Source organism: Lithobates pipiens, unplaced genomic scaffold, assembly GCF_037356315.1.
Source record: "Lithobates pipiens isolate NorthernLeopardFrog02 unplaced genomic scaffold, aLitPip1_a1.2 Scaffold_16, whole genome shotgun sequence".
NCBI lineage: Eukaryota > Metazoa > Chordata > Amphibia > Anura > Ranidae > Lithobates > Lithobates pipiens.
In genome coordinates this window covers 482,513,687-482,657,865 of record NW_027507748.1, presented here as the reverse complement: position 1 = coordinate 482,657,865, position 144,179 = coordinate 482,513,687, and the positions used below count along the sequence as shown (strand labels likewise).

Below are 144,179 nucleotides of genomic sequence, written 5' to 3'. Positions count from 1 at the left end.
AAAAAATTTTTTTTTTTTTTTTTTTTGTCATTATTCAATCCCTTAGGACAAAAAAAATAAATATTCAATGGGCTCAACATACCCATCAGCAATTTCCTTGGGGTGTCTACTTTCCAAAATGGGGTCATTTGGGGGGGATTTGTACTGCCCTGCCATTTTAGCACCTCAAGAAATGAGATAGGCAGTCATAAATTAAAAGCTGTGTAAATTCCAGAAAATGTACTCTAGTTTGTAGACGCTATAACTTTTGCGCAAACCAAAAAATATACGCTTATTGACATTTTTTTTACTAAAGACATGTGGCTGCCCTCAATGTATGACTAAAATTTAGTTTATTCGATTTTTCTTATAACAAAAAGAAGAAAATATCTTTTTTTTTCAAAATTTTCGCTCTTTTTCCATTTATATCGCAAAAAAAAAAAAATCGCAGAGGCAATCAAATACCATCAAAAGAAAGCTCTATTTGTGGGAAGAAAAGGACGCAAATTTCGTTTGGGTGCAATATTGCATGACCGCGCAATTACCAGTTAAAGCAGCGCAGTGCGAAATTGGAAAAAGACCTCTGGTCCTTAAGGTGTTTATTGGTCCGAGGCTGAAGTGGTTAAAATCAGTGCTCCAGCCAAAACGGCCATTTTTAAAAACATTTTAGGCATTGACCCATGTCCCCTGGGGCAGGAGCCAGGTCCCCAAACCCTTTTTAGGACAGTATCTTGCATATTAGCCGTTAACATTAGCACTTTTAATTTCGAACATTCGAGTCCCATAGACTTCAATGGGGTTCTAACGTTCGTACGAATTTGGGGTCCATTCGAAAGTTCTGGTGCGAACCGAACCGGGGGGTGTTCGGCTCATCCCTAGTGATCACATAATTTTGAAAGGTGACTTGCGTGCTCCCCCTCAAGGGTGCCCACTCACCAGATCCTACTACTCCTACAGGGGTAATGCGCATGTAGCGCCTTAAGTTGTCAGGTAACCACTAGGAATGAGCTTGGTGTTCGCCCGTTCGGTGAAGCCAGAACTCTGTGGGCGGTTCGCGCCAAATTCGTGTGGCGCTCACGGCCCACAATGCACTGCGCCATCGCAGTGCATTGCTGGCTCGTGATTGGCCAAGCATGCATTATGACCCTGCATGCTTGGCCAATCACAGCGCCCGCAGCAAGGAGAGCAATGATTGGCCACAGGCAGGATGCCTGTGGCCAATTATAGCTCAGGCTGTGTAGTATACGCCCCACACTGTATAAGGCCGCCAGCGCGGTGGCCTTGTGTAGGTTTCCGGTGTCAGTGGATGTTGTCTGTGTGCCTTCACTGCACAATACATCTGTATCTACCCTTCATTGCTGTTCTGAGTGTTCTCTAATTGAGCCATCTGCCATCTGCAGGAGTTAGTGGGTGACTGGGTGTTGTCTGTGTGCCTTCACCACAGAATACACCTGTATCTACCCTTCATTGCTGTTCTCTAATTGAGCCATCTGACATCTGCAGGAGGTAGTGGGTGACTGGGTGTTGTCTGGGTGTTGTCTGTGTGCCTGCACCGCAGAATACACCTGTATCTACCCTTTATTGCTGTTCTCTAATTGAGCCATCTGCAGGAGTTAGTGGGTGACTGGGTGTTGTCTGTGTGCCTTCACTGCAGAATACACCTGTATCTACCCTTCATTGCTGTTCTCTAATTGAGCCATCTGCGATCTGCAGGAGTTAGTGGGTGACTGAGTGTTGTCTGTGTGCCTGCACTGCAGAATACACCTGTATCTATCCTTTGTTGCTGTTCTCTAATTGAGCCATCTGCAGGAGTTAGTGGGTGACTGGGTGTTGTCTGTGTGCCTTCACTGCAGAATACACCTGTATCTACCCTTTATTGCTGTTCTCTAAATGAGCCATCTGCCATCTGCAGGAGTTAGTGGGTGACTGGGTGTTGTCTGTGTGCCTGCACCGCAGAATACACCTGTATCTATCCTTTGTTGCTGTTCTCTAATTGAGCCACCTGTCATCTGCAGGAGTTAGTGGGTGACTGGGAGTTGTCTGTGTGCCTTCAACGCAGAATACACCTGTATCTACCCTTTATTGCCGTTCTCTAATTTCTAATCTTTGGTGTGGGCCTTTTTTGAGACGAGTGCATCAGATCGCACCGCTGCTATTTGCAACATATGTCTCAAGCGTATCTCGCGTGGCCAAAACATCAGCCGATTGGGCACCACATGCTTGACCAGGCATATGTTGACCTGCCATGCAGCTCGTTGGCAAGCTTACCTCAAAGACCCACACCAAAGAACAAAGTGGACCTCTCCTTGCTCCTCATCAGCTGGGATCTTCAACCCTACTAGACCTTCAGTCCTCTCTGAAACCTGCGCTGAGAGGAATGAAGGTGTAGAATTAGGTGTGTCACAGCCAAGTGCTTGCAGGCATTCTGCTAGCAGTACACCCGCATCCGATTGTAGCAGGCAAATTTCCTGTGTGTCCCAGTCCAGTGGTTCATACTAAGGGTGTAGGCTGGGGAGAGCCCGTTCTGGCTTAGTGCATGCAGTGTAAAGGAATGACATAACCTCAAGTACTGTACATCATCAGGACCCGACAATCACTATAGTAGAAGCAGCTAGGGTTGCACCTATACTGTTTTTTTATTGGTGAGTACAAGTTTTTTTTTTTTTTTAAGTCAGCAGCTACAAATACTGCAGCTGCTGATTTTTAAAATATGGACGCTTGCAATGTCCTCACCCAAAGCTGACCCGTCCCTCGGCTCCCAGGTGGAGGAGCCGGCATCTTCAGTAAGGGAATCAGGAAGTGAAGCCTTGCAGCTTCACAGCCTGGTTCCCTATTACACATGCGCGAGTCGCGCTGTGCGATCTCACTGGTCTGGGAGACACACAGGTCCCAGAAGACAAAGGGGGGAGGGATAGAAGAGGGGCCAGACATGGCATAGATCGCCAGAAGTGAGAGCAAATACCTATTTTAGACATGTATATGCTCCCCTCTCCCCCCTGAAAGGTGGCAAATGTGACACCATAGGGGGGAAGGAACCAGAAAAGCGTAAGTTCCATTTCTAGGTGGAACTCTGCTTTAAGTATTCGCCAATAGCGAAACCGAGACCTTTGCGGTGTTATTTGAGGCCATACAAAATGAATGATTCAAATCGCACTGCAAAGAATCACATGCGATTTGAACAAGAATGTGGTGCAGTTCTTGTCATAATCACATGCAATTTCCCCCTACCACTCCTGTGTGTGAACCCGGTATAGAAAGGGAAGCGCCATCTACTGCAGCGATGGGCATTTTATTAAAAATGTTAGAACAACTCCCATTAAAAAGTACATATCTTGTCAAAAACCAAATCTGCATAGTGTCTCCATCCGGCCGATGATAGAAAACCATGGCCCCTGGAGGTGCTCACAGGGCTGGAGGAGAAGTTCTGGGACCCTTGTGGGTATAGGGCAAAAGTGATGTCAGTTTGAGAGTGGACCCGCCTATACATTTTCTCCAGCCTTGTGAGCACCTTCGTGGTTTTCTATCATTGGAGAGACGGGGCATTATGCAGATTTTGATTTGATGAGATATGCACTTTTTAATATGAGTAGTTATAACATTAAAAAAAAACTGCCCATTGCTGCCCTAGATGGCACTTCCCTTAACTATACTTGATTCACAGACACAGGACCAGTGAGGGAAATTACATGCCATTCTTTACAGTGCGATTTGAGCCCATTCATTTTGTATAGGCTCAAATCGCTATCTGGAGCATTTATACGAGTCGAGCCTCCAACCTCCCCTTTTAGGTGATCCAACACACATGTGAATAAAATATTGGCCTCTGACCTCCCCTTATAGCCAGTCTAACACACGCCCAAAAAATTACCAGCCTCCGACCTCCCCTCCCCCTCACAAGCAAAATACTGCCAGAGAAAAAAAAACAGGTCTGCACTGTTTGTTCAGTAAACACTCTGGGACTCACAGGATCCTACTGAGAGCTTCCTTATATGAGGGCAGGTGATGAAATCACAGTGGTCACTGCTTGCTGCTTGTTTTTTTTTTAAATCTCTGGCACTCAGCCAAGAGTAACTGACAGTTTTCTTTTTTTTTTTTATTCAGCAGCTACAAATATTGCAGCTGCTGATTTTTAAAATATGGATGCTTGCAATGTCCTCACCTGAAGCTGACCCGTCCATCCCTCGGCTCCCAGGTGGAGGGGCCGCCATCTTCAGTAAGGGAATCAGAAAGTGGAGCTTTGCGCCTTCACAGCCTGGTTCCCTATTACACATGCGCGAGTCGCACTGTGCGATCTCACTGACCTGGGATACACACAGGTCCCAGAAGAAAAAGGGGGGGAGGGATAGAGGAGGGGCCAGACATGGCATACATCGCTGGAAGTGGGAGAAAATACCTATATTAGACAGGTATATGCTCCCTTCTCCCCCCTGAAAGGTGCCAAATGTGACACTGCAGGGTGGGGGGAACCAGAAAAGCGTAAGTTCCATTTTTAGGTGGAACTCTGCTTTAAGTAGCACTAGCAATAGCAAAACCGATACCTTTGCGGTGCTATTTGAGGTCATACAAAATGGGTTCAAATCGCACTGCAAAGAATTGCATGCTATTTGAACAAGAATGTGGTGCAGTTCTTGTCAGAATCTGATAGAAACCATGAACCAGACCGAGACAGAAGTACAATTAAATCACACTTGTTTATTAATAAAAAATAAAAAGGTAAATAGAGTAAGCATAGTCAAAGCATAGCCAGAGTCCAGTAACCGGATCGAGTAGTCAGCCAGTCCAGAGTTGAATAACCAGATCGGGTAATCAGCCAGGCCAGAAGTCAGGGATCCAAGTGGAGCAACAGCAAGCAGGGTAAGGAGCCAGAAGGGATGTCAGTAAGCCAGTCTTTAAACAGAACCTCAGGAGATGGTTTCTTGTGATGTGACCAAGGCGAAGCAGAGAGGACGTGAGCTGGACATTTAAGTAGGCAGGTCCGACGAGTAGGATCAGGAACAGCTGGGTGACTGTGGAGATAGATGAGAGCTGGCAATTAGCCGACAGCTGAGCAGCCAGCCCAGAGAAGGAAGGGCTAAGCCAACCCTGACAGTACCCCCTCCTCAATGATCCCTCTCCCTCGGAGGGCCACCAGGCTTGAGGGGAAAACGTCTATGGAACTCGCGGAGGAGGACAGGGGCATGTACGTCCGAGGATGAAACCCAGGAGCTCTCCTCCAAACCGTACCCCTTCCAATGCACCAGGTACTGTATGCACCCACGGAACCTACAGGAGTCAACAATGGATTGTACCTCATACCCCTCATGGTTCTCAACCTGAATAGGGTGAGGAGGTGGCACTAAGGTGGTAAATCGGTTGCAGACCAACGGTTTCAATAAGGAGACATGAAACACATTACAGATGCACATACTAGGAGGAAGGTCCAACGCGTAAGCCACTGGGTTAATCCTGCGAAGGATACGGAAAGGTCCATAAACCGAGGTGCAAACTTCAGTGTCGAAGGTTTGCGAGATGACAGCCAGACCCTGTCCCCAACCTGGTAGGAAGGTCAGCATGGAGTCTGTACCTATCATTAGCATGACGCAAAGCCTCCTGGACTTGTACCCAAGTGGAACAAATACCACGGAGATGCTCCTCTAATGCAGGAATACTCTGCAGAACAAACGTGTCAGGCAACATGTAGGGTTGGAAACCATAATTCGCCATAAATGAAGACAATCAGGAGATAGAGTTCAAGGCACTGTTGTGAGCAAACTCTGCCCATGGTAATAGGTCTGACCAGTTGTTATGGTGGTCAGAAATATAGCAACGTAGGAATTGCTCCAAGGGTGCGGGTGATACGCAGAAGAGAAAGCAAGCTGGATTCCCACCTGTGCACAAAAGGCTCGCCAGAACCGGGAGACAAACTGACTGCCCCTGTCTGAAACAATCACCTTGGGCAGCCCATGTAAGCGAAAGATCTCCCGAGCAAAAATGGAAGCCAGTTCCTTAGAAGTAGGCAACTTCTTAAGTGGAATACAATGACACATCTTAGAGAACCGGTCAACCACCATAAGGATAACAGTGTTACCTTGGGAGTTGGGCAACTCCACAATGAAGTCCATTGACAGGTGGGTCCAGGGCCTCTCTCCATTGGGTATGGGTTGTAGGAGGCCCACTGGAAAGTGTCATGGAGTCTTAGTCTGAGCACACATGGAACAGGCAGCTACGAAGGCAGTAACATCAGCCCATAGACTAGGCCACCAGAACTGTTGGGAAATGGCCCAAATTAGTTGATTCTTCCCAGGATGGCCAGCTGCCTTGGGAGAATGGTAAGTCTGGACCACGGCAGTACAGAAACTCTCTGGGACAAAGCAGCGGTCAAAAGGTTTCTCAGGAGCAGCATGGACCTGAGCAGCAAGAATTTTGTCACCCAAAGGACAAGTAAGACTGGTGCGAACCGTAGCCAAGATACGATCAGGAGGAATCACAGGTACTGACTCCGACTTGGAAGTGGAGGAAAATTGTCGTGACAAGAAATTGCAATTAAAACTCGACAAGCTGGAGGTGCTCACAGGGCTGGAGGAGAAGTTCTGGGACCCTAGTGGGTATAGGGCAGAAGTGATTTCAGTTTGGGGGTGCACCCGCCTATACATCTTCTCCAGCCTTGTGAGCACCTTCAGCGGCCGTGGTTTTCTATCATTGGAGGGATGGGACACTATGTAGATTTGGATTTGATGAGATATGTACTTTTTAATATGAGTAGTTATAACATTTAAAAAAAAACTGCCCATTGCTGCCCTACATGGCACTTCCCTTAACTATACTGGATTCAAAGACACAGGTGCGGTGGGGGAAATTGCATGCGATTCTTTGCAGTGCAATTTGATCCCATTCATTTTGTATAGGCTCAAATCACTCCGCAAAGGTATGTGGAGCATTTATACAAATCGAACCGCCAACCTCCCCTTTTAGGTGATCCATCACACATCTGAATAAAATATTGGCCTCTGACCTCCCCTCATAGCCAGTCTAACACACGCCCGAAAAATTACCAGCCCCCAAACTCCCTTTTAGGTGATCCAACACACATCTGAAAAAAATTCCAGCCTCCACCCTCCCCTTGTTGCCGGTCCAACACACACCTGAAAAAAATACCAGCCTCCAACCTCCCCTTTGGGTGATCCAACACACATCTGAATAAAATACTGGCCTCCGACCTCCCCTTATAGCCAGTCCAACACACGCCTAAAAAAAGTACCAGCCTCCAACCTCCCCTTATAGCCAGTCCAACATACACCTTAAAAAAGAGCAGCCTTCAACCTCCCCTTTAGGTGATCCAACACACATCTGAATAAAATACTCAATAGAATTAAATCAAACAAAATCACTTGAATTAAATCACAAGCAAAACACCCCCAGAGAAAAAAACAACAGGTCTGCATTGTTCGTTCAGTAAACACTCTGGGACTCTAGGACAGGATCCTACTGAGAGCTTTCTTATATGAGGGCAGGTGATGACATCACAGTGGTCACTACGTGCTTGTTTTTTTTTTTTAAATCTCTGGCACTCAGCCAAGAGTAACTGACAGTATTTTTTTTAAATCTCTGGCACTCAGCCAAGAGTAACTGAGTTTTTTTTTAAATCTCGGGCACTCAGCCAAGAATAACTGACATATTTCTCCGTGTGTTAGCTTTGTCAGTCTCTAGGCTCAGTATACAGATCTTGCATACCAAATTAAAGTGACATTTATTAAGTGTGGCGGAAGTGAGATGGGAAAGAGAGCTGATTCCTGCACACTATGCAAAGCAAACCCTGCACCCTCTGTACATCAGTGGTTCTCAAACTCAGTCCTCAAATAACCCCAACGGGCCATGTTAAGGGAACATCCCTTAGATAAAATAGCTCTTATCAATACCATCCCATTGATTTTGGTTTAAAGCAGCTGTGAAAAGTAAAGGAAAACCTGAAAACATGGCCCGTTGGGGGTACTTGAGGACTAAGGTTGAGAACCACTGCTGTACATAACGCACCACTGAACTCTGTATATAGCACACCTCTGACCTGAACTCTGTGCTCTGTACGCAGCGCACCTTTGAACTCTGCGCTCTGTACTTAGCTCACCTCTGAATTCTGGGCTCTGCACGTGGCGTACCCTTGAACTCTGTGTGTAGCACATCTCTGAACTCTGTATGTAGTGTAGCCTAGAATTCTGCATTCTGTACATAGCGCACCCCTGAACTCCACACTCCTGGTATGTATTGCCCCTCTAAGATCCTCCCACTGTTAGTGCAATTTGTTCACACCCATCGGGTGTGGTTGAGTTCCTGCACCTATTCTCTGTGAAAAAAAGCCCTGAATAAATTTATGTAGTCTTACTGTACAACCGGCCCTTTGAGGACAACCATAATGCTGATGCGGCCCACAATGAAATTGAGTTTGACACCTCTGGCCTAGATGATCCAAGCGGAAATGCGAGAGGGTACCTATCAAAACTAGGCATCTGCTCCCCCCAAAAAAATATTCCTAATATGGCAGAGGAAGGGGCTTGCTGAAAAACATTTTGATGAAAGCACATTTGTGTATGTGACCTTTATGGTAGTCGGTACAATCACTATCCTCGCTATATAACTGCTGGCAGAAATAAATGACAAAATAAACCATCTGGTTTTAGTGAAAAACATAATGACACCATCCATAGATTTAAAAAGAGACAAGTGGGACCCTGTACTATACTAATCAGGAATTACAGCATTGTCTCTGCCCCATGTCCCTATAGATATACTACACTATACAGTCAGGGCCGTCTTTAAGGCAGGGCAAAAGGAGCAGCTGCCCTGGGCCCTGTCATTGTTGTGGGGCCCAAAGCAGCTGCCTCATACTTGCCAACTATCCCAGTTTACATTCCCTTGTCCATTGAGGTTTTAGTCCTGTGCTGTGTCCTGATATCTCAGTGTGAAGTACTGCTACTAATGCTGCCCAGCTCTGACCTATTGTTGTGTACAGATGACACACCTGCAGACCCTGTGTTGTGTATGTGTATGTGTAAATATCAGTGACATGCATATGTAAATAGCTGAGGCCAACGGCATTGATATGTAAATAAAGGCAGCATTCATATGTATATCATGCCCCCCTGCAGTGAGGAGATGATGTGCTGTAACATATAGCAACCAGTGAGCAGTATTACTGTACAGTAATCTCTAGCAGCCAATCAACAAGCAGAAATCAAGTGCTGTAACCTCTAGCAACTAATCAGTGAGCCTTAAGGAGTGCTGTAACCTCTAGCAACCAGTCAGTAAGCAGTAATGATATGCTGTAACCTCTGGCAACCAATTGCTGCCTGATCTGATTCAGTAAACTGATTTTAAGTCTAGCTGCTATTTATTGTATGTCTCAGAGAAGGTGGAGAGCAAAATTGCATGGGGGGAGGGGGCCCTAAGAAAATTTTTGCCCAGGGCCCAATCAGTATTAAAGACGGCCCTGTATACAGTTCATACATAGTACTATAGACTATGTTTATCCAGCAGCTAAAATGAGCAACACAGACATTCTCATTTAACATGTTTTATTATAAATGAGAGTCATTATATAAGAAGATCTCTTGCATCATTTTATTTCAATAATTTTATCCACACATCAAGTTCCCTCTGATTCATACTTTTCTACATCGACAATTAAAATCCCATTCGTTTTGGAAACGAGCCACTGTAAATTTTGCAAATTGGATCTTTCTTTGTGTACACAGCTACTCATATATTGTGGTAGAGATCAATTGCTGGAGAATAGTTGACAGTATATAGCAAAATTCTAAAGAATTTGATTCTATAAGGCATGGTTACTCAACTAGGGTTCCTCCAGTGGTTGCTAGGGGTTTCTTGAGCAATGAGCAATTTCTGCCTTTCAGATAAGTACCCACTAACGCCAATGCTCTTTTTAGCTATCTGTAAGGGGGTAATTCTTCCCAATGACAACAGGTGTAAGGAGCATTTATCCCACTGACCATCATACTAATGTATCACGAGTTGTAGATATAGTAAGCTTTAGCAAAGTTTCCCTGAGACTGGAAAGTTATTTCAAGGGTTCCTCTGTGCTGAAAAGGTTGAGAAGGACTGCAATAGGGTTTAAAAGGGTATGTTCCGGTGGAACAGTAGTAGTAGTTCTGGTGTTGGAGTAGTAGTCACATTCAACTGGACTTCTTCTGGAATGTTGAAGATGTTTCGTAGCTTGTCCAAGTCACTTCTTCAGTTCTAATGAGCATCAGCATTTATATTCTTGGAGGTAGCTCAGACTCCTTTGATCCAATGACCGTGGGAAGGCAGATCTTAATGTTTAGTAATAAAAAAAAGTGTATTTGGTAATTTTTTTGTTGTTATTTTTTTAAGTTTAAGTTTGGGAAAGTATCATGGACTGTACCTATTTTAAATTTCAAATGTGTTTTATTGAAATAAGAAAAAAAAGGATTACATCTGGCATGCATACAACACAAAAGACATATGAACAATATAATTAAAAAAGGACCGCCATCCACAACTGCTTCACAAAACTGTGTGAAACAAGGGAAAACCCAAATACAGGGAAACAAAAAAGCACAATAAAATCGGCCACATAGACAATATGTAAAGAAAAACCCAACAGTGGGCTTGATTCATATGTAATAGGGCCCATATCCAGAATGAATGGATAAATTAATGACATTCAGGGTAAACATGTATTTACGGGCACATATCTGGTACAGTCAACCAGCAATCCCATGTTTTGGTATACTTGGTTGGGCACCCTTTGTGTGTATAGATGAGATTTTTATAGGGAATACAGCATTGATTTCATGACACCAGTTCTGTGGAGCGGGAGGGAGTGCCTGCATCCATTGACGTGCAATAAGTTTCCTAGCAATAAATAACACTTCCTGTAGAAAAAGTATCTCAAATCTATCTTCCTCAGGGTTAGGTAGGAGACCTAACAGGCATTGTCTGGGGTCAGGGGTGAGCCCATTTTATCATGGAGGAATTGAACCACTTGCAACCAGTAATCATGTATAACCAGACATTCCCATAAAATGTGAAAGAATTTCACCCCCACCCTGGGGATCTGAGCATCTGGAGCAGGTGGGAGAGTGAGAGGGGTGATATCTAGCTGTATGTACTGGGGGAATGTACTTATTTTATTGGTTAGAAGACAAGTGCCAAGGGCCGGAGAGCAGCAACTGCTTTGGAGGAAAGGCCAATCACATGGTCTTGACAGGTCACATGCTCTTCATCGTTTTTTTTCTTTTACACAAATTTATTTTAAAAGTGCCATTGCAGGGCTAAGCACCTTTGTAAATCATATCACTGTTCTTTATAAATGGAGCCCTAAGAGGTGTCCTACAGCTCTCTAGTATAATAAGCAAGTATGGTTTTATACTGATGATAGAATGGCCAGGGGAACAAAAAAATTGATTTTTATATACAGCTTACCTGTAAAATCCTTTTCTTGAGAGTACATCACGGGACACAGGAGCTCATTACATAGTGGGTTATATAGGCACCTCTGGTGATTGGACACTGGTTAACCCCAATTAAGGAGAATTCCTCCCCTATATAACCCCTCCCATATGGGAGGCACCTCAGTTTTGTAGCAAAGCAATAAGAAACCACGTATGTACTCTCAAGAAAAGGATTTTACAGGTAAGCTGTATATAAAAATCCCATTTTCTTGATCATACATCACGGGACACAGGAGCTCATTACATAGTGGGATGTCCCAAAGCAATGCTCAGATTGAGGGGAGGGAGACACAGATCATAATTATAGACCGCCAGGGACCGGAGGACCTAAACTGCAGCCTGCAGTACACTGCGCCCAAAGGCGATATCCTCTTGCCCTCTGACATCCACCTGATAGAATCTGGCGAATGTGTGGACTGATGACCAAGTTGCAGCCTTACAGATCTGAGCCAGGGAGGCCTGGTGATGCACTGCCCAAGAAGCACTCACAGCCCTAGTAGAGTGCGCTTTCACTTGAAAAGGAGGGATTTTCCCTTTAACACTATAGGCTTGAGAAATAACCTGTCTAACCTGTCAAATCCACCTTGAGAGAGTGGATTTTGACGCCGTCTGGCCCTTCCTAGGGCCTTTCCGGGAAAATAAATAAGCAATCAGTTTTCCTTATCTGAGCAGTTGCTTGAAGATATATACTGATTGCTCTAACCACATCCAAAGTGTGCAAAGATTCTTTGTGGGTCTGGAAAAAAGGATGGTAGGATTACATCTTGATTCAAATGGAATCCCGAAACCACCTTAGGTAGAAAGGACCTGTTGGGACGCATGACCACCAGGTCCTTATGAATAATTAGATACGGCTCTTTGCTGGAAAGAGCTGCTAGCTCTGATACTCTTCTAACCGTGGATATGGCTACCAAGAAAACCAATTTTTTAGTCAGGAGAACTAATGAAGCCAGATGCAAAGGTTCAAATGGTTGCCCCTGCAAAGTTAAGAGAACCAAATTCAGATCCCATGGGCATACCGGAGGTTTGACTGGCGGTCTTATCCACATGGCCCCCTGGATGAAAGCCCGCACCAGGGAATGCGATGCAAGTGGCTTCTGAAAGAACACCGACAAGGCCGAAATCTGCACCTTGATAGTGCTTATGGCCAAATTAATTTCTAGGCCTAACTGGACAAAGGCCAAGATCCTGCTAATGACATACTTTCTAGGATGCCATTCCCTGAGTTCACACCAGGAAACATATTCCCTCCAGATTTTGTAATAAATAAGCCTGGAGGCCGGCTTTCTGGCATTGACCAAAGTAGAAAGGAATGGCCCCGAAAGTCCACGGTCTCTCAAAATGTGGGTCTCAGCAGCCAAACCGTCAAATTCAGACTGTGTAAAGCAGGATGGTAAATTGGACCCTGTGAGAGCAGATCTGGCCGGAGAGGGAGGATCCACGGCCTGCCTACTGCTAACTTCATGATCTCTGCGTACCGCGGTCGCCTGGGCCAAGCCGGGGCTACCAAAAGGACCGATTTTGTCTCCCTCTTGACTCTTCCCAGGAACCGCGACAGAAGCGGGCACAGGGGGAAAGCATAAATCAGATTGTACTGATCCCAGGGAACTGTCAGAGCATCTGACCCCTGAGCAAGTGCATCTCTTGTCCTTGACACAAAATTGTCCAGTTTCCTGTTGAACCTGGACGCAAACAGATCTACGTCTGGAGTACCCCACCTGTGACATATGTTCCGAAACACGTCGGGGTGCAGAGCCCATTCTCCTGGGCACAACTACTGGCGGCTCAGAAAATCCGCCTGCCAATTTTCCACTCCTGGAATGAAGACTGCAGAAAGACACGGAACATGCTTTTCTGCCCAGACAAGTATGCGATTCACCTCTTTTTGTGCAACCAGACTCCTGGTACCGCCCTGGTGATTGTTGTCGGACTGAAACCGAACAGGGAGGCCCCATAGTCTGTAAGACCACTTTATGAGAGCCATATAAACTGCCCGGATCTCCAAGACATTTATGGGCAATAGCTTCTCGATCGCAGACCATTTCCCCTGCGAGCACATCTCCTCCAACACTGCTCCCCTGCCCTTCAGCAAATTCTTGGTTTGTAACCACCAGACGAGACTCTTGCGTGTCCCTGGGGATAGACGCATAGGAAGATCCAAGGATTGGGGCTTCCTGTTCCAAGCCACAAGGATGCATCTTTGCAGAGGCCTTGAGTGGAACTGGGCGAATTGGATGGCCTCGAAGGAGGCGACCATTTTCCCTAACAGTCTCATGCACAATTGAATGGGGGAAGATCTCCTGCCCAGAATTAGGCGCACCAGATCCCCAATGGCCAAGGCTTTTGGCCTTGGAAGAAACACCTTGCCCTGAGCGATGTCGATGATCATACCCAGGTATTCCAACCTGGTGGCAGGCTGTAGGGATGATTTTTCTAGGTTTATAATCCAACCTAGGCGTTCCAGGTGTTCTAGCGTTCTGGTAACGCTGTGGTTCAGGAACGCTACTGTTTTCTCCATGAGAAGCAAATCGTCTAGATAAGCCATGACGGCTATACCCTGAGCTCTTAGGTTTGCCAAGAGAGGGTCCAGAATCTTTGTGAAGACTCGAGGGGCCGTAGCAAGCCCGAACGGCAAGGCCACAAATTGAAAATGGCGCCGCTCTACCGCGAACCTTAGATATTTTTGGTGTGCAAGAAAAAATGGCACATGGAGATATACATCCTTGATGTCTATTGATGCCATAAACTCTCCTTCAGATCCTTCAGATCCAGGATAGGTCTGACACTTCCATTTGGCTTCGGAACGGTGAAGAGATTCGAGTAAAACCCTGAACCCTGTTCTCTTGGGTCCACTTCTACTATCACCCCCTGGGATAGTAAGTGATCTAAGGCCAGAAATAGCGTTTTTTGCTTTACTGGATCCCTGGGGATCCTTGACCTTAGAAAGCGAGAAGGTGGAATCTCCTGAAACTCTAGCCTGTAGCCCAGAGATACCGAAGAGATCACCCACTTGTCCCGGATCTCTTCCCGCCAGGCTCCTGCAAACTGCAGGAGCCTTCCCCCCACTCGGCCGAGCGGGGGCGCCCCTTCACAAGGAAGCTTTTGGGTTCTGCTTGGCAGGCTTTCGCCCCCAAGTCTTTTTCTGCCCCTGGGCAGAAAATTTGAGGTATTTCTGCATAATTCTCTACTTCCTCACTGAGAAGGAGGCCAAGCATCTGCTTAACCTGTTCCTTGAGGAACTGACACAACCTCACGGCTGCGACTGTAGGTTGCACTACAGCGCCAGTCATGGAAAAGGAGGCTTTTAATAATGTTTCCAGCTTCTTATCAATTGGATCTTTAAATACCTGAGCATTATCCAACGGACAAGTCAGGTTTTTATTCACGCAAGAAACAACCGTATCGACAGATGGGACCTCCCACTTCTTGGTGAAACTTTCCTCCAGAGGATAATGCATAGAAAACCTTTTAGGAGGAGAAAACAGTTTATCGGGATGTCCCCAATCCTCATACAATTTATCCATTAAGGGATGAATTGGGAAGGAATAGGCAGTCTGTGGGTCTTTCCTGACTCCCAGGGAAGAAACAGAGGACATAGCGACTTCAGCAGCAGGCATTCTGAATGTGGTATGCACCAATTCAGTATAATACTGCACTTGTTTTCTGAGCGCCTGGGAGGAGGGGACTCTCTCCTCTTCCTCTGATTCCTCCGACTGCTCAAGATCCCTGTCCCAAGATAGGGGTCTCTTCTCATTGTCAGAAGAGTCATCTGAAAGAGGAATCTCAGCAGAGGGAGGGGATCTACCCCTTTTCCTGCTATCTTTCAGGGAAGCAGAAAATAAAATTCATTATTCTCCCTTCAAAACCCTCCAATGTAGCCCTAAGGGAGTCCTCAGTGACATATACCGGGGCTGACACATTAGGAGAGGCTGCAAAACCTGACAGGGGCACTGACTCATCCTGAGAGGCTGGCTCCAGTCTTGCAGGGGGGGATGGTAACTTACAGGCATTTTTAGAACCCCTGGACCTAGGCGGTGATTTACCAGTGCCCTTGTTACCTCGCCCTGAGACCCTCTTACGAGGAGACATAGTCCTAAGCTACAAAGCAGAGGTACTAGTACAAAGTGCAATCACTGTTGTGCTTAAAGTCTCACAATAAATATATATGCTTAAACTGCACAACCTGATGCTGAGTAGGTGTCTAAGGTTTGCCTGGATCCAATCCCTTGGGATGCTTACTGCCCACAGCTCCTGTGTCTCCACTTACAGCCCCCTGACGCTCTGGGCTTTAAATCTGCCGCCTGGCGCCTGCGCAGTACAGCGCCGTGCACACTGACGTGCACGGCTCACAACCACACTCCCCCCTGCTCCATTAGGCCGGGAACGTGCCCGGCGCGCGTGCACCTGCGCGCATGCACGGGGACCGCGGAATCCAGGGGGGAAAGGGAAACTCCATCGGAGCTGCGTGGGACCCCCAGACTACGTGGGACCCCTGTATTGCCTCTATTGTGGCAGGGATTGCAGTGGAGACGTGAGACAGCTGGAGAACCAGGCTTCACTGAGCGTGTGTACTGAAAAGGCATGTAAGTATGCATCAGGCTGCTCTTACTCCCTCTAGTGGTGGATACCAGGTAAGACATACTACTACTCAATGAAGAAATCCATAATATATATAGGATTAACTTCCCTTACCTGTCCTCGCCGCAGGAATTGCTGAAAACAGACAGATTCCAGCCTTCACCCATCACGGCGGGCAGAGTTGTGCCAACATTCAGGTTATTTTGGAGTTCTTTCTCAGAAGAACCTCCTACCTGGACCATGTAAAAGACTCTGCCAGAAACTTTCGTGCCACTATGTAAATAGTACACCAAGTCTGGTTTTCCCAGAGCCCAGTCTTCCAATAGGAGAGGACTTACAGGCCAAACATCGTTTCTTCGGATGACGAGGCCCGGGTACCATACCATCTTGGCAGTCAAATATCGGCCCGAAATATGGATCTGGTTTGTTGTAACCCTTAGGCCCCCGCAGGGACCTGCACAGAGCTTTCTTCATAGCACATGTTTTACGTGACCAACCACCATAGACACTGGCGAAAAAACTGAGGTGCCTCCCATATGGGAGGGGTTATATAGGGGAGGAATTCTCCTTAATTGGGGTTAACCAGTGTCCAATCACCAGAGGTGCCTATATAACCCACTATGTAATGAGCTCCTGTGTCTCGTGATGTATGATCAAGAAAAGGTATTAACCATTGTAGCATCAGTTGGTCCCCCTAGCCTGGGGGACGCAGGAACCAACAGTTGTGTCCTTATTTTATAAGAAGCCCTGGGTGCAAAATGATGGGAATGCCCACCACTATCATGAATCTATATGAAGATGTGAGTTTCCTGGTGTGCTTTCATACAGTCATGAGGACTGGGGAGAGAACATAGCTGTAACTCAAGTCATCTAGGTTATACAACAGAGATTAGTGTTAATGAGTGCTTCACATCAATAGCTCCATAAGAAGACTGGAATGTGCAGTTCCTGACCAAAATATCTGTTTCATTAAACGTGGAAGAATGAGCACATCAGACAAGACAGCCATGGGAATATCCATTATTAATCTGAATAATAGTATAGTCATATACAAAGGCATTCCACTTTTTCTATAAATAACAATTGGAGATGATCTGCAGTGAATGTTACCTCTTAGCTCTTTCCAAAAATGATTCAGTTGTTATAGAAAAGGTAATGCTATGGAAAAGCTTTGTTAAGAAGACAGAAATGCAGGGAGAGATAATATATGGTATATTAAAGTGACACTTAATATCCTTATTCTCTAAAAATATTCCATGCACAACCACCACTTAATGCTAATCTATTTTTCATGAAATCATCTCTTACTAAGGACTATGTTTTTCTGCCTCCTTGTAACGTCCCTCATGAGTTCCTAAACCTTTCCTTTTCCCCTTCACTTCCATTTGTTTAGAAAGAGCAGTGGAAGTTAGTTGTAGTCATTCGCACTGCTGTGTGCACGTACAAATCTCATAGTCTGCCTCAAGAGCGAGCAAGTCCAACCATTCACACATGAAAGTTCTTAGGGCCCATTCACCCCAGATGTAGTGGGATATGTCCAAAATCCAGGTTTGCCTATGGGCATAGTTCACACCATTATTGCAGTGCAGTGCAGAGAAATGCAAAAAAGTACAAGCTACCGCACAGACAAACAAATGCATGAACACATAAAAACCTCAAAGAAAATGCAAGCTAATGCCTAGCATAGATGCACCCCAAGCACATCAATGCACATGGAAAAACACACAAGGCCCTTAACCCTTTCACTGCCAGACCCATACATCACACAAACATGATAGCATGGGGGTTTACCCAGATGGAAATAGTCTGGCAGCTGCGCTGCTGCTAAATTGCTTGCACACAACCCCGATAACGCGCCCGCTCCTCCCCCGCACCTGGGATCGGTATAGTGGGTGCCGCCAGATAGGAGAGCTGAGCACACGCCCACTTTCCTCCACTTCTTGTTGGTGACCTGGATGTGTTTGACATCACGGCCGGGAAAAAATGTAATGCAGTGTGATCAGAGAAGCACAGGGGATGGAGACTCAGGGTCTTTTAGACCCCCAATGTCTCATTAAAGAGAGCCTGTTGCCAAAAAATCATCACGTAGGGGACTTTTTGTCCCCTACGTGATGAAAAAAAAAAAGTTAAGTAAAAACCAATGTTTATATTGTAAAAAAAAGTTAAAAAATGAAGGTCACACCCAAGCACATAAAATCCCCTCCCTACCCCTACATATATCCACGTACGAAAGTTAAAGCATGCGTCGTGGGGGGCCTATGCATGAAAAAGCCAATTGGGATACACATGTTACATATCACCATGCATGCCAGAGTGAGAGCAATATGTCTAGCACCAGACCTTCGGAGATTCCGACGGGATGTGTACGATCGGACCGTTTTGGCGGATAATCCGACTGTGTGTGGTCTCCATCGGACTGTTTCCGTCTGAGTATCCGACGGGCCAAGTTTTCCAACTTGTCGGTAAAATTTTCCAACAACATGATCCGATCGGACCTTGTCCAATCATGTGTAGAGAATTCCGATCGGACAAAGTGCCACGCATGCTCAGATCCCTGTCGGTGGCATGGTGTATGGCATGGTGTACCTCATTAAAAGTCCCACGGGCAATTTATGTTTGAAAGTCTATCTGGTCTGGAAGTGTACATCAGACCAGAAAAGCTACTCACCAAAAAAATAAATATACATGTAGAAGATCATCTAATTAAAATGGATTAGAGCTTTTAATACTGACGTGCATGCTGAGATCAGGTAGTATTCATCATTATAATTTCTGGAATTCTCAATAAAAAGGATTGCTGTCATGAAAGCACTCATCTGACCTTTATATATGTATCATGGCCAAATAAAAAACAAACAAAAAAAATGCTGTACATCTCTACAATATATTTCCCCATTTTTGATCCCTTTAACCACTTGAGCTCTGGGAGATTTTGCCGCTTTCGTAACCAGACCTTTTCTTGCTATTTGGCAATGCGCTACATTAACTGGTAATTGCACAGTAATGCAAAACTGTACCCAAACCAATTTTATATCACTTTTTTTCTTACAAGTAGAGCTTTCTTTAGGTGGATATTTGATCATTACTTGCTTTTTTATTTTTTGTATATAAATGAAAAAAGGCTGAAAGATTTGAAAAAAAAAACTCCATATTTTTTACTTTTTGCTATAAAAAATATCTAATTAAAAAAAAAAATCCAGAAATTTAGGCCAAAATGTATTCTGCTACATGTTTTTGGTAAAAAAAAGTTCCAATAAGTGTATATTGATTGGTTTACATAAAATTTATAGCGTCTACAAACTATTTTATAAATATTGGAATTTTTATTTAATTTTGTTTTATACTAGCAAGGGCGATGATCAGCCACTTACAGTGGGAATGTGATAGTGCGGCGGAAATCTGACACTAAAGCCCCATACACACTATCAGATTTTCTGCTGAGTTTTTCCTTCAGATTTACCAAAACCATGTAGTGCAAGGGCCTGCCTGATTGCATACACATTGAAACTCCTAAGGTTTGACCTCATATTATATGGTTTTGGTAAATCCAAAGGAAAAACTCAGCAGACAATCTGATAGTGTGTATGGGGTTTAACTGACATTTTGGGGGAACTGCCACTGACATTTCCAGCGACGCTAATACAGTGATCAGTGCTAATAATATACACTGTCACTGTACTAATGACACTGGTTGGGAAGCGGTTAACATCTAGGGTGATCAAAGGGTTAACAGTGTGCCTAACAATGTTAACTTCTCCACAGGATGTGGAAACTTGCAAAAAGATCTGAACAAATTAATGGGGTTGGCAACTACATGGCAAATGAGGTTCAATATAGAAAAATGTAAAATAATGCATTTGGATGGCAAAAATATGAAGGCAATCTATACACTGGGGGGAGATACTCTGGGGGAATCTAGGATGGAAAAGGACCTGGGGTCCCAGTAGATAATAGGCTCAGCAATGGCATGCAATACCAAGCTGCTGCTAACAAAGCAGAACATTGGCATGCATTAAAAAGGGGATTCATTCCAGAGATAAAACAATCATTCTCCCGCTCTACAAGACTCTGGTCAGGCCGCACCTGGAGTATGCTGTCCAGTTCTGGGCACCAGTCCTCAGGAAGGATGTACTGGAAATGGAGCCAGTACAAAGAAGGACAACTAAGCTAATAAAGGGTCTGGAGGGTCATGGCCACTCATTAAAATTAGAAGAAAAGAGGTTTAAGCTTAAACTATGTAGAGGGTTCTTTACTGTAAGCCCTTGTACACACGGTCGGACATTCTGCCAACCAAATCCGTTGGATTTTGTCCGACGGGTTTTGTCTGATGGATTGTGTCCGAAACTGTTGCATACACAAACGGTCGGACCAAGTTGTCGGAAAATCCGATCGTTCAGAACGTGATGACGTTATTTCGTTACGACGGGACTACATTCAGGCTAGTAGCCAATAGCTTTCATGTAGGAATTTGATCTGAGCATGCGTGGCACTTGGTCCAATCAAAATTCTCTACACATGATCGGAGTATGTCCGATCGGACCAGTTTGTCGGAAAATATTTCCAAGTTGGAAAATTGGGTCCGACGGATATTCCGACGGAAACAGTCCGATGCATACCACACACAGTCGGATTATCGGACAAAACGGTCCGATAGGACACATTCCATCGGAATCTCCGACCGTGTGCACAAGGGCTTAGAGCAGCAAGGATGTGGAATTGCCTTCCACAGGCGGTGGTCTCAGTGGGGGGGATTGATAATTTCAAGAAACTATTAGATAAGCACCTGAACGACCGCAACATACAGGGATATACAATGTAATACTGACATATCATCACACACATAGGTTGGACTTGATGGACTTTTTTCAACCTCACCTACTATTTAACTATGTAAAAGTGGCACATAATTGTGAAGTGGAAGGAAAATGATTATACATGGTTTTAAAAATTCTTTACAAATAAATATGTGAAAAATGTGGTGTGCATTTGTATTCAGCCCCCCTGAAACAATACTTTGTAGAACCACCTTTCACTACAATTACAGCTGCAAGTCTTTTTGGATATGTTTCTACCAGCTTTGCACATCTAGAGAGTGAAATGTTTGCCCATTCTTCATTGCAAAATAACTCAAGCTGTCAGATTGGATGGAGAGCGTCTGTGAACAGCAATTTTCAAGTCTTGCCACAGATTTGCAATTGGATTTAGGTCTGGAATTTGACTTGGCCATGCTCTGGCTGTATGTTTAGAGTTATTGTCCTGCTGGAAGGTGAACCTCTGCCCCGTCTCAAGACTCTAATGCCCCGTACACACGACTTTTCCATCAGAATAATCTCTGATGCGTTTTCCGACGGAGTTCCTCTGAAACTATCTTGCCTACACATGATTACACCAAAGTCTGACCATCTAGAACACATAAAACACGTACGACGGGACTAGAAAAAGGAAGTTCAATAGCCAGTAGCCAATAGCTGCCGTCTTGTACTTGCTTCCGAGCATGCGTAGTTTTTGGTCCGTCGGAACAGCATACAGACAAGCGGTTTTCCCGATAGAAATTGGTTCCATTGGAAAGGTTTAACACATGTTCTACTTCTAAGCCCGTCAGAATTTTCGTAAGAAAAAGTCAGATGAGGCACACACATGATCGGAATATATGATCAGAGATTGTGTATTATTAGCATATTCACTGAGTATGTAGCGCCGCTCATTCTACACTGCTTGGTAGGATTTTTACACATTATTATTTATTTAGAGTGGCAGCAAGTTTTTTTGTTGTTTTGTTTGATTTATTTATTTGTTGTTTTGTTTTTCAGTGTAAATGCAGTGGTAATACACAGGTGTGAGGGCGGAAGTGTGTATTATTGTTTTTGATGAAAAGATTCCGTCTGACTTTTTCTGTCAGACATTCTGTTCGTGTGTACACGGCATAACAGGTTTTCTTCTAAGATTGCTCTGTATTTGGCTCCATCCATCTTGCCATTAACTCTGACCAGCTTCTCTGTCCCTGCTGAAGAAAAGCATCCCCACCACACGATACTGCCACCACCATGTTTCACGGTGGGCATGGTGTGTTCAGGGTAATGTGCAGTGTTAGTTTTCCACCACACATAGCGTTTTGCTTTTAGGCCAAAAAGTTCAGTCTCATCTGACCAGAGCACCTTTTTCCACATGTTTGCAGTGTCCCCCACATGGCTTCTCACAAACTGCAAACAGGACTTCTTATGTCTTTCTTTCAACAAATAGCTTTCTTCTTGTCACTCTTCCATAAAGGCCAGATTTGTAGAGCGCACAACTAATAGTTGTCCAGTGGGCAGATTCTCCCACCTGAGCTGTGGATCTCTGCAGCTCCTCCAGAGCTCCTCCATGGGCCTCCTGGTTGCTTCTCTTATTAATGCTCTCCTTACCCCGCTTGTCTGTTTAAGTCAGTGTTTCTCAATTCCAGTCCTCATGGCCCACTAACAGGTCATGTTTTCAGGATTTCCCTCAGATGAAACAGCTGTGGTAATTACTAAGGCAGTGAAACTGATCAAATCACCTGTGCAAAATAATGGAAAGCCTGAAAACATGACCTGTTAGTGGGCCATGAGGACTGGAATTGAGAAACACTGGTTTAGGTGGACGGTCCATGTCTTGGTGGGTTTGCAGTTTTGCCATACTCTTTCCATTTGCGGATGATGGATTGAACAGTGCTTGTGAGATGTTCAAAGCTTGGGATATTTTTTTATAACCTAATGCTGATTTCAACTTCTCCGCAACTTTATCCCTGACCTGTCTGATGTGTTCCTTGGCATTCATGATGCTGTTTGTTCACTAAGGTTCTCTAACAAATCTCTGAGGGCTTCACAGAACAGTTGTATTTATACTGAGATTAAATTACACAAAGGTGGACTGGATTTACTAATTGGGTGACTTCTGAAGGCAGTTGGTTAGACTAGATTTTAGTTAGTGCTTATGAGTGTAAACGGGGACCGAATACAAATGTACGCCACACTTTTCAGATATTTATTTGTAAACAATTTTGAAAAACAGTTATCATTATTCTTCCACTTCACAATTATGTGCCACTTTGTGTTGGTTTATCACATAAAATACATTTACCTTTTTTTTTATTATAACAAGGTGTATGAATACTTTTTCAAGGCACTGAACCCACACCGGGTGCTTAGCCATAGACTTCTATTATATCCTGTGGGTTTGGTGCACTTCCTGAAAGGGTTTTACCACCCCCCCAAACTTTGCATGTGAAGGAGCCCTAAGGGTGCTGCAGGCTCATTCACAAGTACAGCAGGCACTGCTGCTCCCCTGAAAAGCAATCTGAGTGTGCTTGACAGGTGGTGAGGAGGCAATATGTTGCCGCCTCCACCACCTGATTCAAACCCATGATTGCCATGCAATTGCAACACGGTAGTACGGCAATTAGATGTTTAACCACTTGAGATCCGCGCTATAGTAAAAAGACGTCTACAGCGCGGATCTCAATTTCCGGGACTACGTCTATTGACGTCGTCCCCTTTAAGAGTTCCCCGCGCGCTCCCGGGAGCGCGCATCGGGGAAAATCTGTGTTGGCCGTGTCCGCTGGACACAGCCAATCACAGATCGCTGTAAACGGCCAATCACAGCGGCCGTTTACAGCGCGATCGCCTCCTCCAATGGGTGATGATCTCAAATGTAAACAAATGAGATCATCACCCATTGCCGAACGTGTCTCCTCACACAGCGATAGCGTGTGAGGAGACCGAAGGTGTCTGTGAGTTTGTGAACATTTAAAAAAGTGACAGTAAACTTATAAAAACCCCACCTGTGCCCAGATTTACCCTGCCAGTGCCCAGATCTACCCTGCCAGTGCCCACCTGTGCCCACCTGTGCCCACCTGTGCCCACCTGTGGCCACCTGTGCCCACCTGTGCACCGCCAGTGCCCACCTGTGCACCGCCAGTGCTCCATCTGTGCACCACCAGTGCCCGCCAGTGCCCCGCCAGTGCCCGCCAGTGCCAGCCAGTGCCAATCGGTGCCCATCTGTACCAATCGGTGCCCATCTGTGCCTCAGCAGTGCCCATCTGTGCCGCCTAAGCAGTGCCCATCTGTGCCGCCTCAGCAGTGCCCATCTGTGCCGCCTAAGCAGTGCCCATCTGTGCCGCCTAAGCAGTGCCCATCTGTGCCCATCTGCTGCCTTATCAGTGCACATCCGTGCAATAAATCAGTGCACATCTGTGCCGACCTATCAGTGCCCATCTGCCGACTCAGCAGTGCCCATCTGTGCCGACTCAGCAGTGCCCATCTCTGCCGCCTCAGCAGTGCCCATCTGCCTCCTCAGCAGTGCCCATCTGCCGCCTCAGCAGTGCCCATCTGCCACCTCAGCAGTGCACATCCGTGCAATAAATCAGTGCACATCCGTGCAATAAATCAGTGCACATCTGTGCCGACCCATCAGTGCCCATCTGCCGCCTCAGCAGTGCCCATCTGTGCCGCCTCAGCAGTGCCCATCTGTGCCGCCTCAGCAGTGCCCATCTGCCGCCTCAGCAGTGCCCATCTGCCGCCTCATCAGTGCACATCCGTGCAACAAATCTGCACATCTGTGCAATAAATCAGTGCACATCTGTGCCGACCCATCAGTGTCCATTTGTGCCACCTCAAAAGCGCCCATCTGTGACACCTCAAAAACGCCCATCTGTGCCACCTCATCAGTGCCCATCAGTGCTACAATGGCTAAACGCGTCTTTTCCGCTGAGGAGGCGTACCAAATTATTTCCGCGGCCGACGAGAGCAACAGGGAGCTCTCCTCTTCCGATTCCTTTTCGGATTCGGATTCTGAAGACGTAACTTATGAGGCAGTCCTCAGCAGTGAAACACTGACTGATGAATCCGAGGAGGAAGATATCCGGCCCATCAAGCGAAGGCGTTCTAGTGAGGCAATGCCGTCCACCAGCACCGCAGTGCCGTCCACCAGCACCGCAATGCCGTCCACCAGCACCGCAGTGCCCCAGCAAGAAAGGCCAAGTACCAGTGGGGTGTCATCTCAGCCCCAAAGGGTTAGGAGCCATGCTGGCCTTCCCTATGCCCTTCAGAACCCCTTGTGGCTTCCTCCTAATTCAGGAGAGGCCAATGTTCCCCCTTTCACCGCCCAGCCAGGAGTCCAGGTGGACACGGAGAATTTTAGCCCCATCGATTTTTTTTATTTAATTTTTACGGAGGACATGTTGGCGTCAATTGTGGCCCAGTGCAACCTGTATGCACAACAATTTATTTTTCAAAATCCGACCTCCTATTATGCCCGTCCCTACGAATGGAGAGACCTAACGGTGGAGGAGTTCAAGCTTTTTTTAGGCCTCACATTTAATATGGGACTCAACAAAAAAAACCAATTACGTACCTACTGGTCAACCCACCCCCTCCACCACTCACCGCTCTTCTCCGCGGTAATGCCCAGAAGCAGATATCAGATGATCCTGAGGTTCTTACATTTCAGTGACAATTCCCAATGCCTTCCACGAAATGATCCAAATTATGACCGCCTTTACAAAATTCGACCAATACTAAATTATTTTTCTGAAATATTCCCCAAATTGTTTACCCCGGACCAACACATATGTGTGGATGAGTCCCTTATTAAATTTAGTGGCAGGCTTAGGATGAAGCAATTTATGCCCAGCAAAAGGGCCGGCTATGGGGTGAAGGTCTACAAATTATGTGACCGAGCCACAGGGTACACATATTCCTTCAAGGTGTACGAAGGGAAGGACACCCAGCTACAGCCCCCTAATTGTCCGGATTATTTGGGATCCAGCGGAAAAATTGTTTGGGACCTCATATACCCCCTACTGGATAAAGGCTACCACCTGTATGTAGACAACTTCTACACATCTCTGCCCCTGTTCCACAACCTTCACCGGAAGAAGACGCCAGCATGTGGCACTGTAAAAAAGAACCGGAAGGGCTTTCCTCAAAGTCTGGTGAACAAGAAGCTGCGGAAAGGAGAAACCGCAAGTCTAAGAAACAAGGAGGTTCTGGCAGTGAAGTGGAGGGACAGAAGAGATGTGTACATGTTATCTTCTATCCACAACGATACCTTCGTAGAAATCCCCAGAAGGAATGGCCCCGTAAAGAAACCCAAATGTATTTCAGAGTATAATTTGTTCATGGGAGGAGTCGACTTCAACAACCAAATGATGGAACCATATCTGGTCTCAAGACGGACATATCATTGGTACAAAAAAGTAGTAATTTATTTTTTTCAATTGGCCATTTACAATTCATATGTAATTTACAGCAACGCCACCCAAAACCCCAAACGTTTCTTTGGCTACCAGGAGGAAGTTTTCACAGCCCTTATTTTCCCAAACGGCCCACCAGAAAATATCAGATCAGACGTTGTTAGTCGACTCTCCGAGCGCCACTTTCCGGATAAAATTCCCCCCACACCAGCAGGCAAAAGACGCCAAAAAAGATGTAAGGTGTGTACCAAAGCAGGAGTCAGAAGAGACACATCTTATTATTGTGCACAATGTCCTTCCCAACCAGGCCTCTGTATAGGCGACTGTTTTCGGCGTTACCATACTTCAATAAATTTTTAGTGAAGTATGGTAAACATAATCCTCAGTTCCTGCCTTCATACACCTTCACACCCCTTATGCCACTGCCTGCTCTGTAACGGACCCTGGCTTGTTATTTGACCACTCTTATGCCTGCCGATTCTGTACATACCGCTGCCTGATCTGGAACTGACCCTGGACTGTTATTCGACCACGCTTCTGCCTAACGATTCTGTACATACCTCTGCCTCATCTGGAACTGACCCTGGACTGTTATTCGACCATGCTTCTGTCTAACGATTCTGTATATATCTCTGCCTGATCTGGAACTGACCTTGGACTGTTTGACCACGATATTTGCCTGCCTCTTGGACTGATCTTGTATTCTGCAACTGGACTAGTGGGATTCAACACGGGGTCTCACATATGTGAGGGGCTCCAGTATAGTTTTTCTGGAAGAAGAAAACAATTTTCTTTGTTTTCTTATTCCTAGATTAGGGTCTGGAGACTCGGAGGCTTCAAAGAGATTTGGGAGGGAGAAGCCTCTACCCCTATCCCCATTCTGTCCTGAACGAGGCTCTACTTTTGTCTGCTGCCTGTAGGACTTACTGCCATCATGCCGCACTGACCACACCACAAGGACCTGCCTACTACCAGGACCAATATTTTTGGCACTGCTGACATCTCTGCACTAACCCTGGACTGTAATATGGACAGTATCCCCGCCTGCTGCCTGAAAAACTGTGTTCGCTGTTGCTGACCAAGTCCCTGCCTGCTGCCTGGACCAGTGATATCCTCCTGTGGACAACTGCGCTTCTAAAACCACAGGTAATCTTTTCTTTACCCTTTGCTCAGCATAATGTATTTGGGGGTGTAATTCTTGGTATGTGCAGGCTATGTGTCCCTGGAACGCCGACGGTGTTTCTTGCATGTTGCGCCTCTGTATTTGGTCAGGCTGTGTAAAAGTCTCACACATGTGGTATCGTTATACTCAGGAGGAGTAGTAGAACGTATTTTGGGGTGTTATTTTTGCTATGTAAATGCTATGCGTTGGAAATATCTTATAAACAGACAACTTTGTGTAAAAAAAAATGCGTTTTCATTTTTTTCCACATTTTCCGAAAACTTCTGGAAAAAAATGAACCATTGAAAAGACTCATTATGCCTCATAGATTATACGTTGGGGTGTTAGCTTTCCAAAATGGGGTCATTTTCTGGACGTTTCCATTGCCCTGGTGTTCCAGGGCCTTCAAAACTGTAATAGGTGGTTGAGAAATGAAATGTGTAATTTATGCTCCTAGAATGCCTGAAGGTGCTACTTCAAAATTAGGCCTCTGTATGTGGTCAGGCTGTGTAAAAGTCTCACACATATGGTATCGTTATACTCAGGAGGAGTAGTAGAACGTATTTTGGGGTGTTATTTTTGCTATGTAAATGCTATGCGTTGGAAATATCTTATAAACGGACAACTTTGTGTAAAAAAAAATGCGTTTTCATTTTTTTCCACATTTTCCGAAAACTTCTGGAAAAAAATGAACCATTGAAAAGACTCATTATGCCTCATAGATTATACGTTGGGGTGTTAGCTTTCCAAAATGGGGTCATTTTCTGGACGTTTCCATTGCCCTGGTGTTCCAGGGCCTTCAAAACTGTAATAGGTGATTGAGAAATGAAATGTGTAATTTATGCTCTTAGAATGCCTGAAGGTGCTACTTCAAAATTAGGCCTCTGTATGTGGTCAGGCTGTGTAAAAGTCTCACACATTTGGTATCGTTATACTCAGGAGGAGTAGTAGAACGTATTTTGGGGTGTTATTTTTGCTATGTAAATGCTATGCGTTGGAAATATCTTATAAACGGACAACTTTGTGTAAAAAAAAAATGCGTTTTCATTTTTTTCCACATTTTCCGAAAACTTCTGGAAAAAAATGAACCATTGAAAAGACTCATTATGCCTCATAGATTATACGTTGGGGTGTTAGCTTTCCAAAATGGGGTCATTTTCTGGACGTTTCCATTGCCCTGGTGTTCCAGGGCCTTCAAAACTGTAATAGGTGATTGAGAAATGAAATGTGTAATTTATGCTCTTAGAATGCCTGAAGGTGCTACTTCAAAATTAGGCCTCTGTATGTGGTCAGGCTGTGTAAAAGTCTCACACATTTGGTATCGTTATATTCAGGAGGAGTAGTAGAACGTATTTTGGGGTGTTATTTTTGCTATGTAAATGCTATGCGTTGGAAATATCTTATAAACGGACAACTTTGTGTAAAAAAAAATGCGTTTTCATTTTTTTCCACATTTTCCGAAAACTTCTGGAAAAAAATGAACCATTGAAAAGACTCATTATGCCTCATAGATTATACGTTGGGGTGTTAGCTTTCCAAAATGGGGTCATTTTCTGGACGTTTCCATTGCCCTGGTGTTCCAGGGCCTTCAAAACTGTAATAGGTGGTTGAGAAATGAAATGTGTAATTTATGCTCCTAGAATGCCTGAAGGTGCTACTTCAAAATTAGGCCTCTGTATGTGGTCAGGCTGTGTAAAAGTCTCACACATGTGGTATCGTTATACTCAGGAGGAGTAGCAGAATGTATTTTGGGGTGTTATTTGTGGTATGCACATTCCGTGTGGGAGAAATAAGCTATTACAATGAAAATTTTGTGAAAAAAAAAAAAATCGTAATTTTGCAAAGAATTATGGGAAAAAATGACAACTTAAAATAACTAACCATGCCTCTTACTAAATACATTGGAATGTCTACTTTCCAAAAAGGGGTCATTTGGGGGGCATTTGTACTTTCCTGGCTTGTTAGGGTCTCAAGAATGGAGATAGGCCTTAGTACATCAGATGTGATCTTTTTTTGCAAATCTTTATGATTTGCACCATAGCTTGTAGACTCTATAAATTTCACACAGATCATATAATATGCAAAAATTTGGGTTATTTTTACCAAAGATGTGTAGTAGTATAAATTGTGGCCAAAATTTATGAAGAAAAATTGCTAATTTGCTAAATTTTGTCACAGAAACAAAGAAAAATTCATTTTTTTTCAAAATTTTCGGTCTTTTTTCATTTATAGCGCAGAAAATAAAAAACCGAGAGGTGATCAAATACCACCAAAAGAAAGCTCTATTGGTATGAAGAAAAGGACAAAAAAATCATTTGGTTACAGTGTTGCATGACTGAGTAATTGTCATTCAAAATGTGAGAGCACTGAAAGCTGAAAATTGGTCTGGGACTGAGGGGGGTTTAAGTGCCCAGTAAGCAAGTGGTTAAATCAGGTGTGAGGAGGCGACACCGTGCCTGGTGATCTTTGACTTCTCCCATGTTGTTCAGGTAGATCTCCACCACTTTTATGGTTGCCTTCCCCTGACCTAGGCCACCTGAGCAGAAGTTTTCTCCCCACCTCCCTCCCCTGCAGCCTTCTGGGACACATCACAGGTCCCAGAAGATTGCAGGATCCATTCACAAAGCACAGCGTGGCTTGCACATGTGCAGTGGGAAGCCAAAAGGCATTATTGCCGATTTCTCTTAGTGAAGATGCCGGCACCTGGACCTGAAGCCAATTCAGGTGAGGACAGCACTGCATACCTGGACAGGTGAGTGACCTAATATTAAAAGTCAGCAGCTGCAGTATATGTAGCTGCTGACTTTTCATTTTTTGGGGGGAGACGGGAGTTCCTCTTTAAGGATGGAACTAGTGCTGTTTCAATTTTTTGAGTTCACTCACTATAGAGACAGCTGCTGCACTCATTAGAGATTCTGTGGCGCAGTTCATTGACCCTCAGCTTCATGCTAGCACACAGACAGTATGTGGCGGAATGTGAACTGAACTGTGCATGCACAGCTCAGTGTGCATTCTACAGGGGATTGCAAACAGACCTGTTTGCAATTTTGTTCCGCTTTACTACTGTTTCTTACTGTGTTTTTCCTACTTCCTTGTACCATCCTTAATGAGCTCCCAAATGTATCCTTTGCCCTTCACTTCTGATTATTTGGAACAAGCAGTGCATGTTAACCATTTTCAGGTCTGGTAGGTTTAATCCCCTTCATGACCGGGCCATTTTTTGCGATACAGCACTGCGTTATTTTAACTGACAATTGCGCAGTCGTGCAATCCTGTAACCAAATAAAATGTACGTCCTTTTTTTCCCTCACAAATAGAGCTTTCTTTTGGCGGTGTTCGATCACCTCTGCGGTTTTTATATTTTGTGCTCTATACAGAAAACGACCGTCAATTTTGAAAAAAATATATATTTGTTACTTTTTGCCAGTGGCGGCTGGTGGTTTCTTTTTGGGGGGATGGTAAACAACAACCCCCCCTTGTCGGTTAGTGGCAACCTCTCTCCCCTCCCAGGAGGAGGGTCGGGACATCAAAGCCCCACACCTAGACACCTCCTCCTCCTAGACATCCAATAGGATCGCCTGTCCTTTCAGCCAGTCGGGAAATGGGTATCAGACCTGTGCTTGGCGGAGAGGCAATTCAGTGTTAGAATAGCGAATATTAATTTGCTATTATAATACACCTGGGTGGGCTCTGAGCGCAATGCTCTGCGTCTGGAGCCCACCCTATTTTGAAGCCTATTATAGGCTATGGCTCTAATCAGGTGCTTAAAAATAAAACTGCCTCTGTAATTCATGCGCCTGGCATGCTGAAAGGGGCTGGTCGCATGAATAGAGGGTTGCATCAGCGATGGAAAGGGGAGGCAGCACCTGTGCGACCTTAGCGCCCTAATGGATGGGCCACCCCTGCTTTCTGCTGTAAAACATTCCCAATAAAAATAAATTTAAAAATCTAATTTCTTCATCAATTTAGGCCAATATGTATTCTGCTACATATTTTTGGTAAAAAAAATAATACATGTATATTAATTGTTTTGCGCAACGTTTATAGAGTCTACAAACTATAGGATATTTTTATTTATTTTTTATTTTTATTTATTTTTTACTAGTAATGGCGGTGATCAGCGACTTAATTAGCAACATTAATACAGTGATCAGTGCTAAAAATATACACTATCACTGTACTAATGACACTGGCAGGGAAGGGGGTTAACATCAGGGATAATCAAAGGGTTAAAAGTGTTCCCTGGGAATGATTGCTAATTGTGGGGTCAGCTGCTTTGACTGGGGGAAGGTAAAGATTTGTGTTCCTGCTTAGCAGGAACACAGGGTCAGCACACTCCCCTCTCACAGAATGGCGGTCTGCCTTGTTTACATAGGCAGACCACTAGTCTGCTTGTCTCGCGAATGTGTCCGCCGGACCCGCTGATTGGTTCCCGTTATGTCCAACCACTGCATAGCTCCTAATCGTTAGTATGCTGCTTTTGACAGCGCATTACGAATTTTCGGCAGACAAAAACTCATAGTTCCCAACTGTCCCTGACTTGAGGGATTGAGGGACTGTCCCTGATTTGGAGCAATGTCCCTCTGTCCCTCATTCCACCTCATTTGTCCCTCATTTTGGTCTGATCTATATAGTTGTATAAAAAATGCACTTGTTATGTTTCAAAAAGTGTTTTCCAGTGCTAAACCTTTCATCCAATTTCTAAATTGCTGCATTTGTACATTTTAAAAGCCAATATAAAGGAAGGGTAGTGGTAAAAAAAAAAGTGGATTTAATTATCCTTTTTTTGGTTAATTCTCCTTTAAGGGGGTGTGGCAGGGGGGCGTGTCCTATGCCTACATACATTTGTTAGTAGATGTCCCTCATTCCCATTTCAAAATGTTGGGAGGTATGCCACTGTACTTGTGATGTGATCATTCAATAAACAATCCTTTTGGACGCTACTTCGTTGATTCATGGTGTGCCGGTAAATATCTCCTTTGCAACCACAGCGGGAGAGGGTCTCCGGTGGCGTGCAGGCGCGCCCCAGACCCGGAAGTGTCAGATCACATACTAGGTACGTGATCTTGCGTAGAGCGGCCACCCTTGCCCCAGTATATCTACAGTGGGCGGTCGCTAACTGGTTAAGTGTGGTCATAAACACATCCCACGGTCCATAGTCCATCTCGGGAGCGAGCAAGGTGGCTTCATATACAGTGGGACCATGGAGAATGACCGTAGCCATTCCCTAACAGGAAGTCAGACCATAGCAGAAACAAAAAAGGAATTTGGAGAAGGCTGAGAGCAATCGATGGTGTTTTTTTTTTTTTCTTATTAAGAAAACGTACTTGAATACAGTGCATATTCTTTTAGTGTCACTTTAAGAACTGTGTGGCTTTTAGGAGTCCTTATGTTTGAGTACAGCTATTCATATAAACATTATTGTGTGTTTGTGAGTATACTGCAGGTGTCCTGGCTTTCTCCCCAGAACCTAAAACACTCTTCTAAGTAACTGGCGTCTGAGTACATTGTCACTAGAGAGAGGTTGTGTGACTGTGCGAGGAACATTACGCCGTAAACTCCCATGGAGCTCCCGTGGATAAATGGCCAATATAAATGCCTCTAGTTTCTCTAAAATATGTCAGCTGCCGCACCATAGAAATGAATAATAAAATGGCTATGAAGGACATTAGCATGTAAACTCCTCTGGAACAGAGACTGATGTGATCTCTGTGCAGCTCTGTGCAATATGGCAGAGCCATATACATACAGTATATAACAATGACAATAATAATCCTACATGTGGTCATGGCAGGGACATTAGTACGTAAGCTCCTGTGGGGCAAAGGTTGATCTGAATAGATTCATGTTCACTGTACAATAATGCAGAATAAGTCGGAGAGTTATAGAAATGTATAATAATAATAATAGTGACGCGGTCAGAAAATCTGAAGATAAACTTCGTCTGATGAACGATCTGCTGATTTTCTGATCGTTAGTATGCTGCTTTTGACAGCGCATTACAAATTTTCGGCAGACAAAAACTCATAGTTCCCAACTGTCCCTGACTTGAGGGATTGAGGGACTGTCCCTGATTTGGAGCAATGTCCCTCTGTCCCTCCTCATTTGTCCCTCATTTTGGTCTGATCCTTATAGTTGTATATAAAATTCACTTTTTATCTTTCAAAAAGTGTTTCCCAAAGCTAAACTTTTCATCCAAATTCTAAATTGCTGCATTTGTACATTTTAAAAGCCAATATAAAGAAATAGTGGTAAAAAAAAGTCCTTATGGATTTAATCAATCTTTTTTTTTTGGTTAATTCTCCTTTAACCACTTAAACGCCGATATACGTAGGCAGAATGGCACAGCTGGGCACAAGCACGTACAGGAACGTTGCCCTTTAAGAGCCCAGCCGTGGGTCGTGCACCGGCGCACTCCCGACCTAGTCCTGAGCTCCGTGACCGTGGCCGCGGGACCTGATCGTTGCTGGTGTCCCACGATCAGTTCACAGAGTTGAAGTAAGTGTAAACAAACCTCTCCCCGTGCTAACTAGTTGCCTGTCACTGATCGTCTGTTCCTTGTCATAGGGAACGACGATCAGTGATGTCACATGCCAAGCCACGCCCCCTACAGTAAGAAACACACATTAGGTCACACTTAACCCCTTCACTGCCCCCTAGTGTTAACCCCTTCACTGTCAGTGACATTTTTACAGTAATCAATGCATTTTTAATCGCACCGATTGATGTATTAATGCCACCGGCCCCAAAAATGTGTCAAAATTGTCCGACGTGTCCGCCATAATGTCGCAGTCAAAATAAAAATCGCTGATCGCTGCCATTACTAGTAAAAAATAAAAATTATTAATAAAAATGCCATAAAACTATCCCTTATTTTGTAGATGCTATAACTTTTGCGCAAACCAATCAATAAACACTTCTTGCGATTTTCAAATTTTTTTTTACCAAAAATATGTACAAGAATACGTATCGGCCAAAACAGGAAAAAAATAATTTTTGGGATATTTTTTGGGGATATTTATTATAGCAAAGAGTAAAAAATATTGATTTTTTTTTCAAAATTGTCGCTCTATTTTTGTTTATAGCACACAAAAAACAAAAAACGCAGAGGTGATCAAATACCACCAAAAGAGAGCTCTATTTGTGGGGAAAAAAAGGACGTCAATTTTGTTTGGGAGTCACGTTGCACGACCGCGCAATTGTCAGTTACAGCGACGCAGTGCCGAATTGCAAAAAGGGGCTTGGTCCTTTGGCTGCAAAATGGTCCAGGGCTTAAGGGGTTAAAGAGCTGGCCCAGGGGGGCGTGTTCTATGCCTACATACATTTGCTAGTAGGTGTCCCTCGTTCCCATCTGAAAATGTTGGGAGGTATGAAAAACTGGATGTGCAGGCTTGAAAATCTTTGTCTGATGTGACCACAGCGTCTGATTTTTCTTTTCATTAGTATGGTTTTCTCACAAATAAAAAAAAATCTGAAGAGCAAGACTAGGCATGCTCAGAAATGAAAGCGCACATACACAATTTGACACATAACGTCACTTCTGACGTTGAATTGTGACGTATTGGTAAACAAATGAAAATGTCTGCGGAAACCCAGGATCAAACCAGGGACCTTAAGACCCCTTTCACACCAGGGCGTTTTGCAGGCGCTATAGCGTTAGAAATAGCGCCTGCAATCCGCCCAAAAAAGCTGCACCATTGTGTGTAGTGTGAAAGCCCGAGGGCTTTCACACTACAGCGGTGCGCTGGCAGGACGTCAGGGAAAAGTCCTGCCAGCAGCTTCTTTGGAGCGGTGAAGGAGCGGTGTGTTTACCGCTTCTCCCCCACTGCTCCCCATTGAAATCAATGGGGCAGCGCTGTAATACCGCTGGCAAAACGCCGCTATTGCCGGTGGGTTTAACCCTTTCTCGGCCGCTAGCGGGGGTAAAAGCGCCCCGCTAGCGGCCGAAATGCGCCGCAAATCCGGCAGTAAAACCCCGCTAAAAATAGCGGCGTTTCACCACCCACGCTATAGGCGGTGTGGTGTGAAAGGGGTCTTAGAACTTCAGTTTAAAGCGGTCCTCCACTTTGAAGTGGAAGTTCCGCTCATCTGATCCCTCCCCCCCCTCCGGTGCCACAATCGGCACCTTTCAGGGGGGAGGGGGGTGCAGTTACCTGGATAATCCAGGTATTTGCACCCACTTTTGGGACAAGACCGCCACAGATGCCCCACCCCCCCCCCTCGTTGTGTTCTGGGAAACACACAGTTCCCAGGACACAGCGAGGACCAACAGAGACGCACGGCGCGACTCGCGCATGCGCAGTAGGGAACCGGGCAGTGAAGCCGCAATGCTTCACTTCCCGATTCCCTGACAGAGGATGGCGGCGGGGGCAGCGGAGAGACGAGCGATCGCTCGTCATCTGCCGCCAACATCGCTGGACCCTGGGACAGGTAAGTGTCAATTTATTAAAAGTCAGCAGCTGCAATATTTGTAGCTGCTGGCTTTTAATATTTTTTTTAAAGGTGCAGAACCGCTTTAACGCTCTCTCAAACGAGCTATTTCGGCTGTTGAAAGCTAGGGGTCGCTGTGAGTCTGATAACAGTTAGCAATGAAGCGTCTGCTTGTTTCCAGACATTCTAGTGTCATGGTTGTCATGGTGACGGAATAACATGTTTATTCATTAATTTGGGACCCGATCCATGCTCTCTGCCTGGAATGTCTCATAGAGGATAGCGCTGACTGATCCCTGTACACATAACACCTTCATTATCCGTGATCTCATTTCATAGTGATGTCCATTGCCCTGTACAGGCTGATTTATCACAGCACTCCCAGTGGGACTTGTCACATTATATTCTTCCTTACTTTCTTTTTGCAGAAGCAGCTGTAAGCCGAACTCTGGTGATGTGGAGGTGAATATCCAGTGATCGGACACACAGTGTTATGTCTGCAGCTAACATCACCCACATAATCTTCCTGCACACTTCTATCTGCTGTCTGAGCCAAACGTATGGATAAAACCTGCAGAAACTGCCCCATCTAGCGGCCAATGTTAGACATTGCAATAACAGACTATAGCGATTTCCAAAGAGCCATCCACCTGCAGATCATCTGAACGTTGTCCAATGACAGTACACTGGGGGGAGGGGAACCCTACAACATGTGCACTATAAGGATACAGGAAGCATGCCCTACACTGCCTGATAATGTGCTCATCAAACATGGCTGCTCTCAGGTACAAGTACAACAAACAAAAAAAATTATTTACATTAGGTTGTTCATGTTTTAATTATGGCAAACTATAGCTTTTTAGATGTACTGTACATGATAATTTACCTGCCATTGCATAAAAGCAGCACGTACAGAGGAAAACTGGATAAGGCTCCACTGCTCGTTTTCCTTAATTAGAATGGTGGCGCCTGCACCTGATCTGATGGACAGATCGGCCTTGGAGGGGCCGACATCACGGGCTCCCCGAACAGGTCCTTATTAAAAGTCAGCAGCTACAGTATTTGCGGGCGGAACACTGCTTTAAAGGGGAGTTCCACCCAAAAGTGGAACTTTCGCTTTAAGCACTCCTCGCCCCCTTACATGCCACATTTGGCATGACATTTTTTTGGTGGGGGGAGTGGCACTTCTTGTCCCACTTCCTCCTTCTGCCCAGGGACCACCAAGGCGACTTTCGCCTTAGGCGACCCTTCCCTCTAGGTGATCTCCTGGGACACGTGACAGGTCCCAGGAGATCACCTGTCCACTCCAGGAGCGCAGAGCGACTCGCAAATGCGTGCCTGGCCGTGAAGCCAAAAGCTGTCATGGCCGGGTGCCCAGAGTGGCAATGGAGGCACCGGCGGAGAGGAGGGGGAGGGGAGCGGCGCTCCATTCGGCCGCATCGCTGGACCGTGGAACAGTTAAGTGTCTGTTTACGAAGAGTCAGCAGCTACACTTTTTGTAGCTGCTGACTTAATAAACATAAAAAGCCTGGAACTCCGCTTTAAGGACCAGGCCTATTTTTTAACCACTTAAGCCCCGGACCAATTTGCAGCCAAAGGCCCAAGTAGGGTTGCCACCTGTCCAGGATTCACCCGGACAGTTCGGGTTTGGAATCATGCGTCCGGGTTTCAGACTGCCTGAAACCCGGACACATTATTTAGACTGGACTATGGCTTCCCAGCAGGGTTGCTGGCTGCAGTTGTCTAAGCTGAAAGTGTCTGTTACATTCTTTCACACTGCTCAAAGCCAGCACTAAACCCCCTCCCCCTGAAACACACACACACACAGACGGAAGAGGAGAGAGGGTTCGATCAGCACCTCTTCCCCCCACCCCTACCCCTAGGGTTGCCACTTTTTCTTCAAGCCAAACCCGAACACTTTAGCAAAAATATATATTTTATACACTATAACAGTGGTCTCCAAATTGCGGCCCTTTGCTTGCCTTTATTGGGCCCTTGAGTCATTATTCCTACCATTGACACCAACAATGGGCAATATTCCTTCCACTGACATCCACGATTGGGCCTCATTTCTTCTAATGACAACAAAAATTGGGCACATTTCATCCCATGGACACCAACTGTTTCTCCATCTAATACCAAAGATAGGGCATTGTTTACTCCCACTGGGCACAGTCCGGCCACCCTAAAGTCTGAAGGACAGTAAACTGGCCCTTTCTTTTGAATGTTTGGAGACCCCTGATCTATAGGATTGTAACAGGCCTGGGACACCTTTGGGCACTCCAAAGAGAATAGTAATGTGGCATGCATAGTGCCCCATCATCCTCCTATCAGGCCCTGCTCTAAGCCACATTTCTGTCTGAATATTGTGTCCAGGTTTCAGGTGGACTGAAACCCGAACACATGATTGAAAACCCAAACTGTCCGGGTGAATCCCGAACAGGTGGCAACACTACCTACCCCTCTGGGTCTGCCCACACTCCAATGCCCGGCACTGTGCTTCAGAAAAGGAAAGTTGGGGCCGGAAAATTTTTAATTCAGCCTCAGATACATCTGGATGAGAGATGCTGACTGCCAAGGGGTGAGTGAGCTCACCATCCATCCCTGTCTGTGACTGAAGTCTCCCCCCTTCTGTCTCCTGCCTCTGAGTGAGTACACTAAGGTAAATCAGGGTTCTCAGAGCACCCCTTACATCAGAGTTCCCCTTTAAACCAGAGGCCACAGTGTTCCCCCTTACATTAGAGTCCTCTCCGTACATCAGAGTTCTCAGTGTTCCCCCTTACATCAGGGTTCTCAGAGCATCCCTTATGTTAGAGTCCCCAGAGTTCTCCCTTACATCAGAGTCTGCAGAGTCCCCCCTTACAGTGAAAGGGAACTTTGCGAGTTCAGATGTAAAAAGGGGAACTCTGTGGCCTCTGATGTAAAGGGGGACTCTTGTTATTAACTTCATATGTTTAGAAATGTAATTTAATAGAAAAATATATGTATAGTTTATACTATAAAAAAAAAAATTGGCGTGCTCCGCTAAAGTGTTCGGGTTTGACTTGAACAAAAGGTGGCAACCCTAGGCCCAAGCCCCTTTTTGTGATTCGGCACTGCGTCACTTTAACTGACAATTGCGCAGTCGTGCAACGTGGTTCCCAAACAAAATTGGCGTCCTTTTTTTCCCCACAAATAGAGCTTTCTTTTGGTGGTATTTGTTCACCTCTGCGGTTTTTATAGAGCGACAATTTTGAAAAAAATGCAATATTTATATATATATATATATATATATATATATATATATATATATATATATATATATATATATATATATGTAGCGATGACACTTTGGACAAAGTGTCTGTCATGTGTAAATTCGTTTTTTTTTGCCTCAGAACAGTAATGGGGTTCTGAGGGCTGATTGTGTAGGTTACCTTTGACATCAGTCTGGCTGGGCTTAGAGTTCTTCCTGGTCATGTGTACAGTGAGGGGCACATGACAGGCCAGAACCAGGCCTGGTTGGACGTTTTGGGTATCAGCTTCCCCCGGAGCCAATCAGTGGGTACGCCGGGCCTGGCTGAGGAGTCTGGGGAGGGTACTTAAGATGTTGATGTCGTGTTCTGGGCTCTGTTCCTGATTCTGGACCGGGGTAGCCCCGTGGGGGGTCCCGGTCACGGGGAGCGTTCGTCGCTTCGCAACATGCTTCGGTTGGTTGACCCCAATAAACCCGCCTGGTCTGGGGTAGGGATCCCCCTGTTCCTGAGTATCGGAACCGGCTGGTCCGAGGTGCAGTAACTGAGGGAGGATTCAAGGTGTCCGGGTGTGCTTTCGGCTTGGAGGGGCACCGCAGCTCGTGTAGGTGACCGGGGGAGGACTCTTCGGAGGAGGGCCAACAAGCTGGCATCCTGAGAAGTGTCTGGATGCTGAGTTGTGAGGGACATTGACTAATTTATGCTTTTTCCAGTACTGTCAAGGAGACAGAGAATGTTCCAGGTACTGAGGAAAAAGGTTCCTGTTCACTTTCAGTTACAACTTGTTCAAGGTCAGAGATTTTACAAGTTCTGAATCAAAGTGCTGACTGCCATAATCTCTGGCTAGAGATTTGTTTAGCCTTGAAGCGCCCAGCAGCGAGTGGCTACTCTCTGGGTGGTATTAGAGACTTTTATATTTGCAGTTCTTCGCCGGTGCCCTCTGTTCCCATATGAGACTGTGTTTGTTGGTAGACATGTGCATTTCGTTTCGTTCCGAATCGAAATTCGGACGAATTTTCATTATTCGGACATTCGAATGCATCCGAATTACCGAATAACAATGCTAACGAATTCAAACGAAATTCGAATCAAATTCGAAAAATTACATTTTGCAACCTGCCTTTGGGGCCATGTATCTCGGGGCCACTTATAGCTAGGAACCCAAAATTTGGTATGCAAACACAGTAGAACTAGCACTACAACATATCCAAATTTGTCCAAAGTTTCTAGCACCAAGTGACCCCGAGTTACGGGGCCCCAAATTCGGGTCGCAAAATGTCATTCTCTGCTGCAGAAAAGTGCTTGATATTTTGTGACCCGACTTTGGGGCCCTATAACTCAGGGGCACTTGGAGCTAGAAACCCCAATAATTGGATATGTTGTAGTGCTATTTCTACTGTGTTTGCATACCAAATTTGGGGTCCCTAGCTGTAAGTGGCCCGAGATACGTGGCCCCAAATTCGGGTCGCAAAATGTCATTCTCTTCTGCAGAAAAGTAATATAAATGAAATAAGATGTGTGTCTTTTTTTGCACTGGTACACTGCAAGTATGAGAAGTTGATGTGACAGATGTATGTAAGTAACTAACCATCTTCCAAAATTTCTAATTCAAATAGAAAAGATTAGAAAAAATATATAATTTAATAGAATAAAATAAAATATGCAACCATCTTCTGAAATTCAAATTTCAAATAGAATAAATTTGAATTTCGAATAGTATGAATTCAAAATTTTTAATTAATTTATTTTAAATTTGGATAGAAAAGATTATAATAAAATAGAAAATAAACTAGAAAAATGACAACAGAATCGAATATATTATATTTTATTCTGTTCTATTGTTTTTCTAGTCTATTCTTTTATATTCTATTAAAATCTTTTCTATTAAACCAAATTTGGTGTTTCTAGCTATAAGTGACCCCGAGATATGTGGCCCCAAATTCGGGTCGCAAAATGTCATTCTCTGCTGCAGTCGCTTGGTGGTAGGTGACGTGGCAAGTGGACAATCCACAACTTGGTCACATGGCACTCGTGGCCGGTCACATGGCACTCGTGTCAAGTCACGTGGCACTCGTGGCTGGCCACCTGGCACTCGTGGCTGGCCACATGTACACTCGTGTCAGGTCACGTGGCACTCGTGGCCAGCCACGTGGCACTCGTGTCAGGCCACGTGGCACTCGTGTCAGGCCACATGGCACTCATGACAGGCCACGTGGCACTATATGACAGATATATATAAGTACAGTGCCTTGCGAAAGTATTCGCGCCCCCTTGAACTTTTCAACCTTTTGCCACATTTCAGGCTTCAAACATAAAGATATAACATTTTAATTTTTTGTGAAGAATCACCAACAAGTGGGACACAATTGTGAAGTGGAACAAAATCTATTGGATATTTTAAACTTTTTTAGCAAATAAAAAACTGAAAAGTGGTGCGTGCAAAATTATTCAGCCCCTTTACTTTCAGTGCAGCAAACTCACTCCAGAAGTTCAGCGAGGATCTCTGAATGATCCAATGTTGTCCTAAATAACTGATGGTGATAAATAGAATCCATCCCTTGTAATAGAAAGAAAAGCATGACAGGGCCTCTTAAGTGTGAGATCTGAAATTTACACTAAAATGCAATTTAAAAAAATACAGTGGTGTGGAGCCAGGCGGGGTCCATCTCTCCCTCACTTGGCTCCAGCCTGGGGGGGGGGGGGCTCTCCCACCACCGATAAAAGTCAATTTGTGGCAAATTCGCCACTGAGACCACTTTTGTCTGCAAGAGGACCGCCCGCTGTTGAAGAGGATACTGGGGTTATGGCAGCTGTCTGCTGCCATAATAATGGTATTCCTCTTCAAACAGCCGACACAACTGCAGCGAGTGGTCCTTAAGTAGTTTAAAGAGGTTCTTTACCCTGTATGGAAGAAAAAAAAAAAAAATATTGTATCTGATTTTTTTATTTTTATTTTTTATTAGGCTTTTTTTCCAGGGGTCCAGCTCCAGCTCCCAGGCCAGTTCTTCGCTAGTCTTTGGGTCCCCAGCGTTGGCATGTTAAAGCACAGCTCTGCCCAAAAGTGGAAGCTATGCTTATCTGCCCCCCTTTTGGCACCTTTCGTGGGGGAGCGGGGGGTTTTTAACAGGTACCCGTTCCCCACTTCCGAGAGATCTCACCCTGTTGAGATCGCTCGGAAGTTCGGCACCCTCCTCCTTACCCTGCCACCGGGCCATTCAGAAAGCGTGCGGGAACCGGCTGTTGGTTTCCCTTACCACGAATGTCGGCAGCACCCGAGAGCCGATGAAGACATGTGCTGAGGTGCCAACATTGCTGGATTGCAGGCAAGTGTCCTAATATTAACGTTACAGTATGTGTAGCTGCTGACTTAATTTTTTGCTGGGATGAGCAGAACTGCACTTTAACTACAGGAAACTGGCTGTGATTCAGTGTTGACTGGTACTCTAACAAACCGTCCCCCCCCCCCCCCCACTTGCACTTTTGTGAAGTAAAATTAGAGCCTCAAGCTCTAATCATGTGCTTCTAAAACACTGTGATTCCTTGTAGCTTCATAGCTGGCTTTGTGACTCATCCCACAGCCTTCGACGACCTAAAGCATGTCCCGGAAGCATGCTGGCAAGGAAAAAAAACTTCCAGCGGCATCTCCTAGGTGATCCAGTTGAAAGTGGGGGTGGGTACCTGCCAAAAAATTTTCCAAAAATAGATGGGGGTGCATAAAGCCGAACTTCCCCTGCAGGGCCAAGCTGAGTGAATTCCTGCACCTCCACCCAGCCAATTAAAATAGCCAGAGATCACTACCTGGAAGGCTCCTTGCCAGAGATGACAGGAGCTGGCAAGGAGCTCTGGAGTGAAGGTAAGTATAGTTCTGCTTTAGGCTGGGTTCACACCTAATACCGATGCAGCTCCCAGCAGGGGTCCAGTACATCCCCGTTCACTGTTTCAGGTCTAATTTCAGCCCAAATTTTGGACTGAATTGAGACCTGAATGGACCAAAAGACGCAAATTCACACCGGAGCCGCAGTGGAGATATGCGAATCGGCTCCATAGAGAGACGGTCACAATCTCCTGCTATTGCAAATTGGATGCGGGAAACCCAGCCTTCAGAAGTCTAGGGAAAAAAAAATGCTCCCATGAGGCTGTGTGCATACTCAATGCTAGATTTATAAGGTGGCATAAGGGTCAATAGCCCCAGGCCCCTTGCCAGGGAAGTCCCTCAGTGCTCCAGCCTTCCTCTATAAAAAAATGTAACAAAGTTGGTGTGTGTGTCAGAAGATATGGAACAGTTAAGCCTGATTTCAAAGGCAAAGAAAGCAATAAAGGCTTCTAGCTTCTGTGATGTATAACTTGCCAGTTCCAATTATCTGTGTATTGTATATTCTTACAGTCAATAACATTGAGAAAAAAAAAGCAACCATGTCTTCTGAACCAAACAATTAAAAAAAAACAAATACGGTTTAACATTCATTTCAGTTCACTTTTTGTCATATAATTTAATTTCAATGTTGAGGGTCCCCCAGACTTTACCCTGGGCCCGCCTCAAGGATTAAACTCCACACTGCATGGGTTAACTGCTAATTTTTGTCTAAGAGTGAGGAGCCCGGAGATATACTTACCTAATCTGACAATCCTCAGAGCGCAAGACCGGACCCCACTACTCTTGCCCCCAGCATGCTAGCTGTCTTGTGAATGGACGGTTCCAGACATCATCACACCCATACATCTGCTCAGGACGTGAGGATGGCAGGAGCAGTCCACTGCTGGACAAAGGGGAGTTCGGTTTTCCAGAGGATCGGGTAAGTACAGCCTTTCTGTGTTCATACTCAGTCTCTATGAAATTCATTTTCTGTATTCTGAAAAAAATATTGGTTGATTCTGCTGCTTTCTATGTCTCCCTTTTAAACATGTCCCCACTGGAGTTGGGGATTTTGCAGAGCAGTGTTGTCAGCTCTGTACATGCTCAGTTTTCAGTGAGTTTCTAAGCTGAGAATTTCCTCCCTATCACATCTGAGCAGCCCATGTGAATATAGAGTCACACATGCAGGCATATACACAGTGGTGCATGACAGATCTTCTTCCTCCATGCCCACTAACCAGATAAACACAATGGGAAAGGATATTACATGTAGATTAATAAAGGCTTCACCTCCCTGTTGTTCTTAGACACAGGCTGGAGTGGCAGAAATCCACACACACCATGCTATTGCCAAAAAAAAGATAAGATTTGATTTCAAATATACACAATATTGTCAAAAGTATTGAGATGCCTGCCTTTACACACACATGAACTTTAATGGCATCCCAGTCTTAGTCTGTAGGGTTCAATATTGAATTGGCCCGCCCTTTGCAGCTATGTCATCATCAAATCTTCTGGGAAGGCTGTCCACAAGCTTTAGGAGTGTGTCTATGGGAGTGTTTGACCATTCTTGCAAAATCGCATTTGTTTAGTCAGGCACGGATGTTGAACAAGAAAGCCTGTTGGCAGTCTCCACTCTAATTCATCCCAAAGGTGTTCTATTGGGTTGAAGTCAGGACTCCATGTCTTTATGGAACTTGCTTTGTGCACTGGTCCAAATCATTTGGTGGAGGGGGGATTATGGGGTGGGGTTCTTTTTCAAGGGTTGGACTTGGCCCCTTAGTTCCAGTGAAGGGAACTCTTAGACCCCTTTCACACAGGGGCATTTTTCAGGCACCTGTAAAGCGCCCCAAAAAACGCCTCCTCTATGGTGATTATATAGATAACCACAGGTGTAAAACAAAACTAATTATCCTGACTTGCAAATTTAGGCCTTTTTTTTACTGAGCTAAAATACAGCCCATTAATTCTAATGTACCTATGCATACAGGCACCTAAACAAGTGTATGCATTCTTTAGTAAAAAATAAATAGAGATCTGTTTTTTTTTTGGTCAGTAATTTACACCTCATGCACACAAATACATGTGAATGCGCACAAATGCCCATTTACATATTGTGCAGAATGAGAGAATGCGTTTTCATGTGAAAATACATAAGTGTGCACAAAAATGTGTGAACGCATATGCCTGTAAATATGTGCAAATACATAAAAAAAATAAAAAAAATAAACACGTCTGAAAAAGTAGATGCTCAAACAGGAGGACTATGTGCAAAAGGACTTAGTCAAAAAATTAAAGAACACCTTTTCAGAATTTACACATGGAGGCTGGATTTTGTCAGTTTCCTCATGATCTACAGCGTGTAATGTACATTTCAGCTATTTTATGTGTATAGTATGAAGATTATATATTCTCTTGAATAAAGCAGAAAGTAGACTGTGGTAAGCTCAGCTTGGAATGGTGAATGCAACTTAAAGCTGAAGTCCAACTTTCTTTTCACAAGAACTGAATGTAATGATCAATCCCAGCATAGATCAGAGCTCTGTACCATGTTGCTCTGTTGTCTGCAGATCCTCCAATTTCCTGGGTTTAGTTGTGGCTTTGTATCCTGTGACACTCCGTATATCCTGCTGAAAGACTCTGTTCCTTCCACAGCCACTTCCTGCAGCAGCTAAAGTCTGTAACACTCCCCCGTGTAGTCTTTCAGACTCTGAAAATGATGGAACTTCCTTCACAGCTCTGGTGGTGGTGGACTGAATACATCCTAATTAGCATTCAGTCCCACCTACAGAAAGAGTCCAAACATTCCAAGTCCCATTTCACAGATTACAGCACTATTGAAGGAGGAAACACCTTCATACATAGCCTGTTCTGAAAGCTAGCTGTGCTGCTGCTGGGCAAGATTCAATGGATCATAATTAGAATTCAATCCTGCCCAGTTAAATATGCTGACCAGTGTGAACAGGGAGAGTCCCACCTCTCAGATCCCGCCCTCCCACAGCCCTGCTCTCGGAGATCTGATTCATTTCCATATCAAGGAAACCCCTTCATAATAACCTCCCACAGCCCTTTCTCTGTAGTCTTGCAGTATGATGCAAGACAGGAATGACACAGGAGGTGGTATGACACGTGTCACATGAAGGCCCAGAAACACCCATAGTAACCCTAGGACCCACACACAACTCCCAGAACTGGTACAAGTGACTCTCATAGCCGACCCTGAAGCTACAGAGGCTCAAAGGATCAGGAAACATGTAGGATCATGACTGGAAAAAGAAAGAAACAGGAAGTCTGAGAACTTTGAAATTCAGCCAGGAGCAGTGACATCAGACACAGAAACTTGCTGTATACAGCTAGGAGGCAAGTTACACACAATCAGACACTGGAGTTGTGATTCATTTACATGCACAATACATCTGTTATTTTGGGGAGGAAAAGCTGGAGTTCTTCTTTAAGCTAACCATACACCATGTAAACTTTGACCAGTTCTTGAGAAACCAGAATTTTTATTTATTTTTTCAGTGGCCCTATACCCACCATCCAACCCGATAATCCTTTGATTAAATATTTGAAGGAGCGGATGGAAATATCTTGTGCCTGCATCCAATGAGATGCAGCTGTTTGGGTATTTTGTCAGCTGTCAGAATACAATAGGAGTAGTGGAAGATTTGTTCATCTGCCCTGAGCTAAAAAGAAAATCCAAGTGTATGGGCAGCTTTAGTAGGGCTGTATATGCCCGAACGTAATTACTTAAGAATGTAGTGTAAAGGGTCACCTACAGAGCAAAAGAACACTTCTAAATATTAAAAGTGCTCATTATTGTAGATGAAGATATTTCTCCAAGCCACACATGCTGTGCGTGATCGTTCTGTTTTCTCCAGGCTAAAAACGGCACATGTTCTGCACACAGTTCTAATGAGGACAAGTAGATCTCTGACTGGTCACTGCTCTCATTGTTCTGGGTGTCTACAGAAACCTTCAGTCAGCACTGACACAGCAGTTGTCAGAGATGATTCAAGACCAATGAAAAGATCTGTGCTGTCATTTTTGGATTTAACTCTAGGAAGACAGAAAGTCAAGATAAAAAGATGTTAAAGAATGAGGAGCACGTTGAGGTAGCAGTCACCGCATTAATTGTCTGGGCTGGGGCTGTTGAGAAAATAATGAGCATTTATAAGATAGATAATAGTAGGCATTTTATGCCACACCATTAACAAAATACAAAGTTGAATATGCGAGTCCCATAATTTGTGTTGTGACAATCTCTGTAAAGCCCAGTTAAACCTCCAGTTTAAGTCAGGTAAATACAATCCAGGTACATCATAACAAAAATTGTTCAACACATGCCCTGTGGATTCCGACATTCTGATTGGAGAGCACTGAAGCTCTGCATAAAGACCACTGCTTCCCCACAGAGAGCAAGTCCTTTTCTGCTGCTTGCTGGCAGGGGACAGACTAAGCAGACTAAGACCCCTTTCACACCGCTGAGCCTATAGCGTCGGCAGTAAAACGCTGCTATTTTTAGCAGCATTTTACCGTCGGATTTGCAGCGCATTTTGGCCGCTAGCGGGGAGCTTTTACCCCCGCTAGCAGCCAAGAAAGGGTTAAAACCGCCCGCAATAGCGGTGTTTTGCCGGAGGTAATACAGCGCTGCCCTATTGATTTCAATGGGGAGCAGCGGTGGAGGAGCAGTAAACACATCGCTCCTTCACCACTCCAAAAAAGCTGCTGGCAGGACTTTTCCTGACGTCCTGCCAGCGCAACGCTCCGGTGTGAAAGCCCTCGGGGCTTTCACACTGGAGACAAAGGAGCAGCAGTTTGAGGACGGATTGCAGGCTCTATTTCTAACACTATAGCGCCTGCAAAACGCCCTCGTTGTGAAAGGGGTCTAAGTTTTGTAACACATTCTGTTTTGATGCTCCTGGAAGGAATTAACCTGGTTTTTAATTAAAAAAAAGTTCAGTTGTAAATCAATCAAATAAAATGCACTTTGAAATAAGATGTTGCATCTATTAAATTATGTTTAAAAAAAAACCCAGCTCCCACTCCCACGGCTCATGGCACTGAGGGGAAGGTATGATTCCCCCCCCCCCCCCCCCCCCCGCACACGTCTCAGGTCCCAGAAGATTGCCAGGTCATTCAGAACATGCAGCGCGTCTCGCGCACCCATCTGTCAAGCCGCAAGCCGTCACAGCTGGGTGTTTACACTTGCAATGCAAGCGCCGCAGGGAGGAGAGAAGCAAGGCTTCAGGCAGCCGCATTGCTGGACCGCGGGACAGGCAAATGTCTCTTTAGTAAATGTCAACAGCTACACTTTTTGTAGCAGCTGACTTTCAATAAACGCAGAAATGGGTGGAATGCTGCTTTAGCTGAAAAAAATGAATAAAAAATAAATAGAAAAAGGGAATTTAGAGGAGACAGAGCAATAGAAGGGACTTTTCTTTAGTTAAAGCAAAGTCCCCTCTATTGCTCTCAGTCTCCTCTAAATTCCTCTTTTTTTTTAGCTGCTGCGATCCAGCTTTCTGTTAGAGGGCCTGTGTGTGTTCTTCATGGTCCCACTGTATGTGGGGAAGAACCCACTCTCTTTTGTTTACTCCCAAAATGAACTAGAAACAATGCTTAATGGATTATAGAATTTGCAGTGTGCATTGAGCAGTGCATGTGACCAAAACTAACGTGCATTGATCATTCCCAATAAACGGACGTGGGGGGTGAGGAAGGAGATGTATGGGAGCTCACAGAGGAGACTGCATACATGCGTACGGCCAACAGGAAGGTTAATGAAAAATAGAATACAGTGCCATTAGGTAGGGGATGTTTATGGGTTGTTTTTGGAAAATAAGCATATTTGTTTAGTGCCATTTTAATTTTCTTTGATACTTGCTTGAGAAAGATTTTGACAAAGTATAAATACATTAAAATAAAAATAAGCCTTATGGCATGTACAAAAATATATATTTTTTATTATGTCACAATAGAACGTTTTTAACTGGCACACTAAATAAATGTTGCCCAAATATATATAAAAAAAAAAACACAGACAGTTTCGACATTTCTCCTTTGTTCAAAATTTAATAAAGAGATTATCCATTTATAAATGTAAAAAAAAGGCATATTTTCCTCAGGACTGTAATAATTACAGTATATCATTTTCCAGCCAGATATATGCAGCACAGTTACTTGCTATGCATTAGGTTTTGTTCATACAAATGATTATGAATGAACAGCACTCTCCTGCCACAGGCATCACAGGTATCACAGGTATATGTGAATAGTTGTGACCAGGAAGCCTGCACAAATGAAGGACAGACTATCAGCGGCCGCATGGAGCGGGTTACCTAGGGTTAGGGACAGATGATCGGTCCTGGATAAAGATTGTGTCCAGGGCCAATTACTAAGAGGAAATGAAACTACGTACAGTCTATAAAAGAAAAGTATATATGGTATATGTGAAATAGATTTTCTACCTTTGCAGCCAAATCTGCCAGCACAAAGGGTTGATTCTGGTAAACGTACCTATCCAGCCTCCTTCTTAACATTCCATAGAAGGGAAAACCTATCTAGATTTAATATAATTTTTTTTTGTATTTGAAAAAAAAATTTTTTTTATTATATTTTTCTAAAAGTTACAACACTATGTAGGGTTATCCAAATTTGGCTGCAAAAGTGGAAACTTTAACCATCCTATGTCTTAACATTTTGTAGTTGCAGATCTCCAGCCAGTCTCTGACACTTCTGGGCATGTCAGATACTTGCTCGCCTGTCGCTTACAGTGATTATGGCCATCACCTATGTAATAACAGGACACTGACCGCCAGTAAGGAAAGTTTACATCTTCTATTACAGGCTGGGTTTAGTTTCATTTTACTTCCATTAGTTACAGGTTTTCTTTACCATTCTAGGAAGTAGCACATGTAGTAAGTGCAGCTCTCCTATATGGAGGAGTCACATATAAACAGGGGAAAGAGAAATGGTGTTGGACAACCATTTTAATACTCAAATCATTTAATGAAATCATCATTGTGATTTGAAAAAAACTTCCATTATTTTAGTGTAAGCAATAGAAAGACACCGGTGTCTCCTGGCATGCCAATGTGGCATTCAATTGTTTGCCTCACAATAAATTACAACCAAGGAATAGATTGCAATGTTACAATCATTATTAATGAACATATCTACATATGTTATATACTTCACTTTTCAGAGGTAATAAAGTGCATTATGTATAAATAGGACAGTATTATCATGATTTAACAAAACTGTATTCAGACATTTAGAAACCTAAATTTATCATCTAAATTTATTTAGCCAACATATCCTAGAGAAGCGCCTTTATGGTAGTGTGTTCATTCCACTGTTCCATCTACAAAAAGGGCATCAAAGACCTTCTCTACATATTGGCGCACACACTGGGGGTTATTTACTAAAACTGCATTGTGTGAAATCTGGTGCAGCTCTGCACAAAAACCAATCCACTTCCAGGTTTTAATTGTCAAAGCTTAAATGTGATTGTAAAGCTTTGTTATTTAAAAAAAAAAAAAAATAACATGTTATACTTCCCTCCTCTGTGCAAGGGTTTTGCACAGAGTGGCCCCGATCCCCTTCTTCTCGAGTGCTGCCATGGAGAGCCACTTTCCATGAAAGCACTCGTGTGGGCATGCTCCCGAGTCCTGCAACTGCGCCCATTGACAAGGACTGCAGGACTCGGACCCCCCGTCATTGGATTTGATTGAGAGCAGCGAGAGCGGCTGGAGCTGCTGTGCTCATCCCGTCGCTGGAACGATCAGGTTTAGGTAAGAAAAGTGGGTGGTCTGGTGGGCAGTTGCAGCACAAAAGGTTTTTCACCTTCATGCGTAGAATGCACAAAGGTGAAAAACCTCAAGGGTTTACAACTCCTTTCATTTAACAACCTGAAGTTAGAAGATGATTGGCTACCGTATGCAGCTGCACCAGATTCTGACTGCACCAGTTTTAGTAAATTTACCCCACTGATGGTTTGAGTAACCAGTAAATGCCAGCTGACTCTAGCTTCTTCTAGGGAATTTCTTCATCCAAGTATCAAACTCATCTGATGAGGTCATTGTGTAAAAGTGACAAAAAAAATTAAAATAAAAAAATGTATTTAAGTTTACATTAAAATTCTTGATTTGAATACTTTAAGGTTTGTTTTGGTCAGGAGAGGAATTATTACTATTTTCTTTGTTCCCACAATCTGCCGTCCTCTCCAAAAAGTATTCGCTTTGTATGTCAACAAAATGGCTCCAATGCATGCTCAGCATTCTTCCAGTTGTAGAAGTTATTTTTGTACCATGCAACTGTGAAAAAGAAAAAAGGAAACAGTATATCAATTTTATTGTGGTTATATTAGCTTTTCAGCACATTTTATACCAGAACATGTGTCAGGTCAAAATTAAGGGAAACCTGTCCTGAAATAAATATGTAAGCCACCATTGCTCAGCACCTATTGAATGTAGTAGACTGGTTACCACTTCTAGGCTGCATTCACACCTGAATGTTTTCAGCTCATAAAATGCTTGTAAAAACGCCTTAAGTACGCCCAACAAGCAAAATCCCATTCTTTTGGCACCTGTTCACATCTCAGCGTTTTGTCACCTGAAGCAAAACGCCCGAAAAACACCCTAAGCTCAAAAAGGAACATGAGCTTCTTTGGGGCAGATTACAGGCGTTTTTCTGCCTTTTACATTGGTGACCTGAACAAAATTGTGATAAAAACATGGTTAAAAAAAAAAAAAAAACGTGCAACTATGAAATGCTCAGGTGTGAATGCAGCCTTATACCTTGAGATGCTGAGCCAGATTGGACTTTAGTGTGACTTTTCTTATCTACGCATTTATTCCAGGATTAGATTCTTTGAAAGGACTGACCTAACTGGATCAGCATACAGCCAGGCAACTAGCATTTATAGAAGGAGGTTAGAAACAGTAACCCCTGTATTGGTCTCATATAAGGGTTACTGAAAAAAAAACTTATATTGAAAATATCAGTGTGTGAAAATACAATCCTATTTGTTTTTTTTTTTTATTAAAACTTTTATGAAACAAGAATAGGATAAAAAAAAAAAAAAAAAAGTCATGGCAGTAAGGTCTTGTTCATGTTCATGTCCTGTCCTGTTCATACTGGCATTAAAAGCAGGAGTTCGTGGTGCGTTTTCAACTCTCCTCAAACTCCTAATAAAGTGACCTGCAATTGCCAATATGGACAGCACGCAGTGCTGTTCACATTATCAAAAATGTGAAGCATTTGCATCGTATTGCTGCGTTTCAAAAACGAAGCTTTGTGTGGAGTTGGAAAAAGTTGAAGCATCTCAACACCTTCTACTCAGTTCTATGGTAAGGCACCATGAGTCAGTACATATTTAAATCAGGTTTGTGGAACGTTATGCCTTTTATGTGCATTAAACATTCATAAGGTATTTAGAGAACATTTTTAAAGGGCTTTTAATGCACATTAAACATGCATCAAACTCAACGAACAACTCACAATAATGCTTTAGGCGCATTTGTTAAGCATCAGTATTTTGAGCAAGTATGAACCAGTGAATAGCTGATTTAGACAGATAGATATATTACACACAAATACTATACCTATATACACACACACACACACACACACACACACACACTACTACTGCTACAAGGCAGGTCTTGGGTAGGTGACTAGGCTCAGCTAAGGACAGTCTGCCTGGGTTTAACCAACCAGGTCACCGAGTGCGGGGACGAGAGAAAACGGGAAAAGGAAAGAACTGTAACTGTTCACAGAGATTTAAATGTTGATATTTTTGTTCTGCATGGATACTGTGAGGTTGGCTTCTTAAGCTTTTATTAAGTTTCCAGTGAAGAAACTTCCCCTAGGTAGGTGGAATCTCCAGACCTTCTACAAGTCTAAGTGTCCACGTGTAAATGACTTACAAGCAGGTGGCCCCTAAAAACAGTAGGAAGGTTGTAATTTCTCTGAAAGAGTGATTTTTTTTTTTTCAGATGGGAGTTGTTTAAAAGCAGAGTTCCACCCAAAAATTCCACCTTAAAAACCTTTAAGTAAAGGTGACCCACTGACATACCATATTTGGCATGTCATTTTTTTTGGGGGGGGGGGGGTTGGTGGGGCAGAAACCCTCTTTTTTTAGAGGTTTCCAGTTCCCATTTCCTTCTGGGGCACCGCGGTGACGGAAGTTCATCTCTCCCCCCTCCCTCTCGGCAATCATCTGCGACACGTCACAGGCCCCAGATTATTGCCCAGCCAGTCACAGCGTGCAGCCACAGCTGGGTGCCCACAGCGATGATGCCAGAGCCGCAAAGACAGAGGGGTGAGACGAGCGGGGCTTCGTTCCCCCGCATTTGCTGGACCCTGGGACAGGTAAGTGTCTGATTATTAAAAATCGGCCGCTGCAGTATTTGTAGCTGCTGACTTTTAATTTAATTTATTTATTTTTTGTCAAAAAGTAAAGTAAAAAAAGTTCTTCATGGGGATAATCTTTTAAAACATCATTTAGACATTACCCAAATCTGGCTAGCTAAAATCAGGTTATTTAAATAGAGTAAAACTAAAGAACATACCTGTGCGCTCAATGCCTTCTTTCCAATGTACTTTAGGCCTCCACCCTAAACTGTGCATTTTTTCTGAATTCATTGCATATCGAAGGTCATTAACCGGCCTGCAAAAAGAAGAATCTAGTTTACCCGATATCTAAATTTAAAACTAGCATATGAATAGAACAAAATGAAAAAATGTCCACAATTAAAAAGGAGGAGAAGTATAGCCAAAGCTATTTTGGCTATAATTCTCCTGTAGCTTACAGGAGTGCAGTTCATTCTGCACTCCTGTCACCCATTTCCAGCTGACAGTGGGCTAAAGCCTGCTCTCACCTGATCTCAATTACCCGGTCCATGCTCTGAAAAGATCTGGACCAGGGTTTCTCAACCAGGGTTCCATGGAAATCTAGGATTCCTCCAGAGGTTGCTAGGGGTTCCTCGAGCAATGAGCAAATCCTGCCTCTCAGATAAGTTCCCATTGACACCATGCATCTTTTTAGCTGTTATCTGTAAGAGGGTAATTCTTCCCAATGATCACAAGTGTAAGGAGCATTCTTCCCTCTGACCATCACACTAATGTATCGTGAGCTGTAGATACAGCAATTTTCAGCAGGAGTTCCTAGACCAGAAAGTTATTTCAAGGGTTCCTACAGGTTGAAAAGGTTGAGAAAGGCTAATCTAGACCATAGGGTCAGGATCCACCCAGATGCCTGGACTGGCACCTGGCTCAGCAATACACTGAAAGCCTGAGCCAGGTGAGCCCTGGAGGGGCAGAGCAGAGAGCCGCTGACTGACAGTCACTGATCTCTGGTTAGAGTGGAGGGAGAGAACTGAGCAATCAGTGGTGTATGGTCGCTCAGTTCTCACTGCAGAGCCGGCGGGGAACAGATGCAGCATCAGAGCGATACTGCATTCACCTAGGGGAGTATAAAGGTTTGTTCTTCCTATACTTCTCTTTTTAACCAATAGCAGTTAAAAGCACATTACCTGTCATTCACATAATCCATCCAGTATTCGGTTTCTGTTTCTGAAGATGTATGTTGAATCTTGAAAAGGCAAAAAACAAAAACACACTATATCAGATGATCATATGTGACCAATGTACTCTGTAAACCTCTTCTTCAGTACTAAATTTCCCCACCATCACTCACAAGGCAATATTCCTGCACATACAGAGGTTTTCTGCCCTTGAAATATTGAATATTTTAGTCAGCACGTCATTAGCAATAAGTAACTATCGCCTACTCAAAAGTGTTGTAATGTGGTTTACTCATACATGGCAAGAGATCATAATGAAATTCATGGATCTTCGGTGAAGCTCATAATACATATTCCCAGTAAAGAAAAATGCAGCTTCAGGCATTTCAAAGAAAAAAATAAAAGAAAGAAAGAAAAAAGGAAGAACCGTTTACTTGCTGTTCTTTTCTATGGAAACCCCCTTCTAGAGGAAAAAATTAAATATAGAATATACACGGGCATGAAAAAAAAAAAAAAAACAGGGGCGAAAGCATAGGATTTATAAACTCTCACATAAAATAATAATTTATAAAAAAATTTAGCTTTAGGGAAGAACCTGTGTAAAACCTAGAACTCCATTATGCCATTTCTGTTAAAATATAAGATATAGTTTTAACTTGATCACGAAACTTTTAATTTTCACTTTAAAAACTTTCCAGAATAATTTTTTGCAGATTTGGGCAATTTGTGAGGTCCTGTGAACATCCTACACCTGGAATCTTCTCAAGGACACAGTGGACTTGAACACAGTCAGTTACCTGCTTGCTGGTTGCCTAGCTGTGTCACACATATAGCAACTGTGTAGAAAAATCACAATTCCTCATCTCCATATTTGTTGTAAGTCAATAAATCAAAGTATTGAAAACAGCATAACAGGTTTTCTTTAAAGAAATCCCATCCTTCTTTTCTTGTACATTACAGCCCTCTCCTTACCTGCGAGAGTCTAATCAGTGGTTAACGAGTTCCTCCACTCCTCCCTTCACCTACATAACCCTTTATGTAGCTGCTAAGGGAGGAGAGAAGGGGAATGCTATAGTGTCACTTTTTTTTTTATATATTTATATTTATAAATTCACTTTTTTTTGGAACAGTTGGAAAAGGAAAGGCAAAGATTATGGTCAAACAGGGTTTCAAAAGAGGAAGCCCAGAACATCTGTCTAAGGTTTATAAAAATATATCTGATCAAGCAGAAAAAGAAAAAACACAAGAACAGTTATATGAATAAAATATAGAACAAAAAAAAAAAAAAGTAATAACTTGACTTGCCATTTGGATTAATTCTCTAGCAAGCTGTGATACAGATATTTCAAAACTTGAACCAATGTTGTAAATTTCTCCAGCCTTCCCAACCTTTAGGATTGTCAGCAATGCATCTACAACATCAGAGGCATACAGAAAACTCCTGGTCTGTCTCCCACTTCCATGGATGCAGCTTAAAAAGAGGAAAATATTTAGATTGTTTCTAGAATCTTTCAAATGGCCACATGGTTATAATGCATCTAATATAGAGCTGAGTAAAGCAGAACTAAAGTCTCCTATCCTTTCTAGCCAAGGAAGCTACAATCTAAGCCTCTATTTGACCTGCAGTTGTCATGGTGGTGCACAAGTGATCAGCTATGACACCAGCCATTTGGGGGCTGACATAAGCACACCAGCAACTGTGACAGTTATCATTTAAGGCATGAAAATAACTGTTTTTGGAAACCAATGAATCATTGGGTTTAGCTCCACGTTAATGTCCCTACAGATTATAAGGAGAGGGAAAACCCTCCAACTGGGACATCTATTCCTATAGCAACTCTCTAATAGGGAAATTTAGAGTAGGGGCTCTTAACCTGTGTTCCATGGATGAGTTTCAGGGGGTCCATTAAAAAATATTTACAGTTACTATAAAACCTTCCCCCTTGTCCGAATCAATGCTTTCCTACTGAAAAAAAAAGTAAAGAAAATGCACTCGGCCACTGCTTATAGCACCGATTGCTAAGCATCTCTTGACTTGTTGCTGGCCCATATATACCATAACATTTGTATCATAATTCTCTGCACAACTAGTAGTAAGAGCAGTACTGGTAGATTTGAGCAGAATTAACATAAGATGATTGTATCTCATTTTTGTAATGCGTGAATCTAACTTTTTGCATGAAAAAGGAGTGAGTTTTTTGTTAAGACTGTTTACTTTAGTCAAACTTAGTGTATGTAATTTATGTATGAGGCAATCAAATAATATAAAGTACATATATTCATTGTATGAAAAATTGTGTTTATATTTATGGGGCGATGGTCCAAAGCTTTCATAAGATTGTCAAATGGGGTCCATGACTCAGAAAAAGTTAAGAAGCACTGAGATTTCCTCTCATCTCCAGTTCATTCTCTAGGATAAGACGTAAGGGAAATCTCACAAAAGGGATTTATTTATTAAAACTGGAGAGTGCAAAATCTGGTGCAGCTGTGCATGGTATCCAATTAGCTTCTAACTTCAGCTTGTTCAATTAAACTTTGTGAATATATTAAATAAATAAATAAATCAACCCCCGTGTACATTAGAAGCTGCTGCAAGGAACCTATTGCTTGCAGAAAATGAGTACTTACTGGGGCAGGCTGCTATGTAAGCTATGTACAGCACGCTGCTACCAGTTATGATCTGCCTTGCATCTCACAGAGAAACAGAGACCTACTGATGACATGATTGGATAAGTTAAATATGGTAATATGGTAAATATCATTAGCTTGCTGGTGAGCGGCTGGAAACTGGAGAAGGGAACATTTAAAAAGAAGGCGATTACACTAGTTCAAGGGTATAGTTTCAGTAAATGTGAGGCTAGAACAAAAATAAATATATAAAAATTATATTATAATATATATATATTTTTTTTTTTTTGTGTCAAAGACACAAAGAAAAACAGAACAAAAAAAAAAAAAAAAAAAAAAAAAAAAACACACAGGTTTTTCTATTGATGCACATTAAAAGTCACACATTTTGTTCATGGGCTCGTACCATTTTCTGTTACGTTGCAGCAAAGAAATAAACTTGGGTATGACCTGAGAACAAAGAAAACAATGCTACATCAGTACATGTTGAAGGAAAAAATTGTGATCCTATTTAATAACATTATAAACTTACAAAAATCAGAACAGCGAATGTTTAAATCTATGAAGCAACAGAATTTGTGGCTGCCATCTGAAAGCCATATTTTCAAAGCGGTGGTACTGGACATTCTTTTTCCAACTGACAAATAAGAAAGAACCTTTTACACCACACACACACACACACACACGCTGCATTACAACTTCTGCCAAGATGGCAAAAGTTTAGTCTAGGTTATGACAGTGAGGAAAGGGAATGGGGAGATCGACCTGTATACTCTTGGATAAGTTAAACAAATAAAGGGCAATTATTACCCAAATTAAGTCAGTTTAGACTCGTAAGAACGGGAAGGATTAGACTACTCTTGCATGACTATTGCTTTTTAAGGGATCAATAAGACACAATGAATTGTTTTGTTGTATGATGGCTGATTGTGTGCTTATGTATGCACCTTTGGCGTGATCAGATTCATTATTGAACCTGAGGTTCAAACTTGTGCTTAGAAGATTTGTCCATTAAAAGGTGTGCAAGTCTTAAAGCAGAACTAATGTTACAGAGTAAAACAGTGGAGGAGATTTACTAAAATTAGGAGAGTGCTAAATCTGCTGCAGCTCTGCAAAGAAACCAACCAGCTTCCAGCATTTATTGCCAAAGCCTAACTGAACAAGCTTATGTTAAAAGATGGTTGTCTACTATGCACAGCTCCACCACTCTGAGTGCTCCCCTTCTCCATTGTGAGCAGGCAGGCTCACAGCAGGTCTCTTTTGCAAAAATACATATCTGCTTCTTCAACGCCTTGGTGCCAGGAAGAACAGAATGTCCACGAGCAGGAGTCTGGTCATCCAGTGCCGGCCGAAGACCCCACTCCTGAAAGATGCCGATTAGAAGATGTTGGTGCAAGCAAGGTAACTCCCAGATGTTGCAATGCTGGAGTGGAAGGCAAGAATTTGGGGTCTGCAGTTCTGCTTTGAGATTAGGCTTCTTGCTGTCGGCAAGGGAGCTCATAGATGTTGCAGTGCTGGAGTGGAAGGGGACTATTAGCAGTCTTCAGTTCCGCTTTACAATTAGGCTTTTCCCTGACCACAGCAAATCAGGCAGCACAATCTCTAGGAGCAAGGCTGCTTTATATCTTCTGGTAGGTGACGACTTAAGAAATTAAATATTTGATCAAATATTTATGTTTGAGTGACATTAGGAAATAAAGAATATTTGCTAAAAGCATTAGTGAATTACTGGATTTAATGAACGACAAAGAAGAAGAGGTCACTGTCTCATGAAAAATAAATCTACTGAATGAGAAATGTGTCTTTAGAATTCAGAGAATTAAACGGAAGGGTAAACAAAAGTACCATAACCTGTCAATTAGGCATGTATTAGCCTAGCGCACACTTGGGCATGACAGAGTTGTAATTTGACAGGGTTATTTCAGGACCCATGGAGATAAAAGAAGCAACAGTGACTGTAGAAACAGTAAAGCACAATTAACATCACATAATGGCATTGCTTCATACTGTTTGACTTAAGTAAAGACGTGGTGAGCGGGCAATAAAACTAGAATTACGGAAGAGAAAAACAGATGTTAATCATGTTGTTCAAATTTTAATGCTTCCACAGAGTCCCTTAAATTGCGATATAGAAACACACCTTACCACCCCTTGTCTTTGCAAGGGAGCAGAAGACACTGAACTCTAGACTAATTTGCAAACATATTATATGAATATTTTATAGCAACATATAGAAAAGACTATGTCAAAAATTATAAACACAGATGTGCAGGAAGCGAGCCAGCCAAAGCAATAAACTAACCACTAACCTGCCAGCTATAATATATTACCCTCATAACTTGCAGTAATAATGAGACAGGTTAGAACTTTTCATATGTAAGAGCCGTAAGTATTGTGCTTCCACAATTTCAAAATTGTCAACTACAAGTATATGCCTAGGGCAAGATATATATCCTATATTCCCATGCTCTTCCCTCCTGAAAAAAAAAAATGTTGTTTTATTTACTCTGTAATATCTGTTGACAACCTTTCACACTTGCAGTACTCACCACTTGCAGCGTGAGTGTATAAATGAGCATAACAAGTCAAAAACTGCCTTTAATGAGTCATTGCTACCCAGAGCTGGCCCTGTCTTCTCAATGGAAATTAGGTAAGTTACACAGGAACACACAATGGATATGTCTGAGTGATTTGTAGTGGCAGAAACATGACTAGTGCAGTAGACTAAGGTTAAATAATAAAGAACACAGACAGGACATCTCTGTAAAGGATCTCATGTCATTTAAACCATGTCACAATTAGGGCAATGGGCCAAGTAAGTCTACCATACCATATTCAATAAAAAAATAAAATAGTATTTTGTGAGCTTGTGCCATTATATAATATATGTGTGTGTGTGTCAACCCCCTTTTTTTTTTTTTTTTTTTTTTTACTTTAAATGACTTGAAATATCAGACATAAGATGTCTTTAGGTGTAGACTTAAGAAATACTTACTTTTTCTGGATACTGGTGTGGCCCATAGACATTGCTACTTCTGGTAATGATAACTGGAAACTTTGGGCAAAACAAAACAAAAAATTAAATAACTGGTGACGTTTGAGACAGTTACTCAAAATTGTTACCAACACCTGAATTAATCGATATCAAGAGATACTGCCTACATGTCCCTTGCAACGTCATTCTACAATGATGCCCTCATCCTGCATGTCTTTGACCAAATGTCTGAGACCTGGGCACTATTAACATTAGTGCCAAGCATACGGTATTGGTCTATAGTTACGTTTTAAATCTTATGTTTAAATTGCTGATATTTTGCCTTCCCTGGTTTCTTTTGATCCCCTTATCAACATTCTAATGAAAGTTTTAAATAAAACATTTCTGTATTCATGACGTTGTGTTGTCATCACCAGGTTTCGGTTTTTCTCTATGCAAGGGGAGATGGAGATCATGGCTGGTGCGAGGAGCTGGCAGGGGGCTGTACATAGCTTTCTGAAAAACGACACAGCATCCTGCCTCAGTTATCCTCTCAAGAACTCTAAGCCCTAATGCAAATACTGGGTTTGGGAGGAGTTGTGCAAATATCAAAATGCCTCAATGAGTGGGTGTCAGTCTGAAAGTAGGTTTTCTGAGGCAGGCAGACAACCCCATTAAACACCCACATGATACTGAGCCTTTATGATTGAAGGCATGAAAATCTAACGAATGAAAGTGGTGGGTGGGGGAAAAAGCTCCACCCTAGCATATCTAAACCTTGACTTCAGGGAAAGGAGCTTTAGACAAACAATACACGAGGCCCCCTAGTTACAAACATTTGACTTAGAAATGACTCCTACTTACAAAACTGAGGGAGACAAAAGGAAGAGAGAAAATCTACCCCTAGGAAGGGAAATGCACTCCTTTAAGGGCCATTATGGGAAAAGGTACCTCCACTGATGCTTTATCAGCAAGGCTTGTTTCCACAACAGCCCCAAATTTTCTAAATCCAATTGTCATTGGGACAAAAACTGAGGCAACATCTTCTGAATGGGGCACAGACAGCAAAACAAATGTTACAGGGGTGTTAACCCTTCCCTATGCTGTCCAAAAAGCTTAAAAGTAGTTCTTTTGGCTGGAGCTACACTTAAAAAGTCTACCTGTTCTGACTTACAAACAAATTCAACTTAAGAATAAACCTACAGACCCCATCTTGTTTGTAACCCGGTTTGTTTGTTGTATGTCCAAAAAGAAAAGACCAGCTGTTCAACAGCAGGAAGCTGAAGCTTAACACTCCTAACCTTGGGCTACAGGAAAAAAAAAGAAAAAAAGAGGTTCATTGCAAGGAAGGATTTTACAGCCCTCACAGCATAAAATCTAAGTGGACAGAAAGGAAGGACCATTGGAGGAGGAGAGAAAAAATAAAGGATACCAACTCTGAATCTGTCTCAAGGATAAAAGGGTGGGCAGGGATGACGATGTACCATAATCCAGACTGGTATGCAAGAACACCTAAACTTGGAGGAAGAGAAGGGCTCCTTCTAGGGTGTGAAAGGCACACTCCCGTCTGCCTAGACATTTACCAACAATAGGATTCACGATTCTTGCAACATACCCCTGAAAACAGCAGCATTCTCCACCAAAGGAGCATTGGGTAGGAATCCTAGTGCTATTACTAGGGACATTCTCCTGAAAGAAGACAGGATAAAGGAAGGTCTCTAGGGAGACTTCCCTAGAAGACTGCATTTGGGACATAGAAAAAGGATCTTTTCCGCCTCTCCAGGGATTAGGTCCCCTGAAGGCCTCCATGTTTACACTATTCCTCTTAGGGGAAGATCTGCAGCAGGTTAGCAGCTTGCCCTAGCTGGGGAACCATCCCATCCACCACCAGGGACTAGTGAAAAGTCTCTTGGACATGTTGGTCTAAGGAGACCACCTTGGTGTATTGGCCAAGTTCCAGACTCCATAACACAGAACATAAGTGCAGAATCTGAAAAGGAGATCACATGGGAAGTGGAGACCATGCTAAAAAGGATCCCCTCACAACCCCATAAACCTCCAAAGGGGGTAGTAACACGTAGTAAAAATTAAAAAAAAGGGGGGGGGGGATTTGATCCAAAAAGGTCCACCTGGCAATCGGCCCAAGGCTTCTAAAGCCTGGTTACCCAGCAATACATCTCTTGATAGGACCTTCCATTTTGCTTAAACTGGTAGAATCTAGGAAACTGACTCTTCACGGTGGGCTCCCTGGGCATTTCACAATGAGAATGTCAGGAAAAACATTGGGGCCAATTCTGTTAGCAGGGTCGGGAACTGTTGGAAGTCACTAAGTAGTCAGGTCCTTACTAGAGAACAGATCGGTAGAATTTCCTTTGATCTTGTAGGACCAAGATGTCCCTTAGAAGAGGGATATGACAGGATGAGAATCAAGCAACCTCTTGAGTGGTAAAAAAATTGTTACAGGAAGGAGCTAAAACTTGAGTGGGATACCAGTTCCAAAGACCAGTTCCTACCAAAAGTAGCAATCAGAGGTCCTAGGGTCTGGGGAACACAAACAAACCTGTAAAGATGCACAATGGGGTGCAGGACAAAAGGGTGAAGAGGGGGATATGGAGGAGGTGCCTGACTCAGGGTTCTTAATCGGAAGGCTACAGAGGGAGATCCAAGCATCTAAAAACCTGGTAGGCATCTGTCAGGTGACTCAGCCACTTGATGCACAAGTGGGTGTGCACCTTCATGTGGAGGGCTGAATAGAGGGGAAAGATGACCTTAGGCTTTGAGTCCTGTAGCTTGAATGGAAGGTAGGTTCTAATTTCCTACGAGGTAATACAGCTGTAGCAGCTGAAAGAAAAAGAGTGGAGTTCCTACAGTAGGGGCAAGCTTTCAGTGACATTGCTAATGATAGTGTCAACAGCAGGTATGAAGAGACAATTTTGTCTCTTGAGGGGCAATCAAGTCAGATGTTCTTTGCCCGTATCATCGGTGTCCCAGGCATTAGGAAGCCAAAGTGATCTACATATATGAATGGACATCAGTCACATGTGAGACACCAGCTTAAATGAATTTAGGAGGCCATCACAGGTGAAGCACAGGGCTCCAGACATTTGCTCCAAATGTTCCATGACACAAGTGCCTGCCCCTGTGATGGAAGGGATTTAACCCACTGAGACATGGCTTGACAAGTCAGAGTTGCTTTCAACACAGAATGGAGGATCACTCCTGTTGAGACAAGCTTAGATCTACAGTAAATAGGAAAATGAACTGCTTGTTAGTAAAATCACTAAAGCCAAGAACACCATCAATCCACTTGATTGTACGCTTGTTAGGGTGGATGACAGGAATGTCTACAGTAGGCAGAGACCACTTAGTAAAAAATTCCTTATCAAAAAGGGAAAAAGCTTCACCATGTCCTCAAAAGGGGCCCAGAGTCCTACAGGTTGTTTCCATTCTTGACTTAAAAGCATGGTGTAGCGTTAAGGTGTCTGCAGCTATAGAAGCTCTAAAAGGCTCTATGCCTAAAATAGCAGGCTAGCCTAAATGTAGGGGAGCACATAGGGCATTGTGATAGTACATACTATATCAATCAGGTTAGAAACAACATTATGTAATTCAGAGTCATCTGCAGGTGGCTCAAGAACAGTTTGAGGAGTAGACTGTGAGTATTTTGAATCAGAGATGATAACAGGGGCCTCAGGCAGCCTCAGCCAGAAGGGTTAGTGCTAGACTCTGATCATAGTTACGTTGGAGTACGTTTAGAGCCTCTGCAAATAGATTGCTCCAGTAAATGGGCACAAACTGACAAAAAGTTTGAAGTGAACACAGAGGTCCTTGTGGACACAGGCAGGCCTCAGCCTCACCCAATGGAGCTGAAGAAGACACCGATGAGGATGACCCTATAAACAGATGTCCCAGGTTACAGCCCTCTTTTTTTCTGGGTCTACCAAGTAAATGCCCCCAGAACTACTAGGAGAGTATGGGCTGAAGTCACACATTGCAACAAGACTGAGAAGACATGTTGCACTGTGTAGAGGAAAAAAACAACTAGACCCAAAGTGAGGCAATATTTCACATACACATGAACCTAAGCAGATGGTGCCGATGAGGGCTGTAGGTGGCCAGAGGTGACCTGTCACAATAGGTAGACAGTGGGATGAGACCAGATAATCCACATAATGCTTCAGAAGCAAAAGTAGCTAAATGTTTGCAAAAACAAGTGCAAAGCGCGTGTTCACCACTTCAACTAACTGATTAAATAAGCACTCAAGTGCCTCAGCCTTACTCCAGTAAAATAAGCGATAGCGTGTGCCAACTTTGAGGTAGCTCCCAATGCTTCAACCACACCAGCCTTACACATGAGGTAACCAAGTCACTATAGGCAAGAAGTAAGACGAGACCAGAGACTGGTAAATCCCGTAGTTGCTTCAAGAAGCAGGAGCTAGATGGTGCTTCCTCCAAGCTGAATGGTGGAAAAGCAAGTGTGAAATGCATGCAACCCTCCACCTAACTGATGACACAAGCACTCGAGTCCCTCAGCTTTATCATTTACCACAGCCAAATCAGCGGTGGCAGGAATTTTTAGTGCGCAACTGTAAGGTAGCTTCAGCCAGATTGGCCTTACAAAGCAAGTCTTCATAGATCTATGAGCCTACAGTGAACACAAACTTGAATAAACTTTCCTTGATATTCACATGGCTCATCATGTGATGCCTCAAAAAAGCCAGATTATCAGCACAAGATGATGTTAAGCAGTGGGCTGCCATGGGCAGGTAGGCTGTGCATTTCATAGGCTTTTAATTTTAAACTAGCCTGTGACTTGCACCCAATTTTTACCCATGTTTGGGTTAATTGTATAATATCTCTGACAGCTGTTAATGATATGATACAGAAGAATATATAATGCATATGCCATTTGCAGCAAAGTGCAATCAACATGATTTTTTAAGAAAGTAAAGAAAAACTTTTGTTGTGAAGCAGACATTGATTAAACCCAACAATTCTCATGAGTAGGAAAAAATACCACCACAGATGCTATACAAATACTAAACGGCATCCATGTATTTAACTCTGGGCATATTACAGACTGCAGCTTCATGGGGTAAACAATTATACCATGAAAGAAATGAATGACAGCTGGTGTCTTGCAGAGCAGGTGGGACATTCTGGGCTCCATCCTAAATACATCCAGCAGTATAAATAATCATTTCACACTTCACAACATATGGCTGTGTGATGCTTCATTTACAGACATACCCCACTGAATAGAGCTAAGACTCCCTGTGCTAATATAAACTTGGCTCTCATATCGCCTCCTTACCTTGTATCTTTCCCAGAAAGACAGCACAAAGCTTTCAGCAGCTGCTTTGGACGATGCATATGGATTTGTTGGCCGTTTTGGTGACGTCTCATCAAATTCCTAATGAAATATGAATTTTTAAATATGCCAGTGATGTGGAATAATGTTCAGAACGCTGGTCAAAAAACATGCTATAATAAAGAGATTCATTTGCATAATTTTGCACTGGGAATAAAGCAATTCAAATGTTCAAAAACTCTGCGTACTCCAATGTGACCTCTAGCCATTTAAAATGTGTACATAAAAGGATGATTCATTAAGTTCAAGAACATAACTGCAACTCTAATGCTCCCTAAAGAAACTGAAAACAGTTTTGGCAGGGTGTTAGCCATGAACCTTTTAAACCCACTTGGGCACATTTACATACATTTTCTCAATACAAAATTGAAAACAGAAAGTTTCTGTTGGAGTGGAGTACATTTCTATTGCATGTCTTGTCCTTCTCTGCCCTTCACAAACTGTTCTTGCCTTTTTTTTTAATCTTTAGGAATTTTGAAATAAAATTATATTCAGGTAAGGATCTTCCAGGTGAAGCTATAAGAAAAGCTTTAACTCAGCACCAAAGCCTTCTCTTGTGCATTGGAGTAATTGTAAATACGCAATACTGAGCTCACAGTGTACGTTTGAACAGATGTCATTCATGTTGTACCACGTGCGTCCAACTAGCATTAGGCATCTACTTGCTTGGACCAGCAATGAAACTACTCTTCTTTGAGTGCCCCATAGCAAGCCGCTTGCTATGGGGCAATTGTGTGTGCTCACTCCTGAGCCTTGCCCCCACTCCCTCGTCACTGGCTCTGACAGCTATGGGAGCCAAAGGCTCCTGCTGCTGTATCAGAGCCAGAGGAGTGAGAGAGCCAGAGGAGTGAGAGAGCCTCAGCTCTTGTGCATATGCTGCATCGAGGATGAGGCTCGGGTATACATTTTTTTGGGTGGTGGTGGCTGCATGCAGAGAGTTTTTTTTGCCTTTACAACCAATTTATGTTTAAAAAAAAAAAACCTTAAAGCTTTAGAACCATTTTAACACCGTTATGCCTGTGGAATTGTATTGTTGTCCCAACCAAGTCCACTGCCTAATGCCAGTTAAATGCATGTGGGTTAACATGAATGCCAGCTGTTCATGGGTATTGAGTAAAAAGGCTTGAAGGATTGCCTGGTGCACATTAGAAAGCACACTAAGGACTCTGATTTGCATGTGATTTGCATGTGCATGGGTGCTATATGTATATCAAAATGTGCAAACAATTTTAAAAACAAAAAGACTGACTGTTAAAAAAAAAAATTACACTATTATTAAAACAACTCTTACCTCAACAAGACTACCCCCATAGACTTCATCTGTACTTATGTAGATACATTTTCCAACCCTAGCTTCATATGCCGCATGAAGAAGAATGTTTGTACCATATGTATTAACATAGGCAAATTTAAAGGAATCTGAAAAAGACGAATCTGCAGAAAAAAAAAAGTTGACCTGTGTTGGTATCTAATCTTACCACACCTTAACTCTTTAAATAATTTCACAGAAATAGGCAAATTCTACATAATGATCTAATACAAAAGCTGTACAAGGCAGAACTTAACCCTTGGGTGGTTCAGTGGGTATGCAGTTGGCTAGAGGATAGATATCAGAATGTGGATGTAAATTAGTTTCACTCAGAACAGAGAGCAGTCACTAGTGGTTTACCACAAGGCTCTGTACTGGACCCTGTTCTATTTAATCTATAAGTGATATAACTAAAAGTTTGTTGGGCAAGGTATTCATTTTTTGCTGATGATACAACGGTGTGTAATACGGTTAATATCGCTGGAGGTGTCTGTAACATGGAACAAGATTTGGCATTTCTATAAGATAGGTCAAAGCAGTGGACATTGGGGGTACAGTGCTGGCCAGCACTACAGAAGCAAATGATTTGGGGGGGGGGGGGGTGCTTATTTCATATGATTGCAAAATGAGAAAAGAGTGTTACCAGGCAGTGGGAAAAGCGAATAGAATTCTAGGATGCATCACTAGAGGGATCACCAGGAAGAGGAAGAAGGTTCTGATTCCCCTATAAAGATAGTGGGTCCTCATTTAGAATACTGTGTCCAGTTCTGGTGACCTCACTTACAAAAAGATATTGATAAGATAGAACCAGCTCAGAGACAGGTGACAAAAACAGTGGAAGATAAAAAGATATCGAGAGTGACTTCAGGAACTTAATATGCACAGTCTAGAGGAAAGAAGGGAAAGGGGATACATGACAAACCTTTAAATACACCAAGGGGGTGAATAAGGTTCAGGAGGGCAGTTGTTTCAACATGAAACCAAAAATCAAGAATACGGGGACATGACCTCAAACTATCTGGAGGAAAGTTCAAAACTGATCTTAGAAAGTATTATTTTAATGAAAAGGTAGTTGATGCTTGGAATAGACTTCCAGCAGAGGCAGTGTGACAGTCAACAGTAAATGAATTCAAACATGCTTAGGACAAACAAATCTATATTTAGACAAAAAAACAGAAAAAATAAATAAATAAATAAAACCAAAATCTATGGAAAAGTAGAAAAAAAAAAAAAAAAAAAAAAAAGCAGACTTGATGGATTACCCTGCTTTTTTTTGCTGTCACTTTTATGTTTCAAATGAAACAAACAAAACATACAAATAATTACTATATAAAAAAAACAACATGCATCTGTGGGAATCTGTTTTTTCTTCACTATATACGGTCATAAAGACAACAATAAACACTGTGCTTCAGGGCATTCAAGCAGCATTTCAACTCCAATCTTCAAGCACAATTGTTCTTATGGCACGGATGTAACCAACTGATTTTATTATTGGGAGAAGCCGTCATGTGATCTGTCTTGGTTCTAGCCAGAGGAAGAAGACAGGACTGGTGTCAGCTAGTTATTCCCTTATTGGGTTCATTTTTACATAAATTACAACTCCACTTTTGAGGGGAAAAAAATGCCCTTCTTGGTCCATTGCATACATTACAAAGTGTTTTTTGTAGCAAACATCACTGCCAAGTCGTTGGTATTGGAAGCCTCATGTGTAATCCACTAATAGCCTCCATTCACTTCCAGCAGTGTTCCTAAGTATCGAGTGGGTTATTTCTACTATAGTTCAAATAATCAGATCCAATGTTGTGATAGGACAAGAATTGTTTGGAACAGCAGTGAACCATTCATATGTGCAGGGAATTATATTTAGGGGGACTTATTTTTTTGGGTCATCTTAGAAAATTATAATTGCCAGAGAAGTGCACTAGAAATGTAATTTTTATTAAAGTGGCCCAAAATGAAAAATGAAACCAGAGGGAGTCTGCAAAAAAAAAAAAAAAGGAATAATAAAAAAATAAAAGTTAGTAATAATAATACTCACCACACCAAGGGATAGACACTCCAATTTTTACTCCCTTGTGGAGCTATGGTCTCCGAAAATGTGTCAGTGATATAGCAGATTCCAGTTGGAACCACCAGCATGGCAACCAACACATAATATTTGCAAACTAACTTACCCATATCTAGGGCATGTGTTTTTTTGTTTTGTTTTTTTTAACAGAAACGTTTTTATTAGTGAAAAAGAAAATACAGCGTCATTACATCTTCATCATTCATTTGCAAGGCACATGTTTGCACAGATCAACAGATCACACTATTTTCCTGAAACATTACAGAGAGCGAGTAGGCGAGATACACCTAGGTAAGGCTGGGAGAAGCTTATCAGAATGGTAGACTATCGAGGTTTCTATAATAGTCAATTCTGGACATATCTTGCAAGTATGTAGAATGGAGGAATTAGGTGTGAGGAGAGGTTATATCACAGGTATGTGGAGGATCGGCAACCTATTTTCCTCTACCTACATTTCTGTTCCTAGACAGTGAGTGCTCAAGCTTTGACCCATGCACCCCATACTTTATCAAATTTTTGCGGGCACTTCCGTCCCTTATACGCAAGCTTGTATATAGGTAGCAGACAGAGTCCACTAGTGTGTGTGCCATTGAGCAGTCGTTGGGGGAGATGTCAATTTCCAATTTTGTAGAAGTACTTTTCTGGCATAGAAAGACAAGTAGAATAGGAGTCCTTTATGGTTGGAATGGGTTATCGAATCTGTTATTCCTAAAAGTAGCACCTTAGGATCCATTGTTACCGTGAGGTCAGTGACTGTGTTAATTTCCGTAAGTACCTGTACCCAATAGTTTTGAATAATGCTGGCACTTGGGGTATGTATCGGATTGTGCAGGGTATATTCTTGCTAAGCGCTGAGTGGTATAGTATGCCCTGTGAATAAATTTGAGTCGGATAAGTCTATCCTTTGCAGAAATTACCTTGGGAATATAATGTTGTAGGACTAGTTCCCATTCTCTCAGTTAGAGAGGGAATTTCTACCCTCCACGACTGGCATAGGGGCAACAAACCCACACGTCAGTCAAAGATATAGGGAGGAAAGGATCCTATCCATTACTCGAGAGGTAAGAAACCTCTCTATCGGATGTGGCTCTACCGATATGTTGCTCGGGAATTGCATTTGGGTTGCGTGTTTCAGCTGTAGATACCTAAACAGCATCCACGAGGGGAGTTGGTATGTCCCTTTTAGTTCTGGGAAGGAAAGAAGGATCCCAGCCGGCATAATTTATTGGATCTTGGTCACTCCATATCTGGCCCAAACATTAGGGTCCAGTATGGTGCGAAAGTGTGGAAGCCTGGGGTTACCCCAGAGTCGAGTGTGAGGGGAAACAGTGTTAGCCGCCCTAACTGTAGCAGTGACTCTATCCCACACCTGCACTGTAGTCTGCATCGGGGTAGTGGCCTGTGGACTGGCTTTCATCCCTCTATAGACCGTATTTGTTAGGGCGGAGTAGGATCCCATTATGGCCGCTTCGAAATTAACTGCAGGGTTGGACCTGGTTTGAGTGAACCACCATCGGACAGTGACTAGAACCGCTGCCCAATAATATTTTTTAAAACATGGCAATGACAATCCTCCTTGAGATAGGGGAAGTTGTAGCTTGTTCTTGGAGATTCTTGGGGGTTTTCCTCCCCAGACAGAAGAGGAGATTATCCCATCTAGTTTATGCAAAAAAGCCATAGGGATTGGGACTGGGGTATGCCTAAAAATAATAGAAATTTGGAGAGGAAAGTCATTTTAATTAAATTAACTCTGCATACCAGGGTTAGGGGCAGTGTCCTCCATGTCTGACATTTAGTTATTAGGGTCTCTAAGATTGGGTATAAGTTTTCAGTTAAATATTGGGAAAGGTCTCTGGTAATCTCAATGGCCAGATATCTAAAGCGAGACTCTCTTGTAGGGGAGACCAAGATGACGATGTCGGCGGGAAGGCCGAGTCAGAGAGTAGAAACAGATTGGATTTCTCCCAGTTAATCTTAACTTCTGAAAATGTACCTAACTCATCTATAATTTTCAAAGCGGACACGAGGGAGTCAGTGGCGTCTCCCAGGTAGAGTAGTGTATTGTCTGCGTATAGTGACACCCTCTCTACCTCGTTGAGCGAAGGAGAATTGCCATAGGCTCAATGGCCAGGGCAAGCAGACCTGGAGAGAGGGGGCACCCCTACCTTGTGCCCCTGCAGAGGCGAAAGGGGGGGGGGGGGAGAGGGTGCTATGTTTGTGTGGAGCTGGCTTATATTGACGTCCGTGCCTTTGCCTGGCATAAAGCCCGTCTGGTCCCCCTGGACTAGGGAGAGTATCACTGCATTCAATCTGTTGGCCAGTATCTTGGTTAGGATTTGAGCATCAACGTTTAATGGAGATATGGGCCTGTAGGAAGAGCACAGCTCAGGGTCTTTCCCGGGTTTGGGTATGACAACTATCACAGCTTCAGACACGGAAGTTGGGAGGTCATTGGATTCTAGGGTTTTGGTAAGTGTTGAGTGATAGTGTGGGCCTATCACCTCTAGGTTAGTTCTATAAAACTCAGAGGGGAGTCAGGGCTTGTTTACTTGAAAGTACACTTGTCACCTTTGAATGGCTTTGAAGGTGAACAGATGTAGAAGGTGAATAAAAATGACATCTTCAAAAGTCTTTCATCCCCTAAAAATCTTTGCTTTCTCTTCTATAGACAAATAGCCCACCACTGATGAGCTTTGCTACTAACAAGCACACCAGGCAATATGAAAAGTTCAAGAAGGGTTTGGCCAGCATTCAAAATTTGCATAGTGGATTGCCCCAGGATTTGAAGCTCTAGGTCTAAGAGGTGCTGGGGAAGGTCGTTGAAGGCATGTTCTTGTGTTGTATTGATGCAACCATTCAAGAAGCTTTTCAGAGGTGTACATTAAAAATGTATTAAAGATTAGCACACTTACCTACATGAGTCTGGGCAGCAAAGTGTAGGACCACATCTATATGTTCTACTTCAAAGAGGTGTTTTAAAAAATGCACATCACAAATGTCTCCCTGGGGAACAAAATGTCAAAATTAGATCACAAACCAAGAGAAAAGAAAAAAAACATTCAAAGTAGTTCAATGATAAACAAGCTGAACCACCTGTCAGTACAGAAAATATAATTAAAGTTTGTATATTGTACTCACATAGTGCAGATGAAAGGAAATTCCACTTTTAGTGGAGTTCAAAAGTTAAACTACGTCAACTGCCATTTAATGCTGAATGCCACCATCCAATTACAACAGGATACCCTGTGAACTAAATTGCATGTACAATGTGCATGATGTGGTTGGTGCCATACCTGTATAAACTTGTAGTTTGGCCTATCCGAAACTGAATCAAGGTTTTTCAAGCTAGCACAGTAATCGAGCTGAGGACAGAGAAAAGCGATTAAAAACTTGAAGTTTGTATTTAAAAAAATAAAATAAAAAATACTGTTGAAAATGTAAAAAAAAAAGCAAATATTATATTTAAAAATATAAGCTAAGGACTATTGTATTTGATCCTGTTCAGATTTATATTTAAAAAGGCAGCATAATAATACCAAACATACTAGAGAGTTATTTGAAAACCACTGTTAATGGTGCAGACTGACTCATGACTTATTACCAGTAAACCCCGAAAAAAGTTTCTGAGGATGATGCAGTATGGCATGGGGAGATGTAGTCCAAAGCCTTTTGCCAAATTCATTAAATCCATGTTAAAATTTTTATGGTTAGTACCAATGTGTGAAAAAGAAAACAGAGTTAGGTGTGGCGCTGTTCATTTAAAGAGCTTAAATAATTAGTGATATAATGATGTGCCTAGTACAATTAATATAGCTTGTGAAAAATAAAAATAAAATCTATTGTATGTAATGATATAGATGTAGATGTAGAAAAATGCAGAAAAAAAAATGCACAAAATTGTAGTATAAGATGTGATACTACACACAAAATTATAGTATAAGATGTGATACTACACACAGAGTGCACAAAATTAATCCATAGAAAATGGTGAATAAATATTGAAAAAAAGTCCATGATTGCGTGAAAAAATTCAAAATGAATTATAAATCTCCAACGTGATCAGATGTTTAAAACATGAATATACTAATACAATGTAAAATTTTAATACAAAACAAATATAAAAGTTCATAATCCCAAAAAGATTAAGTAGATGAAAGTGCTTTGTGCTGGTAAAGGAAAAAAAAAAACCCTGCAGTCATGGTCTACTGTATGGCACCCCTATATAAAAAATAAATAAATCAATAAATAAAGCAACCACACTATCAAAATCCCCCCCCCCCCCAAAAAAAAAAAAACAAAAAAAAAAAAAAACACGCACAGCACCACTGTAGTGTCCTCTACACATCATCCTTCCACTATAGTGTCCCCTGCCCCTGATTGCTGTGTCTTCTGCCCCCCCCCCCCCAAATGTAGTTTCCTCTGTCCACTTCACCCCCACCCCACACTGTAGTGTTCTCTGCCCCCACAGTCATGTTCTGTACCCCCCCCCCCCCCCAACGCAGTGTCCACTGCCCCTTCACATCAAGCCCCCACCACTGTAGTCTCCTCTGCCCCCTTCCCCCCACAGTGGTGATCCGTAACCCCAATGCTGTGTCCTCTGCCCCCCCCCACATTGTAGTGTCCTCTGCCCTCCTCTCCACAGTAGTGTTCTATAACCCCCTCCCCCAAATAGTGTCCTTTGCCCCCTTCACATCACCCCTTCCCCTCCATTGTAGTATCCTCTGTCCCCCTCCCCCCGCAATAGGCTTCTCTAACCCCTGCAACACAGTGTCCTCTGCCACCATCACATCACCTCCCTGTAGTGTTCTCTGCCCACACAGTAATGTCCTGTACCCTCCAATGCTTTGTCCTCTGCCCCACCACATCAACCCCTCCCCCCCATAAGTCTCCTCTGCCCCTTTCCTCACCCCAAACAACAGTGTAGTCTGACCCACTTCACATCAAGCCCCCCCATAGTATCCTTTGTCCCACCTTCAACAGTGTACCCCTGCCCCCAACATACACACAGCACTGTGTAGGTAGCACTTACCTGCCAGCTTGTGTTATTCAGAACAGAGAACAGAAGACAGCATAGTGCTGGGTGGAAGGAGGGAGTGGGAGCTGCCAGCGTTCATAATAGCAAGCTGGCGATTGGTTGCTAGGACCGCCTAGTAACCAATCACTGAGCAGCTCCTGCTCCCGACTCCTGCTCTGCAGTTAACAGCAGAGAAGCATAGGTTGTGGGAGGCAGATCCGTGGTCACAATCCACCTGCCAGTATTGACAACCATCGGTATACAGGAACGATAATGATAGCAGTAACAACCCAATGCACTGCACATACATTTATTTAGGATTACTAAATCTCCATTCAAAGCGGAAGGCCACCTGTAGTATTAGGAGGAGGAAGCAATACTGCAGACTTTTGAATGCTTGTTTCCTTCTCTCTCATTGTTGAATATGGGCCAAGAAAGATCTCACAGAGAATATCAGATTCACAAAGCAGAAATACAAAGGGGTTGAGTTAATAAAACTGGAAAGTGCAAAATCTGGTGCAGCTCTGCATGGTAGCCAGTCAGCTTATAACTTCAACTTGTTCAATTAAGCTTGGACAAAACAAACTGGAAGCTGATTGGTTTCCATGCACAGCAGCACCAGATTCTGCACTCTCCATTTAAAAATTTTTTTTTTTAAGAAAGAGCTATCTGAATAAATCTGCTATAAAAAGGTATACCACATGTCCAAAAATATAAGAATGGAGAAACCCCCTAGACGTGGGACTTTATAGGTACGACCATGTCAACATTGTATAATAAATGTTATATTTTTCTATCAAAGAAAAAAGTACATAATTACAATAACAAAAGAAAAAAAAAAAAAACACATAGATGGTCAAGGATGCATAATAATATACAACAGAATTGCAAGCTATTTGGGTAACGATTGGGATACTCTCATGTCCAGTTATTTAAAAGATTTTGTCAAAAATGAGCCGATTGATTAATAAATTAATCTGTTCTTGAAATTGACCAGAATTCTGGAGAAAATATCCTCCATTGTCTGGCACATTAAATCATTTGAGGATTACCTCAGGGATGACACAAACCCCCTTGGACTTAGAGTCCAGATTTTCCCCAATTTCTAGGGACTTGACTCTGATTTCAAGATTGCCTGGGAGAAAGTCCTACGGACCTGTTCTAGATAAATGACGCAGCTACTTATTGGGGAGTATGGTAGACGCTCCAGGACTCTCGATATGGAGATAGAGAGCACCTGTTTGCAACTCCAAACATTTAATACCCACAAAACATTTGTAGAAAGGGAAACTAAACTTCAGAAACATCTTGAAGTTTTTAACAAAAATATCCTGATTAAAAAAGATGGTAAATTTGGTAGGGACAAACTGGCTTTTCAGGACAATAGGGCTTATAAGTGGAACACAGGTCAATTACAACAGAAAAATAGGTTTAACAAAAAAGAACACTATGCGGTAATTTCTCATTCTTCATCCAGCCTATCTTCCATTTCATCGCAGGTTTCAACTAAGAACAAGAAAACTCTTTGTACCAATCGGGGTCGTGATCACGTGCACGGGACGAGAACCAATAGTGAAAATCCATCTGGACCACCTTTGGTGTCAGGTAGGGCCCCGATGGCTGGGATAGGCATTTCCGCACCTTTATCCTATCCTCAAGGGGACAACACTATATCCTGTCCCAGGCACTTTTAACCAGCACCAGAATAACCCATCTCACTTAGATGGAGAATCTGGACGATCTACTGTCAAATCCCCTGCACTTGATCACCTAACCAAGATCAATATAATAAACCTTTCATCTTATACACTTTCCCTGGAAGAGTCACAGATTCTCCAAAAGGGTCTAGGGTTCTGCCCTAATGCAAAATGTTGATAAGTTTGAACTTGTCAAAGATCTTCAACTTTTTGCACGAAAACTCATGTTAAAAAATATGTATCAGAAACCTGGGGGAAACAATGATCTTACGCCCAGTGTGAACAGGGCGATTTATCAATTAGTCTCCCTATTGGAGGAAAATGACACTACCGATCTTATTGATTGTATTGACTTACCTCAGGTGCTCTCTTTGTCCCTGGAAGCTACAGTAGGTAAAACCAAAGATACCCTCTCAGTATCTAGATTTTAAAAAAAATCTTCGATGTTCCCACCCCAGAGTTCGAATTCCAATATTGCAACCTTTTTAAGGTTGGTTACTGGGGAAATTGACAAGTTATATGTGGGTTCTCCCATAAGAACCAACTTTGATGCTTCTGAGAGGAAGGCTCTGAAATCCCTTAGTGAAAACACATCGATAGTAATTAAACCGGCGGACGGGGGGGAATATCGTTCTATTGGATAACACCCAATACGTGGCTATGTGCTCCAAGATTTTGAGAAAGAGGAACTGGTACAGAAAGAGAACTTCTGATATAGTCTGAAAATATAATTTAGAGTATTACCAACTTGTTCATCAGGCTTACTCTAATAAAGTAATCAACCAGACTACATGGAACTACATCAGAACAAGCTTTCCCAAAGTACTGACCTTTTATTCACTACCCAAGGTCCATAATGATATACCTAATCCTACGGGCAGACCGATAATATCTGGTAAGGGTTCCATTAGTGAGAATGCCAGCAGGCTCATTGACGAGCATCTTAAACCATTTGTCACCGGTTTACAATCATACGTGAAGGATACTATCCACTTTCTCAAAATTATTGAGAATCTGGTGATTCCCAGGGATGCTCACCTTGTGACTATTGATGTGGAGGCGCTTTACAGCTCCATCCCCCATGACAAGGGGGTGGCAGCTGTGAAGCACACCATTTATCAATGTAGTGATGTGAACTGGGGATACAACAAATTTATTTTGTCTCTTCTAGATTACATCTTACATCACAACGTCTTTACCTTTAATGGCGCCCACTACCTCCGGGTGCAGGGGGTTGCGATGGGGACTTGTTGTGCCCTATCATATGCCAAACTGTACCTGGGGGAGTGGGAACCTTATGTTCCTGAATGATGAGGACTTATCAATATACACAGACCACTTTTTAGTGTGGTTTAGGTATATTGATGAGATTTTCACTATTTGGGATGGCTCATTGAAGTTATTGAGTCAATGCCTGGCAAGAATGAATCGCAATGAATTCAATCTTGCATTTACTATGTCCTCAAATACCCACACCATCTCATTTCTCGATGTTCAGGTATCCAGAAATGGGGATGGTACCCTTGGCAGCAGCCTTTATCACAAAGAAACCGCAGGGAATAATATTCTACATGCTTCCAGCTTTCACCCTGAGACCTTGATCAGGTCTATACCATATAGTCAATATTTAAGGGTGAGACGCAACTGTGCGGATGATGCTACTTTTAAAATGGAGGCAGATAAATTGAGACGTAGGCTTCTGATGAGGGGGTATTCTAATACGTCACTCAAAAAGGCATTCCGACGGGCCACAATTCGAACCAGATAGGACATTCTCTACTCTCAATGACCCCCTAATCAGGATAATCCCCTGAGAATCATAACAAAATATTGTAATCAACATGTTGATATCCATAGGATTGTTTCAAAATATTGGCATACTCTTAAAATGGACCCTCACCTTGGTCGTTTAATCCCAGATGTACCTCTCTTCACCTTCAGGAGGGCAACGTCTGTTGCCTCCAGATTAGTGAAGAGTGAATATAGGGAAAAGGAAGTAAATGAACATTGTAAATATAAGGGCACTTTCATGTGTGGTACATGTGGGTACTGTCGATACATGAACACCACTGGGAGCACCACTTTGCCCAATGGTCAAATCTTCAAAGCTCGCCATTTTGCGAACTGCCAGACCTGTGGGGTGGTGCATCTCCTTCAATGCGATTGTGGCTGTTTTTTTATATTGGGAAAACAAAGCTCCCCTTTTGGAAGAGAGCCTATCGCCACATTCGTAGTAGGCAGGTCTGTAACCCTGACCTGCTGTTGGGGAGACACACCACCCTAGTCCATCAGGGTATCTTTCCCAGGGTTAAATTTTTGATCCTGGATTGCATCCACCCCAGTTCGAGGGAAGGAGACTGGAATAAGAGTCTCCTCCAGCACTGCGGTGGATATATACCTTGAAGGCTACTTGCCCCCCTGGCCTTAATGAGGCCGTTTGTTTTAGACCTTTTTTGGAGGGGTTTAATTCAGGAGGGATGGAGAAGTAACTTGGGTCTGCCTTTTTGAATATGTCTGTTTTCACCTGGTCTAGTGGGAAGATGAGCTTTATTGCTGCCCATTGGGCTTTTTGCATGTAGATCAGGCCTACTGATTTTTGTATCACACTGATGTAATAATGTAATCACTTTTTTTTTCTTCTCCTCTTGATTGTATCCGTGGCTTGCCATTTTTTTTTTTGCTCTATGTGGCAGAGACGCTGACGCCGGGTTCTCCCTTATCCCTCCCCCCATAGATTATGTATACTGTTTTGATACATTTTGGGTTTCATCTATAGTTATAAGACCATACCTTTTTACACCTTCTCCTATCCTCACCATGTATGCCCGGCATGGGGAGATAGTCCCCTATTGGGGCTTACAGTTGGGTGGGATTTTTCACCTTAACAGCTGGTGTTATCCCTCCGTACTGGTTTCCATGGCTACATATGCCATGACTCTCCGCGCCGGTGGGATGTCCCTGCGTCGTGCCCCTCCGCTGTGCTGCTGCTGCGACGTCACTGCACTTGTGGCGCAGGAATGTACTGGCAGTTTCAGCTGTGCCAGGCTTACTATTTAAGCGCTGATTTAGTACAGGCTAGGCAGGGCTAGGAGACGGATGCTTACTTTAGGTACTCGTGGGAGCCATGCTTTGGACCCAGACTGTGCAGGTAATTTACTATGTTTGCTTAGCTACCATTAACATCTGTTGGGTTTGATGTATTTTCCATCTAATCTGGACATGTTATGCTATATATAGATACATCTGGCTCTATTATTTGATTCATTGTAATTCCTTTTTGGGATTTAGTTTTTTCTCTTTACCTGCCAGCGGGTTTAAATTCTTGGGATCCCAGGGCCTCTGGTGCATCCCTCTCCATTCTGTTAGTTGCCTGTAAGCGTCATCACTATTTGATTAAGGTGAGGTTGCAATCTTGGAGTGTGTCGTGCACCTCTCTACGTACAGCTATTTTTATACATTATAGTTAAGTGTTCTTACATAGCAAGAGCACTTACTGTTTTCTCACATATATATTATTATTATAGCCAAATTTACCACCCTAACTCCTCCCAGAACTTTTACACTACATAGACAGTAATATACCAAAACGTGCGGATTGTTCCCGATTGGTGTGCTATTACTTTGTGGAACATTTCGCCGAATGGTCAAGAAATATCGGCGTTTTTGCGGCAAAATTTGTCCCACAGGAAGGAATGGCGAAATGTTCAAAACTAGAGTGGGAGGTGACAAAAGCTGACAACCCCATGAACAACCAAAACATTATGACCCACTCCAGTAGGTGGAGGCAAGAACACTTCACACAATTTCCCCAGAAATTGTAGCTTTTCTAGTTGTTTGATTTTTTTTTGTCTGCCTTCCCTTTCAGACTCTCCATTTTTTTGGGGCCCCAGTATACATGCCTGCCCCCTGTTGGTCTGATATTCCGGACTTGAGTGTGGCTGGTAGGATAGGTGATACAGTGGGGGATTTCAACACTATCCCCCCCAATTTTTTCTTTCTTGTCTAGTATCTATACATTCTCTATGAACATATGGTCGGACGGGATTTGTGCTGCGCCCTGCGTTATGATGTCTCTTCCGCATTTATTTTCGAATTTGTTTTGAATGCTTAAATGTACTCACCTAGTGATTAGGATGCAAGTATATGCTTTGTACTATCTTATGGTATTACAACAGTCTAAGTTATGATTTGTTGGCTGATTGCTTTATTCAAATCTTTTAGATATGGTGTTACCTGAAAAAACCCCTGATGAAGGAGAATACAACTCATCTCTGAAACGTTGTTGGGTTTGGGTCATTGCATTATACCAATCCATGATTGTCCGTATATTATTATGCATCCTTGACCATCTATGTGTTTTTTTTCTTTGTATAATAAATCTTACACTTTTCTATCAATGTTGACATGGTAGTACCTTTAAAGTCCCACGTCTAGGTGGTTTCTCCATTCTCCATTTTTTGTAAATCAACCTCAAAGTGTGAAAAACATACAGATCTTACCTTGTCTAGATTTATTATTAAATATTCTGGATAGTTTTCAACCAGAGAAATTATCATATGTGATGCTCTGCAAAAAAGAAATAAGTAATAAACACAAAAGATTAAAAGCAGAATTGAACTTGAAAATATATTTTATTTTTATTTTTTTAACAGCTAAGGTTTTTGTAGGACAGAAAATACCTTATTGATCTCCTGTTATAAAGGCTTCTCCCTGCCCTGATGTGCATGTGCAGTTCAAACAAGCGCATTATAGCTAACAGCTTATGGAGGGTCCACTTAATTACCGACTTCGCGACCACGTCATTGTAAAATAACAGATGGGCAGGAACTCTACTGTTCTGGCAGGATGTTATAAAAAAGGTCCTCCTGAGTAGAGGTCGACCGATATGGGTTTTTCTCTGGCTGATATCAATATTTAGAAATAGGGGTGGCCGATGAGCGATATATGATGCCGATCTTTGTGGCCGATATTTTAGGCCGATTTTTTTTGGCAGGTGGCACTGGTTTGCACTGGCAGGTGGTACAGGTTGGCGGCACTAGCAGATGGTACTGGATGGCACTGGCAGGTTTCACAGCCGATAGTGTAACTATATGAAACTGAATGCTCTCTGCAGCGCTGCGGTATGTGAAACTTTATAGAGAGAGAGAGAGACAAATTCAGCGTGATGTCGGAGGGACCACATACATGTAGCGGCCCGCCCAGATGCCATCCCATTGGCTGGTGTTGGATAGCTGGGTCCCGCCCACCCCCCGACATCCAACCTCAATTTTGACAGCTCCTCTCGCTCTTCAGTTTCACACAATGTGCACTGCTCTGTCAACAGAGTGCGGAGAAGGGATTAGGAACCCCACGTTCCTCCTCCACACTCTGCTGGCAGAGGTACTGCCAGTGTTCAATATCGGCCCAATTTGGATAATAAATAGCCGATTTCTCCAAAATGGTCAAATATCTGCCGATATATGGGTCGACCTCTGCTCCTGAGAATGGGTCACGTTCTGGCAGAGTCTTTAACCTGTGCGCCCACCAGGCACAGCTGATGACTGATCATAGACGTCCCCCCTCCCGCTGCCCTCCGGTGCTTCTACCGACTCGCCAATACGATCAAAGCCAGAATCTTTTTTTTTATTTTTTATTTCAGGCTTCCCAGCCTAGAGGTGAGATGCGGGGTCTTATTGACCCCCAGATTTCACTGTAAAGAGGACCTGTCATGCCATATTCCTATTAAAAGGGATGTTTACATTCCTTGTAATAGGAATAAAAGTGATCAAAAAATTTATTTTTGGGGGAAAAAAAGCGCCCCTGTCGCATGCAGAAGCGAACGCATACGCAAGTCCCGCCCACATATGAAAACGGTGTTCAAACCACACATGTGAGGTATCGCTGCGAACGGTAGAGCGAGAGAAAAAATTCTAGCCCTAGACCTCCTCTAACTCAAAACATGTAACCAGTAAAAAAAAAAAAAAAAAAATAAAGAAGTTTAAAGCGTCGGCTATGAGGATCTTTTAAGTAGCGATGTTTGGCGCCATTCCACGAGCGTGTGCAATTTTGAAGAGTGACATGTTAGGTATCCATTTACTCGGCGTACCTTCATCTTTCACATTATGCAAAAATTGGGCTAACTTTACTGGTTTGTTGTTTTTTTTAAGAACAAAAAACTTTTTTTTTTTTTTAAAGCGTTCAAAAAATTGCTGCGCGAATACCGTGCGAGATAAAAAGTTGCAACAGCCACCATTGTATTCTCCGGGGTGTTTGCTAAAAAAACATATATAATGTTTTGGGATTCTATGTAATTTTCTAGCAAATAAATGATGATTTTTACATGTAGGAGAGAAATGTCAGAATTGGCCTGGGTGCTCCAGAACACCTGATGGCGCTCCCTGCATGTTGGGCCTCTGCATGAGGCCACACTGTGTAAAAGTCTCACACATGTGGTATCGCCGTACTCGGGAGTAATAGCAGAATGTGTTTTGGGGTGCAATTTGTGGTATTCATATGCTGTATGTGAGAAATAAACTGAGATGACAACCAAATAATATCCACCAATTTGTACTTATTTTTTTACCAAAGATATGTAGTGGTATAAATTTTGGCCAAAATTTATGAAGAAAAATTACTAATCTGAAAAATTCATTTATTTTTTATTTTTTACAGAATTTTCGGTCTTTTTTCTTTTATAGCACAAAAAAAAAAATAATAGCAGTGATTAAATACCACCAAAAGAAAGCTCCATTTGTGTGAAAAAAGGGACAAAAATTTCATATGAGTACAGTGTTGCATGATTAAGGGTGTTTAAGTGCCCAGTGGTCAATGTCTGCAGTTGACACAATGTTATTTTTTATTCCTTTTATGAAAGTTGTACTTTAGCAACTGTTAAGACATCTGTAACAAAATCCATGTTCCTTTTTCAGCAGACTCAATGATTTGCAGTCTGAGAAGTCAAAAATGACAACCTCAGTGTAGTACTCCAGATCGGGCTGCCAAGCTTGTGTGTATATATGTAAGAAGCATTTGGCTTTTTCACAGGTACATGTATAATTACAATCTATACTTTTTTTTATTTATTTTATTGGGAACTAGATTTAAAATAAGCGCTTCTCAACCTTTTCTCAGCCAAGGCACCCTTTAAAGCGGTTGTATACCCGCACGTGCGTGGGAATCTTTTTTCCGGCAAGGTCCGGCAGCATCTGCTGAGCCTTCGCAGTGCATGCGCCACTGACGTCAGCGGCTGCATGCAAAGTGAATATCTCTTAAACTGTACAGGTTTAGGAGATATTCATTTTACCTACAGGTAAGCCTTATTATAGGCTCTCGTGTAGGTAAAAATGTAACATAAGGGTATACAACCACTTTAAAATTATGTACAAATCTCAAAACACCCCATTCTAAAAAAAAATATATATATATGTGTGTGTATGTGTATGTATGTATGTATGTATGTATGTATGAACAATTTACACTGGTATGTATTGCTTGAAGCAAGTCTTATGTGTAGGCACAAGATCCTCACAAGATGAACAGAGCCTTTCCGGAGGCCAATGCAACGTATTCACAAAGAAGAGAACTTATCTTAAACAAAGGCATTCATACTGTACACAGTTCAATACAACTTAACCCCATAAATACACAGAAGGAATCAACCCCTTTTAACCACTTCAGCCCTGGACCATTTGGCTGCCTAAAGACCAGAGCACTTTTTTTTACAATTTGGCACTGCGTCACTTTAACTGGTAATTGCGCGGTCATGCAATGTTGTACCCAAACAAAATTGCGTCCTTTTTTCCCAAAAATAGAGCTTTCTTTTTATGGTATTTGATTGCCTCTGCGATTTTTATTTTTTGTGATAAACAGAAAAAGTCTGAAAATTAAAAAAAATTTAATAAATCAAAACAATATTTTCTACTTTTTGTTATGAGAAAAATCTAAATAAACTAAATTTTAGTCATACATTTAGGCCAAAATGCATTCAGCCACATGTCTTTGGTAAAAAGTCAAGAGTCAACAAGCGTATATTTATTGGTTTGCGCAAAAGTTATAGCGTCTACAAACTAGGGTACATTTTCTGGCATTTACACAGCTTTTAGTTTATGACTGCTTATCTCATTTCTTGAGTTGATAAAATGGCAAGGCAGTACAACCCCCCCCCCCCCCCCAAAGTAGACACCCCAAGAAAATTGTCATGTTGAGCCCACTGAATATTAAAAAAATTTGCCCCAAGTGACTGAAAAATTAAAAAAATTTAAAATAAAAATCCTGCAAAATATTCACCATACCTCTCAGCAAATAGCTTGGGGTATTACAGTAGTATAACCAGAGCTAAAGTCCTCCTTGCATCAGATAAATACTAAAACAGCACTAAAACAAAAATAAAAATAATAGTAATGAAACTATAGGGCAATGGCGAACACCACAGCCAACAGTGTTTATGTAGCAGATGGATATGTGGACAGTTCAGATAATTCACAGTCACTTTTCTCTTAACATGCACCTTCCACCAGAGTTGGAATGCAATTATCCACCTCGTGAAGCACACACCCCTCTAGGGTTCAAACCAGACGCCGCTACAAATAAAGCCTTGTATTTGTGTCCAAACACCGCTCTGTGCTGACACTCCACTTATCCCGAAGGTCCACTGGTAAAGGTACTCCAATTGTATAAAACACAAGGATAGATGTACATAGCGTAATGTTTATTATAATGCAACATACCCATACAGCAGAAACCCCCCTTAATCCTAGCTGCTTACATTTAAAATGCAATCAGCAAGCATAAAGAAATACAATAGAGGGCGCTATCACCATCTCCAGCCGATCGCTGGAAGTGTGCTGTTCCTTGCAGACACGGTATTACACTTCCGGGTAGAAGGCAGAGCGTGGTGGAGCGCACAACGTCACTTCCGGTTTCTGTGCTGGTCAGGTCCTGACCGGTTTCGTCGTTTGAAAGATGCCCTCTGTTGAAATACGGATACTACTGTAATACTTACTTTATATTTATTTAAACAGCTGCTTAGTCTTATTTTATGTTTTGATTTCACCTCTATTTTATATTGGTAATTTTCTATGTTTATTTACCTATACATTTTTTTTTTTATGTCTGAGACATCAACATATGATATTGAATAGTTCAACACATCTACCTGCTGCTGGCACTCTAGGATTGAGGTGGCGCTTAGTGGGTGACCCGTAAGCCATAGTAATACCTCATTTATCTAAATAGCTTGGGGTGTCTACTTTCCAAAATGGGGTCATTTGGGGGGGGGGGGGGGGGGGGGGTTTGTGCCATCTGGGCATTCCATGGCCTCCAAAGCTGTGATAGGCAGAGAGGAGTGAAATCAGACATTTACACCCTTAGAAATCCTGAAGGCGGTGCTTGGGTTTCAGAGTCCTGTACGTGGCTAGGCTCCCAAAAAGTCCCACATATGTGGTATCCCTGTACTCAAGAGAAGCAGCAGAATGTATTTTGGGGTGTATTTGATCCCCTATGAAACCAGCAAGATTTCTGTCTCCCAGGTGTCTTCTATACATGTAACAAGCTGAGATTAGGAGCACTCCTAATATCAGCTTGTTACTTGTATAAAAAGACACCTGTCCACAGAAGCAATCAGATTGCAATCTCTCCACCATGGCCAAGACCAAAGAGCTGTCCAAGATTGTAGACCTACACAAGGCTGGAATGGGCTACAATTTCCTTTGCAAATGGAAGAAACACAAAATAACTGTCAATCTCCCTCGGTCTGGGTCTCCATGCAAGATCTCCCTTTGTGGAGTTTCAATGACCATGAGAACGGTGAGGAATCAGCGCATAACTACACAGGAGAATCTTTCCAATGATCTCAAAGCAGCTGGGACCATAGTCACCAAGAAAACAATTAGTAACACACTACACTGTGAAGGACTGAAATCCTGCAGCGCCTGCAAGGTCCCCCTGCTCAAGTAAGCACATGTACAGGCCCGTCAGAAGTTTGCTAACGAACATCTGAATGATTCAGATGAGAACTTGGTGAAAGTGTTGTGGTCAGATGAGACCAAAATCAAGCTCTTTGGCATCAACTCAACTCACCCTGTTTGGAGGAGGAGGAGCAATGCTGCCTATGACCCCAAGAACACCATCCCTACCGTCAAAGATTGAGGTGGAAACATTATACTTTGGGGATGTTTTTCTGCTAAGGTGACAGGACAACTTCACTGCATCGAAGGGACAATGGACAGGGCCATGTACCATCAAACCTTTGGTGAGAACCTCCTTCCCTCAGCCAAGGCATTGAAAATGTCACGCTGGAATACCCATCCACGACCCAATGACCCAAAACACACAGCCAAGGCAACAAAGGAGTGGCTGAAGAAGCACATTAAGGTCCTGGAGTGGCCTAGCCAGTCTCCAGACCTTAATCCCATAGAAAACATGTGGAGGGAGCTAAAGGTTCATGTTACGAAACATCAGCCTCGAAACCTTAATGACTTGGAGAGGACCTGCAAAGAGGAGTGGGATAAAATCCTTCACTCCAAAGACATGTTGGTAGGTTGATTGGCTGCTGTCTAAATTGGCCCGTATACATGTATGAAAAAAACGGGAGTAAGACTGTAAGCTCCTTGAAGGCAGGGACTGATGAGAATGCATATATACACATACAGGTCAACTGCGCTTCAGTTGCCTTCAAGAGATTCCTGCGTGCTGCATTTTTTGGTGTTTGTTAATGTAGAAAGAAAAAAATTAAATAAAAAAATAAAAACACACCACACACCAAAAACGCACCTCCCATTGAAATGAACGGAAACCACATTAAAAACGCAACGCCAAATACATAACAAACACACCATGCGTTATGGGAAGTTTAAAGTAGGGCTGAAACAACTAATTGATTAATCAACTAATCGAAAATTAATTATGAAATTAATCAATTACTATTTTCATAATCGTTTAATCGGCCAGTAACAAAGGGGATTCAAAAAAATAATAATAAAATGAGCCCTTTATAGTACAAAAATAGAAAATAATCGCTACAGTAAATATTACTTTCACATTTTTACAGTAAAAAAAAATAACCCCCTTACAGTAGTGATTATCATAGGGTGGAGGTCCGGGATCTGGGGGCCCCTTATTAAAGGGGACTCCCAGATTCCGATAAGCCCCTCACCTGCAGACCCGACAACCAATGGCCAGGGTTGTCAGGAAGAGGCCCTTGTCCTCATCAACATGGGGACAAGGTGCTTTGGGGTGGAGGGGCCACAGGGAGCCCCCCTTCCCCAAAGCACCCACTCCCCCAAGTTGAGGGCATGTGGCCTGGTACGGTTCAGGGGGGCTTGCTCGTCCCCACCCCCTTTCCTGACCGACCGGGCTGCGTGCTCGGATAAGGGTTTGGTATGGATTTTGGGGGACCCCCACGCCATTTTTTCTGCATGGGGGGGGGTTACCCTTAAAATCCATACCAGACCTAAGGGCCTGGTATGCTCCTGGAGAGCTGATTATTCTCTGATCGGCCACGGCCTGGCCTGGGGCGACTTAAAGTCGTGTTGTAAGTCGCCCCAAGTTGTGTTGAAGTCACTCCAAGTCGCGGTGTTATTCATACTCAAATCGTGTCCAAGTTGCCTCCAAAAGTCACGCTGGAAGTCGTGTTGCCCCTATGTGAACCGGCTCTAAATAAACACCACTGAAGATTAGAGAGACATATACAAAAATTTTGAACACTATAACTAGTGATAAATATCAAAAGAAAAAGTCCAAGTGACAAAATATGCAAAATGCAGTTCAAGGTTCCATGTGGAATAAAAATACATTCAAAACTTTGTGTGAATATCCCAACCATGAACAGGGTATGAAACTGAAGTGAGAGGTACCACCACCGAAAACTAGGAGGCTTACCGGAACGTTTGTACCCACAAGAGCAAATGTTCTGTGAGTCAAACGGGCTTGTTTTATGTAAACAACCAATGGGATGAACGCTGGAATCCTCAGATGGCTGGAACGCCCGGCTATCCTCAAAGTGGTAGATGACTATGTAGGTGTATCTCATGGAGGACAATGATCAAATGTCCATAGATGCAGTGAATAGAAGGGGGAGAACAAAAAAGGGCCACATAGCGGAATTCCGTTTGGATACACAAGAAATTTAATGACGTTAGAAAAACTTACATTTAGCAGGTTAGAATCAGAGCTTTTTCTAAAACAAATGGCAGTAGTGGAGTCCAGTGGATTGTTTATCAGAGCAGCCCCCCATTGGATGCCCGCACTAGACCACCAGGAAAGGGGGCAACGTGTGGATGGCCATGGGGTACATACCTGCCCATCCACATGTGCAAATAAATGCCCAATCTGTGCCAATCAGTGCCCACAAATGGGTACTGACTGGCACCATCATGTAAAAAAAAAAAGTGAAAATATGTAAATCAGTGATGCCCAGCAATGCCACCCATCAGTGCCCATCCATGCCACATACCAGTACCTCCTCATCAGTGCCACCTTATCAGTGCCCGTCATTGAAGAATAAAAATCTTACTTATTTACAAAAAAAATTAACAGAAAGAAAGGAAAACTTGTTTTTTTCAAAATTTTCAGTCTTTTTATATTTGTTGTGCAAAAAATAAAAATGGCAGAGGTGATCAAATACCTCCAAAAGAAAGCTCTATTTGTGGGAACAAAATGATAAAAAAATGTGTCTGGGTACAGTGTAGCACGACCGTGCAATTGTCATTCAATTTGCGACAGCACTGAAAATTGGTCTGGGCAGGAAGGTGTCTAAGTGCCTGGTATTGAAGTGGTTAAGGGGGGGAAATCTTCCAGGGCTGAAGCGGTTAAGGACTCATGTGAACAGTCCCTTCACACCCTGTCCATCCAGGCAGAGGCCCTCCCTGCTGCACGCATGCTCTGTTGTATTGTTTTGTCTGTGGAGAGGCACTTCCTTCACCCCCTAGGTGGAATTGTATAGACTCACATGAAGCCAGCCCCTCCGGTCACCAGCAGCCTCTTGTGGAAGCCCCCGGGCGGTTCGCTCTCTGTACTCATGGCTCTTCTTTCCCCGGCTCCCACTTATCTATCGCTCAGTGTATCCACACTGCCAACATCCCCAATTCACAACACTTGCATGACGGCGGCCGCGCTTTACGGCTCTACCTGGCGACGTACACGTCGCTATGTTTCGCTTCCCTCCCCCTCCAGGCTCCTCCCGCGTAGGGCAGCGATTGGAGGAGTGCGGTGACGAGCCGGCACAGCCCTGTCCTCCTGCAGATGTGGCGGCTGGAGTTGCACATGTCCCCGGGAAGCGGATAAGAGGGAGATGCTGGCCGGGCTGCTGGTGGCGGGGCTGTGGCTGCTACACACGGCGGGGGCCAAGACCGTGCATGGCAGCTTCGACAGCGCCCTGGCCTGGCACGGCCGGGGGCAGCACATCTTTACCTTCTTGTTCCATGGTGGGTACAATATGACATCTGTACATAAAGGGAGGAAGGATGGAGCATCCCATACAGGGGCCGGGCCTACTCCATGACATGACACCCACATAGGAGCGCTTTACTATACCACTCTATGGCCAGACCCACAAGAGGCTGATTGTAGAGGGCTCATATCTCATCTGTATTAGGATACAGTCACCCCGTGATTAGGGTCAGAGAGAATAGTAGTGGTAGAAATCAGAGATTCCTGATCGATGTGACCATCATTATTATAATATTCCTGATGAATGTGACCATTGTCCCTGATCACTAGAATGACAGGTAATCAGGAGCCACAAATCTATGCCTGTCTCTGCAGAAAGGCCCAAATAGCTGCGCCAGCTGGTGAGCCGCTGTCCCCGGGCGCTGGTGACCTGTCATGGTGAACGGGGCTGGCAACCGCTCAGATCCATAGTAGGAATCTCCGATTCCTGCCACTACTATTTCCCGATGTGAACGTAAGTTTAAAGTGCTTGTGAAGGCAGAAGGTTTTTTTTTCTTTGTGCATTCTATGCATTAAAGGATATGTAAAGTTTTTTTTTAGGGTTTTTAAAAAATATATGTCATACTTGCCTTCGCTGTGCACAGAGTGGCCCCGATCCTCCTCTACTGGGGTCCCTCAGTGGCGCTCCTGGGTCATCCTGTTCTTGAGTGCCCCATCAGAGAAGAGTTCTCACTTGTGGACACCCATGCAGGCGCGCTCCTGTGTCCTGCTTCTGCATCTTGACGCACAAAGCAGGACTGGGGGGGGGCGCATCTGGATTTGATTGACAGCAGTGGGAGCCAATGGCTACGCTGCTATCAATCGATCCAATCAGGACACGAGACACCAGCCGGAACAGCTGTGCTTGTTCCTGTTTTTGGAAACACAGGACTCAGGTAAGTATTACGGGCTGCTGAGTGACAGGTTTTCACCTTAATGCATAGAATGCATTAAAGGGGTTGTAAACTCTCATGTTTTTTCACCTTAATGCATCCTATGCATTAAGGTGAAAAAAAACACCTGGCAGTGACCCCCATTTTACTTACCAGAGCCCTGGAACTTGACCCAGTGGGGATGCGCTGTCTCTCTGCAGGGGATTCTTGTCTCTTGATTGTATAGATTGATAGCTCAGCCATTGGCTCCCGCTGCTGTCAATCAAATCCAATGACACCGGGGAGGGGCGAATGCTGGAGTTGGGAGCGTGCAAGCAAGGTAAACCCCCCCCCACCCCAAGAGCGCTTAGCGCTTCTCCTAATGGGTTTTCTGATGTGGGGAGGAGCCACGAGAGCTGTCAGGGGGCCCCAGAAGAGGTTCTGGGCCACTCTGTGCAAAACTAGCTGCACAGTGGAGGCAAGTATGATATGTTATTTAAAAAAAAACAAAAAAAAAAAAAAAACCCTTACAATCACTTTAAGGGGGCCAAAGCACAAGGGTTTACAACCCCTTTAAAGTGGTTAAGCCACTCTAACCTGTATGCGCCATTAGTGCTGTCTCCTATTGTAGTGTCCCTCTAAAAAAATAAATGCTGTAAATACCCAATTCAGAGCCGAGATTCACAATCATGTGACCGGCCTCCTCTCCCCATCGGGCAGTGGCAGAGGCCAAGATTTCCCCTCTGATGTCAGTTGAGAGGAAGAGAGAGAGCAGGCTGGTCATGTGATTGTAAATCCGTGCTCTTTAACTGAGGTATTTACATTTTGTTTTATAAAATCGCACACAGAGGGGGACACTATAATAGGAGACAGTGCGGATGATGTATACACGTTACAGTTATGCAAGCGGGGAGGGAAGACACAGGAGCAGAGAGGAGACAGGAGCAGGGCTGCGGATGACAGAGGCACGTAAACTGACCACGGTGTCAGGGCTCAGCAGCCATGGTACTGGAAAGGTGGGTGGATGACATAATGATCTCTATCTCAGCCCTTGTACTCCTTCATAAAATACAAAGCTTCCTGTATCGCTGCTGGAACACAGTGCTGTATACTGGATGTAGCTGATACAGTTTATACAGCACTCCCAGTAGGTGCATCTGTTACTGAAAGATTTGTTTTACAAAAGGTTTTAATATGTTTTAGCAAAAATACAAAGATACATCATGAATTGTATAGTATATTGTATTCTAGGCATGGAATGAACAAGTTGGCAACATATAGTATTGCAACATCTATCTTTTTCTTCTTTTAGAGGCTTGATGGAGAGCGATGCTCAACTTGTTCAGAGTTCCCCATAGGTGTTCAGTTGGGTTCAGCTCAGGAGACATGCAGTACTTGGCCACTGAATCGCTTTCACCCTGATCTTCAGCCCCACTTCACACCTATGCAAATTAGATGCGGCTTACAATGCATCCAATTCGCAGGACATTTTAAAATGCATTCATTTGAATGCATCTGGTTCACATATGTGTGTTGCATTCGCATTGCACAAAAAACATGTGAGTTTTCTGGGCATTGCGGTGCCAATTACAACCCATTATCTCCTATGGGAACGCATGTGATTTGCAGATGCATTCCGTTCTGAACACAAACTCTCTCCTTCTCCTCACTACACCCCCTCCCCCTCCCTGCTCACTGATCCGCAGCTAAAACGCAGAGGAACCTCTGAACAACTGATTTTCCCAAGTGTTCTTCCAGGACAGTACTTGAGAGATGGAGCTCCTCCCATCGACATAGGAAACACATTGCCACAGTTCAAAAGGCGGTCCCTCAGGTCCCTGGTCAGTCATTTGTGTTTCCTCCGTCGGAGGAACATGTTGCCAGGAACCTGGAGGCCCCTCTCAGGGGCTGCCTGAGAACCTGTTAGCCATAAGGGACCGGGTCCTGTTTTTTGGCTGCAGTATTGGGTCCATACCTTTCTTTGTGGCTCGGGTACCGTCCAGCTGATTCGGAGCAGACCCGTTACCCTCCTCCTTCCAGTGCCGAGGTGGCCAGGGGCAGAATGGCGCCGGTTTCCCCCAGGAGCGGTGAGTGGAACCTTCCATCTCTGCTCCTTGTTGCGGTGGGGTCGGAGACGCCGAGCGTCACTTCCGGCGGAACCGCGTCATCACTGCGTGCCGAGACTTCCGGTTCCGGGTCTCTAAGGGTACAAGGAGGAGAGGGAGAGCCAGCGCTGTGCCTGTGAAGCCCGACCAGCGTCCAGCTATACCGGATTAGCGGCGGGATTCGGAGCGTCAGAGGGGGACCATGGAGGCTATTCCCCAGGATACTCCGGCGGAGACAGGCACCAGCCAAACCCAGGTAGGCTGCTGGGCATGCTATTACTCTGGTGGAGTGGTGGTGTTTGTAGGCTGGGCCCTGTAGTACCCCACGGTGGCGGTTTACTGACAGTGAGGTTGTTTGTTAGTGGTGATTCTAAGAGGGACATGGTGCTGATGCTAAGAAATCCTTTGTCTTCTTATTTTCAGGCTAAAGAGATACCAAGGGAAGACAAGACAGGCCGCAAAAAGTGCCCTAATTGTGGGAATAGGTTGTCCTCTGGCTCTAACAAAGCCCTATGCAAGCAATGCATTGCAAGCTTGCTTAAATCTGAGGCAGATTCCCCTTTAGCAAAGTTTTTGGGCTCCTTTAAAGAGGAAATGGCGTCAACCTTTAAGTCCCTCCGGGAGTTAATCACTGACGTGGGATCAGCTGCAGCTGCCTCCACGAGTAAAACAATTATAATCTCATCCTCACCATGCCTTACAACACCCAGCTCAGGGGAGCCCCGTATGGTCAGGGAGCCTAGCCCCACGTTGATTAGCCCCGAATCCTCTGACACTGACTCGGGTCAGGAAGAGGATCAAGCAGCATCTAAAGCCTCAAAATATAGATTATCTCTCGAGGAAGTAGATGAGCTAATGGGGGCTATCTATGATACGCTGGAAATTGAGGAGGAAGAAACTCAGTTATCCAGACATGATCAAATGTATGAGGCTCTGGGGAAAAAGAAAGCAAGGGTTTTTCCTATACATAAGGTGCTTTCTGACCTTGTCCTTAAGGAGTGGTCTGAACCAGATAAAAAGGTTTTCTTTCCTAAATCCCTTAAGAGAAGGTTCCCTTTTGATGAGAGCCCAGAGGCGGTCTGGAATAAAAATCCTAAACTAGACGCCCCTCTGTCCAAAATCTCAAAGCAGGCTGATTTGGCCTTTGAGGATATGGGCCACCTGAAAGATCCCATGGACAGGAGAACAGACATTGTCTTAAAGAGGGCCTGGGATGCCTCTATGGCAGGCTTAAAACCAGCTCTAGCCACTTCCTGTGTAGCTAGAAACCTGGAGTTCTGGTTATCACAACTACAAGAACACTTAAAGGCAGGCACTCCTAGGGGGGAGCTTTTGAAATCCTTCCCTATGCTTTTTAAGGCCACCAGTTTCATCTCTGACGCCTCCACGGACTCCGTAAAATTTACGGCTAAATCTGCAGCACTTTCAGTGGCAGCGAGGAGGTCAGTATGGATGAAAACCTGGGGGGGAGACACGGCGTCTAAAACCCGCCTGTGCAGCGTCCCTTTTACAGGAGACTTAGTCTTCGGGCCTGAATTAGACTCCGCCTTAGAAAGGACGGCGGATAAAAAGAAAACCTTTCCCGCAAAGAAGAAAAATTTTCAAAGAAAAATTTTTCGTCCCTTTAAGGAACCCTCTAAATCAGAGAAGAGTTCAACCCCCAAAAAACATTGGTCGGGACATATAGGGAAAGGAAAAGGGGGCATACTGTTTAGCCGCCCCAATCAGGATCCCAAACCCCAGTGACGTCAGGGTTCCTGTGGGAGGAAGATTAAGCAAATTTCTTCCACAATGGGAAGAGACAACCTCGAACGAGTTTGTCTTAAATATAATAAAAAGGGGTCATACGCTGGAATTTCACAGCAACCCTCCTTCCAAGTTTCTGGTGACAAAGCTTCCAAGTCATTTAGAAAAGGCCAGGGCCTTGCCTTTACTAATAGGGGAAATGGTAGATCAAGAGGTATTGACACCAGTCCCTATTCAGGAACAAGGAGACGGTTTTTACTTGCACATTTTTGTGGTAAGAAAGCTGTCAGGGAGATTCAGACTAATTCTGAACCTCCGACCACTGAATCGCTCCATCCGTTACAAGAGATTTTGGATGGAGTCCATTTATTCCATAAAGAATCTCCTGCAGAAAGAGACATTTATGGCAACCCTGGATTTAAGGGATGCTTATCTGCACATTCCAATAAGGGAGGAATGCCAGAAATTCCTTCGGATGGCAGTGCAGATAGACACAAAGGTTTACCACTTTCAGTGCAGAGCACTTCCCTTCGGTCTATCATCCTCCCCGAGAATCTTTACCAAGGTTCTCGGAGAGGCTTTAGTTCCTCTGAGGCTTCAATCAGTCTCAATTATCCCCTACCTAGACGATCTGCTCCTAACAGCCCACTCAGAGAGTCGTCTTTCTCAGGACCTGGAATTGACTCAACTCAGCCTGAGTCGATTAGGGTGGATTGTCAGTCAGGAGAAATCCAAGACAACCCCAACACAGGAGATCCTGTATCTGGGTTACTGGATCAAGTCTGTAGATCAGAAAATTATACTGCCGGAAGAAAAGATTTTGAATCTGTGGCAGAGAATATCTTTTCTTCAATGCAGCCCCAAGTGTACGGTGAGGGAAGTAATGTCGGTCTTAGGTCTTATGACGGCAGCCATTCCAGCCGTACAATGGGCCAGGTTCCATCAAAGAGACCTTCAGGGTTTTCTGTTAGAACAATTAAAAGGCAGAGATCTGGAGGAGGAGGTATCGATCCCCTCAAAGATAAAACGCTCCCTCTGGTGGTGGAAGGACAGGGAGAACCTAAACAAAGGGGTTCATTGGGTCCTTCCTATCACTTCAACACTAACAACGGATGCGAGCAGTTGGGGCTGGGGAGCCCACCTCGGCTCAAGCTGGGTCCAGGACAAGTGGACCCCGGAGGAGAAATGTTTCTCTTCCAATTGGAAAGAGCTAACAGCAATCCTGAGAGCTGTTCTAGCTTTTCACCCCGCAATACAGGGTCACCATCTACAAGTCCGTTCAGACAATACGACGGCTGTAGCATACATAAACAAACAAGGAGGTACCAGAAGTCCTCGTTTGATGTTGGTAGCCAGACGCATTCTCCAGTGGGCAGAAGCCAATCTGGAATCCATTTCTGCAGTTCACCTGAAAGGGGAGCTGAACAACAAGGCGGACTTCTTGAGTCGACAGAAGATTTCGAACCAAGAATGGTCCTTACACCCAGAGGCATTCAATCTCATAACAGCTCACTGGGGAGAACCAGAGGTAGACCTTTTTGCGAGCAAAAAGAATGCAAAGGTTCCCAATTTTTTCTCGCTAAACCCAGGAGATCAGCCCCTGGCGGTAGATGCCTTGCAAACTCCATGGACTTTCAGTCTGGCGTATGCATTTCCCCCTCTTCATCTCATTCCGAGGGTCCTAGCAAGATTCCTCAAGGAGAAAACCTGTTTGATTCTAGTAGCACCTTTTTGGCCCAGGAGACCGTGGTTCACAACGTTGCTACAATTGACAGATTGTCCGCCTCTAAGACTTCCCTACAGACAGGACCTCCTGTCGCAGGGACCTCTTTACCATCCGCAGGTCGCCACACTGAAGCTTTCAGCGTGGTTACTGAGGAGGAAATCTTAAGGAGTAAGGGCCTGTCAGATGAGGTAATTGCGACCTTACTACAGAGTCGCAAACCAGTCACGAGGGCTATTTACAAAAAAGTCTGGAAAAAATTTAATAGCTGGCTGAATAGCCGTGACATAAATACGGCTAATATTCTACAGTTTTTACAGGAAGGTGTAAACAAGGGTTTAACCCTAAGTACTATTAAGGTACAGATAGCTGCCTTAAGTGTGTACCTAGATGAACGCTTACAGGAAAATCCTTTTGTCGCTAGATTCTGTAAGGCAGTCGCTAGACGTAAGCCAGTCAGAATCACAAAAGTCCCATCCTGGGATTTAGCAGTTGTGCTAAAAGCTTTCTTGGGGTCACCCTTTGAGCCTATCTCAGAGGCCTCCCTAAGGCTTATTACATTTAAGACAGTACTCCTGGTGGCAATCACTTCAGCCCGTAGGGTCAGTGAAATCCAAGCCCTTTCCATCAGGGAACCATTTCTACAGATCCTAGAAGACAGTCATACTAAAGACAGACCCTGGGTTCTTACCAAAGGTAGCTTTTAGCTTCCATAGGTCCCAAGATATTGTCCTCCCCTCATTTTGTCAAAATGCAGCAAATGAGAAAGAGGAACGTTTTCATTTATTGGATGTGAGGAGGTGTATTCTAGAATATCTTAAAATAACAAATCCATTCAGAATCTCAGACTCCCTTTTTTGTCCTTTTTTCCGGACAGCGTAGGGGACAGAAAGCTTCAAAAGTAACCATAGCTAGATGGATTAGGCTAGCTATAGCAGAGGGGTATAAGGCCTTGAATAGAGATCCTCCTGAGGGTGTTAAAGCTCACTCCACAAGAGCGTTGTCTGCATCCTGGGCAGAAAGAGCTGGTGCCACCCCGGAGCAGGTATGTAAAGCAGCCACATGGTCAAGCTTTTCCACCTTTTTACAAGGCATTACCGACTGGACTTAATGTCTAGTCAGGATCAGGCCTTTGGGAGGAAAGTCCTCCAGGCCGTGGTCCCCCCCTAATCTGGGAAGTACTTGGGGATCCTCTCAAGGGCTGTCCTGGAAGAACACTTGGGAAAACTGGAGTTAGTACTTACCGGTAACTCCTTTTCCGGTGGTCTTCCAGGACAGCACGATCCCACCCTTTATTTGATTATAGTGATGTACTAATATTATTACCTGTTATGGTTTATATGTTTTTCAGTTCCATCCTTCGGTTCTTGGTGAATGACTGACCAGGGACCTGAGGGACCGCCTTTTGAACTGTGGCAATGTGTTTCCTGTGTCGATGGGAGGAGCTCCATCTCTCAAGGGCTGTCCTGGAAGACCACCGGAAAAGGAGTTACCGGTAAGTACTAACTCCAGTTTTTTAACTTCGCAGTGAAACCAGAGCTTCAATTCGCAACGCACATGTGTGAACCTGGGCCCAGAAATGCAACAGTGGCCTTATATTTGTGTTTTGAATCATTGTCATGTTGGAAAAGTGCACAATGACCAAGACCAACGGCATCTTCTTTTTCAATGTAGAGCAGTACATCTGTAAATTATCATACCATCAATGAAATGCAGATTCTAGGCAGGTTTTTATTTTTATTTTATTTTTTATTTTTTTTTGTTCATGGGCTTTAGGTAAGGGCTTCCTTTGGACGAAACCTATGCATGCCATTCCTCTGCAGTATTTTTACGGGAAATGATCACCCCAGTTTGGCTTTCTACGTCTTTCGCTAACTGCTGTGAACTTGCATGGTGATTTCCTTCAACCCTTCTCATCAGAAGACGCTCCTGTTGAGGTGTTTTCACTTCCCTGGACGGCATGGATGTGTCTGTGAGATAGTTGCAGTTCCATCTTTGTTAAATCTTTGTATCACTTTTGCTGCACTATACAGACTGATGAGTAAGGGCTCATCTACACTTGCTTTGGCTTTAACACACATTAACGGCTAGTTTACACTTGCTTCAAAACAAGGCTTCGGACAGGCTTTGTTAAAGCTCTCTGAACGCTAGTCAAAGCTCCCGTCACTAAATAAAATAGTTAGCTTACAGTCCTGTGTACACACACCTTGCTTTTGCTTGGTACTTCAATGAAGCTTTGTGGAGCAATGTGGTGCCATTGCTGACAGCATGAAATGGGAAGGGGTTTTCTGTAAGTAATGCCCCTTTTATAATCAACTGTCTGCTGGACACCTGTTTAATGAATAAATAGATCACCTGTAGTTGAATTCTTGTTAGGATTTTGTTTTATAAAATGAAGGCTTTCATTGGGGTGTATTTGTTTTTGCTACATGGTCTTTAACTACTTCCCACCCAGCCAATGTACATATACGGCCAGGTGGGTGCTCTCTCCTTCTGAATGGATGTTCAGGAACATCCTTCAGAAAGAGGGGGATCACGCATGGCCACGCAATCTCCATGCGCTCGTGTCACTCGGACATGGCGCATCTCTGATAGGCAGGAGAGCTCTGTGATTGGCCCTCCTGATCACATGATGGCCGTGTTCAATCGCAGCCATCATGTGATGTATATAAACAGCTGGTTGCTAGGCAATCGGCTCTCCTCTCACACGGAAGTTGTCGCTGAGGAGAGGCGAGCGGATCGCTGCAGCCAGCTGGTGTTCAGTGGGTATGAGCTATTTTTTACAGCTTTTTACTCGCCGATCACCAGTCTAGTGTAAACACAAATGTAAAACACACATGTCCCTGCACAATGTCCCCAAAACACACATGTCCCCAAATAATAAAAACACCTGCCCCCGACAAATATGTCCCACTAAAATGACATGTCCCAATGATTATCTGCACACATATGTCCATGATCATTTGCGTACATATGTCCGTGATCACACAAACCACTTATTATACACTTAACTGTTTTTCTTTTTATCAAAAACATGTAGCGAAATAGATTTTGGCTTAAATTTATGACAAAATTTGATTTCATTGCTTTTCTTTTAAAATAGAAGAAAATATTGTTTTTTTTTTTTTTTTCCCAAATTTCTGCTCTTTTTTCGCTTATCGCAAAAAGTAAAAAAGTAAATAGAAACCTCCAAAATAAAGCTCTATATGTGCACTATAAAATCCTGCAACTTCAAGGGAAATTCTTGATAATTCAAAGCAATCAACAGGTGAGAGTACAGTCCACTGCCCCATCTTTATACAAGGAAGGCCGCAGGGGGGGGGGGGCACCTAACAAGGTACCAGTATGTACATTAGGCAATCAGAAGAAATCGGCAAACAAGGGGGGAAAAAAAAAAGCAAAAGGGGGGGAAAGGGAAGGGAGATAGAGAAATCCCAGGGGCTGGGAGTGCCGGAATATCAGATCTCTAGTAGCAGGTGATCAAAACGCTCTGTAGGAGTGCACTGTCCAAGGTTGCCAAACATGAAAGAATGTATCATGTATGGCTGTCTGGTTATTATCAATCATGATGTCATTCATACATTGCTTTCCCGCCTCAAAGCTAATAACAGGAGACTTCCATGCTCTGGCAATGGTGATCTTGGTCGCTGTGAAAAGGTGAGTAGCAGTTTGTTGCTCAGTACATAAGAGACTGTCTGTCTATATCACAGGTGTCAAACTGGCGACCCTCCAGCTGTTCCAGAGCTACAAGTCCCATGAGGCATTGCAAGGTGGACAGTTACAAACATGGCATGATGGGAAATACACAGAAAGAGACAGAGCGCACAAGACCCTTGTGCAACACCATTTAATAAATGGATATATACAGAAACACTAAATACTCACATGGTGTTCTTAAAACAGAAGCATCTATGGTTGTGCTGTGATGTAGCTCCAGCACACAGAGCTCCAGGCAGACTCTGGACAGAGCGGTGGTGCGTAGTCCCAGTGGGGTGACGTACAGCCGCCAAGCTGCACGTGAGCTGCCTCACAGCAGAAATCCTCCAGAGATAAGAGAACCCGACTGGACTCTACAGGTACTTGATGCACGAGTTGGAACAGCTGAAGCGTAATGCTAATGTTCTCAAGTATGGTGACCTTTTTCAAACCTTTGGAGACAGCCATGGGCATGAGCTGGAAGTCCTCATTAGCCAGCTCAATGCCTAATTCATGTTCCCATTGCTGGCAATAAGGTCATACAGGAGGTTGGTTCCTGGAAATTGTCGAGGAGTAAAGCAATGAAAAATAGCTTAAAACAGTACAATGAAAACGCATGGCTCACATTGTATGCATTATTATGTGACATTACTCTGATCTTGCTGTCCTGTCAACTGCATGACATTACACCCACTGTCCTGAGTATGCAAAACAATATCGGACATTAACAACTGAATGTTTTGGCATAAACCCACATTGTGGTAGTCCCATTTCTTTTTTTGGGTAACCGTATAATAAAAATATTCTGTGTAGTGTGGGTTGCTTATTGCATTTCCCAAATGTTATTTAGCTTTCAGTATTTTTCTCTTTTAGGGGAGCAAGCTGTGTTGCGTGTTCGCATTAGCAATGTTGCAGCTGCAGTTGGAAAGGATGCAGCCTTGTACTTGTATCAAGATGAGGAATGGGTGAGGATGCATGGGAGTATGGAGGAATACAGCTGTCCGGAGAGATTGGCTTTGGCACAAGTAACAAGTAAGTGTTACAATTTCATCTCTGTGTTACATACATGGACCAGCAGTCAGGGATTTGGCTACACATACCAGTATATATATACTAGAAAAATCATTCTTTTTAATTGTACAGGGTGGGATTTATAATTCCCAGTGGTATGAGTCATCTCTGTATATTAATATGACAATGCTGTGATGACTACTTATGGAATATATAAGATGCAGCACAGTGTATAGTGTGGAGCAGTCTGGGGTATGTACCATACTGCACAGTAAATATAGAGGAGACCTCGCCATGTACCCCAATACAATTTCATACCCCATCACATCTCAGAGCTTCCTGTCTGGGGATCAGCAAAATTGCTAAATTGGATGAGGTCATTATCACCTAAGCGATTTTGTTATTTTAAAAGGAAAAGGAGCATCATCTGCAGCCTTTCTATAGCAGAAGTGTCCTAGGAAGGTACATCAGCAAAAATAAAGGTATGCTTCTAATTGTACTTCCAGTTCTAAATTATATTTATTAGCAAAATCATTGAGCCAATCACCAGCAAACAAGGAAAGAAGAAAAACAGCTAGTGAAATGGTATTATAAGGCACACAGCTGTACAGGAGCTATAAAGTGCACAAAGCCATGATCGCTTTCCTGGGACCCCTTTCACCTTCCAAGGACCCACAGCAGCTGCGTAATGTCATCCTTTGATAATTTAAAAGATTTGGTTATGCATTGGGGTTGAGTAATGCATGCACATGGAAGTATGCTCCAAATGTACATTGTGTGCATGCAGAGAATGCAGGAGCTTTACACAACCTCCTTCCCCTCCCGCACATAACCATGTACAGTTGCATTTTCTAACTCATCTCAATGGGTGGCAATATGCAGCAGCTGTGGGTCCCAGGAAAGCAATTATGCAGGCTGCATGCTGTACATCCCTTACAGTGCACATCCGTGTACATAAGTCCTTCAAGCGAAACTTCTGCAGTACTTGACTCCCATCTTGCGATGCAGATTGCTGCCTCATTGGAGCCAGCATCTTCTCCCGGTCTTCCCGTTTCATCATGTTCAGGCATCTTAATTGGCCAACCTAGGATAACACCCAAACCTGTACATGGGAGTTAATTTATCCTGACACCAAGGCATACCAAAAGTAAAGCCTCGGACACGCGATCAGATTTTCGGATGACCATTCGTCCATTTTTTTGTTGCATGCCGGTCTCATGTCGAAAAGTGAAGGTTACTCGCCATAAGAAAATTCTCACAGGACAGAATACTACAACAACAGAATTGACGTAATGTGTTGAATAGTTTTGTATGTATTCTTTCGTGTCTGAGCATGCGTAGTCTTGCTTACGATTTTTTTTCATACAAAAACCGTGCAAATTAAAAGAAATTGGACAATGTGTTCACATCTGACAAAAATGTTATAGTCTACACATCCAGCTTTTGTCTGACGAAAAACCGCAGTCAGCTGTCGAAAAGCACCATACTAACGATCTGAAAATTTACTTCTGATTTTCGTATCGGGTGTACGGGCCTTTAGGCAGGGTAGAAGACCTTACTTCACAGTAATATCTATTAGAAGCAGAAAAAGAGGCACCCATTGGACCATATAAATGTTGCCCAATTTCAGATGCAGGAGCACACCCCTTTTGCTAATTTAAAATTTGTGTTCTGTGGAGGCTCTTATTAATAAATTCTTTCAGCTTTTGAAATGCCTGTTATAGCTTGTATTTTACATTTTTTATTTTAGTTCCCTTGAACCAAACTGAATATAACTACACTCTGCCACAGATCATCTCGCCGGTTGCCTGGTATGCCATATATGTGGACAAATACACCTGTCTGATGAGCTATGAGGATCCCACTTCTGATGAGATCACTTTTCAAGTCACTCTACTCAACCCTGATGCTGCAGGCAATCCTTTTGACCATTTTGGAGCAGATGAATCAGGTACCTATGGACATAGTTTTATAACGACTCCAGTCTAATCCATATTCTAAACAGACATGATTTTTTTTATTTATTTTTTCCAGGTATAGTTTAAGTAACATTTGTAAACCCCTACTAGTTGTTTAAAGCCCACCTACAGGAATATAAAAAAATGCCCTTGCAGTGGGGCACCTACTAGTTAAATGTTCATTATGTCCAGGGTGATGCAGTTCTGGCTGTATGAAATGCCAGTCTTGAGGTCAACACAATCAATACAGGGACATTAGCGTTGAGTCTGGAGTGTGACTGGCTGGTCTTGACTTACAAAGGCAGCTGCAGGGGACCCATCACAGTGCTGGGGAGACAATGTTGGAGCGAGGATTCTCCTTATTCCTCTACCCCTAGAGCATTTAACTCTTGTAGTGCAGGGTGTTGGGGGAAGTTGAATTTCTTTATTCCTGGAAATGGCCTTTAAGCACAATCCAATTCTCCTTGAATGAATTGTCCATTTTGACTGGCTGTAATGCCTGGATCAGTGGCTCAAGTTAGTACCTAAATTATGGGGTCAACAAGACAGCCAGGCAACTAGCATTTTCAGGAGATCAACAGTAGCAGTCCTGACATTTCCCACAAATTTTCTTTTAAATTTCCAATAACAGTTCTCTACCAGCAGTGTGCACATTAATGGGTATATACGCATGAATGTATTGTTGTTGGAGACCCAATGTCTTAGATTTATATTAGTATGTTCAAGTGAAACTATATCTGAAGATATGAGGGGAGGGGTAGGGGCAAATCCACTCCTTTCAGCCTGAGCTTACAAAGTGCAGTTCTTAGGGTTGCTATACATGGTCACATTTGAAATTGGTGGCTAGTATGTGATATGCCCTTGATAGCATAGTACAAGGATCTGCCTTAACAATGATGTTCAAGTCAACCAAGCTTTAGATGTGCCTCTTGGGCCTTGAACAGCTTGCTCCCTTTTTGTTTGGAGAAAGCTTGAAGTGATAAAGTAAAAAAAAATTTCCTAAAATAAAAAAGATGTTATACTTACCATCCCTTTCGCAACAATATTGCACACTTACCTCTTGTTTGTTCCCTCGCCGACACTCTCGGCTCCTTTTTTTTTCTTCTGAGTGCCTCCACAGCAAGCTTTGTGCTACAGTGAATCCAGAAAGTATACATAGCATTTCACTTTTTCCACATTTTATGTTACAGCCTTTTTCCAAAATGGATTAAATTCATTATGTTCCTCAACATTCTACAAACCCCATAATGACAACGTACAAAAATAAGCTTGTTTGAGATCCTTTGCAAATTTATAAAAAATAAAAAAACAAAAAAATTGCATGTATATAAATATTCACAGCCTTTGCCATGACAATCAAAATTAAACTTCTTCATCCCTGAGATGTTTCTAGAACTTGATTGGAGTCCACCTGTGGTAAATTCAGTTGACTGGATGTGAAGGGCACACACTTGTCTTTATAAGGTTCCACAGTTAATGGTGTATGTCAGAGCACAAACTAAGCAATGAAGTCCAAGGAATTGTCTTTAGACAAGGAATTGTCAATCCTGTCTCTTCGAGACAGGATTGTATCGAGGCACAGATCTGGGTAAGGATACAGAAAACTTTCTGCAGCATTGAAGGTCCCAATGAGCACAATGGCCTCCATCTGTAAATCTAAAGTTTGCAACCACAAGGAGTCTTCCTAGAGCAAGCCGCTTGGCTAAACTGAGCAATCGGGGGAGAAGTGCTTTTCAAGGAGGGGACCAAGAACCCGATGGTCACTGACAGAGTTCCAGCATTTCTCTGTGGAGAGAGGAGAACCTTCCAGAAGAACAACCATCTCTTCACTCCACTAATCAGGTCTGTATGGTAGAGTGGCCAGACAGAAGGTACTCCTCAGTAAAACACACATGACAGACTGCCTAGAGTTTGCCAAAAGGCACCTGAAGCACTTTCCGAAATGAGAACCAAAATTCTCTGGTCTGATGAAACAAAGACTTTACTCTTTGGCCTCAATAGCAAGCGTCATATCTGGAGCAAACCAGGCACCGCTCATCACCTGGCCAATACCATCCCTACAGTGACGTATGATGGTGGCAGCATCATGCTGTGGAGATGTTTTTCAGTGGTAGGAAAGATGAATGCAGCAATGTACAGAGACATGCTTGATGAAAACCTGCTCCAGAGCACACTGGATTCTAGACTGGGGTGTAGGTTCATATTCCAACAGTACAACCACTTTAGGCACACAGCCAAGATAACAAAGGAGTGGTTACAGGACAACTCTGAATGTCCTTGAGTGGTCCAGCCAGAGCCCAGACTTGAACCCAATTTGAACATCTCTGAAGAAATCTGAAAATGGCTGCACACAAACGCTCCCCATCCAACCTGATGGAGCTTGAGAGGTCCTGCAAAGAAGAATGGGAGAAACTGGCCAAAAATAGGTGTGCCAAGCTTGTGGGATCATACTCCAAAAAGACTTGTGGCAGTAATTGGTGCCAAAGGTCCTTTAACAAAGTATTGAGCAAAGGCTGTGAATACTTATGTACATGGGATTTTTTTTTTTTCATTTGCAGACAAAGTTTCATACATTTTTTAAATAAGGCTGTAACTTGACAAAATGTGGAAAAAAGTGAAGCATTGTGAATATTTCCAGATGCATTGTATGTGGGCACACTCTCGAGCCTTGCTGTGTGTGTGTCCATATCACTCCCCCTGCTCCCTCCTCACTGGAATTGACTGACAGCAGCAGTACTATGACTCCCGCTGCTGCCTGTGTCCCTTGTGAGACCAGGAAGTCGAAGTGGTGCTGCAGACAGGGACAGTAAGTGTTTAGGGATATGGATGTAACTTCCTCCTTACCCCCTCAAGTGCTGTACTTCCCGACTTCCTGCTGACAATGGAAGGGGACACGAGGACTTGCTGTCTGCACTGAGACACTGACTGCTCAGGACTATGAGGGTACCTGTGTGCTGTCTGGATCTGGACACTGCTGATGATGTGAGGGCCCTGGGGAGAAAGTAAGCAGAGGAGTCCAATGCTCAGAGCAGGGGGAGGGGACAGGGATCACACTAAACAATTGTAGAGGGAGGACAGAGCTGTATACACTGATCTGCAACATTTCCCCCTCTACAGAGATGTGGAGGGAGGGGAGAGCCATCCATCACCACACCATCCACAGCACATGTACCATGTCTGCAGTCTCTCTCTGGTCCTCTCCTGTAGTAGGTCTGCAGTATCAGACCATCCCCTGTAGTGTTTCTGCAGGGGGCACGAAAATGTTTGCCCAGGGTCCAATTAACATTAAAGCCTACCCTGCATACCATGTATGATCTGAATAAAATATGATCATTTACAAGAGGCGGAGTTGGGTGGGGCAACTGGTGGCAAGTAACTCTTAAGGCGTGGCTAGTAGCTCAGGACTTGAAATTTTGAGGCTTGCTTTATAACCACTTTAACAATTTGCTGAGCGATGACAAACTTAATTTTTTTTTACATGTTGCAAATTTTCTGTATCCAACTCTTAGATACTTGGTATTACGTGGGAGTCAACTAAAACCTCAAATTTTAGCAGGTCTCCCAATCCTCTGGCTGTAATTGCCATCTATTTCTGGGTCATGTGGCAAGTTTCCGTGCCTCTCCATTATTGTATGTCACCCGGTACCTCTGTGTGAAGTTCTAACACAGGCTAGCTATAGGTGCAAGAAATGAAGAACACCAGCCAGGGCTTGCAGCCATTGATAATCGGATCAAAGAAGTGAATGTTATTGCCAGGATCGGCTAACTGCCCAGCATTTTTTTTTTTTTTATGTTAAAGTGGGATCTGTATGTCTCCACTGCGGTGGGTTTTTTTTTTATTTTTTTCCCTCAATTATAACAAATTATGCTTACTTGCAAATATTTGATTGTGTGTGTCCAGCTTTAGATCTAGAGTTTTTATTGTACTAGTAAAAACTTTCCTCCCAGAACCATCTAGTCATAAATTACCTCCATTCTAATCTGTGTGCGGGGACGGATTGTGCTTTTTGTAATGTATTATCATCTGGTAGTTGTAATCCTCTGGGATTCATGTCGCACATCACAGGGATTATTCTGTTTTAAAAGCTGTGGCTATCGTCCTGTAAATTTTAAGCTTACCGTCATACTGCCTCAGTACCTTTTTTTTTTTTTTTTTTTTTTTTTTTTTTAATGCTTGTAGCCGTACATTTCCTTTGAAATTTAATTATTAGATGATTGCATCCATCATCTTCATATAAAAGGCTGGTATAGGCACATTTTATAAAATATTTCAATACAAACTAATTTCTGGCAATTCTAGTGAGTCCTTTTTTATTTATTTTATTTATTTATTTATTTATTTTTTTCTCGTTAGGTTGCCACTAATTGTATAACTTTTTAAAGTGGCTGTAAAGGCTGTCATCTATTTTATGCATGAAGGTAAAAAACCTTTTGTGTTCATTATTCCCCCGCCCCCCCCATACTTCCTTGAGCCCTATCTGGATCTAGCAATGTGTACAAGAGCCGTGGCTCTCTCTGGTCTCTTGCTCCTCACTGGCTGAGAAAAAGCAGTGGGAACCATTGGCTCTTGCTGCTGTCAATCACAGCCAATGAGGAGTGGGGCGGTACTGTGCTACACTTGTGTGTCTTGTGGACACAGAAGCTGCTTTGAAGCGAGCATGCACAAGTGCTCCCATAGCAAGCAGCTTGCCATGCTGGCACTCTGCAAGGAGGAAGGGCCATAAGGAAGGGTAGAAATGGCGCTATCCCCTAATGCCTCCAAATGAGGAATGTGCTGTCCAAATTCCTCTACCAAAATGTACTTTCCTCAAATTACAGAAAACAATTCTTTGAAATGAAACAAGAAAAAAGTAACTTAAAAAGATTTTTTTTTAATAGTGTTAGACCCCCTAGTGGGTTTTACATATCCCTAAATTTTGGAAAAGAAAGGGAGCCTTTTTTCTCTTTAAAAGGTCCCTTCCAAACAGACCCCAAGTGTTTTGTGTAAAATAAGACCTGTGCAATAATTATAACTGACCTAAAATTGTTGCAACCAAAGAAAATTAACAACTAAATAAAGAAATATAAGCTATTCTTCTGTGTTTACATGTGAAATCCTAAATCCAGGTAATAAAGTGGTAAATAAGTTAAAAATAATATGAAATGCAGGCTGCAAAGTCCAAGTGTTTGACCCTCTGTATAGAGTTGGGAATTTGTGGCCACTACAAATATAAATATGGCTGTTACTAGGGATGCACCGAATGGGTTTTTTTGGTGCCGAAACCGATACCGAAAATGAAAAATACACTAGGCTGAAAACCGATCCCAAAACAGCACCGATAATGAAAATGACTGTTTTTAAAAAATATATTTTTATACAGGAGGTTGTCAGAGACTGGCGACATGGTACAGGAGGTGGTCAGAGACTGTCGGCATGATAAGAGATAAGTGTGTTGTCCCCCGTGCAACCAGTGACGCCCCCGTGCAGCCAGTGATGCCATGAAGAGAGAGGAGAGCCGCCTCCGCCGTCTGGTTCAATAGAGCGCCGGGAACATCACAGCTTTAATTTCAATAGCTGTGTGTTCCCCCGTCGCGCGCCATCGCATACAGCCCCTCCCCCTTGTCCGGGGAACTGTGATAGACAGATCACCCGTCCAATTTGGACGGGTACTCTATCACAGTTCCCCGGACAGGGGGGGGGGGCTGTATGTGACGGCGCGTGACAGGGGAACACACAGCTATTGACATTAAAGCTGTGATGTTCCCGGCGCTCTATTGACCAGATGGCGGAGGCGGCTCTCCTGCGTTATAGATCTCTGCCCCCCACACAGGCCCCGCCCCATTTCCGGCTCAATTATTGGCCGCTTTTTCCTTTCGGCAAATTGCCGAAAAGGGCATTTTCGGCCGATATGTTTTGGCGGCCGAAATTTCGGTGCATCCCTAGTTGTTACAAATACCTGATAGTGATATCTTACCAATATGTTGAAAGACTTTTTTTAAGAACCTATGTGAATTAACTGTGTGAGAAAAAAAAACTGCAAATTAAAATTGGATAAATAAATAAATACGTACATAAATATGAGTATTTAAATAAGTTTATAGTCCAAAGACGTAAAAGATGTGACTTGTGTACAATATAACAGATGCCATGACTGCTTCTTAATATGCTGAAAAACCCCTGGTGTGTGTGTTGTGTTTTTTTTAATTTTTTTTTTATTTTTTTTATCACCAGATACCCTGCCCCTGCAAGGGTACAATACGCTTTCACAGTGTGAGCCCCTGTGCTCACGTCCTCTTCTCCCTTTTTTTAGTGATCATACAGCCTCCAGCGTCCTCTCCTCCCTACTTACTGGTCACCTGAAGTACTGTGTTCTTTGCTTCCACTCACTAATCACACGGCCCTTTGCATACTATCCTCTTTGTCTTGATCACGGGTTTCACGGTCCAGTTTCAGCTGCCAAAGAATGTGATTTTTGGATAGCCATGCTTGTGGTATACATATTTTGATATTCATGATCAATTGCTTCCTAAGTCAGTTTTACTGCCTCCTAGGTCAGTCTGTGCTCCCTGGGCAAAGCTAATGATGCTGATCCACTGTCCATTGAGAAGTTTGGAAGTGGAGAGGTGACATAGGAAGCTGAAATGTTGAACCAAGAGGAGTGTTTACTTGAAGTGAACCAGTGCTGTGTCCACTTCCCTTCATTTTCTGCTACTCTTTTAGCTCACACAAGCACAGATATGAAGCTCTGTGTAAATTTCAAGCCATGATTTGGAGCTTATACTATGCCGAGGACCCACTCCCTGCTCTATGCAACAGGACTGGATGCATGAGCAGCCAAGTACCAGCACTGTCACATGCTCCATGTCCCCTGAAGTGCCAGGTATGTCACTTTATATGTCTAGTTGAATGGAGCATCAAGTGAAGGAAAGGAAGACAAGTTTGTGCAACTGGAGGGTCCTGTGTGGGTAAACTTGCCCACTTACCTTACAAAATCTTTCTGTCACTTCCTGGTGACTAACAGCCAGTTCCCCACTGTGCATGCTTGAAATATATGTGGAGAACATCCCAAAGTCTTCTGGGCTATATACGGGGCAGGCCAATGGATTAGAGGAAGGAAAAAGTTGGAGCAAGTACCTGCAAAAAAAAATTGATCACAAATGTGCAATAGGGAGAACAGAGTATAAGGCCGCGTACACACGCGCGGACTGTTGGCCCAACCTTGTCCGCTGAACAGTGTTTGGGCGGACAGTCCGCTCGTGTGTGGGCTTTCAGCGGACAGTTGGACGGACACGGTTTTACGGAAATTCCGAAAAACTGTCCGCTGAAACCTTGTTTCAACGAACAGTCCGCCCGTGTGTAGGCTTGTTCGTCAAACTAAGTTCCGCGCATGCTCAGAAAGGATTTTCAAGCCGAAAGTTATAATGCAGTGTATAGGACGTCGTATTTTGCGTCCCGTCGTACGTGCCGTTCACGTCATCGCGCACGGTTTCAGCAAACTGTTCGTTCGTCGTGTGTGGCCATGTCTGTCCATGCTAAGTTTGAGCGGACTGTTCGCTCAAACTGTTGGACGGACAAAGTTGGGCCAACAGTCCGCGCGTGTGTACGCGGCCTTAGAATGAGGATATGTGTAAACTATGAGTGAAGGTCCACCCTAACTTTGGCATGTAAAACTGTGTGTGTTAGGGCTGAAACAGCTAATCTATTCATCGACAACTAATCGATTATGGAATCGATTATTATTTTCATAATCGATTAATCGGCCAATAACAAATTGGGCTTAAAAAAAAAGCTAAAAATAGCCATTTTATAGTACAAAGAGCAAATAATCGCTACTGTTAATATTACTTTCACAGTTCTACAGTAAAAAAATGAACCCCTTACAGTAGTGATATCTGCTTTTTATTTTTATTTTTTTCGTTTTAGTTAACCCCATTATGTTACTAAACGTCTTAGACCTGGTTCACATCTATGCGTTTTATGGTGCTTTTTGCAGAAATGCACTACAGTTCATTTACATGGTTTCCTATGGGACACGTTCACATCTGAAAGGGTCAGGGACTTTTAACGCACAATGGTGCTTTATTGGTTCAATATACTTCAATGGAGAAGCTGCAGTAAAGCATGTAATGCAATTTTTTATTTTTTAATCTGCCCAAAAAAATGCAAAAAATGAACATTTTAGTAAAATCACGTGCACAAAAATCAAAGCGTACAGCAAAAAGCACTGCAGAAACAGATTAAAAGCAAACTGCATAGGTGTGTACCGAGCCTTATGCTGGCCACACGGATACATTTTCAGATGAGAATATTCGGATGAAAAATCTTTGTACATTCGCTGAATGAAAGAATTTTGTTTGAAATTTTCACTTGTTTTTAACATTCTGTTTTTAAAATGAATAATTTCTAAATGAAAACCACATACACTGTCTGAAAATTCCTTTGACTAAGAAGTTTTCTGTTATTTCCAAATTTTCCAGTCACTGTGGTTGAAAATGAATGTCAATTTGACCCACTTCTTCCTTTTTTTTTTATTTTTATTTTTTTTTTTTAAGGTTATGAACCGATTAATCGAAACAATAATCGGCCAACTAATCGATTATGAAAATAATCGTTAGTTGCAGCCCTAGTGTATGTGTATGTATGTAATGTATATCTATATATAATTCACCTGTGCATTTTGACGTTTACCTTGAGTTTCGCTTTTAGCAAAGCTACCTAAAATTATGTTGAAATCTCAATTTGATCAATTAAATAACTTTTTTTTTTTTTTTTTGTTTTCTCCCCCAGGACTTCATGAATTCTTTTTCCTTCTGGTCCTTGTGTATTTTGTGATTGCCTGTATATACATCCAGGCACTGTGGCAGACCATTAAAAAGGGTGGTCCTATGCACACGGTGCTAAAGGTTCTATCAAATGCTCTGGTGCTGCAGGTCATTTCTGCCTTGGCCAACTATCTGCATTTCTCATGGTAAATACTGCCCTTTTTTGTAGTACCATTTTTATGTTTAAAGCATTTGTTAACCCAAAACATGGTTCCCTGTGCTGAGAGAATATTGATCTATGTTGCAGGTGCTGCTTCATAGACCTTGTTGTCACTGACAGTAGCAAGGTCTCAGTCTAAAGCTGGCCATAAAAAGTTTAAATCTTGGCTAGTTCAGCAGGGACCAACTGAGATTCAAGCCATTTATGGGCAGGCTCATTGTACCCAAGTTGATCTGTCTGTCGATCGAGCGGTGTTGGTGCGATTCTTTCCTGCAATATCTATGGCCTTCTTAGCAATCATGATAGACACTAGAGATTTGCTCTGGCATGTTCGAAATCCCACGTGCTAATCACAGGCAGTGAGACATTTCCTGAGCTCTGCAGTTGAGGACTGGGAAATGTCTCGCTGCCCTTGATTAGCTGTGTATAGTGACTGCTTCCTGGCGGGATTGGGTACGTGGGATTTCGAACATGCCTGAGCTCATCTCTAGTCGACACTGCAAATAATTATGGTGATCATATGTAAGCTGAAGGTTTAGAACAAATCCTCTCCAGTCTGCAAGTGGCACTGTGCCTCTCTCCCTGTATACTCACTGTGCAAAAAGAATGTATTATAGTGGTCAAGATAGAAAGAAACTAAACTTTCTTATTTATTTATTTTTTGGCTCCTTGCACATGGGGTGGATCTGCTCAGCAAAGTCCGCTAGCTCAGTTGGAGATCGCTCCGTTGATCTCCACTGAGCCGGCGGATGACAGGTCTGTCTCTGCTCACTGTGCGGGAAGGGACCTGTCGAAGCCCCACTGATTTCTATGAGAAGATTGGACAAAAAAAGCATGTCAGTTTTTTCATTGGCTCACATCCGATCTAATCCGCCAAGCGGATGACTGAACGTATTGCCATACATCTGTTTTTAGCGGATCTGATGACACATCTGCCTGCCCATAGGAGTCAATGGGTGGCCCGCTCGGATCCGCCTGAAAAACGGACATGTGGATCTGAGTGGGCTTATCATGTGAAAGGAGCCTAACACATTTGATTCAAAACCACCCAAAAAAATGCATTATCAGAGTTTCAAAACCGTTTACCCAATATTAGCATTTCACCGTATGTCCTTCTAAAATATAATAATGATATATAAGCAAAGTAGTTGTATGAGCAATTTTTATAAAACAGGGAACATAACGTTTACCAAATATTTACTGCAAATGAATCTTCTTGGTGCATCTGTTTTTAAATGACAGGAATTGATTGACCACCAGTGAATGTTTAAAATCACATTTTCTGTTTTAAAAAAATATGCCCTATAGTGTTGACAAGTTTACAGATGCATACTGAAGCTGCTAAACTTAATCTGTGCATCTAGACTTAAATGTGTGCTGGTTGTATAAGGTTCATTATACATGTCTAATGTTTACTCCATCTCTGTGCCTCAGGTACGCTAAAGACGGTAAAGGAGCGCCATTCATTGGAAGTTTGGCAGAATGTGAGTATTAAATGTCTTGTTTGCCGGGTGAAGGCACAGACAAATGACTCTCTTGAGTCACAACTAGTAAATATGGCCCGATGTGTTTTTATATGTGTGACTTATGTAGAATTTAGTAATACAGTCAGGTATGTGTGTTGTTAATTTTAAAGGTTGCTAAATCAGATAAGAATGTAAATATATCATCTAATGATTGTAAATGGTTTTCTGCTAGGCATTGTCTCATAAAGTTTGGTCATAGAGAACTACTGTTTTATATAGCTAATACAACTTCAGAGTTAGCAATTTTTGATCAGTGGGAAAATATGTTCAATGTATTGCTGCTAAGTCCCAGTCCCCTCACTTCCTAAGTATTTGGGCTTCAAAATGATTTTTAAAGCAGAAGTTCACCTTTTGGTAGCATGCTTTTTTTTTTAAAGGGTAAAAGTTTGTCACAATTTTGAAGTTTAACATGTTGGGTATCAATTTTACTCAGCGTAACATCTTTCACAATAAAAAAAAAAAAATTTGTGTAAATTTTACTGCTGTCTTATTTTTTGTAAAACAAAAAGTGTGTATTTTTTTCCACACACAAAAAGTGTGCTGGTAAGACCGCTGTGCAAATACAGTGTGACAGAAAGTATTGCAACAACCGCCATTTTATTATCTCTATCTCGGGGTTGTAAGAAGATTTTCTAGCAGAGAGAAATTATTTTAACTTGTAAACAACAAGTTTGAAAAAAGGTGGTTAAGGCCCAAGTGCAGCCAAGATGAAAAACAGAAAAATCGGTACTTACAGTCAGTCAGAGCCTTATGCTCATGCCTCTTTTAGGTGAAATCTTCCTCTGTTGCCCCCCACACCCCCAGCATCATAATTTTCACAGGGCTGCCTGCATGCAGCACCTGGAAGATGCAGATGCTGCAAAAAATGGCCCATTCACGCTGCATGGCCTTCATTACCTGTGTGAATAAGGCCTAAAGGGATGCAGACACTGTAGATTTTCTCCTCAGAACCATTATTATGCACCAGGTGATTATGATGAATATATACCTCCTATTCCGAATCCTTATCCAAAAGCCATGGTTAAATAAAGAGCTATTCCTTTGTTGCAGATTCCAACCCTTTTCTGCTCTAAAAGTATGTAAAATCCTTGCAGTGCACATTGGTCATCTAGAGCGTATTTTTTTTTTTTTGTTTTTTCGCAACCAAAATATAATTATTGATAGCTTATTTTAATAAGCCAACATCACCTTGTCGATACAAGTGTTATTCCACAACTATTATGTAATCTTTGTGTTTCTTTTTCCAGTATGTGATATGGCCTCAGAAGTACAGATGTTATACTTGCTGCTAAGCCTGTGTATGGGCTGGACACTCAGTAGAATGAAGAAATCCCAGAGTAGACCCCTTCAGTGGGACTCTACCCCCACATCCACTGGCATTGCTGTGGTTGCAGTTGTTGTTCAGGTGTGTATATTATTTTCATCCTTACAATGACATGTATTCAAAGAATATACATATACAGTATGTTGTAATGGATGGGAATACTTCTGAAGAGTATGTTCTGTTTTGATTTTACATATTAATGTGCAACTTCCACCTTCCATTCTGTGACCTGCAGTGTCTGTGCTGCCACTCGCTCAGGGTATTATATTTTCCACATTTTAGGGCCGGTTCACACAGGAATGGACAGTTGCTGAAGTACTTTTCCCCTTTGGCAGCTGTCTGTTCCATACTGTGGTAGGGGGCAGTGTAGTGCACGATTCAGTGCATCACACACGTCTCCCTTTTTTATTTTATTTTTTTTACAAACTTTATTTGAATTGAACAAAAGTGCAAGTGAAATGCATTTTACAATGCAGTTAAATGCCTGTCACCGCACTATGGGGGATTATTTACTAAAACTGGAGTGTGTAATATCTGGTGCATCTCAGCATAGAAACTAATCGGCTTCCAGGTTTTATTGCCAAAGCTTAACCGCTTGCTGACCACCTCATGCAGATATACTGCAGCAGAATGGCAGAGCTGCGCAAAACCCTGTGCAGGTAAGTCGTCCTCTTTAAGAGCCACAAGAAGGCATGTGCCCGATGCATGGTGGGGGACCCAATGCGTGTGCCGGGGGGGGGGGGTGCAATCACATGCACGGGAGCCAGCACAAATCCCTGCTCTGTTAGGGGAGAGGAGACCTATCATTTGTTCCTACTAAGTAGGAACCATGATAGGTCTCCTCCTCCAGTCAGTCCTATCCCTATACAGTTAGAACACACTGAGGGAACACACATTTATCCCCCTGATCGCCCCTAGTGTTAACTTCTTCCCTACCAGTGACATTTACACAGTAATCGGAGCATTTTTATAGCACTGATCGCTGTATAAATGTCAGTGGTCCCAAAAATGTGTCAAGTGTCCGATTTGTCCGCCGCAATGTCACTGTGCCACTAAAAATCACAGATTGACTAGTAAAAGTTTTTTTTTTTTTTAAATGCCATAAATCTTTCCCGTAGTTTGCAGATGCTATAACTTTTGCACAAACCAATCAATATATATAGGCTTATTGCGTTTTTTTTGTTTTTCCAAAAATAGGTAGAAGAATATATAGATTGGCCTAAACTGATGAAAAAAATTTTGTTTTTTAAAAACCTTTTTTGGGATTATTATTATAGGAAAAAGTATTTTTTTCAAAATTGTGGGGGAAAAAAATAACGTATATTTTGTTTTGGTACAGCATTGCATGACAGCGCAATTGTCAGTTAAAGTGACACAGTGCTAAATTGTAAAGTGCTCTGGCCAGCAAGGGGGTAAAATCTTCCCTGGCTAAAATGGTTAATTGAAAAAGCTGGTTACCATGCAAGGCTGCACTAGCTTTTGAGTGCAACAGGTTTAGTAAATCAATCCCTATGTGTGAATTCACTCCTCCTAAGCTCTTACAAAAATGAGTGAAGCTGCACTTGTGCAGTGCACAATCTATCTGCCTGTAATAAACCCACCCTAGTGTATACTTATGGATTACTTTACTTAGTCCAAGGGGAGTTCTTGTCTCTTTATATCATTATTTTTAGCTGTGCTAAAAGAATGAAATTTACAAAATTGGGATAAGCCATCAGAGCAGTAAGGCTGGCCATAAATGGATTTTGTTGTTTTTTCCTCTCAGCCAAAGAACAGAACAAAGAAAAAAAATTAACCCATTCCCCAGTCCACACAAGCAAGGTGGATGGAAAGATCCTCCCCGTTGAGACATTGTGTGTTGACACTGGGGACACTCCGCCGTCAGAACTCACTAATCAGTGTTTGCAGCCGCTGACCAAGGACATCTTACAAGACTGTTTAACAGATGTTGCTCATTAGATCGACTTCTGTCATGCAGGAGTTGCCATAGTTAGATAAAAATTCTTCCGGTTCCTGCTGAACGAGGCGCGTTTCAATCCATCTATGGACAGACTTGCTCATCCCTTATCAGATGAATGAGTCAAAGGTTTCAGTTAAACAAAGGTAGCTGTGAAGCAAGCTTCTCTCTTGTGCTGTCCCCTAAAAACATATACGTTGATAAAAATAAGTATGACCCAGGGCAGTTTTAAGGCTTTAGCAGATAAACCCAACCAATGTGTTTCTTTAGGCTTTATTGGATTTTACTGGCTTTGTTGTCTTGCCAAGATAAGCTGCTGTGTGCAAAGACAGGCATGTTCATCTGATGTATGTGCTGCCCTAAGTATAAAGAAATTCATTTTTTTAACATCAGATTCTGAAAGCATGTTTGTCTGCCGTCTATTTGCCATATTCAGCTTCTGAAGACACAGCAGGTGAAATTTTATGCCCCCCAGTGAAGGGCAAAAAATTGTTACTATTGCAGTAATAAAAAATTATGTCTGCTCGGTATATAAGATTTATAACTGATGTGTCAGAATATCTTTGTAAACATGTCATTTAAATGCATAACGATCTAGTTGATAAACCTCCTAAGCACTTCTGCTGCATGTGACCATATAAAAAAAAATCTGTCTTGCCTCCAGGTATTTGAGTGTATTTACTAAAGTTGAGAATCTCGACAGTAAATTTTGTGGATATTCATGGGGGGGGGGATTTACTAAGAATAGAGCACTCAGAATCTGGTGCAGCTGTGCATGTTAGCCAGTCAGCTTCTTACTTCAGCTTGTTCAATGAAGATTTGGCAATAAAACCTGGAAGTTGATTGGTTTCTGTGTAGAAATGCACCAGATTTTGCACTCTTCAGTTTTATTAATCTTCCCCCATATCCATCTTTCTATGAGGGCACTTGTGCATGCTAGCTCTGTGTGTCCAAAAGACACAAATAATGGGGCTCAGTGCTGTTCCCTTCTCATTGGCTGTGGTTGAGAGCAGTGGGAGCCAGTGAGGAGGCAGAGACTCGGGAGTGCAGCTGCTCTCGTGCACATCTGTGGATCGAGATCTGGCTTTGGTAAGTATAAGGGGGAGGGAGCTGCTTACTGAACATTTTTTACCTCCACAAATAGAATGCATGAAAGTAAAAAAACCTTCAGCCTTTAGAACCACTTTAATCATTCAGGTTATACTGAAACTTACTGGAGACCTGGGCACTGGCAAACAAAAAGACTGTAGTCCAGCCCAAACGATTACCCCTGCTACTACTGATATGCCTCAGTTTTTTTGCTAGTGTTCTATGAGGATGGACATCTTTAAAGCGGAGGTCCACCCTAAAATGGACCTCCGCTCATCGGAATCCCCCCCCCCTCCGGCGCCACAATCGGCACCTTTCAGGGGGGAGGGGGGTGCAGTTACCTGGATAATCCAGGTAACTGCACCCACTTCCGGGCTAGCTCTCTGCGGAAAGGGGCGTACGTTACGCCCCTTTCCGCAAGCGCCCGCCCCCTTCAGCAAGTGCCCCGCTGCCTGCTGGGAAACACACAGCTCCCAGAGGCAGCGGAGACCGTCCGGATTGCGCCGCGCGGCTCGCGCATGCGCAGTAGGGAACCGGGAAATGAAGCCGAAAGGCTCCATTTCCTGATTCCCAAACCCAAGATGGCGGCGGCACGAGCGAGCGATCGGCTTCGGGTGCCGACATCGCGGGCGCGCTGGACAGGTAAGTGTCACTATTTAAAAGTCAGCAGCTGCAGTATTTGTAGCTGCTGGCTTTTAAAAAAAAAAAAAAAAACGCGGAGTCCCGGTGGACTCCCGCTTTAATTGCGCTCTGCTGTTTCAAGGCTAGCCTGTTACTTTGCTAGCAATTTTTTTTTTTTCTCTTTGCTTTTTTTTTCATAAAATAAAACCTGATGGAGGTTTCCTTCTTGGGTGGCTTTTGGACATTGTGTGGGGACCCTGCTGGACTAGATGTTGCAGGGCTACTCTGGAAGTTACCTTTGGGCCAAGTTCCTTCAAAAATTGTGTGCAAGTGTACCTAGCAGAATTGATGCTGGTTTGAAGGCCAAGGGTGGTCAATGAAATTTAGATTTTTCTACATACTGTATATACATATTTTTATTCTGTGAATGGAGTGCATTATGCCACCAAACATGCAGCAACTGCCCACATCTCTAGTTTATAGCTCATCTCCTACAGATATTAAGCTTGATATGCAGCCCCTATTCCTGGAAAGGCTAGAGGGAGGGATATAACATTGCTTTACAAGGACATACGAAAAAAAAAAGCTCCCTTCAGATTAATGAAACACAACAATCTGTTTTAGTTCCAAGAGTTTGTAAAAAGCCTTTTGATCAGCATTTTTAAAGGGCAACATAGGGAATATCACATGGATTCCTTTTCTGGTGGCTGACCCATCACATGTCAATGTGGTGAGTGAATGAATGTAGCTTTTACAAAAAAATCACATTGTACCCCATCCTTGAGATTTGTCTTTGTTTTTCTCACGTTATTAAAGTGGTTTTATTTTCCTTGCATGTCTGCCTCGGATCTACAGCGACTTTACTTCCAAGGGCACTTGCAGTGCAAAGTGGATTTTCCTTTAGTAAATAACCCCCTTAGTGTTCTGGACTCATTCAGTACACATTTTAGAGGGATATGCTTTGTTCATATTTAATGTCTGAGGTTTACAATCACTTTAAGGTAAAAAAATACAAAATACTTTTGGGTTTAGAAACACTTTAGTAACAAATTATATTTTACAAAGTGAAAGTTACTGTAAGTACAATTAAAGGCCAGAATCTAGTAGAATGCAAAATAATTTTTTTTTTCCAGGTACAAAGAAAATAATCCAATAAACAAATTTAGAAAATATTAACCCTATAGTGTTCCTGTTAATTGTATGAGAGCTAATGCCCAGGTGGCTCCAGCACAGTGAGGGGCTACCTCTGACATTGGCATCCTACTCTCCATGGAAGTAGAGGAAACTATTGGCCTCACTTACTGTTGAAAGGCAAACTAACCCATAGGTTTGGTTTACTCCTCCAGAATGCAGCTATTTTTTTATTAATTTTTTTTGTTCTTTCTTAGAAACTTGTAAAAAGAGAGAGAAGTGATGCTATTAGCCCATTTTTAGGAATGCTAGATTCTGGCTGCAGTACATTGAGTTACTGATCCGGAACAGATTAGAAAGAATGAAGTCAAAACTGTTGATTTGTGTGTCAGTTCCAGGTCAGTGTGTCACTAAATGTTGAGAGCGTTCCAACAGCAGAACAGTCAAGTTACTGCATTTTCAGAAGGATATGACCGCTTCCATATTCACTCACTACAGGTTTCCTTTTTATTTTTTTCCTTGATATAGCAGTGTTAAGATTATTGTTGATACACTAACCTAATGCCCCGTACACACGATCGGAAATTTGGCCAGCAAAAGACTGATGAGAGCTTTTGGTTGGAAAATACGACCCTGTGTATGCTCCATCGGACTTATGCTGGTTGAATTCCTGCCAGCAAAAGATTGAGGTTCTCAATTTTTCGATCGGAAATTCCGATTGTCTGTACAAATTCTGACACGCAAAATTCCTACGCATGCTCGGAAACAATTTGCAGCATGCTCAGAAGCATCCAACTTAATTTTCTCGGCTTGTCGCAGTTTTGTACGTCACAGCGTTCTTGATGATAAAAATTTCAGCGAACTTTTGTGTAACCGTGTGTATGCAAGCCAAGCTTGAGCGGAATTCCGTCGGAAAAACCATCCAAGTTTTTTCCGACAGAAAATACGCTTGTGTGGCTAACTTTTTAGTGTCGTTTAAGTGGTCTGCAGATCCTTGTGTTTAAAGCCTGCATTTCAAGAAAGTCAAGCCATGGTGCCATATCCCGAAGTACAAGGACCTTAATGACATACCGACCGGTATCCAGAGTGTGATGAGGGTGTGCTTGTGCTGTACTTTTTGGGAAGTCCAGCATTTTATAGGAATTTTTGGGACTTTTGTGGGGCACTAGAGCTTTTCTGAAGTTAGCGGGATAGTGCTGTTGTCACCCTGTGAGGTTGGTTTACTAACTTTCTAACTGTTCTCTTTAATGGTTACAAATCACTTGCTATTTTATGCACAATGATTGCACATGTGATCATAATAAATAGTTTATTTGGTGCTAAATGTGAAGTTTGTGCTACTATAAGAACTTGGTTCCAGGCAGTGTCTTGACTGACTGATCATGAAGGTGGTCACATGATGGCACTTATGGGGAAAAATGTCAGGGGAACTGGTTCTCAGATGAGGATTAGGCTGCATTCCATTGTCACATTTTCATGCCCTCCAACTCCGTTTATCCTTGTTTGACAGAAATGTAACATTTGAAAGCTTTGTGTTTTGCTGAGGAAATGATGCAATCTAATCCCCATGGTATTGAATGTTCTTTAAAGCTGAATTCTGTGATAAATATTGTGTATATATGAGTCGTGTATTCTTATTAGAGTTTAGGTGTGGTTTGTATATTTTTATTGGGTTTGTCGTTTCCACTTATCTACACACAAGTTGTGGTGTGTGTGTGGTGTGTTTTTTATTTATTTATTTTTCACGTTACGTTGGTTTTTGATTTATATTTATAGGACACTATAAAAAGATGTTTCAGTTTTACAACAAAATGATGACAGCACTCATACAATAATATAAATAATTATTTGTGAAAATGCGGGCACGCACAATAAATCATTCCATAAATATTGCAATCAAAGTCCTCCAAATAATACCTGAAACATTTTTTGACCAAAATTAATTTGAAATAAAACAAATAAAACAACATCTAACTGTGTACTGATTGTAAAGTTTACATCAGTGGTCCCCAACCTTTTTGGCACTGGGGACCGGCTGTGTGGATGGAAATTGTGCCAAGGACCGGGGGGGGGTTAGGGGGTCACGATTTTTGACGGGCAATGGCTGGTGTTAGTGATTCAATCATCACGGCACCATGTTTGATATGGTGTCGGGGTGATCGAAGCACATTATTTCCATTATTACACTGCAATAGTAAATGAAATAGTTCAACTTACCATACTGTAGAATCAGTGGGAGCCCTGAGTGTCGCCTGCTGCTAGATGTGCCTAGTCACTTGCCATGCTGCCTGTCACCAGAAGCGGAATGTCACTTGCCACATCACCTGCCACACTGCCTGCCACAAGATGTGGATTGCCACCTGCCACGTTGCCTGTCACCAGATGCGGAGTCGGTGGAGCGCCCCTTGTGGTATGTCAGGCAGACAGCTGAGGGGGTGAACTACAAGTCCCAGCACACCTCACCTTTCACTGATGACGTCACATCTCTGTGGAATCGCCCCTCAGGGTGTCTCTCTCCTCATGCTGCAACTGGTCTTATCAGGCAGAGGGAGGGTCCGGGACTCCTTTTGGCTCTCAGTCTCTGGCTCCACCCTTCTGCCACTGGCGTAACTAGAACCTTCAGGGCCCCGATGCAAGAAACCATGAAGGGCCCCCCTGAACCCCAGCCAGGGCCTTTCCCTCCGAGTCCGGCGGTGGAACTCCAGGGCGTGGTCACAGGTATTTTTTATTTATTTTTTTACATTTTTAGGTGCCCCATTGGGGGACTGTCCCTAGGCAGGATTGGGTCCTCGTCCCCAGAAAAGATGAGGTCCTTTTCTCCAGGGCAGATGAAGTTACTGTCCCCAGGTGAGAAGGGGTCCCTGTCCCCAGGGGAGGTGTGGGTCCCTGTCCCCATGTGAGAAGGGGTCCCTGTCCCCAGGGGGATATGGAGGGGGTATGTAATAGTGTGTGCTAGCTGCCTATGCTGCTGCCGGCCATATGTAGAGGGGGCTGCATGGGCCCCCTGCATCACAGGGCCCAGTTGCGGTCGCGACTGCTGCACCCCCTATAGTTACGCCCCTGCCTTCTGCCATCCCTGATTAGCTGTCTGGGGGCAGGCAATCTGCGCCGCTGAACAAGGAATCCTGTTTTCACACACCGAGGAGCCAGGGGAGAGCGGCGATGCGGGGCAGGCAGTATGAGATGATGTCATCTCTCTGCTCCCCGCTGCACCTCCGACAGACTGGCTTTGAGGGTGGAAGAGCGGTGATGCAGAGGGGGCGGAGAGAGATGATATCATCTCGACTTGCCCACCCGCTCGCTTCTTCCATCCACCCAGCGCTCTCATGCCGGTAGCCCAGCATGTGTCTTGCGACCGCACGCACCCGCGGCTCACCTGCAGAAGGGCCACGGCCCGGTAGTGGGCCGGGGACCGGGGGTTGATGACCCCTGGTTTACATCACCAATCTGATTCTTCCAAGTGTAGAATAATCTTTGATCCAAAGTAATCACCACCACTAATGCAGGAAAATGCACTTACCGAAAGTTGGTACTTATCTTCTTACTACAAGATTAGGCAAACCCTGCTTGTATTCATGCCAAAGATCTTCCAAACAAATGCAGTCCATTTTAAAGCTTCAATTTCACTGATGGTCTCTCCTCATTCAGCGGTTAGATTTCATAGCCAGCATAAAAAAAAAAAAACAGGCTCCCATAGGCCCTTTTCACACGGGCGCCACCGCAAAGCAGAATCTGCTTGCTCGGTGGGGGGATCTTTCTGCTGATCCTGCTAAGCAGGCAGATGACAGGTCTGTGTCCGCTCTGCTATGCAAAGCGGACATGGACGAATTCCCGCTCTCCTCTATGGGGCAATCGGATGGAATTGGACCGCCTGTCCGTTTCCATCTGATCCGCCAGACAGATGGGGAATAGTACCACCAACCCTCCTTTTTTTTTTTTTTTTGGCAGACAGGTTCGGTTGGCAGTGGGCGTCAGCAGATGTGTCCGCTGACATCTGCTGCGCTCAAGTCGCTCCTAAAAAAACTGAAAGGTGGACCTGATCAGATTGCCCATGTGAAAGGAGCCATAGTGTAGTATCTTAAACATTCAAATGTCATTTATTTTACATAAGTAATTAAGGTACTCACAAAAGCTGTTTAAGCATAAGCTTAAAATCAAGCAAATATGTGTTGGCAAAGATGCACTATATTACCAAAAGTATTGAGACACCTGCCTTTACACGCACTTGAACTTTAATGGCATCACAGCCTTAGTCCGTAGGGTTCAATAGTGAGTTGCCCACCCTTTGCAGCTATCAACTATTCTGGGAAAGCTGTCCACAAGGTCTAGGAGTGTGTCTATGGGAATGTTTGACCATTCTTCCAGGGGCGCATTTGTGAGGTCAGGCACTGATGTGGATGAAGAGGCCTGGCTCACCGTCTCCATTCTAATTCATCCCAAAGGTGTTTTGTGGAATTGAGGTCAGGACTCTGTGCAAGCCAGTCAAGTTCCTCCACCCCAAATTCACTCATTCATGTCTTCATGGACTTTACTTTGTGCACTGGTGCACAGTCATGTTGGAATAGGAAGGGGCCATCCCCAAATTGTTCTCACAAAGTTGGGAGCGTAAAATTGTCCAAAATGTCTTGGTATGCTGGTGCCTTAAGAGTTCCCTTAACTGGAACTAAGAGGTCATGGCCAACCCCTGAAAAACAACCCCACAATATAATCCCCTCATCCCCTCCACCAAATGATAGACATGGATGAGTGAGTTTGGGATGGAGGAACTTGACTGGCCTGCACAGAGTCCTGACTTTAACACCTTTGGGATGAATTAGAGCCGAGACTGCAAGTCAGGCCTTCTCATCCAACATCAGTGCCTGACCTCACAAATGCACTTCTGGCAGAATGGTCAAACATTCCCATAGACACACTCGGTCTTCTCTAAAGAGTTGAAGCTGTTATAGCTGCAAATGGTGGGCCTATTCAATATTTAACCCTACAGACTAAGACTGGGATGCTATTAAAGTTCATGTGTAAAGGCAGGTGTCCCAATACTTTTGACAATATAGTGTATATGTGGCTGTATCTGTGCTGTAAACCAGTTCTAGGGGCATAAAGAAATGATTTTCATGGCCCACCCACTATTATAGATTAATAAATAAGCCCTTTGTTTGGTTTGGGATTTGTAATGGAAATAGACATGCAGATTTCATCTGCTTTATAACAACTCTAATGTACACTAAAAATACCAAGGCCAGTTTTGTATTGTTTGATACTTAATGTATGTTTGAGTGTTTTTGTGGTGTCCATGTAATTATGCCTGCTAATACATTTTGTGTTTGTTTTTTGTTTTTACAGGTTATTCTGTTAATATGGGAGCAGTTTCAAGATACCAACCACCACAGTTATCATGCTCATCAGAGTCTAGCGGGTTTACTCCTCATTGCCATGAAAGTTTGCCTGGCTGTATCACTGGCATTTGGTTTGTACCACATTATCACTGTGGAGAGAAGCACCATGAAGCGACAGTTCTACATCACATTTGCTAAAGTATGTAAAGTTTTATACCACTCTTTTTAGTCATTTTTTTTATTTTTTTATTTTTGTCTTATTTTTTGGTGCATAAAAAATTGGTGTCTGAATTTTAACATGTTGGTGTATATTTATTACAGTTAAAAAATGAATAAATAACGCGGTGTGTGTGTGTGTGTGTGTGTTTGTTTTTTTTGTTTTTTTATGTAAACCCCGACTTTGGTTCTGATCCCTTAACCCCTTCAGTACCATCATATATTTTGTCTCTTTTTACCTCTTCTCGCTGGTTCAGACTTTAGGGTTCCAAAACTGGCAGCATGTAAGCAAACTCCTGGCTGCTAAAGCAGCTAGAAACTCATTTACATTTTACACCCCTCTGCCAACTATCGCATAGATGTTTTCACATTTGGCCTCCCTGTGATAACAATAAAATTAAGTTAAGATACGTTGTTAAAAATTAGAGTTTAACAAAAACCGTCAATTGGCTTCAGGTGCAAGCGCCCTCATCTGTAGTAAGGGAAACGGGAAGTGAAGCCTTGCAGCTTCACAGCCTGTTTCCTACTGCGCATGCACGGGTCTCTCTATGCTTTCTGAATGGTCCCGTCTCCTGGGACCTCTGCGTGTCCCAGAAGGCAGCGGTGAGGAGGAGGAGGGGCCTGAAATGCTGTAGTGTGATGATCATACCAGGTATCTGTCAAAACCAGATACCCAGTTCTCCCCAGTCAACTCTTGGTATCACTGTGTAATTATCCACTAAATAGAGAGCAGTTTTGGTGCCTTTGATTTGGCATAAAATTGTGTGTTTGTTTTATTTGATTGTTGTCATAAAAGGATATTTTTAGACTATTGATGTGTTGTCCATGTGAGTACCATTAAAGTCCATGCAGCCTCTTAACTCAAATTTCCATATAATGTGGTAGGTAGCCTCATTTTAAATTAGGAGGTGGAATTGTTGTTCATAGCATCTGAACATGTTTTAACATTCTTATTATGGGAATACTAATCAAGAACTCTGACTGGTGCTTGTGGGAAATAATGCTATTTTTTTCCAGTTGCTATGAATCAGACACCTTTTGTCTGTAACTGGGCTGTAATGATGCATGCAATACTGGAAAATGTATAGCTGTCTTTATAAAAACCTTGGTTAAGTCCTGTCACTAGTAAATGAGCTATTTTTATTACATGGAAGATTCTCTTAGTCTTGCATAATCCTGTGTTTTTGTGGAACTTAGTGATGACTAAAGTGTTCAAAGCAAATAATGTGAATCACTGTTTTTTGTGTTTCAGGGCTGTTTATTGTGGTTCTTATGCCACCCATGTTTTGCAGCCATCTCATACTTGTTTAAAGAATATCAAAGAGAAAAGGTATGCTTCATAATATAAGCTGACACATTTATAGGTGTTTTGTTCCATTCTACCATGCACTTCATTGCTACAAAAAATATCCCTTGCATACTACTATTTGCTTCCATCAGTGTCCCTGAATTGATGAGCCTGAATATAGTTTGGTGCAGGGACTCATGTCTTTTATATAGTGTGTAGTCTGGTACGTTTTATATAGTATCTGATAGTGATAATAATGGATGTGATTGATGTGTTAACAAATTACCAAAAGTGCTCTTGTACAGGATGCTTATCAGTTAGGCCCCTTTCACACGGGATGGATCAGTAATGATCCGCCCCGTGATGATCCACTTGCTCAGCGGGGATCGCTCTGTTGTCCCCACTGAGCCGGCGGCGGACAGGGCGGTCTCTGTACACTGTGCAGGGACCACCCTGTCAGCTCTCTGCTATCCTCTATGGGGGATCGGATGAGCATGGACCGTCTGTCCGTGTTCATCCGATCCGCTCTGCAGATGGATAGAAAAATAGGATTTTCCTCCATCTGCAGAATGCATGTATGTCCGCATTTCATCCGCAAACGGATGGATGAAATACGGACATAATGTCCGCATGTGTGAAAGGGGCCTTGGTGTGTGTGTGTGTGTATATGTGTGTATATGTATGTGTGTGTGTGTGTGTGTGTGTGTGTGTGTGTGTGTGTATATGTATGTGTGTGTGTGTATGTGTATGTGTATATATATATATATATATATATATATATATATATATATATATATATATGACCTAATGTACTCGAGCGGCCTGCGCCCCCCCCCCTGCAGGGTGTGCTCTGTAATCGGCGAGTCTGAGACTTGGCTGATTGGAATAAGGGGTCGATCCCGACCCCCTTACCACATGATCACTTGTCAGCCAATAACAGCTGATCATGTGATGTAAACAGAGCCGGTAATCGGCTATTTTTTTTCTCAAGGAGGGAAAAAAAGCAGATCGCTGGCTGTGAGAGGAACATCAGTCCCGATCTGGAGAGCCTCTGCAGACTATGAATATCACCAATCGGTGCCTCATCACTAGTATTGCCTATCAATACCAGCGCCACCCATCAGTGCCATCTTAGTGCCTATCAGTGTCGCCTTATCTGTGCCCATCAGTGCAGCCTCCTCAGCAAATATCAATGTTTGCTAAATTTTATAACAAACCATGAAACATATTTTTTTTAATTTTTTTATTATTATTATTTATTTATTTTTTTTGTTTAGCAAAAAATAAAAACCCAGTGTAGCATGACCGCGCAATTGTCATTCAAAGTGTGACAGCGCTGAAAGCTAAAAATTGGTCTGAGCAGGAGGGGGTTTAAGTGCCCAGTAAGCAAGTGGTTAATTAACTCCCTTTTATAATCAACTGTCTGCTGGACCCCTGTTTTGAATAATTAGACTCACCTGTAGTTGAATTCTTGTTAGGATTTCTGTTGTCTAAAATTTAGCTTTGCTCCTAAGAGTCGGTTCACACAGGGACAACACGGGATCCGACTTCAGGTCGCCCCAAGTCGCGCTGTTGAGAAAATCAATGGTAGTGAATGTAGCCGTCTTAATGTACACTACAGCAGTCGCTCCGACTTCAAAAAAGGTGACTTGTACCCATTGATTTCAATGTAAGTTGCCTCAAAGTCGTGTCTCAATCTATATTGAAGCGACAGTGTTGCATGCAGCCTGGTACTGTTCGGGGGTGGGGGGGTCGCTCGCTTATCCCCACCCCCTTTCCTGACCGGCCGGGCTGCGTGCTCTGATAAGGGTCTGGTATAAATTTTGGGGGGCCCCCACGCCGTTTGTTTGTTCGGCGTAGGGGGGGGGTTCCCCTTAAAATCCTTATTGGACCTAAGGGCCTGGTATGCCCTTGGAGGGGGAACCCATGCCATTTTTTTTTATTTAAAATTTGCTGTGGATTTCCACCTCGAGAGCTGATTATTCTGTAATTGGCAACAGTCGCCTGGCCTGGGGGCAACCTTAAAGTCATGTTGTAAGTCGCCCCAAGTTGTGTTGAAGTTGCGCTGTTATTCATACTCCAGTCGTGTTCAAGTTGCCTCCAAAAGTCACGCTGGAAGTCGTGTTGCCCCTGTGTGAACTGGCTCTAAGACTTTCATTGGGGTGTATTCATTTTTGCAACATGGTACTAAATGAATGTTAGGAAAAATACTTTTTTGTGTGGTCAAATTAACAAATCTTGCAAACAAGTGCCTGCATTTGTGGGAGTATTTTGTAGTATAGGGTCCCATAGAAAATGTTGTTGATTCTGAACGGAAAGTAAAGGTAATCTGTTGCGGTGTACACATTTATGCTGAGCACTGTGTGTGTGTATATGTATATGTGTATGTGTGTATATATATATATATATATATATATATATATATATATATATATGTATATGTATATGTATATATGTATGTGTGTGTATATTATGCACATTCTTACCGTTTGCATTAAAAAATAGCCCAGGCATCAGAGAGTCACCCCGATCTTGATAGTTCTTGCAAGCGAGTTCAGGTGGGTGTGACAAGTCTCATTTGAAGTCGCACTGACATGCAGCTTAAAAATCATGCGTTTTTTGGGGGTTTCCCCCCCAAGTGAAGTCGCACTATTTAAAAGCCGTGTTCTGGGTAACCAAAAGCTTAGACAAAGTTGGCCATGTTTGGTAGCTCTTTATTAGGTATTTCATTACATCAAAAAACTGGATACAAAGTTCAAATCATTGTAGTGGGTTTTATCTGTGAAAAAATGACTGACAACCTCACAAGCTCTTTTTTATTTTCCCACAGGTCATCACTGTTGGCGTTATCCTGTCTCAATCAGTCTCAATGATCATCCTATATAGACTTTTCTTGTCACACAGCCTTTACTGGGAAGTGTCCTCTCTTTCATCAGTAACCCTTCCTCTTACTGTATCATCTGGACACAAAAGTCGCTATTACCCATGATACAATCAAGGAACTGTGTTTAGTTAAGTAGACCTCACATTGCTTGACAATAAGTCCCCGATGAGCTCCAGGGCTGGGACAGCTAAAGATATGACCCATCCACTTCTAATATGCTTAGTGGCAAGATTTGTTGCTACTTCATAAAGAATCAATGCTTTTTTTCCCCCCACATCTTGTTACTCTCGATCAGGGGTCCCAAACTGGCGGCCCCCCAGCTGTTGCAAAATGACAAGTCCCATGAGGCATTGCAAAGCTGACAGTAGCATGCATGACTCCCACAGGCAGAGACATGATGGGACTTATAGTTTTGCAACAGCTGGAGGGCCACCAGTTTGAGACCCCTGCTCTAGTTGTTACATATTTTCTAAAAAATGGTTGTACATACTCAGTGCTTTCATCCTTTATGATAAGATCCAAAATATAACTGTTCTCTAAAAATCATCCAATGCCAGTTGGAGGAATTGTGGATTCCTCTTGTTTGAGTTTACAGTGTGAAAAACCCATACAAGAATTTGGCTGTAAAACAAATGAAATCACTTCAGCACTTTACATTTTTGTAAACGGTTGCTAACATGAACAGTATAAATTTTCCAGCATGCTTGGGTCCCTAATGCCTCGTTTCCACTGAGCGGATCGGTTCGGTATGGTATTTTGAGTGTTTTCATTATGAAAGCAGCCCGTACAACTGAACCATACCACACCATTCAGGGTCCTGCTTCAGATGTGGGGCCATAGGAAAATGGTACGGTACTGTTGGGGCAGAGCTACCGGCATCACACAATACATTCCACTGATGGAAGACATAAAAAAAGTCAATGCTTATGTCAAAGGCATTTTTTCGAAACCCCGTATGGCCCCTGGTGGTCGGACTTGCAGTGGAAACGCTCCCCTGTATAGGCCGGATCATTCTAACCCTTCCCTGTACCGACCCAAACCATTCCGCTCAGTGGAAACGAGCCATAACTGACCCTTCCAGAGGTCAGGTTATAAACATTCTCACACAAGATTTGTGTATCTGCCAGGGTTCACTCATTTACCAGTTGAATCTCATTATAAAAATGTGTGAATCCTGGGGGAATTTTTTATTTTATTTTTTTGAAAGCATTCATTAATAGACCCCTAAGTATTCTTTTCATTGGCTGGAAGAAACTGCTGGTCTATGGTCTTTTTTTTGGGACTAGTAACATGAAATCATTGAGTAAACATGATGGTGTCCTTTCTATACACACTACAACATTAGAAAGTACATGGTCCTTGTGTATTTCAAGTTGTAGATATTTTGGTGCTGTTTTATCGGCTCTAGTAATGAGCTTTGACACATACAGCATCCTTACCACTACAGCAGATTATAAATGAAGTGCCATTTGGCTATGCATCTATTTTTATATGTGCATGTTTTATGTGTTTTTATTTATATGGTTTTTGGTTCTGCTGTAAATGTTATGTTCAGGAAAAATGTAAATGTAACTATTATAGCATAAGACCTTTTATATTATTTAAAATTGTGTCATTTTGTTATGTTTGGTTTTAGCGATCACACAACTAAAACATTTCCAAAGGAGTAACCAGCTTGTCCTCTCTATCCATAACCACTGACTGAGAATAAAACTGGTTTATAAAAGAAACGTGAATCTGTGGTTTTGGGGAAAAAAAAATATCTGCACACACGGGCACCCTTCTTTGCTCGTGTTGTGCTTTACTGTTATGCAGTAAAGGCTCATGCACATGGCCTATTAAGGTAGAACACCGTCCACATCATTGCATTTCTGCAGCAGGTATGGCCAAGTGTTTCCAGTCACTTGGAATCTTATCGCTTGCATATGCTTGTACACTGAGCGATTACCTGTGGTTAGAAAAAGACATGATCTCTTGGGCGTGAATCCATCCTCCTTTTTTGTCCATGGCTGATAAGTAACACAGGCCTGTGCCTGCTGCTGAAGTAGGCTGATCTGGGTGGGGTATAGCCCAAATGGCCATGTGCATGAACTCTAGTGTACAGTGCTTTTTATCTCTGTTGTCTGTGCAGATAAAACTGTTAATGTGTGTAATTGGTTGTCTGCCTGGATGTCACTTTAACATATAATGTTCTTCAATAAGCATAATCTAGTGGAGTAGTTGGGTACAGACAGAAATACTAAAGTACAACTACGACCAGACTATGGACATTTTACATAAATATATATTTCTAACAAACATTAAAGCCGTAAACAAGATCTTGCTGACCTCTGTAGCTGCAGATACTGTAGAGCAATTCATCATGAAAGTTTACAGCAGAAACTTCTTCTTTTGCTATCATTTTACATTCAGTAACTTTGCTGCCCCATCGGCCCTAACTCGGCAGTCTTCTAATCCAATTTAAACACAGTCACACCATTAACCACTTGCCTACTGGGCACTTTTACCCTCTTCCTGCCCAGGCCAATTTTCAGCTTTCAGCGCTGTCACACTTTGACAATTGCACGGTCACGCAACACTACTCAAATGAAATCCCACCCTCTTGGTAGTTTGTAACCACTTTGGACCAGCTGTCGCAGTAAAACTGTCTCTCTCTCTCATTTTTATAGCACTGATCGCTGTATAATTGTCAGTGGTCCTAAAAAAGTGTCCAATGTGTCTGCCACAATATCACAGTCCAATCGCAAATTGCCACCATTACTAGTAAAAAAAAATAGTTATAAAAATGGCATACATCTAGCCCCTTTTTTTTGTAGAAGTTATAGCTTTTGCGCAAACCAAATATACACTTATTGCGTTTCTATTTTTTGTTTGTTTTTTTTTGTTTTTTAAATGGGGATATTTATTATAGCAAAAAAGTACAAAATATTGTTGTTGGTTTGTCACACTTTTTTTGTTTATAGCGCAGAAAATAAAAACCAGAGGCGATCAAATGCCACCAAAAGAAAGCACTATTTGTGGGAATAAAAGGATGTCAATTTGTTTGGGTGCAATGTAGGGACTGCACTGACAATCAGTGTACCTGTCCTGTTTAGAGAAGCTGGTTACCGTCTCACTTCTCCTCTCCTCATGCTGTCCGCATGAAGAAAGGAATGCAGATAACCAACTTCTGTTTTACATCTGTGATTGGACACAGCTGATCACAGGGTAAAGAGCTGATGATTGGCTCTTTACCTCAATCTGTGAGCAGCAGTGTCCTCTGGACACTGTGTTCGCACAACGAGCCCCACGCAGTGGGCGCAATCATGGGAGGCTGTCCTATGGTGGCCTCCCAGAACTAGCCGTCTGCGCTGTAGCCGGCATTCGGCTATAGTTCGGTCAGCAAGTGGTTAAGAAGTGAGAGAGCAGACTTGACTGACTTTACGTCTTCTGTGTCTCTTAACCACTTCAATACAGGGTACTTTCTCCCCCTTCCTTCCCAGCCCAATTTTCAGCTTTCATCGGTCTAGCGCTTTCAGTGACAATTGCGCGGTCATGCTACACTGTACCCAAATGAAATTTTTATCATTTTGTTCGCACAAATAGAGCTTTATTTTGGTGGTATTTATTCACGACTCCGTTTTTTATTTTTTGCGATATAAGCCAAATTGTATTCTGCTACATGTTTTTGGTAAAAAAAATTCCGTTAAGTGTATAATAATTGGTTTGTGTGATCATGTACATATGTGTGCAGGTGATCACGTATATACGTGTGCAGGTGATCATTGGAACATGTGATTTTAGTGGGACATATGTGGGGGACATGTTTTTATTATTAGGGACATGTGTTTTTATTATTTAGGGACATATGTGGGGACTGTGTTTATACTGTGTGTTGTGTATTACACTAGACTGGTGATCAGTGAGTAAAAAGCTGTAAAAAACAGCTCATACTCACTGATCATCAGCCGGCTGCAGCGATCTGCTCTCCTCTCCTCAGTGATGACTTCTGTGTGAGGAGAGGAGGAGCCGATTGCCTAGCAACCAGCTGTTTGTTTACATCACATGATGGCCGTGATTGGACACGGCCGTCATGTGATCAGGAGGGCCAATCAGAGAGCCCTCCTGCCGATCTGAGATGCGTCGTGTCCGGGTGACACGGGCGCATCGGGATCGCGCCGCTGCGCGGGCACGCGATCCCGCTCCTTCTGATGGACGTTCCTGAAAGTCCTATCAGAAGTAGATGGCTCCCACCCAGCCGTATATGTGCATTGGCCGGGTGGGAAGTGGTTAAGGATGAATTCCACAGCCTCTTTAGGTACTGAGGTTAGGGAGAGCGTATTTTAAAGCTTCTTTACTGCTTGTTAAGGGTGTGAAAGGTCATAGACCGTTGCAGCCCTACTTAAAGGATGGTTGACACTGGCTATTTTTAATTCCCAGGCAGACCGGTTACTTGGGTGCATTAGGGCTTTGTCAGACTAGCGATCCTCTGACTGGTGGGAACGTGCCGGTGTCCAGGATTGCTAAATACAACATTTATCTGCTTCTACAGCAGCACTCCTATGCTAACCAAAATGCTACACAACCCTTTTCTCCAGCAAGCAAGCAGCAGGGGAGCGACACCGGGTTTGGCCAGCAAAGAAGCAATGCCAAGGAAGCAGGTTGTATTTTTGCTCTCCCAGCAAGTTGCAAGCAACAGGTTTGCTGTCTAAAGGATGTTCGGTTCCATCCAGTTCCTGCTGAATCAGCCAAGGCTGATCAATCAACTTGGATACAACCAGCCTGCTGGATTTTACATGCGATTTATTGCAAGCGGCTGTTACTGTCTGTGTTGATCAAAACTCGCTGTGTATGGTCTACCTAAGTTTCAACAACTGGGCTAATTAAGAAGCAGCATATTGAATGTATACATTTTCCTTAACAAATGCAAAAGAATAAGACTTTGTTCTATTTTTTTTGTTTCTTTAAATATAACATTAACTGTTTTTATGGGTTTTAAAATCATGTTTCCTGAAAAGTGAACTTGCTATGGAAGTGAGAAAACTGATCTTGATGAATTGGCTGTGTATATCAGCAAACATTTCCACAAGGCAGGCACACTAACCATTTGGTATCTCTAGATGTTCTCGGCATTGCAGATAACTTTGGCCCCTCCAGTCTGGAATTGTTTCACGTAAAATGCTAATTGGCAGCAGCTTATGCAAATCAAAACTTTGACAAAAGTAACCAGAAGCGCAAAGCCTAGCATGGGCACAATAACAACCCACTGGAGACCCCAGAATGAATCATTCTGGAGAACAGTAAAACATTTCCTTTTTAATGCTGACACTTCTGGGCTGCCTTTCAGTACTTCAGTTTGTTAATGGATTTCTTATTTCATCAGGTAAGTGTTCATAGCAAATGATTGTTTGTGCCTTTTTAACATGCTCATTTCACCAACTTTCTCTATAACTGCAATGAAGCCATAGCAGCAGATTAACTTACAGAAGCACTGATAGAAACAGCTTATGCAAACAGATCTACATGGGTTCATGCCTAAGGATACCTAATAAGGATTATTTTTTAATTGAAAACAAAAATACTTGAGGGATTTGTTATAATCCTTTGCAGCAAAGTGTCCTAAATATCCTCAATTTAAGAAGTATAGTAATGAAGCCATATAGCTTGGTATTCTTCCAGCGTGCCAAACGCCATGGTTGTTTTATGCCTATTCTATGATGGGTGTATGTGTTTTTTTTTATTTTGTTTTTCATTGACCTGGATAATTAGGCTTTGTTTGTATGGCATTTGCACAATGTGACTATAGAAATATCATGGCTAAATTATGGAGGAGGACATTTCTAATAGAATGAAGTATGGAGGCTGCCATTTCTGACTCCTTGAAAATGTTAGTTCCCCAAAGGTCTCCAACCTCAATTTGTGTAACTGATTCAGAATAGGCCTGCAACAATGAAAGCTAGATTAAAGTCAGAACTTCTGATATGCATATTTGTTTAAAGACAGTGACTAAAAGTTTTGAAGCCTTTGAATCAATCTGACGGGCCAGGTAAGGATTAGGGAAAAAAAAACAGTCTAGATATGTCAGTACAAGTTTCCATTAACCACTTAAGCTCCGGACCAATTGTCAGCCTAAGGACCAGAGGTCTTTTTACAATTTCGCACTGCACTGCTTTAACTGGTAATTGCGCGGTCATTCAATGTTTTACCCAAACGAAATTTGCGTCCCTTTCTTCCCACAAATAGAGCTTTCTTTTGATGGCATTTGATTGCCTCTGTGATTTTTTTTATTTTTTGCGATATAAATGAAAAAAGACCGAAAATTTCGAGAAAATATATTTTCTACTTTTTGTTATAAGAAAAATCGAATAAACTCAATTTTAGTCATACATTTAGGGCAAAATGTATTAAGCCACATGTCTTTAGTAAAAAAAGATGTCAATAAGCGTATATTCATTGGTTTGTGCAAAAGTTATAGCGTCTACAAACTAGAGTACATTTTCTGGAATTTACACAGCTTTTAATTTATGACTGCTTATCTCATTTCTTGAGGTGCCAAAATGGCTGGGCAGTACAACCCCCCCCCCCCCCAAATGACCCCATTTTGGAAAGTAGACACCCCAAGGAAATTGCTGAGGGGTATGTGGAGCCCATTGAATATAATTTTTTTTTGTCCCAAGGGATTGAATAATGAAAAGAAAAAAATAAATAAATAAATTTACAAAAAGTTGTCACTAAATGATATATTGCTCACACATGCCATGGTTATATGTGGAATTGCACCCCAAAATATATTCTGCTACTTCTCCCGAATACGGGGATACCACATGTGTGGGACTTTTTTGGAGCCTAGCCGCATACGGCACCCCGAAAACCAATCACCACCTTCAGGATTTCTAAGGGTGAAAATTTTTGATTTCACTCCTCACTACCACACTCACTACCTATCACAGTTTCGAAGGCCATAAAATGCCAAGATGGCGCAAACCCCCCCCCTCCCCCCAATGACCCCATTTTGTAAAGTAGACACGCCAAGCTATTTGCTGAGGGGCATGTTGAGCCCATTGAATATTTATTTCTTTTTTGTCCCAAGGGATTGAATAATGCCGAAATTTTTTTTTTTTTTTTTTACAAAAAGTTGTCACTAAATTATATATTACTCACACATGCCATGGTTATATGTGGAATTGCACCCCAAAATACATTTTGCTGTTTATCCTGAGTACGGGGATACCACATGTGTGGGCCTTTTTGGGAGCCGAGCATTCATTTTTTTATTTTACTCCTCACTACCTGTCACAGTTTTGAAGGCCATAAAATTCCAAGATGGCACAAACCCCCCCCCCCCCCCCAATGACCCCATTTTGGAAAGTAGATACCCCAAGCTATTTGCTGAGGGGCATGTTGAGCCCATTGAATTTTTTTTTTTTGTCCCAAGGGGTTGAATAATGACAAGAATTTTTTTTTTTTTTTACAAAAAGTTGTCACTAAATTATATATTGCTCACACATGCCATTGTTATTTGTGGAATTGCACCCCAAAATAAATTTTGCTGCTTTTCCTGAGTACAGGGATACCACGTGTGGGACTTTTTGGGAGCCTAGCTGCGTACAGGGCCTCGAAAACCAATCGCCACCTTCTGGATTTCTAAAATTTTTGATTTCACTCCTTGCTACCTATTACAGTTTCGAAGGCCATAAAATGCCAAAATAGCGCAAACCCCCCCCCTCCCAAATGACCCCATTTTGGAAAGTAGACACCCCAAACTATTTGCTGAGAGTCATGTTGGCTGAACGAAAAAAAAAAGAGATTGATCGGTGGGTATGCCCACCATTAGAATACCTCCCTTCATCCACCCACTTCTAATGATGGGCATACATGCACCATTGATATAGGCCGAAGCATGGGGGCATCCTCCCACAAAAAAGTTATGGCACGTACACACGGTCAAACTTTTCCACCGGAAAAGCCCTCCTTCAGAATTTCGACCGTACGCGGCATTAGGAGCCCCCATGCTTCGGCATATATGCTCTTTTTTTTTTTTTTTTTTTTTTTTTTTTTTTTTTTTTTTTACTGTAGTGGTGAAATCACCTCCTACAGCGTTGGAGTCACGGCTTTATGTATCGTGGGAGCAAACGCTATTGCTGTCAAGATAAATAAATCCGTGCTGCAGCTGAATGGCGTACCTGAAAACAAAAAAAAATGGTTAACAATAAAACACAGTAAAGTATAAAAAATTAAAGAGAAGAGAGAGAGCGAACAATAAAATGACAACTATTTTTGGTTTTTATATTTTATATATTTTTTTTATTCTCCTCCTTTTTTTATTTTCTTTATATTTTTTTTTACACTTTTTTTTTTTTTTTTACACTTTTTTTTTTTAAACTATAAACTGTAACGGTTCGGGTCTCTCAAAATGCAATGGCATCTTCGGAGACCCTGTGTTAGTGTGCCTAGCCTGTGGAATGCTGTACCCTACGCTAATACTTCACTAGTGAATGGTAGCATTCAAAACATTCACCAAGGCAAAGACCAGGATTGCCAGGACAGCGTGGACAATAACAACGGGTGTCACGCCTATATCCGTGCTTGGTACAGACACAACATCTTTGGGGGGATCGTTGGGTAGGGGTACTCAGGAGGGCATAAGGAAAATGCCTCTCATGCAGCCGGCTTACTGCATTTGGTTGGGAATGGTGAGGTGCAGAACTATCTGGATACAGGTCGTCTGTGACAACCTCTCTCTGGAAAAAAAGAAAGGTTAAAGTCCCGCCTGAAGCTTTGTATAGCACATAAGCATTCAGCAAAGCCAATTGAAATAAGCAAACAGACACTTTTTTGTACCAGCGTCTGGCCTTAAGGGCAACTAGATACGGCGCCAACAACTGGTCATTGAGGTCCACCCCTCCCATATTTTTGTTATATTCGTGGACACAGAGGGGTTTCTCCACAATACCAGTCGCCGTATGAATTTGGACCGTCGTGTCTGCATGAAGGGAGGTAAGAACGAAAACATTCTTATTATCCCACTTCACAGCGAGCAAATTCTTACACCGCAAGCATGCTCTCTCCCCCAGCCTAAGATGGGAATCTACAAGCCGCTGGGGAAAGCCCCGGCGATTAGGTTGCACGGTGCCACATGCTCCAATCTGATGATTAAACAAATGACTAAACAATGGCACGCTGGTGTAATAATTGTCCACTTACAAGTGGTACCCCTTTCCGAACAAGGGTGACACCAAGTTCCACACTATCTTGCCAGCGCTTCCTATGTAGTCAGGGCAGTTCTCCGGCTCTACGTAACTATCTTTACCCTCATAAACCATAAAGCTCCATGTATAGCCTGTGGCCCTGTCACAGAACTTATAGAGCTTGACCCCGTATCTGGTACGCTTGTTGGGAATGTATTGTTTGAATGACAAGCAACCAGAAAACTTAACCAGGGACTCATCAACGCAGACAACTTGATGGGGAGTAAACAAGTCTGCAAAACGTTGGTTGAAGTGGTTTATGAGGGGCCGAATTTTGTAGAGCCGATCGTATTCAGGGTCTCCACAAGGACGACAAAGTTCATTGTCACTAAAGTGCATGAAGCGCAAGATCTGCTCGTATCGTTTCCTAGACATGGAGTTAGAGAACACGGGCATGTGGTCAGTCGGATGCTTGGACCAATAAGCCCGCAACGTCATGAATTTATGTGTGCCCATGTTGAGGGAAAGGCCCAGAAAGGTCTTAAATTCAGAAACCGTAACTGGTTTCCAATCTCTGGCAAGGGAAGGCAACTGGGGATTAGCGGCGATGTGTTGACCAGCATATAAATTAGTTTGGTCCACAATAGATCTATAGAGATCTTCCGTGAAATGCAGCGAATAAAAATCAAGTGGCATAAAATCAGCTGTATCCACCTGAATACCGGGTTGGCCAGTGAATGGGGGAAGTACTGGTGCTGCAGAAGTGGTGGGCACCCAATCAGGATTGGCAAATTCTGCAGGAAGGGCACTATGGGAACGACGGGCCTGCCTTTGTCTTCTTCTTGGTGGCAGCTGGACACTACTTGTGCTTGCCACCTCGCCAGCTTGAACTGCACTTATGGGACTCGCCACGTCACCACGTGATACTGCAGTGCTGGATGTACGTCCAGGGTGTACTAGGCCGCTGGTGCTTGCCAGTTCACCAGAACCAGCTCCATACGAGGGACCTGCTATTCTTGCACCTTAACAACATCAGAAGATCGGGGTCTGGTACACCTGACGTGACCTCATCTTCGTCATCAGAGTTATTTGTCATGGAGCCGCTGTCCTCTACAGGATCGTATTCTGAGCCTGAATCTGACAGATCAGTGACTTCCTCTTCACTATCTGTCATGCTCAGAAACGTGTAGGCCTCTTCACTAGTGTACCTTCACTTTGCCATTTTGGGCTCTAAATTTAGGGGTACACTAGTGAGACTCACAGGTAAAAAGGCACCTAGGCTGTCAGTGACTGTATATAACGCTACCAAAAAAAAACTTAGCGATCGCAGGGATTAGGCCTGACTCTGCGAACGCTGCAGTTATGTGTGTTGTGTTTTGTAAGTGACAGTGATCGATCGATACTGCACTTGGGTGGGCTGGGCTGGGCAGAGGGGCAAAATGCAGGTGCTAGCAGGTATCTGAATTGATCCCGCTAACAATGCGTTTTTTTGGAACCCTAAACTGCTGGGGACGCTAGTATCGATCTGATCAGATCAGATATTGATCTGTTCAGATTCTATACCACTAAGGGAGGTGTATGCTTTGTGCGTGGGTGTTAGCGGTACTGGCACTAACCTAGCGCTGCCTGGGGTTAACGCAGACCCTATCTGACCCTAAAACCTAATTGATATCACCCGCCGGGTGATCAGGGGGTTAAACCTTTATTGGGTAATAAATGGCGGGTGCCCTGATGCTATAAAAAGCGAACAACCTAACCAGCGCCACCTGTAACACTTATACGGTGATCACTGGTGAAAGGGTTAACTAGGGGCAATCAGGGGGTTAAAACCTTTATTAGGTATTATATGGGGGTACCTGAAGCTATATAAAAACCTGACGGGGAACCTAAATAACTAAATACAGTGCCTTGCGAAAGTATTCGGCCCCCTTGAACTTTTCAACCTTTTGCCACATTTCAGGCTTCAAACATAAAGATATAAAATTTTAATTTTTTGTGAAGAATCACCAACAAGTGGGACACAATTGTGAAGTGGAACGAAATCTATTAGATATTTGAGACTTTTTTTAGCAAATAAAAAACTGAAAAGTGGTGCGTGCAAAATTATTCGGCCCCTTTACTTTCAGTGCAGCAAACTCACTCTAGAAGTTCAGCGAGGATCTCTGAATGATCCAATGTTGTCCTAAATGACTGATGGTGATAAATAGAATCCACCTGTGTGTAATCAAGTCTCTGTATAAATGCCCCTGCTCTGTGATAGTCTCAGGGTTCTGTTGAAAGCGCAGAGAGCATCATGAAGACCAAGGAACACACCAGGCAGGTCCGTAATACTGTTGTGGAGAAGTTTAAAGCTGGATTTGGATACAAAAATATTTCTCAAGCTTTAAACATCCCAAGGAGCACTGTGCAAGCGATCATTTTGAAATGGAAGGAGTATCAGACCACTGCAAATCTACCAAGACCTGGCGGTCCCTCTAAACTTTCAGCTCAGCCAAGGAGAAGACTGATCAGAGATGCAGCCAAGAGGCCCATGATCACTCTGGATGAACTGCAGAGAACTACAGCTGAGGTGGGAGAGTCTGTCCATAGGACAACAATCAGTCGTACACTGCACAAATCTGGCCTTTATGGAAGAGTGGCAAGAAGAAAGCCATTTCTCAAAGATATCCATAAAAAGTCTTGTCTAAAGTTTGCCACAAGCCACCTGGGAGACACGCCAAACATGTTGAAGATGGTGCTCTGGTCAGATGAAACCAAAATCAAACTTTTTGCCCACAATGCAAAACGATATGTTTGGCGTAAAAGCAACACAGCTCATCACCCTCAACACACCATGCCCACTGTCAAACATGGTGGTGGCAGCATCATGGTTTGGGCCTGCTTTTCTTCAGCAGGGACAGGGAAGATGGTTAAAATTGAGGGGAAGATGGATGCAGCCAAATACAGGACCATTCTGGATGAAAACCTGTTGGAGTCTGCAAAAGACCTGAAACTGGGATGGAGATTTATCTTCCAACAAGACAATGATCCCAAACATACAGCAAAATCTACAAAGGAATGGTTCACAAATAAACGTATCCAGGTGTTAGAATGGCCAAGTCAAAGTCCAGACCTGAATCCAATCGAGAATCTGTGGAAAGAGCTGAAAACTGCTGTTCACAAACGCTCTCCATCCAACCTCACTGAGCTTGAGCTGTTTTGCAAGGAAGAATGGGCAAGAATTTCAGTCTCTCGATGTGCAAAACTGATAGAGACATACCCCAAGCAACTTGCAGCAGTAATCGCAGCAAAAGGTGGCTCTACAAAGTATTAACGCAAGGGGGCCGAATAATTTTGCACGCCCCACTTTTCATTTTTTTATTAGTTAAAAAAAGTTTCAAAAATCCAATAGATTTCGTTCCACTTCACAATTGTGTCCCACTTGTTGGTTCTTCACAAAAAAATTAAAATTTTATATCTTTATGTTTGAAGCCTGAAATGTGGCAAAAGGTTGAAAAGTTCAAGGGGGCCGAATACTTTTTCAAGGCACTGTAACTAACTGGCTAACCAGCGTCACCAGTGACACTTATACAGTGATCGCTGGTGAAAGGGTTAACTCTAGGGGCAATCAGGGGGTTAAAACCTTTATTAGGTTATATATGGGGGTACCTAACACTATAAAAACCTGCCGGTGAACCTAAAAAATAACTGGCTTCCTAGCGGCACCAGTGACACTAATGCAGCGATCAGAAAAACGACTGCTTAGTGACACTGATAAAAGGGGGTGAAAGGGTTAACTGGGGGGGGGGCAATCAAGGGGTTAAACCTTATTAGGGGGGGTAGGGGGATACCCTGGACCTAAAGGGGCCTAACACTAACTGCCCTGACACTTTTTACAGTCACAACTGACACTAAATGCAGTGATCAGTAAATAAATGATCACTGCAATCAGTGACACTGTGACTGGGGGGGGGCGGGGGGTGACTGGGGTGAAAAGTGTGCCTATGTGTCAGTGGACTGTTGGTGCACTTACTTGAATGTCTTCTCTCCTCGCTGTCCGGTCAAAAAGACCGCCACGAGGAGAGTGACGTCACTTCCTCCCTGCCTGTGTTTACAATACACAGGCAGGGGAAGCCTCTCATTCGCCATGAGCGATCGAGAGGGGATGGCCTGAAACCAACAGCCATCCCCTCATCCCGGATCGCTCCTGAAGCGAAACGGACTGCTTCAGCCAGCTGGAGGGGGTCCAATCGGACCCCCCACCCGCTGGAAGGCAAGCACGTACCGGTACGTGCTTGTGCCTGTCGGTGCCATTGTGCCGACGTTCATCTCCATGCGGCGGTCCCTAACTGGTTAATCACTGACCTACAGTGGTTAAAGGAAACCCAAATCGGGAAGAAATGAAGATGAAGTTAGCAATAGGGTAATAGGCCTCTCAAGGTACTGCTCATGGCCATTCTCTAACTAAAAATGCCTGTCAGGCTAGGTGTTCCTCAAAGAATTTCTCGTTCAATTGTTTGTTTTTATTTTAGAAACATAAAATAACAGCATATACAGAACGTTTGATATAATTATTAAAATTACATATTGAAGTACGGATGTTACAAGAGAAGGAAAAAAAAAGAAGGAAGAAAGGAAAAGAAAACTTTCTAAATCAAAGTCTATTCATATATCTAAATATGACTTTGTAATTAATAAAAAATTTGACTGTATCTTCAGATAAATGTTTATTAGATAATGTAACATAAGGAAAAATTGGTTTTATGAAAGATAGTTATCGTAAAAATAAAAGGAAAAATGAAATAAGAGGCAATAAAGACCTATGGGATGGGGAAACATCAGGACTCCGGATATGAGTTTTACATATACAAACTGAAGTTGTAATCCTTGAAAGAGTATTATTGATCACCATGGTGAAATTACACGTTTATCAAAAGTATCTGACATATAATAATCGATCCATGGTTTCCATGTGATGTCAAACTTTGTCAAATGATTCTGATCAATAGCATCACTTCTCAAAGAATTTCGTATGCAAATAGTCCCTTAGCAAGTTGGTATTTGCCTAGGCAGGTCAGGAGACCTACCTACCAGTGTTTTGATCAGTACACACATCCTTGTGTGAAGAGAAGCTGTGCTGGTCCCCTGCATATTTATGCATGAGACATGAATATGCCACTGATGTCGACAGGTAAATTTACATGTACTTTGAAGCAAATCTGTTATTGAACTTTGGCTTTCAACACTTCTCAGGGTGTCTGATAAGTGTGTCCTTAGTCCTACGCTGGTTACATACTCCTACACTTAACGGACTGCAGCATTATGTAATGACATAGAAGTCACAGAAAGGAATCATAATATATGGTGGAGGACACATGAATCCTGACACCCCCACAACTGTCAAATGCTGAAGAATCTTGCGGAGTCTGCAGCGTTGGTACAGAGGGAAGGTAGGAGAAATGGACCACTGGTAAGGAACTGTTTTTGGCAGATGTTAGTGTGTCAATAGTCACGTTTTTATTAATACTGCCTTCCTTTTATAGTAAGTTGGGCTAATTGCCTTCCTCTACCTGGTGAGTCACTGACTCAGACATACGCATAAAACCAGCGATCTCAAAATTTCTGATCTGTCTTCTTGCAGTGACTATTAGACAGAAACTATTGAAGCCATTAGCTCAATGGAACGCCAGGCAACTGAAAATTTCCAGCAGGGAGGTAAGCAATGGCAACCAATTTATTTCTGTTATTAAAAAATGTTTGTTAATGGCTTATTTGGTGTCTTAAAAACTACAGAGGCAAGTCAATGTCTGAGAAAGACTTCATCTTCTGCAATAAGCTGAAACAGTTATAGCAGCATTTCTTTATAATGGCACCAGCAGGGTGTGTTCCAGGATCACCAAATTAAAGACTATATTCAGTAGTGTGCCCTCCCTGTAAGGTTTAACTTTTACTGGAGAGTTGCTTTAATTTGATAATAGACCGCTGTGTGCTGGGTGGGCTCATGCTATAGTGTGCAAGTATGCACAGCATATTTGCACATTATGGCACACTGACCGTGCAAGTGTGCCCTTCTCAGGTGTTTTGCAATGCAGGCTCTGCCCAATGCTAACACCATCTATGTTGTTCCCAGGTATCCTCTGTAGCTACTGGGTGACCACTGCAGAAGTGCCCACGAGTTATCTCATTCCTGACACCTGGCCCATTTCTGGAATTAGTGTATACTGCAGAGTGAGGGGTTTTTTTGGCAGAAGAAACTTTTTGTCTTCATATTTTGCCAAAAGTATTAACCTCCTTGCAATTTTAGATTTTTATAGTTTACTTTAAGCTTGGGTTCACACTATTATGGTGCTGGAACCAGCGCAAATTCAGTGCCAGTTCCCGCAGCGCATCTCTACTGCAGGCAGTTCACACTGCCCCCTGTAAACTGCTGCGGGTGTAAATACAAAGTTAATGACACCCCCAGATCGGCTCACAGATCACAGTGCGAACTGTAACTTCAGACAGGAATCAGATCGAATGAGGGTGAACACCCACATGATCAGATTCCAGTGTGGGGGGTATAAAATGGTTTCTGCACTTTTTTTTTTTTTTTCGTGCAAATCCAATGCGAGTTTGCATTGCACAGACATTGCATGTGTTTGGCACAGCAATGTGGTGCAAATCAGATGCAATGTCTGTGTTCGCAATA

General features: G+C 43.0%; 2 protein-coding genes and 1 long non-coding RNA gene across 3 annotated transcripts in view; 2 read left to right on the top strand and 1 right to left on the bottom strand.

Annotated features, from left to right (window-relative positions):
• Positions 1-48,951: 48,951 nt before the first annotated feature.
• On the bottom strand, positions 48,952-88,628 carry TGDS (TDP-glucose 4,6-dehydratase). The gene is made up of 12 exons (XM_077483044.1): positions 88,425-88,628; positions 79,999-80,065; positions 72,082-72,150; positions 71,701-71,791; positions 66,700-66,842; positions 65,352-65,450; positions 60,059-60,118; positions 57,470-57,513; positions 55,741-55,906; positions 54,445-54,503; positions 53,482-53,579; positions 48,952-51,222 (listed from the first exon to the last, which is right to left on the bottom strand). Exons 1-12 carry the CDS (start codon positions 88,493-88,495, stop codon positions 51,155-51,157), a joined length of 1,035 nt encoding a protein of 344 aa, XP_077339170.1. The 5' UTR covers positions 88,496-88,628; the 3' UTR covers positions 48,952-51,154.
• A 25-nt stretch (positions 88,629-88,653) lies between these two features.
• GPR180 (G protein-coupled receptor 180) lies at positions 88,654-130,075 on the top strand. The gene is made up of 9 exons (XM_077483043.1): positions 88,654-88,899; positions 99,919-100,077; positions 101,807-102,007; positions 110,782-110,962; positions 112,411-112,460; positions 113,750-113,907; positions 123,965-124,156; positions 125,426-125,503; positions 128,292-130,075. The coding sequence occupies exons 1-9, from the start codon at positions 88,767-88,769 to the stop codon at positions 128,448-128,450; spliced, it is 1,311 nt and encodes a 436-aa protein (XP_077339169.1). The 5' UTR covers positions 88,654-88,766; the 3' UTR covers positions 128,451-130,075.
• A 3,493-nt stretch (positions 130,076-133,568) lies between these two features.
• LOC143984425 (uncharacterized) overlaps positions 133,569-144,179 on the top strand; it is an 11,952-nt gene continuing 1,341 nt past the window's right edge. The window contains exons 1-2 of the long non-coding RNA XR_013274849.1: positions 133,569-133,707; positions 143,133-143,206. This is a non-coding gene — a long non-coding RNA (uncharacterized LOC143984425). The remainder of the gene's footprint in view (positions 133,708-143,132; positions 143,207-144,179) is intronic.

Excerpts from the sequence above, each read along its gene's own strand:
- TGDS (XM_077483044.1), bottom strand. The coding sequence starts at position 88,495 with ATGAGTACAGAGAGCGAACCGCCCGGGGGCTTCCACAAGAGGCTGCTG. Across the intron at positions 72,151-79,998 it reads TAATAATAAATCTAGACAAG|CTCGATTACTGTGCTAGCTT; the intron begins GTAAGATCTGTA and ends CTCTGTCCTCAG. Across the intron at positions 53,580-54,444 it reads ATGGATTATGTGAATGACAG|GCCGGTTAATGACCTTCGAT; the intron begins GTAATGTGCTTT and ends TTCTTTTTGCAG.
- GPR180 (XM_077483043.1), top strand. The coding sequence starts at position 88,767 with ATGCTGGCCGGGCTGCTGGTGGCGGGGCTGTGGCTGCTACACACGGCG. Across the intron at positions 113,908-123,964 it reads TGGTTGCAGTTGTTGTTCAG|GTTATTCTGTTAATATGGGA; the intron begins GTGTGTATATTA and ends TTGTTTTTACAG. Across the intron at positions 125,504-128,291 it reads AAGAATATCAAAGAGAAAAG|GTCATCACTGTTGGCGTTAT; the intron begins GTATGCTTCATA and ends ATTTTCCCACAG.